This window comes from Nerophis ophidion, linkage group LG12 (assembly GCF_033978795.1).
Source record: "Nerophis ophidion isolate RoL-2023_Sa linkage group LG12, RoL_Noph_v1.0, whole genome shotgun sequence".
In the NCBI taxonomy this organism is placed as follows: Eukaryota; Metazoa; Chordata; class Actinopteri; order Syngnathiformes; family Syngnathidae; genus Nerophis; species Nerophis ophidion.
In genome coordinates, this window is record NC_084622.1 from 13,434,844 (window position 1) to 13,579,022 (window position 144,179).

The following is a 144,179-nucleotide window of genomic DNA, read 5'->3' on the forward strand; positions in this document are numbered from 1 at the left end:
TCATCAATGTTTTCCTCAGACTTTCCAAATAACTTGAAGTGGTTTTCCAAGAGAATTATTATATAATATGTACATTTTCAGAATGTGCTTGTTCTACAAACCCCATTTCCATATGAGTTGGGAAATTGTATTAAATGTAAATATAAACGGAATACAATGATTTGCAAATCCTTTTCAACCCATATTCAGTTGAATGCACTACAAAGAGAAGATATTTGATCTTCAAACTCATAAACTTTTTTTTTTGAAAATAATAATTAACTTAGAATTTCATGGCTGCAACACGTGCCAAAGTAGTTGGGAAAGGGCATGTTCACCACTGTGTTACATCACCTTTTCTTTTAACAACACTCAATAAATGTTTAGGAACTGAGGAAACCAATTGTTGAAGCTTTGAAAGTGGAATTCTTTCCCATTCTTGTTTTATGTAGAGCTTCAGGCGTTCAACAGTCCGGGGTCTCCGCTGTCGTATTTTACGCTTCATAATGCGCCACACATTTTCCATGGGAGACAGGTCTGGACTGCAGGAAATTACCCGCACTCCTTTACTACGAAACCACGCTGTTGTAACACGTGGCTTGGCATTGTCTTGCTGAAATAAGCAGGTGCGTCCATTATAACGTTGCTTGGCTGACAACATATGTTGCTCCAAAACCTGTATGGACCATTCAGCATTAATGGTGCCTTCACAGATGTGTAAGTTACCCATGCCTTGGGCACTAATACACCCCCATACCATCACAGATGCTGGCTTTTGAACTTTGCGCCTACGACAATTCCTCTTTGTTCCAGAGGACACCACGTCCACAGTGTCCAAATATAATTTGAAATGTGGACTCGTCAGACCACAGAACACTTTTCCACTTTGCATCAGTCCATCTTAGATGAGCTCGGGACCAGCGAAGCCGTCGGCGTTTCTGGGTGTTGTTGATAAATGGGTTTTGCTTTGCATGGTAGAGTTTTAACTTAAACTTACAGACGTAGCGACCAACTGTAGTTACTGACAGTGGTTTTATGAAGTGTTCCTGAGCCCATGTGGTGATATCCTTTACACACTGATGTCGATTTTTGATGCAGTACCGCCTGAGGGATCAGAGGTCCGTTATATCATCGCTTACGTGCAGTGATTTCTCCAGATTCTCCGAACCTTTTGATGATTTTACGGACCGTAGATTGTAAAATCCCTAAGTTCCTTGCAATAGCTCGTTGAGAAATGTTGTTCTAAAACTGTTCGACAATTTGCTTACAAAGTGGTGACCCTCAACCCATCCTTGTTTGTGAATTACTTAGCATTTCTTGGAAGCTGCTTTTATACCCAATCATGGCACCCACCTGTTCCCAATTAGCCTGCACACCTGTGGGATGTTCCAAATAAGTGTTTGATGAGCATTCCTCAACTTTATCAGTATTTATTGGCACCTTTCTCAACTTCTTTGTCACGTGTTGCTGGCATCAAATTCTAAAAATAATGATTATTTAAATAAAAACTCAAAGTTTATGAGTTTGAACATCAAATATGTTGTATTTGTAGCATATTCAACTGAACATGGGTTGAAAATGATTTGCAAATCATTGTATTCTGTTTATATTTACATCTAACACAATTTCCCAACTCATATGGAAACGGGGTTTGTACATTGGGCCAAAGTGAAACAAAGAAGTTGTGGTATTTCTAAGTTATCATGCCATGATTTTACCTGTCTGGCCTCCTCCATGCGTCCTCTCAGCTAAAATGAGTCCGACAGCCCTGCTTTACATTAAAGTGGACTCCATCCCTGACATTTTTGTTTTCCTCAGTAGGCAGCGACATGGCTGACAAAAGCATTGCAGCACAATTAGCCATTAACTTTCGTCCCCTTTTGGGCAAACTTTGCGGACACATCAAATGCGTGCTTTGACGTGGAAGTTTACATACTTGTGAAAGCCCAACAGAAAGCATTGACTTAAGGTGTGGCCCTCTTATTTGCACCTGACCACGGCCGTGGATGGCCACAAGTGCATGGACGCTTACACACACACACACACACACACACACACACACACACACACACACACACACACACACATTTTTGTATTTCCTACCTTCTTGAAACCTCTGATTAATGCCTACTTCTTTAGGACCAGCCTTTCTAGATGTATAAAGATGTGTATTTACAACATTAATGATATACCTACTATGCAAATATAAACAAGCTTGTTGTGAAAAAATTAGTCGGAATTTCACAGGAAAAGCTTAGTATTTTGGCAGTATTATGATAAAAGTCGTCATTTTACCCAACACAAGTCCAAGTTCTACAAAATAAAAACCTGAACATTTGTGCAATATTATGATAAAAGATGGAATTTTACTCAACAGTTGCAATTTTACAAGAAAAGCTTAAAATGTTGGCAATTTCATGAAAAAAGTGGTAATATTATGTATTATTATAATAATAATCGGAATTTTACTTGGCGAAATTATGACAAAAGTGATCATTTTACTCCAAAAATGTCACTATTTTACAAGACCAAACAACAAAAATTGGCAATATTGGGATAAAAGTCCGAGTTTAATATGACGAATGTCCCCATTTTGCATTAAAAAGTTATAACTTTTCATTAAAAAAAGGTCATAATTTTACAAGAAAATATTGCAATAAGTTCCCAATTTTATAAGAAAAAAGTCGCTGTGTGAGAGAAAGACTTCTTTTAATTTTTTGGGGGGTTTGCAATTGTTTTTTAATCTTCATTGTTTACTTCAAGTTATTACAGTGTGTCTCTATATAAATTATTATTATTTTTCTGGGGTAATTAATTTTGGCCAAAATTTCTTACACACACTTGTTATTTCATATGTTGACCAGAGGGGGAGCACTTTTAAAAGCGACACACAGTCAAGGGGGAAAAATGTGTTTCAGAAGGGTAAACATACAAGAACACTTACACACACACACACACACATTCTTGTATTTCCTACCTTCTTGAGACCTCTGATTAATGCCTACTTCTTTAGGACCAGCCTTTCTAGATATATAAAGATGTGTACTTACAACATTAATAATATACCTACTATGCAAATATAAACAAGCTTGTGAAAAAATTTGTCGGAATTTCACAGGAAAAACTTAGAATTTCGGCAGTATTATGATAAAAGTCGTCATTTTACTCAACGCAAGTCCAAGTTCTACAAAAAAAACCTGAACATGTGTGCAATAATATGATAAAAGATGGAATTTTACTCAACAGTCGCAATTTTACAAGAAAAGCTTAAAATGTTGGAAATTTCATGAGAAAAGTGGTAATATCATATATTATTATAATAATAATCGGGATTTTACTTGGCAAAATTATGACAAAAGTGATCATTTTACTCCAAAAATGTCACTAATTTACAAGACCAAACAACAAAAATTGGCAATATTAGGATAAAAGTCCGAGTTTTATATGATGAATGTCCCCATTTTGCAGTAAAAAGTGATAATTTTACATTTAAAAAAAAGTCATAATTTTACGAGAAAATATTGCAATAAGTTCCCATTTTTATAATAAAAAAGTCGCCATGTGAGGAAAAAGACAGGTTTTAGTTGTTTTTTTAGGTTTGTAATTGTTTTTTAATCTTCATGATTTACTTCAAGTTATTACAGTATGTCTCTATATAAAGTATTATTTTTTGGGGCCAAAATTTCTTACACACACTTGTTATTTCATATGTTGGCCAGAGGGGGAGCACTTTTAAAAGCGACACACAGTCAATGTGAAACATGCGTTTCAGAAGGGTAAACATACAAGAACATGTACACACACACACACACACACACACACTCACACACTCACACACACACACACACACACACACACACACACACACACATTCTTGTATTTCCTACCTTCTTGAGACCTCTGATTAATGCCTACTTCTTTAGGACCAGCCTTTCTAGATATATAAAGATGTGTATTTACAACATTAATGATATACCTACTATGCAAATATAAACAAGCTTGTTGTGAAAAAACTGTCGGAATTTCACAAGAAAAACTTAGTATTTTGGCAGTATTATGACAAAAGTTGCCATTTTACTCAACGCAAGTCCAAGTTCTACAAAAAAAACCCTGAACATTTGTGCAATAATATGATAAAAGATGGATTTTACTCAACAGTCGCAATTTTACAAGAAAAGCTTAAAATGTTGGAAATTTCATGGGAAAGTGGTAATATCATATATTATTATAATAATAATCGGAATTTTACTTGGCAAAATTATGACAAAAGTGATAATTTTACTCCAAAAATGTCACTATTTTACAAGACCAAACAACAAAAATTGGCAATATTGGGATAAAAGTCCAAGTTTTATATGACGAATGTCCCCATTTTGCAGTAAAAAGTATGTCTCTATATAAATTATTATTATTTTTTTTGTTAATTAATTTTGGCCAAAATTTCTTACACACACTTGTTATTTCATATGTTAGCCAGAGGGGGAGCACTTTTAAAAGCGACACACAGTCAATGTGAAAAATGTGTCTCAGAAGGGTAAACAAACAAGAACATGTACACACACACACACACACACACACACACACGCACACACACACACATTCTTGTATTTCCTACCTTCTTGAAACCTCTGATTAATGCCTACTTCTTTAGGACCAGCCTTTCTCGATATATAAAGATGTGTATTTACAACATTAATAATATACCTACTATGCAAATATAAACAAGCTTGTTGTGAAAAATTAGTTGGAATTTCACAGGAAAAACTTAGTATTTTGGCAGTATTATGATAAAAGTCGTCATTTTACTCAACGCAAGTTCAAGTTCTACAAAAAAAAAAACTGAACATTTGTGCAATATTATGATAAAAGATGGAATTTTACTCAACAGTCGCAATTTTACAAGAAAAGCTTAAAATGTTGGAAATTTCATGAAAAAAGTGGTAATATTATATATTATTATAATAATAATCGGAATTTTACTTGGCAAAATTATGACAAAAGTGATCATTTTACTCCAAAAATGTCACTAATTTACAAGACCAAACAACAAAAATTGGCAATATTGGGATAAAAGTCCGAGTTTTATATGACGAATGTCCCCATTTTGCAGTAAAAAGTGATCATTTTACGTAAAAAAAAGTCATAATTTTACGAGAAAATATTGCAATAAGTTCCCAATTTTATAAGAAAAAATTCGCCATGTGAGAAAAAGACTGCTTTTAGTTGTTTTTTTGGTTTGTAATTGTTTTTTAAACTTCATTATTTACTTCAAGTTATTACAGTATGTCTCTATATAAACTATTGTTTTTTGGGCCAAAATTTGTTACACACACTTGTTATTTCATATGTTGACCAGAGGGGAGAGCACTTTTAAAAGCGACACACAGTCAATGTGAAAAATGTGTCTCAGAAGGGTAAACATACAAGAACATGTACACACACACACACACACACACACACACACACACGCTGGCCCCGACCAGCTGGGAGTGTTTGCCGTGTGAATGTTTGCTACATTGTGCACTGCGCCTCACACAAAGACCCGTGCGCTGTCTGTGTTTGCACTGCGCCTACCTCAAACAGCTCGCTGGTTTCCGTCCGCTCTCGCGCCGCAGTGCACTCATGACGCTGGCCTTTGTCGAGACGCGCACACAAACCGCCAAGGCTCGGCCCGGGGTGGCACGCCGCAGGGGGAGCAACAAGAGCCAAGTTCATTGAGAAATCAGTGAGAATTTGAGCAATGCACCTTTGACAACGCTCGGCCGCCGCCTTGCCAATCATATTTTCCGGCATTCCGTGAAAGGTCAAAGAGATATTGCTGCCCGCAGTATTTCACGGAGTGGACAATGGCGGTCACTGAGATAAAAACGGGAGACGGAGGTCAAACGGAGGTCAGCAGTCTTGTTTCCTAAGTAACTAGTGAGAAATGTTGAGCTGAAACCGTATGACAGAGGTTGTCTGAAGTGCACCACTATTGATGACTATCAGTAGGATTTTACCGATACCAAAATGGTATCGATACTGGTATACCGTATTTCCTTGAATTGCCGCCGGGTATATATTATGCGCCTGCCTAGAATTACTGCCAAGTCAAACTTGTTTCGCAAAATATTAATTTTATTAGCGCATGTCTAGAATTTCCGCCGGGTCAAACTCGTTTCGTAAAATACTTAGCATATACCTAGAATTTCCACAGGGTCAAACTCGTCACGTCACGAGTGACACTTCACCTGTCATCATTTTCAAAATGGAGGAGGCTGATTTCAATAATTTGAAATCGCATATAGGGAAGAAGATTAAGAGCTATTCAGTAGGATTCAAGGTCCAAGCTATTGAATATGCTAAAAAGAACAGTAAGCAGTTATGTTTTATTAATATACCGTAGCTGCGTGTGTCAAATATGAGTTATTAAATGACTCCCGCCTCCTGGTGGTAGAGGGCGCTAGTGATCCTTCTTGCGACTACTCGGCTGCAGAAGAAGTGACAACAAGCAGCAAGCGTGAGCAGCGATCGTTTATTTTTTCTTCTCGCTTGCACTTTTAACATGGAGGATTACATATCTAAAATAAAACAATTCTCTAAACTGGACTTTCAACCGAAGCAGGAAGTAGTAAAGGAAGATCTCCATCGAGACAGAGAGACTTTTAAAACTGAAGAAAGATAAGGAAGACTTCTATAAACAAGTTATCGATGCTTTTGATCAGAAGGAACTGCGCATGGACTTTATTTATAATTAAAGGTAAGACCATAATAAAGTTTTTTTTTATTAAATGTGCTTTTCATGATGGTATCCTTACATCACACTCAAATGTATAAGCGCAGGCCTAAATTTACTGCATGCCTTTGGTAAACGCTTGAGTGAGAAGAGGTTTGAAATTAATTTGCGCCCCGGCGGCAATTCAAGGAAATACTGTACTCTTGTAGGTACTATATATACAGTCCTGGTCAAAAGTGTACGTACACTTGTAAAGAACATGATGTCATGGCTGTCTTGAGTTTCCAATCATTTCTACAACTCTTATTTTTTTGTGATGAAGTGATTGGAGCACATACTTGTTGCTCACAAAAAACATTCATGAAGTTTGCTTCTTTTATGAATTTATTGCAATAAGGTGCTTTTGGTGGCCATCCACAAGCTTCTGCTTGAATTTTTAACCACTCCTATTGACAAAATTGGTGCAGTTCAGCAAAATGTGTTGCTTTTCTGACATGGACTTGTTTCTTCAGCATTGTCCACATGTTTAAGTCAGGACTTTGGAAAGGCCATTTTAACACTTCCATTCTAGCCTGATTTAGCCGTTCCTTTACCACTTTAAGGTGTGTTTGGGGTCATTGTCCTAATGGCCCAAGACCCAACCTCCGGGCTGATGATTTTAGCTTGTCCTGAAGAATTTGGAGGTAATCCTCCTTTTTTATTGTCCCATTTACTCTCTGTAAAGCACCAGTTCCACTGGCAGCAAAACAGGCCCAGAGCATAATACTACCACCACCATGCTTGACGGTAGGGATGGTGTTCCTGGGATTAAAGGCCTCACCTTTTCTCTTCCAAACATATTGCTGGTGCTTAACAGAGAGTAAATGGGACAATGAAAAAGGAGGATTAGCTCCGAATTCTTCAGGACAAGCTAAAATCATCAGCCCGGAGGTTAGGTCGAAGTTGGGTGTTCCAACAGGACCCCAAACACACGTCAGAAGTAGTAAAGGAATGGTTAAATCAAGCTAGAATGAAGGTTTTAGAATGGCCTTCCCAAAGTCCTGACAATGCTGAAGAAACAAGTCCATGTCAGAAAACCAACAAATTTAGCTGAAATGCACAAATTTTGTCAAAAGGTGTTAAAATGAATTATGTGTAAGTTATCACACAACTCTTATGCTTAAAGGCCGTTGCTATAGTTATTATCAATTGTGCTGAAGTTTTACTTTTCTATCTGTGCGAAGGGAAATCGTCTCGTATCAGTGTCAGTGTCCAGAACCGGCCTGCGAGACTCAGGCAGAGCAGAGACAAGGCGATATCCACCATTTGCTCTGATTAATGCTTTGCACACTCTGGGCATTCTCTCCATCAGCTTCCAGAGGTAGTCACCTGGAATGGTTTTCACTTCACAGGTGTGCCTTGTCAGGGTTGATGAGTGGAATGTCTCGCTTGATCAAAGGGGTTGGGAGCATCAGAAGGAGAAGGTGTGTCCAAACGTTGTGTACTTCCTGTGGGTAAATAGGCTGTTTTCTATCTTTCATGTCAATTGACCACTACTTCCTGTCAGTAAATAGTATGTTTTCTATCTTTCATGTCACGTGACCACTACTTCCTGTCGGTAAATAGTATGTTTTCTATCTTTCATGTCACGTGACCACTACTTCCTGTCGGTAAATAGCGTTTTCTGTCTTTCATGTCACGTGACCACTACTTCCTGTGGGTAAATGGTATGTTTTCTATCTTTCATGTCACGTGACCACTACATCCTGTCGGTAAATAGTATGTTTTCTATCTTTCGTGTCACGTGACCACTACTTCCTGTCAATAAATAGTATGTTTTCTATCTTTCGTGTCACGTGACCACTACTTCCTGTTAGTAAATAGTATGTTTTCTATATTTCGTGTCACATGACCACTACTTCCTGTGAGTAAATAGTAGGTTTTCTATCTTTCATGTCACGTGACCACTACTTCCTGTCGGTAAATAGTCTGTTTTCTATCTTTCATGTCACGTGACCACTACTTCCTGTCGGTAAATAGTGTTTTCTGTCTTTCATGTCACGTGACCACTACTTCCTGTGGGTAAATAGTATGTTTTCTATCTTTCATGTCACGTGACCACTACATCCTGTCGGTAAATAGTATGTTTTCTATCTTTCGTGTCACGTGACCACTACTTCCTGTCAATAAATAGTATGTTTTCTATCTTTCGTGTCACGTGACCACTACTTCCTGTCAGTAAATAGTATGTTTTCTATATTTCGTGTCACATGACCACTACTTCCTGTCAGTAAATAGTATGTTTTCTATCTTTCATGTCACGTGACCACTACTTCCTGTCGGTAAATAGTATGTTTTCTATCTTTCATGTCACGTGACCACTACTTCCTGTCGGTAAATAGTATGTTTTCTATCTTTCATGTCACGTGACCACTACTTCCTGTCGGTAAATAGTGTTTTCTGTCTTTCATGTCACGTGACCACTACTTCCTGTCGGTAAATAGTATGTTTTCTATCTTTCATGTCACGTGACCACTACTTCCTTTCAATAAATAGTATGTTTTCTATGTTTCATGTCACGTGACCACTACTTCCTGTCAATAAATAGTATGTTTTCTGTCTTTCATGTCACGTGACCACTACTTCCTGTCGGTAAACAGTATGTTTTCTATCTTTCATGTCACGTGACCACTACTTCCTGTTGGTAAATAGTATGTTTTGTATTTTTCATGTCACGTGACTACTACTTCCTGTCAGAAAATAGAGTGTTTTCCATGTTTCATGTCACGTGACTACTACTTCCTGTCAGTAAATAGTGTTTTCTGTCTTTCATGTCACGTGACCACTACTTCCTGTGGGTAAATAGTATGTTTTCTATCTTTCATGTCACGTGACCACTACATCCTGTCGGTAAATAGTATGTTTTCTATCTTTCGTGTCACGTGACCACTACTTCCTGTCAATAAATAGTATGTTTTCTATCTTTCGTGTCACGTGACCACTACTTCCTGTCAATAAATAGTATGTTTTCTATATTTCGTGTCACATGACCACTACTTCCTGTCAGTAAATAGTATGTTTTCTATCTTTCATGTCACGTGACCACTACTTCCTGTCGGTAAATAGTATGTTTTCTATCTTTCATGTCACGTGACCACTACTTCCTGTCGGTAAATAGTGTTTTCTGTCTTTCATGTCACGTGACCACTACTTCCTGTGGGTAAATAGTATGTTTTCTATCTTTCATGTCACGTGACCACTACATCCTGTCGGTAAATAGTATGTTTTCTATCTTTCGTGTCACGTGACCACTACTTCCTGTCAATAAATAGTATGTTTTCTATCTTTCGTGTCACGTGACCACTACTTCCTGTCAGTAAATAGTATGTTTTCTATATTTCATGTCACATGACCACTACTTCCTGTCAGTAAATAGTATGTTTTCTATCTTTCATGTCACGTGACCACTACTTCCTGTCGGTAAATAGTATGTTTTCTATCTTTCATGTCACGTGACCACTACTTCCTGTCGGTAAATAGTATGTTTTCTATCTTTCATGTCACGTGACCACTACTTCCTGTCGGTAAATAGTGTTTTCTGTCTTTCATGTCACGTGACCACTACTTCCTGTCGGTAAATAGTATGTTTTCTATCTTTCATGTCACGTGACCACTACTTCCTTTCAATAAATAGTATGTTTTCTATGTTTCATGTCACGTGACCACTACTTCCTGTCAATAAATAGTATGTTTTCTGTCTTTCATGTCACGTGACCACTACTTCCTGTCGGTAAACAGTATGTTTTCTATCTTTCATGTCACGTGACCACTACTTCCTGTTGGTAAATAGTATGTTTTGTATTTTTCATGTCACGTGACTACTACTTCCTGTCAGAAAATGGAGTGTTTTCCATGTTTCATGTCACGTGACCACTACTTCCTGCCGGTAAATAGTATGTTTTCTATCTTTCATGTTAAGTGACCACTACTTCCTGTCAATAAATAGTATGTTTTTTATTTTTCATGTCACGTGACCACTACTTCCCGTTGGTAAATAGTATGTTTTCTATCTTTCATGTCACGTGACCACTACTTCCTGTCGGTAAATAGTATGTTTTGCATCGTTCATGTCACATGACCACTACTTCCTGTCAATAAATAGTATGTTTTCTATCTTTCATGTCATGTGACCACTACTTCCTGTCGGTAAATAGTATGTTTTCTATCTTTCATGTCACATGACCACTACTTCCTGCCGGTCGATAGTATGTTTTCTATCTTTCATGTCACGTGACCACTACTTCCTGTCGGTAAATAGTATGTTTTCTATCTTTCATGTCACATGACCACTACTTCCTGTCAGTAAATAGTATGTTTTCTATCTTTCATGTCACGTGACCACTACTTCCTGTCGGTAAATAGTATGTTTTCTATCTTTCATGTCACGTGACCACTACTTCCTGTCGGTAAATAGTGTTTTCTGTCTTTCATGTCACGTGACCACTACTTCCTGTGGGTAAATAGTATGTTTTCTATCTTTCATGTCACGTGACCACTACATCCTGTCGGTAAATAGTATGTTTTCTATCTTTCGTGTCACGTGACCACTACTTCCTGTCAATAAATAGTATGTTTTCTATCTTTCGTGTCACGTGACCACTACTTCCTGTCAGTAAATAGTATGTTTTCTATATTTCATGTCACATGACCACTACTTCCTGTCAGTAAATAGTATGTTTTCTATCTTTCATGTCACGTGACCACTACTTCCTGTCGGTAAATAGTATGTTTTCTATCTTTCATGTCACGTGACCACTACTTCCTGTCGGTAAATAGTATGTTTTCTATCTTTCATGTCACGTGACCACTACTTCCTGTCGGTAAATAGTGTTTTCTGTCTTTCATGTCACGTGACCACTACTTCCTGTCGGTAAATAGTATGTTTTCTATCTTTCATGTCACGTGACCACTACTTCCTTTCAATAAATAGTATGTTTTCTATGTTTCATGTCACGTGACCACTACTTCCTGTCAATAAATAGTATGTTTTCTGTCTTTCATGTCACGTGACCACTACTTCCTGTCGGTAAACAGTATGTTTTCTATCTTTCATGTCACGTGACCACTACTTCCTGTTGGTAAATAATATGTTTTGTATTTTTCATGTCACGTGACTACTACTTCCTGTCAGAAAATGGAGTGTTTTCCATGTTTCATGTCACGTGACCACTACTTCCTGCCGGTAAATAGTATGTTTTCTATCTTTCATGTTAAGTGACCACTACTTCCTGTCAATAAATAGTATGTTTTTTATTTTTCATGTCACGTGACCACTACTTCCCCTTGGTAAATAGTATGTTTTCTATCTTTCATGTCACGTGACCACTACTTCCTGTCGGTAAATAGTATGTTTTGCATCGTTCATGTCACATGACCACTACTTCCTGTCAATAAATAGTATGTTTTCTATCTTTCATGTCATGTGACCACTACTTCCTGTCGGTAAATAGTATGTTTTCTATCTTTCATGTCACATGACCACTACTTCCTGCCGGTCGATAGTATGTTTTCTATCTTTCATGTCACGTGACCACTACTTCCTGTCGGTAAATAGTATGTTTTCTATCTTTCATGTCACATGACCACTACTTCCTGTCAGTAAATAGTATGTTTTCTATCTTTCATGTCACGTGACCACTACTTCCTGTCGGTAAATAGTATGTTTTCTATCTTTCATGTCACGTGACCACTACTTCCTGTCGGGAAATAGTATGTTTTCTCTATTTCGTGTCACATGACCACTACTTCCTGTCAGTAAATAGTATGTTTTCTATCTTTCATGTCACGTGACCACTACTTCCTGTCGGTAAATAGTATGTTTTCTATCTTTCATGTCACGTGACCACTACTTCCTGTCGGTAAATAGTATGTTTTCTATCTTTCATGTCACGTGACCACTACTTCCTGTCGGTAAATAGTGTTTTCTGTCTTTCATGTCACGTGACCACTACTTCCTGTCGGTAAATAGTATGTTTTCTATCTTTCATGTCACGTGACCACTACTTCCTTTCAATAAATAGTATGTTTTCTATGTTTCATGTCACGTGACCACTACTTCCTGTCAATAAATAGTATGTTTTCTGTCTTTCATGTCACGTGACCACTACTTCCTGTCGGTAAACAGTATGTTTTCTATCTTTCATGTCACGTGACCACTACTTCCTGTTGGTAAATAGTATGTTTTGTATTTTTCATGTCACGTGACTACTACTTCCTGTCAGAAAATAGAGTGTTTTCCATGTTTCATGTCACGTGACCACTACTTCCTGTCGGTAAATAGTGTTTTCTGTCTTTCATGTCACGTGACCACTACTTCCTGTGGGTAAATAGTATGTTTTCTATCTTTCATGTCACGTGACCACTACTTCCTGTCGGTAAATAGTATGTTTTCTATCTTTCGTGTCACGTGACCACTACTTCCTGTCAATAAATAGTATGTTTTCTATCTTTCGTGTCACGTGACCACTACTTCCTGTCAGTAAATAGTATGTTTTCTATATTTCGTGTCACATGACCACTACTTCCTGTCAATAAATAGTATGTTTTCTGTCTTTCATGTCACATGACCACTACTTCCTGTCGGTAAACAGTATGTTTTCTATCTTTCATGTCACGTGATCACTACTTCCTGTTGGTAAATAGTATGTTTTGTATTTTTCATGTCACGTGACTACTACTTCCTGTCAGAAAATAGAGTGTTTTCCATGTTTCATGTCACGTGACCACTACTTCCTGCCGGTAAATAGTATGTTTTCTATCTTTCATGTCAGGTGACCACTACTTCCTGTCAATAAATAGTATGTTTTTTATTTTTCATGTCAGGTGACCACTACTTCCCGTTGGTAAATAGTATGTTTTCTATCTTTCATGTCACGTGACCACTACTTCCTGTCGGTAAATAGTATGTTTTGCATCTTTAATGTCACATGACCACTACTTCCTGTCAATAAATAGTATGTTTTCCATGTTTCATGTCACGTGACCACTACTTCCTGTCGGTAAATAGTGTTTTCTGTCTTTCATGTCATGTGACCACTACTTCCTGTGGGTAAATAGTATGTTTTCTATCTTTCATGTCACGTGACCACTACTTCCTGTCAATAAATAGTATGTTTTCTATCTTTCGTGTCACGTGACCACTACTTCCTGTCAATAAATAGTATGTTTTCTATCTTTCGTGTCACGTGACCACTACTTCCTGTCAGTAAATAGTATGTTTTCTATATTTCGTGTCACATGACCACTACTTCCTGTCAGTAAATAGTATGTTTTCTATCTTTCATGTCACGTGACCACTACTTCCTGTCGGTAAATAGTATGTTTTCTATCTTTCATGTCACGTGACCACTACTTCCTGTCGGTAAATAGTGTTTTCTGTCTTTCATGTCACGTGACCACTACTTCCTGTGGGTAAATAGTATGTTTTCTATCTTTCATGTCACGTGACCACTACATCCTGTCGGTAAATAGTATGTTTTCTATCTTTCGTGTCACGTGACCACTACTTCCTGTCAATAAATAGTATGTTTTCTATCTTTCGTGTCACGTGACCACTACTTCCTGTCAGTAAATAGTATGTTTTCTATATTTCGTGTCACATGACCACTACTTCCTGTCAGTAAATAGTATGTTTTCTATCTTTCATGTCACGTGACCACTACTTCCTGTCGGTAAATAGTATCTTTTCTATCTTTCATGTCACGTGACCACTACTTCCTGCCGGTAAATAGTGTTTTCTGTCTTTCATGTCACGTGACCACTACTTCCTGTGGGTAAATAGTATGTTTTCTATCTTTCATGTCACGCGACCATTACTTCCTGTCGGTAAATAGTATGTTTTCTAACTTTCATGTCACGTGACCACTACTTCCTGTCGGTAAATAGTATGTTTTCTATCTTTCATGTCACGTGACCACTACTTCCTGTCGGTAAATAGTATGTTTTCTATCTTTCATGTCACGTGACCACTACTTCCTGTCGGTAAATAGTATGTTTTCTATCTTTCATGTCACGTGACCACTACTTCCTGTCGGTAAATAGTATGTTTTCTATCTTTCATGTCACGTGACCACTACTTCCTTTCAATAAATAGTATGTTTTCTATGTTTCATGTCACGTGACCACTACTTCCTGTCAATAAATAGTATGTTTTCTGTCTTTCATGTCACGTGACCACTACTTCCTGTCGGTAAACAGTATGTTTTCTATCTTTCATGTCACGTGACCACTACTTCCTGTTGGTAAATAGTATGTTTTGTATTTTTCATGTCACGTGACTACTACTTCCTGTCAGAAAATAGAGTGTTTTCCATGTTTCATGTCACGTGACCACTACTTCCTGCCGGTAAATAGTATGTTTTCTATCTTTCATGTCAGGTGACCACTACTCCCTGTCAATAAATAGTATGTTTTTTATTTTTCATGTCACGTGACCACTACTTCCTGTCAGAAAATAGAGTGTTTTCCATGTTTCATGTCACGTGACCACTACTTCCTGCCGGTAAATAGTATGTTTTCTATCTTTCATGTCAGGTGACCACTACTTCCTGTCAATAAATAGTATGTTTTTTATTTTTCATGTCAGGTGACCACTACTTCCCGTTGGTAAATAGTATGTTTTCTATCTTTCATGTCACGTGACCACTACTTCCTGTCGGTAAATAGTATGTTTTGCATCTTTAATGTCACATGACCACTACTTCCTGTCAATAAATAGTATGTTTTCCATGTTTCATGTCACGTGACCACTACTTCCTGTCGGTAAATAGTGTTTTCTGTCTTTCATGTCATGTGACCACTACTTCCTGTGGGTAAATAGTATGTTTTCTATCTTTCATGTCACGTGACCACTACTTCCTGTCAATAAATAGTATGTTTTCTATCTTTCATGTCACGTGACCACTACTTCCTGTCAATAAATAGTATGTTTTCTATCTTTCGTGTCACGTGACCACTACTTCCTGTCAGTAAATAGTATGTTTTCTATATTTCGTGTCACATGACCACTACTTCCTGTCAGTAAATAGTATGTTTTCTATCTTTCATGTCACGTGACCACTACTTCCTGTCGGTAAATAGTATGTTTTCTATCTTTCATGTCACGTGACTACTACTTCCTGTCGGTAAATAGTGTTTTCTGTCTTTCATGTCACGTGACCACTACTTCCTGTGGGTAAATAGTATGTTTTCTATCTTTCATGTCACGTGACCACTACATCCTGTCGGTAAATAGTATGTTTTCTATCTTTCGTGTCACGTGACCACTACTTCCTGTCAATAAATAGTATGTTTTCTATCTTTCGTGTCACGTGACCACTACTTCCTGTCAGTAAATAGTATGTTTTCTATATTTCGTGTCACATGACCACTACTTCCTGTCAGTAAATAGTATGTTTTCTATCTTTCATGTCACGTGACCACTACTTCCTGTCGGTAAATAGTATCTTTTCTATCTTTCATGTCACGTGACCACTACTTCCTGCCGGTAAATAGTGTTTTCTGTCTTTCATGTCACGTGACCACTACTTCCTGTGGGTAAATAGTATGTTTTCTATCTTTCATGTCACGCGACCATTACTTCCTGTCGGTAAATAGTATGTTTTCTAACTTTCATGTCACGTGACCACTACTTCCTGTCGGTAAATAGTATGTTTTCTATCTTTCATGTCACGTGACCACTACTTCCTGTCGGTAAATAGTATGTTTTCTATCTTTCATGTCACGTGACCACTACTTCCTGTCGGTAAATAGTATGTTTTCTATCTTTCATGTCACGTGACCACTACTTCCTGTCGGTAAATAGTATGTTTTCTATCTTTCATGTCACGTGACCACTACTTCCTTTCAATAAATAGTATGTTTTCTATGTTTCATGTCACGTGACCACTACTTCCTGTCAATAAATAGTATGTTTTCTGTCTTTCATGTCACGTGACCACTACTTCCTGTCGGTAAACAGTATGTTTTCTATCTTTCATGTCACGTGACCACTACTTCCTGTTGGTAAATAGTATGTTTTGTATTTTTCATGTCACGTGACTACTACTTCCTGTCAGAAAATAGAGTGTTTTCCATGTTTCATGTCACGTGACCACTACTTCCTGCCGGTAAATAGTATGTTTTCTATCTTTCATGTCAGGTGACCACTACTTCCTGTCAATAAATAGTATGTTTTTTATTTTTCATGTCACGTGACCACTACTTCCTGTCAGAAAATAGAGTGTTTTCCATGTTTCATGTCACGTGACCACTACTTCCTGCCGGTAAATAGTATGTTTTCTATCTTTCATGTCAGGTGACCACTACTTCCTGTCAATAAATAGTATGTTTTTTATTTTTCATGTCAGGTGACCACTACTTCCCGTTGGTAAATAGTATGTTTTCTATCTTTCATGTCACGTGACCACTACTTCCTGTCGGTAAATAGTATGTTTTGCATCTTTAATGTCACATGACCACTACTTCCTGTCAATAAATAGTATGTTTTCCATGTTTCATGTCACGTGACCACTACTTCCTGCCGGTAAATAGTATGTTTTCTATCTTTCATGTCACGTGACCACTACTTCCTGTCAATAAATAGTATGTTTTCTATCTTTCGTGTCACGTGACCACTACTTCCTGTCAATAAATAGTATGTTTTCTATCTTTCGTGTCACGTGACCACTACTTCCTGTCAGTAAATAGTATGTTTTCTATATTTCGTGTCACATGACCACTACTTCCTGTCAGTAAATAGTATGTTTTCTATCTTTCATGTCACGTGACCACTACTTCCTGTCGGTAAATAGTATGTTTTCTATCTTTCATGTCACGTGACCACTACTTCCTGTCGGTAAATAGTGTTTTCTGTCTTTCATGTCACGTGACCACTACTTCCTGTGGGTAAATAGTATGTTTTCTATCTTTCATGTCACGTGACCACTACATCCTGTCGGTAAATAGTATGTTTTCTATCTTTCGTGTCACGTGACCACTACTTCCTGTCAATAAATAGTATGTTTTCTATCTTTCGTGTCACGTGACCACTACTTCCTGTCAGTAAATAGTATGTTTTCTATATTTCGTGTCACATGACCACTACTTCCTGTCGGTAAATAGTATGTTTTCTATCTTTCATGTCACGTGACCACTACTTCCTGTCGGTAAATAGTATCTTTTCTATCTTTCATGTCACGTGACCACTACTTCCTGCCGGTAAATAGTGTTTTCTGTCTTTCATGTCACGTGACCACTACTTCCTGTGGGTAAATAGTATGTTTTCTATCTTTCATGTCACGCGACCACTACTTCCTGTCGGTAAATAGTATGTTTTCTATCTTTCATGTCACGTGACCACTACTTCCTGTCGGTAAATAGTATGTTTTCTATCTTTCATGTCACGTGACCACTACTTCCTGTCGGTAAATAGTATGTTTTCTATCTTTCATGTCACGTGACCACTACTTCCTGTCGGTAAATAGTATGTTTTCTATCTTTCATGTCACGTGACCACTACTTCCTGTCGGTAAATAGTATGTTTTCTATCTTTCATGTCACGTGACCACTACTTCCTTTCAATAAATAGTATGTTTTCTATGTTTCATGTCACGTGACCACTACTTCCTGTCAATAAATAGTATGTTTTCTGTCTTTCATGTCACGTGACCACTACTTCCTGTCGGTAAACAGTATGTTTTCTATCTTTCATGTCACATGACCACTACTTCCTGTTGGTAAATAGTATGTTTTGTATTTTTTATGTCACGTGACTACTACTTCCTGTCAGAAAATAGAGTGTTTTCCATGTTTCATGTCACGTGACCACTACTTCCTGCCGGTAAATAGTATGTTTTCTATCTTTCATGTCAGGTGACCACTACTTCCTGTCAATAAATAGTATGTTTTTTATTTTTCATGTCACGTGACCACTACTTCCCGTTGGTAAATAGTATGTTTTCTATCTTTCATGTCACGTGACCACTACTTCCTGTCGGTAAATAGTATGTTTTGCATCTTTCATGTCACATGACCACTACTTCCTGTCAATAAATAGTATGTTTTCTATCTTTCATGTCATGTGACCACTACTTCCTGTCGGTAAATAGTATGTTTTCTATCTTTCATGTCACATGACCACTACTTCCTGTCGGTAAATAGTATGTTTTCTATCTTTCATGTCACGTGACCACTACTTCCTGTCGGTAAATAGTGTTTTCTGTCTTTCATGTCACGTGACCACTACTTCCTGTGGGTAAATAGTATGTTTTCTATCTTTCATGTCACGTGACCACTACTTCCTGTCAATAAATAGTATGTTTTCTATCTTTCGTGTCACGTGACCACTACTTCCTGTCAATAAATAGTATGTTTTCTATCTTTCGTGTCACGTGACCACTACTTCCTGTCAGTAAATAGTATGTTTTCTATATTTCGTGTCACATGACCACTACTTCCTGTCAGTAAATAGTATGTTTTCTATCTTTCATGTCACATGACCACTACTTCCTGTCAGTAAATAGTATGTTTTCTATCTTTCATGTCACGTGACCACTACTTCCTGTCGGTAAATAGTATGTTTTCTATCTTTCATGTCACGTGACCACTACTTCCTGTCGGTAAATAGTATGTTTTCTATCTTTCATGTCACGTGACCACTACTTCCTTTCAATAAATAGTATGTTTTCTATGTTTCTTGTCACGTGACCACTACTTCCTGTCAATAAATAGTATGTTTTCTATCTTTCGTGTCACGTGACCACTACTTCCTGTCAATAAATAGTATGTTTCCTATCTTTCGTGTCACGTGACCACTACTTCCTGTCAGTAAATAGTATGTTTTCTATATTTCGTGTCACATGACCACTACTTCCTGTCAGTAAATAGTATGTTTTTTATCTTTCATGTCACGTGACCACTACTTCCTGTCGGTAAATAGTATGTTTTCTATCTTTCATGTCACGTGACCACTACTTCCTGTCGGTAAATAGTGTTTTCTGTCTTTCATGTCACGTGACCACTACTTCCTGTCGGTAAATAGTATGTTTTCTATCTTTCATGTCACGTGACCACTACTTCCTTTCAATAAATAGTATGTTTTCTATGTTTCATGTCACGTGACCACTACTTCCTGTCAATAAATAGTATGTTTTCTGTCTTTCATGTCACGTGACCACTACTTCCTGTCGGTAAACAGTATGTGTTCTATCTTTCATGTCACGTGACCACTACTTCCTGTTGGTAAATAGTATGTTTTGTATTTTTCATGTCACGTGACTACTACTTCCTGTCAGAAAATAGAGTGTTTTCCATGTTTCATGTCACGTGACCACTACTTCCTGCCGGTAAATAGTATGTTTTCTATCTTTCATGTCAGGTGACCACTACTTCCTGTCAATAAATAGTATGTTTTTTATTTTTCATGTCAGGTGACCACTACTTCCCGTTGGTAAATAGTATGTTTTCTATCTTTCATGTCACGTGACCACTACTTCCAGTCGGTAAATAGTATGTTTTGCATCTTTCATGTCACATGACCACTACTTCCTGTCAATAAATAGTACGTTTTCCATGTTTCATGTCACATGACCACTACTTCCTGTCGGTAAATAGTGTTTTCTGTCTTTCATGTCATGTGACCACTACTTCCTGTGGGTAAATAGTATGTTTTCTATCTTTCATGTCACGTGACCACTACTTCCTGTCAATAAATAGTATGTTTTCTATCTTTCCTGTCACGTGACCACTACTTCCTGTCAATAAATAGTATGTTTTCTATCTTTCGTGTCACGTGACCACTACTTCCTGTCAGTAAATAGTATGTTTTCTATATTTCGTGTCACATGACCACTACTTCCTGTCAGTAAATAGTATGTTTTCTATCTTTCATGTCACGTGACCACTACTTCCTGTCGGTAAATACTATGTTTTCTATCTTTCATGTCACGTGACCACTACTTCCTGTCGGTAAATAGTGTTTTCTGTCTTTCATGTCACGTGACCACTACTTCCTGTGGGTAAATAGTATGTTTTCTATCTTTCATGTCACGTGACCACTACATCCTGTCGGTAAATAGTATGTTTTCTATCTTTCGTGTCACGTGACCACTACTTCCTGTCAATAAATAGTATGTTTTCTATCTTTCGTGTCACGTGACCACTACTTCCTGTCAGTAAATAGTATGTTTTCTATATTTCGTGTCACATGACCACTACTTCCTGTCAGTAAATAGTATGTTTTCTATCTTTCATGTCACGTGACCACTACTTCCTGTCGGTAAATAGTATCTTTTCTATCTTTCATGTCACGTGACCACTACTTCCTGCCGGTAAATAGTGTTTTCTGTCTTTCATGTCACGTGACCACTACTTCCTGTGGGTAAATAGTATGTTTTCTATCTTTCATGTCACGCGACCACTACTTCCTGTCGGTAAATAGTATGTTTTCTATCTTTCATGTCACGTGACCACTACTTCCTGTCGGTAAATAGTATGTTTTCTATCTTTCATGTCACGTGACCACTACTTCCTGTCGGTAAATAGTATGTTTTCTATCTTTCATGTCACGTGACCACTACTTCCTGTCGGTAAATAGTATGTTTTCTATCTTTCATGTCACGTGACCACTACTTCCTTTCAATAAATAGTATGTTTTCTATGTTTCATGTCACGTGACCACTACTTCCTGTCAATAAATTGTATGTTTTCTGTCTTTCATGTCACGTGACCACTACTTCCTGTCGGTAAACAGTATGTTTTCTATCTTTCATGTCACGTGACCACTACTTCCTGTTGGTAAATAGTATGTTTTGTATTTTTCATATCACGTGACTACTACTTCCTGTCAGAAAATAGAGTGTTTTCCATGTTTCATGTCACGTGACCACTACTTCCTGCCGGTAAATAGTATGTTTTCTATCTTTCATGTCAGGTGACCACTACTTCCTGTCAATAAATAGTATGTTTTTTATTTTTCATGTCACGTGACCACTACTTCCCGTTGGTAAATAGTATGTTTTCTATCTTTCATGTCACGTGACCACTACTTCCTGTCGGTAAATAGTATGTTTTGCATCTTTCATGTCACATGACCACTACTTCCTGTCGGTAAATAGTATGTTTTCTATCTTTCATGTCACATGACCACTACTTCCTGTCGGTAAATAGTATGTTTTCTATCTTTCATGTCACGTGACCACTACTTCCTGTCGGGAAATAGTATGTTTTGCATCTTTCATGTCACATGACCACTACTTCCTGCCAGTAAATAGTATGTTTTTCATGTGCAGGAAGCCGAGCGCTCCCAAGAGTCGCAGAGAAGGAGCTTGTGATGTTTACTTCATTTTCAGGTATGTGTGCATTTTGTCCCTCTTTTATTGAACTCCTTCCTCAAGCGGTTCTTTATTTTGGCCGCCCTGTTTTCTTTTTGCATCTTATATTGCAGCGGTGGCAACGTTTTTTTCTTCAGTCACGGCTGCCATTAGAGGGCCGCTTGTAACAGTAAATAAAGAATTTGCCTATTAATTCGAAAGGGACAAGCGGTAGAAAATGGGTGGATGGATTTCAAATATTTTTAGGAGTTGTTACGTAATGAGTAAAAAAACAAAACAGTTTTCTTTTTGGCAGCTTAGTTACCAAACTTGTACTGTCAAATATATGGTGTTTTTTTTGTTTTGTTTTTATAATTTTTACAAAATATCAATGTAAATAGAAATACAGTTCAGCTGTTTAATTTTATTTTGGCAACATAATGCCTGTTTTTTACCAAAATAAAATGCGATAAGGTGGCGACATGTCCAGGGTGTACTCTGCCTTCCACCCAAATGCTTCTGAGATAGGCTCCAGGACTTACATTTTTCGAATGAGTGCACTGCTTAAAAAAAAAAGTACATATATATATATATATATATATATATATATATATATATATATATATATATATATATACATATATATATATATATATAATTCACCGAAAGTCAAGTATTTATTTTTTATATATATATATATATATATATATATATATATGAAATACTTGACTTGGTGAATTCTGGTTGTAAATATACTCCTCCCCTCTTAACCATGCCCCCCCCCCCCCCATCCCCCACCTCCCGAAATAGGAGGTCTCAAGGTTGGCAAGCATGGTTTTTGCCTTCATTCCTGTGAGAATCCTGGGTGTGACTGTAGCAGCAGGAGTGAGCAGATAATACTGTATCATCGCTTTCCCTTTCAGGCTTATCAGAGGACAAGCCACGGCCTTGTGGTCTCAAGTTGAAGGTCTATGGTGTCATGTGACCAAGGGGCGTGGCTTCAGATGATAGCAGACTTACCTGGCTGGGAGTCTCAGGTTGTCAAACACAGCTTCTCTTTGTTGTCAACCCTCGCCGAGGCCTCCCCAGTCACAAAGGGTGGATCTGTTACACACACACACACACACACACACACACACACACACACACACACACACACACACACACACACACACACACACACACACACACACACACACACACACTAAGCTGACATCTCCAATCAGGTCAGGGAGGTTCTTGAAGTGCGTGGAGGCTGACTTGTGGTTGACAAAGCAACACGACCTTTGACCCCAGCCACCTCCAGCCCTCTTTTGATCACAGGGCGCCCTCAACGCCAATAGGGTTCTTGTTCTGACGAGGACCAGAAACACAACCTTAAGCCGCGATGAAAATGTATTGATATGATCTTTAACCTCAGCACTCATGGACACCTTTTCTTCTGTTTTTCTATTATTTATCAGTCCAACAAAATAATACACACTAATAATACATTTTCAGCCCAGCAACACCCAGAACAAACAACGGAGCAATTGAGAGGACACACAAACATGACACAGAACAATCCAAAAGTAGTCAAACAAAAATGAATAACAGCAAAAAAAGTATCAATAGTGAGAAGAATTCCAACACCTTTTTTTTTATATCAAAATGAATAGCCAAGGAAGGGCAGCACGGTGGTACAGGGGTTAGTGCATGTGCCTCACAATGTAAAGGCCCTGAGTAGTCCTGGGTTCATGTGTGATGCATCATGTTGTATGCATGCATGTGTGATGTACCATGTTGTATGCATGCATGTGTGATGTATCATGTTGTATGCATGCAGGTGGGATTATCATGTTGTATGCGTGCATGTGTGATGCATCATGTTGTATGCGTGCATGTGTGATGCATCATGTTGTATGCGTGCATGTGTGATGCACCATGTTGTATGCATGCATGTGTGATGTATCATGTTGTATGCATGCATGTGTGATGTATCATGTTGCATGCATGCATGTGTGATGTATCATGTTGTATGCATGCATGTGTGATGTATCATGTTGCATGCATGCATGTGTGATGTATCATGTTGTATGCATGCATGTGTGATGTATCATGTTGTATGCGTGCATGTGTGATGCATCATGTTGTATGCGTGCATGTGTGATGCATCATGTTGTATGCATGCATGTGTGATGCACCATGTTGTATGCATGCATGTGTGATGTATCATGTTGTATGCATGCATGTGTGATGTATCATGTTGCATGCATGCATGTGTGATGTATCATGTTGTATGCATGCATGTGTGATGTATCATGTTGTATGCATAAATGTGTGATGTATCATGTTGTATGCATGCATGTGGGATGTATCATGTTGTATGCATGCATGTGTGATGTATCATGTATGCATGCATGTGTGATGTATCATGTTGTATGCATGCATGTGTGATGCACCATGTTGTATGCATGCATGGGTGATGTATCATGTTGTATGCGTGCATGTGTGATGCATCATGTTGTATGCATGCATGTGCGATGCACCATGTTGCATGCATGCATGTGTGATGTATAATGTTGTATGCATGCATGTGTGATGTATCATGTTGTATGCATGCATGTGTGATGTATCATGTTGCATGCATGCATGTGTGATGTATCATGTTGTATGCGTGCATGTGTGATGTATCATGTTGTATGCGTGCATGTGTGATGCATCATGTTGTATGCATGCATGTGTGATGCACCATGTTGTATGCATGCATGTGTGATGTATCATGTTGTATGCATGCATGTGTGATGTATCATGTTGTATGCATGCATGTGTGATGTGTCATGTTGTATGCATGCATGTGTGATGTATCAAGGATGTATGCATAAATGTGTGATGTATCATGTTGTATGCATGCATGTGGGATGTATCATGTTGTATGCATGCATGTGTGATGCATCATGTTGTATGCGTGCATGTGTGATGTATCATGTTGTATGCATGCATGTGTGATGCATCATGTTGTATGCGTGCATGTGTGATGTATCATGTTGTATGCATGCATGTGTGATGCACCATGTTGTATGCGTGCATGGGTGATGTATCATGTTGTATGCGTGCATGTGTGATGCATCATGTTGTATGCGTGCATGTGTGATGCACCATGTTGCATGCATGCATGTGTGATGTATCATGTTGTATGCATGCATGTGTGATGTATCATGTTGTATGCATGCATGTGTGATGTATCATGTTGTATGCATGCATGTGTGATGTATCATGTTGTATGCATGCATGTGTGATGTATCATGTTGTATGTGTGCATGTGTGATGCATCATGTTGTATGCATGCATGTGTGATGCACCATGTTGTATGCATGCATGTGTGATGTATCATGTTGTATGCATGCATGTGTGATGTATCATGTTGTATGCGTGCATGTGTGATGTATCATGTTGTATGCATGCATGTGTGATGTATCATGTTGTATGCATGCATGTGTGATGCACCATGTTGTATGCGTGCATGGGTGATGTATCATGTTGTATGCGTGCATGTGTGATGCATCATGTTGTATGCGTGCATGTGTGATGCACCATGTTGCATGCATGCATGTGTGATGTATCATGTTGTATGCATGCATGTGTGATGTATCATGTTGCATGCATGCATGTGTGATGTATCATGTTGTATGCATGCATGTGTGATGTATCATGTTGCATGCATGCGTGTGTGATGTATCATGTTGTATGCATGCATGTGTGATGTATCATGTTGTATGCGTGCATGTGTGATGCATCATGTTGTATGCGTGCATGTGTGATGCATCATGTTGTATGCATGCATGTGTGATGCACCATGTTGTATGCATGCATGTGTGATGTATCATGTTGTATGCATGCATGTGGGATGTATCATGTTGTATGCATGCATGTGTGATGTATCATGTTGTATGCAGGCATGTGTGATGTATCATGTTGTATGCATGCATGTGTGATGCACCCTGTTGTATGCATGCATGGGTGATGTATCATGTTGTATGCGTGCATGTGTGATGCATCATGTTGTATGCATGCATGTGCGATGCACCATGTTGCATGCATGCATGTGTGATGTATAATGTTGTATGCATGCATGTGTGATGTATCATGTTGTATGCATGCATGTGTGATGTATCATGTTGCATGCATGCATGTGTGATGTATCATGTTGTATGCGTGCATGTGTGATGTATCATGTTGTATGCGTGCATGTGTGATGCATCATGTTGTATGCATGCATGTGTGATGCACCATGTTGTATGCATGCATGTGTGATGTATCATGTTGTATGCATGCATGTGTGATGTATCATGTTGTATGCATGCATGTGTGATGTGTCATGTTGTATGCATGCATGTGTGATGTATCAAGGATGTATGCATAAATGTGTGATGTATCATGTTGTATGCATGCATGTGTGATGTATCATGTTGTATGCATGCATGTGTGATGTATCATGTTGTATGCATAAATGTGTGATGTATCATGTTGTATGCATGCATGTGTGATGTATCATGTTGTATGCATGCATGTGTGATGTATCATGTTGTATGCATGCATGTGTGATGTATCATGTTGTATGCATGCATGTGTGATGCACCATGTTGTATGCATGCATGGGTGATGTATCATGTTGTATGCGTGCATGTGTGATGCACCATGTTGCATGCATGCATGTGTGATGTATAATGTTGTATGCATGCATGTGTGATGTATCATGTTGTATGCATGCATGTGTGATGTATCATGTTGCATGCATGCATGTGTGATGTATCATGTTGTATGCGTGCATGTGTGATGTATCATGTTGTATGCGTGCATGTGTGATGCATCATGTTGTATGCATGCATGTGTGATGCACCATGTTGTATGCATGCATGTGTGATGTATCATGTTGTATGCATGCATGTGTGATGTATCATGTTGTATGCATGCATGTGTGATGTGTCATGTTGTATGCATGCATGTGTGATGTATCAAGGATGTATGCATAAATGTGTGATGTATCATGTTGTATGCATGCATGTGGGATGTATCATGTTGTATGCATGCATGTGTGATGCATCATGTTGTATGCGTGCATGTGTGATGTATCATGTTGTATGCATGCATGTGTGATGTATCATGTTGTATGCATGCTTGTGTGATGCACCATGTTGTATGCGTGCATGGGTGATGTATCATGTTGTATGCGTGCATGTTTGATGCATCATGTTGTATGCGTGCATGTGTGATGCACCATGTTGCATGCATGCATGTGTGATGTATCATGTTGTATGCATGCATGTGTGATGTATCATGTTGTATGCATGCATGTGTGATGTATCATGTTGTATGCATGCATGTGTGATGTATCATGTTGTATGTGTGCATGTGTGATGCATCATGTTGTATGCATGCATGTGTGATGCACCATGTTGTATGCATGCATGTGTGATGTATCATGTTGTATGCATGCATGTGTGATGCATCATGTTGTATGCATGCATGTGCGATGCACCATGTTGCATGCATGCATGTGTGATGTATAATGTTGTATGCATGCATGTGTGATGTATCATGTTGTATGCATGCATGTGTGATGTATCATGTTGCATGCATGCATGTGTGATGTATCATGTTGTATGCGTGCATGTGTGATGTATCATGTTGTATGCGTGCATGTGTGATGCATCATGTTGTATGCATGCATGTGTGATGCACCATGTTGTATGCATGCATGTGTGATGTATCATGTTGTATGCATGCATGTGTGATGTATCATGTTGTATGCATGCATGTGTGATGTGTCATGTTGTATGCATGCATGTGTGATGTATCAAGGATGTATGCATAAATGTGTGATGTATCATGTTGTATGCATGCATGTGGGATGTATCATGTTGTATGCATGCATGTGTGATGCATCATGTTGTATGCGTGCATGTGTGATGTATCATGTTGTATGCATGCATGTGTGATGCATCATGTTGTATGCGTGCATGTGTGATGTATCATGTTGTATGCATGCATGTGTGATGCACCATGTTGTATGCGTGCATGGGTGATGTATCATGTTGTATGCGTGCATGTGTGATGCATCATGTTGTATGCGTGCATGTGTGATGCACCATGTTGCATGCATGCATGTGTGATGTATCATGTTGTATGCATGCATGTGTGATGTATCATGTTGTATGCATGCATGTGTGATGTATCATGTTGTATGCATGCATGTGTGATGTATCATGTTGTATGCATGCATGTGTGATGTATCATGTTGTATGTGTGCATGTGTGATGCATCATGTTGTATGCATGCATGTGTGATGCACCATGTTGTATGCATGCATGTGTGATGTATCATGTTGTATGCATGCATGTGTGATGTATCATGTTGTATGCGTGCATGTGTGATGTATCATGTTGTATGCATGCATGTGTGATGTATCATGTTGTATGCATGCATGTGTGATGCACCATGTTGTATGCGTGCATGGGTGATGTATCATGTTGTATGCGTGCATGTGTGATGCATCATGTTGTATGCGTGCATGTGTGATGCACCATGTTGCATGCATGCATGTGTGATGTATCATGTTGTATGCATGCATGTGTGATGTATCATGTTGCATGCATGCATGTGTGATGTATCATGTTGTATGCATGCATGTGTGATGTATCATGTTGCATGCATGCGTGTGTGATGTATCATGTTGTATGCATGCATGTGTGATGTATCATGTTGTATGCGTGCATGTGTGATGCATCATGTTGTATGCGTGCATGTGTGATGCATCATGTTGTATGCATGCATGTGTGATGCACCATGTTGTATGCATGCATGTGTGATGTATCATGTTGTATGCATGCATGTGGGATGTATCATGTTGTATGCATGCATGTGTGATGTATCATGTTGTATGCAGGCATGTGTGATGTATCATGTTGTATGCATGCATGTGTGATGCACCCTGTTGTATGCATGCATGGGTGATGTATCATGTTGTATGCGTGCATGTGTGATGCATCATGTTGTATGCATGCATGTGCGATGCACCATGTTGCATGCATGCATGTGTGATGTATAATGTTGTATGCATGCATGTGTGATGTATCATGTTGTATGCATGCATGTGTGATGTATCATGTTGCATGCATGCATGTGTGATGTATCATGTTGTATGCGTGCATGTGTGATGTATCATGTTGTATGCGTGCATGTGTGATGCATCATGTTGTATGCATGCATGTGTGATGCACCATGTTGTATGCATGCATGTGTGATGTATCATGTTGTATGCATGCATGTGTGATGTATCATGTTGTATGCATGCATGTGTGATGTGTCATGTTGTATGCATGCATGTGTGATGTATCAAGGATGTATGCATAAATGTGTGATGTATCATGTTGTATGCATGCATGTGTGATGTATCATGTTGTATGCATGCATGTGTGATGTATCATGTTGTATGCATAAATGTGTGATGTATCATGTTGTATGCATGCATGTGTGATGTATCATGTTGTATGCATGCATGTGTGATGTATCATGTTGTATGCATGCATGTGTGATGTATCATGTTGTATGCATGCATGTGTGATGCACCATGTTGTATGCATGCATGGGTGATGTATCATGTTGTATGCGTGCATGTGTGATGCACCATGTTGCATGCATGCATGTGTGATGTATAATGTTGTATGCATGCATGTGTGATGTATCATGTTGTATGCATGCATGTGTGATGTATCATGTTGCATGCATGCATGTGTGATGTATCATGTTGTATGCGTGCATGTGTGATGTATCATGTTGTATGCGTGCATGTGTGATGCATCATGTTGTATGCATGCATGTGTGATGCACCATGTTGTATGCATGCATGTGTGATGTATCATGTTGTATGCATGCATGTGTGATGTATCATGTTGTATGCATGCATGTGTGATGTGTCATGTTGTATGCATGCATGTGTGATGTATCAAGGATGTATGCATAAATGTGTGATGTATCATGTTGTATGCATGCATGTGGGATGTATCATGTTGTATGCATGCATGTGTGATGCATCATGTTGTATGCGTGCATGTGTGATGTATCATGTTGTATGCATGCATGTGTGATGTATCATGTTGTATGCATGCTTGTGTGATGCACCATGTTGTATGCGTGCATGGGTGATGTATCATGTTGTATGCGTGCATGTGTGATGCATCATGTTGTATGCGTGCATGTGTGATGCACCATGTTGCATGCATGCATGTGTGATGTATCATGTTGTATGCATGCATGTGTGATGTATCATGTTGTATGCATGCATGTGTGATGTATCATGTTGTATGCATGCATGTGTGATGTATCATGTTGTATGTGTGCATGTGTGATGCATCATGTTGTATGCATGCATGTGTGATGCACCATGTTGTATGCATGCATGTGTGATGTATCATGTTGTATGCATGCATGTGTGATGTATCATGTTGTATGCGTGCATGTGTGATGTATCATGTTGTATGCATGCATGTGTGATGTATCATGTTGTATGCATGCATGTGTGATGCACCATGTTGTATGCGTGCATGGGTGATGTATCATGTTGTATGCGTGCATGTGTGATGCATCATGTTGTATGCGTGCATGTGTGATGCACCATGTTGCATGCATGCATGTGTGATGTATCATGTTGTATGCATGCATGTGTGATGTATCATGTTGTATGCATGCATGTGTGATGTATCATGTTTTATGCATGCATGTGTGATGTATCATGTTGTATGCATGCATGTGTGATGCACCATGTTGTATGCATGCATGTGTGATGTATCATGTTGTATGCATGCATGTGTGATGTATCATGTTGTATGCATGCATGTGTGATGTATCATGTTGTATGCGTGCATGTGTGATGTATCATGTTGTATGCGTGCATGTGTGGTGCATCATGTATGCATGCATGTGTGATGCACCATGTTGTATGCATGCATGTGTGATGTATCATGTTGTATGCATGCATCTGTGATGTATCATGTTGTAAGCATGCATGTGTGATGTATCATGTTGTATGCATGCATGTGTGATGTATCATGTTGTATGCGTAAATGTGTGGTGCATCATGTATGCATGCATGTGTGATGCACCATGTTGTATGCATGCATGTGTGTTGTATCATGTTGTATGCATGCATGTGTGATGTATCATGTTGTATGCATGCATGTGTGATGTATCATGTTGTATGCATGCATGTGTGATGTATCATGTTGTATGCATGCATGTGTGATGTATCATGTTGTATGCATGCATGTGTGATGTATCATGTTGTATGCGTGCATGTGTGGTGCATCATGTATGCATGCATGTGTGATGCACCATGTTGTATGCATGCATGTGTGATGTATCATGTTGTATGCATGCATGTGTTATTTATCATGTTGTATGCGTAAATGTGGTGTGCATCATGTATGCATGCATGTGTGATGCACCATGTTGTATGCATGCATGTGTGTTGTATCATGTTGTATGCATGCATGCGTGATGCATCATGTTGTATGCGTGCATGTTTGATGTATCATGTTGCATGCATGCATGTGTGATGTATCATGTTGTATGCATGCATGTGTGATGTATCATGTTGCATGCATGCATGTGTGATGTATCATGTTGTATGCATGCATGTGTGATGTATCATGTTGTATGCATAAATGTGTGATGTATCATGTTGTATGCATGCATGTGGGATGTATCATGTTGTATGCATGCATGTGTGATGTATCATGTTGTATGCATGCATGTGTGATGTATCATGTTGTATGCATGCATGTGTGATGCACCATGTTGTATGCATGCATGGGTGATGTATCATGTTGTATGCGTGCATGTGTGATGCATCATGTTGTATGCATGCATGTGCGATGCACCATGTTGCATGCATGCATGTGTGATGTATAATGTTGTATGCATGCATGTGTGATGTATCATGTTGTATGCATGCATGTGTGATGTATCATGTTGCATGCATGCATGTGTGATGTATCATGTTGTATGCGTGCATGTGTGATGTATCATGTTGTATGCGTGCATGTGTGATGCATCATGTTGTATGCATGCATGTGTGATGCACCATGTTGTATGCATGCATGTGTGATGTATCATGTTGTATGCATGCATGTGTGATGTATCATGTTGTATGCATGCATGTGTGATGTGTCATGTTGTATGCATGCATGTGTGATGTATCAAGGATGTATGCATAAATGTGTGATGTATCATGTTGTATGCATGCATGTGGGATGTATCATGTTGTATGCATGCATGTGTGATGCATCATGTTGTATGCGTGCATGTGTGATGTATCATGTTGTATGCATGCATGTGTGATGTATCATGTTGTATGCATGCATGTGTGATGCACCATGTTGTATGCGTGCATGGGTGATGTATCATGTTGTATGCGTGCATGTGTGATGCATCATGTTGTATGCGTGCATGGGTGATGTATCATGTTGTATGCGTGCATGTGTGATGCATCATGTTGTATGCGTGCATGTGTGATGCACCATGTTGCATGCATGCATGTGTGATGTATCATGTTGTATGCATGCATGTGTGATGTATCATGTTGCATGCATGCATGTGTGATGTATCATGTTGTATGCATGCATGTGTGATGTATCATGTTGTATGCATGCATGTGTGATGTATCATGTTGTATGCGTGCATGTGTGATGCATCATGTTGTATGCGTGCATGTGTGATGCATCATGTTGTATGCATGCATGTGTGATGCACCATGTTGTATGCATGCATGTGTGATGTATCATGTTGTATGCATGCATGTGTGATGTATCATGTTGCATGCATGCATGTGTGATGTATCATGTTGTATGCATGCATGTGTGATGTATCATGTTGTATGCATAAATGTGTGATGTATCATGTTGTATGCATGCATGTGGGATGTATCATGTTGTATGCATGCATGTGTGATGTATCATGTTGTGTGCATGCATGTGTGATGTATCATGTTGTATGCATGCATGTGTGATGCACCATGTTGTATGCATGCATGGGTGATGTATCATGTTGTATGCGTGCATGTGTGATGCATCATGTTGTATGCATGCATGTGGGATGCACCATGTTGCATGCATGCATGTGTGATGTATAATGTTGTATGCATGCATGTGTGATGTATCATGTTGTATGCATGCATGTGTGATGTATCATGTTGCATGCATGCATGTGTGATGTATCATGTTGTATGCGTGCATGTGTGATGTATCATGTTGTATGCGTGCATGTGTGATGCATCATGTTGTATGCATGCATGTGTGATGCACCATGTTGTATGCATGCATGTGTGTTGTATCATGTTGTATGCATGCATGCGTGATGCATCATGTTGTATGCGTGCATGTTTGATGTATCATGTTGCATGCATGCATGTGTGATGTATCATGTTGTATGCATGCATGTGTGATGTATCATGTTGTATGCATGCATGTGTGATGTATCATGTTGCATGCATGTGTGATGTATCATGTTGTATGCATGCATGTGTGATGTATCATGTTGTATGCATAAATGTGTGATGTATCATGTTGTATGTATGCATGTGGGATGTATCATGTTGTATGCATGCATGTGTGATGTATCATGTTGTATGCATGCATGTGTGATGTATCATGTTGTATGCATGCATGTGTGATGCACCATGTTGTATGCATGCATGGGTGATGTATCATGTTGTATGCGTGCATGTGTGATGCATCATGTTGTATGCATGCATGTGCGATGCACCATGTTGCATGCATGCATGTGTGATGTATAATGTTGTATGCATACATGTGTGATGTATCATGTTGTATGCATGCATGTGTGATGTATCATGTTGCATGCATGCATGTGTGATGTATCATGTTGTATGCGTGCATGTGTGATGTATCATGTTGTATGCGTGCATGTGTGATGCATCATGTTGTATGCATGCATGTGTGATGCACCATGTTGTATGCATGCATGTGTGATGTATCATGTTGTATTTATGCATGTGTGATGTATCATGTTGTATGCATGCATGTGTGATGTGTCATGTTGTATGCATGCATGTGTGATGTATCAAGGATGTATGCATAAATGTGTGATGTATCATGTTGTATGCATGCATGTGGGATGTATCATGTTGTATGCATGCATGTGTGATGCATCATGTTGTATGCGTGCATGTGTGATGTATCATGTTGTATGCATGCATGTGTGATGTATCATGTTGTATGCATGCATGTGTGATGCACCATGTTGTATGCGTGCATGGGTGATGTATCATGTTGTATGCGTGCATGTGTGATGCATCATGTTGTATGCGTGCATGTGTGATGCATCATGTTGTATGCGTGCATGTGTGATGCACCATGTTGCATGCATGCATGTGTGATGTATCATGTTGTATGCATGCATGTGTGATGTATCATGTTGTATGCATGCATGTGTGATGTATCATGTTGTATGCATGCATGTGTGATGTATTATGTTGTACGCATGCATGTGTGATGTATCATGTTGTATGTGTGCATGTGTGATGCATCATGTTGTATGCATGCATCAGTGATGCACCATGTTGTATGCATGCATGTGTGATGTATCATGTTGTATGCATGCATGTGTGATGTATCATGTTGTATGCGTGCATGTGTGATGTATCATGTTGTATGCATGCATGTGTGATGTATCATGTTGTATGCATGCATGTGTGATGCACCATGTTGTATGCGCGCATGGGTGATGTATCATGTTGTATGCGTGCATGTGTGATGCATCATGTTGTATGCGTGCATGTGTGATGCACCATGTTGCATGCATGCATGTGTGATGTATCATGTTGTATGCATGCATGTGTGATGTATCATGTTGCATGCATGCATGTGTGATGTATCATGTTGTATGCATGCATGTGTGATGTATCATGTTGTATGCATGCATGTGTGATGTATCATGTTGTATGCGTGCATGTGTGATGCATCATGTTGTATGCGTGCATGTGTGATGCATCATGTTGTATGCATGCATGTGTGATGCACCATGTTGTATGCATGCATGTGTGATGTATCATGTTGTATGCATGCATGTGTGATGTATCATGTTGCATGCATGCATGTGTGATGTATCATGTTGTATGCATGCATGTGTGATGTATCATGTTGTATGCATAAATGTGGCAATGTATCATGTTGTATGCATGCATGTGGGATGTATCATGTTGTATGCATGCATGTGTGATGTATCATGTTGTGTGCATGCATGTGTGATGTATCATGTTGTATGCATGCATGTGTGATGCACCATGTTGTATGCATGCATGGGTGATGTATCATGTTGTATGCGTGCATGTGTGATGCATCATGTTGTATGCATGCATGTGGGATGCACCATGTTGCATGCATGCATGTGTGATGTATAATGTTGTATGCATGCATGTGTGATGTATCATGTTGTATGCATGCATGTGTGATGTATCATGTTGCATGCATGCATGTGTGATGTATCATGTTGTATGCGTGCATGTGTGATGTATCATGTTGTATGCGTGCATGTGTGATGCATCATGTTGTATGCATGCATGTGTGATGCACCATGTTGTATGCATGCATGTGTGATGTATCATGTTGTATGCATGCATGTGTGATGTATCATGTTGTATGCATGCATGTGTGATGTATAATGTTGTATGCATGCATGTGTGATTTATCATGTTGTATGCATGCATGTGTGATGTATCATGTTGCATGCATGCATGTGTGATGTATCATGTTGTATGCGTGCATGTGTGATGTATCATGTTGTATGCGTGCATGTGTGATGCATCATGTTGTATGCATGCATGTGTGATGCACCATGTTGTATGCATGCATGTGTGATGTATCATGTTGTATGCATGCATGTGTGATGTATCATGTTGTATGCATGCATGTGTGATGTGTCATGTTGTATGCATGCATGTGTGATGTATCAAGGATGTATGCATAAATGTGTGATGTATCATGTTGTATGCATGCATATGGGATGTATCATGTTGTATGCATGCATGCATGTGTGATGCATCATGTTGTATGCGTGCATGTGTGATGTATCATGTTGTATGCATGCATGTGTGATGTATCATGTTGTATGCATGCATGTGTGATGCACCATGTTGTATGCGTGCATGGGTGATGTATCATGTTGTATGCGTGCATGTGTGATGCATCATGTTGTATGCGTGCATGTGTGATGCACCATGTTGCATGCATGCATGTGTGATGTATCATGTTGTATGCATGCATGTGTGATGTATCATGTTGTATGCATGCATGTGTGATGTATCATGTTGTATGCATGCATGTGTGATGTATCATGTTGTATGCATGCATGTGTGATGTATCATGTTGTATGTGTGCATGTGTGATGCATCATGTTGTATGCATGCATGTGTGATGCATCATGTTGTATGCATGCATGTGTGATGCACCATGTTGTATGCATGCATGTGTGATGTATCATGTTGTATGCATGCATGTGTGATGTATCATGTTGTATGCGTGCATGTGTGATGTATCATGTTGTATGCATGCATGTGTGATGTATCATGTTGTATGCATGCATGTGTGATGCACCATGTTGTATGCGTGCATGGGTGATGTATCATGTTGTATGCGTGCATGTGTGATGCATCATGTTGTATGCGTGCATGTGTGATGCACCATGTTGCATGCATGCATGTGTGATGTATCATGTTGTATGCATGCATGTGTGATGTATCATGTTGTATGCATGCATGTGTGATGTATCATGTTTTATGCATGCATGTGTGATGTATCATGTTGTATGCATGCATGTGTGATGCACCATGTTGTATGCATGCATGTGTGATGTATCATGTTGTATGCATGCATGTGTGATGTATCATGTTGTATGCATGCATGTGTGATGTATCATGTTGTATGCGTGCATGTGTGATGTATCATGTTGTATGCGTGCATGTGTGGTGCATCATGTATGCATGCATGTGTGATGCACCATGTTGTATGCATGCATGTGTGATGTATCATGTTGTATGCATGCATGTGTGATGTATCATGTTGTATGCATGCATGTGTGACGTATCATGTTGTATGCGTGCATGTGTGATGTATCATGTTGTATGCGTAAATGTGTGGTGCATCATGTATGCATGCATGTGTGATGCACCATGTTGTATGCATGCATGTGTGTTGTATCATGTTGTATGCATGCATGTGTGATGTATCATGTTGTATGCATGCATGTGTGATGTATCATGTTGTATGCATGCATGTGTGATGCATCATGTTGTATGCGTGCATGTTTGATGTATCATGTTGTATGCATGCATGTGTGATGTATAATGTTGTATGCATGCATGTGTGATGCACCATGTTGTATGCATGCATGGGTGATGTATCATGTTGTATGCGTGCATGTGTGATGTATCATGTCGTATGCGTTTGTGTGATGTACCGTGTCGTATGCATGCATGTGTGATGTACCATGTTGTATGCATGCATGTGTGATGCAACATGTTGTATGCATGTATGTGGGATGTGCCATGTTGTATGCATGCATGTGTGATCCATCATGTTGTATGCATACATGTGGGTTGTATCATTTTGTATGTATGCATGTGAGATGTATCATGTTGTATGCATGCAAGTGTGATGTATCACGTTGTATGCGTGCATGTGTGATGCATCATGTTGTATGCATGCATGTGTGATGCATCATGTTGTATGCATGCATGTGTGATGTATCATGTTGTATGCATGCATGTGTGATGTACCATGTTGTATGCATGCATGTGTGATGTATCATGTTGTATGCATGCATGTGTGATGTATAATGTTGTATGCATGCATGTGTGATGCACCATGTTGTATGCATGCATGGGTGATGTATCATGTTGTATGCGTGCATGTGTGATGTATCATGTCGTATGCGTTTGTGTGATGTACCGTGTCGTATGCATGCATGTGTGATGTACCATGTTGTATGCATGCATGTGTGATGCAACATGTTGTATGCATGCATGTGTGATCCATCATGTTGTATGCATACATGTGGGTTGTATCATTTTGTATGTATGCATGTGAGATGTATCATGTTGTATGCATGCAAGTGTGATGTATCACGTTGTATGCGTGCATGTGTGATGCATCATGTTGTATGCATGCATGTGTGATGCATCATGTTGTATGCATGCATGTGTGATGTATCATGTTGTATGCATGCATGTGTGATGTACCATGTTGTATGCATGCATGTGTGATGTATCATGTTGTATGCATGCATGTGGGATGTATCATGTTGTATGCATGCATGTGTGATGCATCATGTTGTATGCGTGCATGTGTGATGTATCATGTTGTATGTGTGATGCATCATGTTTTATGCATGCATGTGTGATGCACCATGTTGTATGCATGCATGGGTGATGTATCATGTTGTATGCGTGCATGTGTGATGTACCGTGTCGTATGCATGCATGTGTGATGTACCATGTTGTATGCATGCGTGTGGGATGTGCCATGTTTTATGCATGCATGTGTGATGCATCATGTTGTATGCATGCATGTGGGATGTATCATTTTGTATGTATGCATGTGGGATGTATCATGTTGTATGCATGCAAGTGTAATGTATCATGTTGTATGCGTGCATGTGTGATGCATCATGTTGTATGCATGCATGTGTGATGCATCATGTTGTATGCATGCATGTGTGATGTATCATGTTGTATGCATGCATGTGTGATGTACCATGTTGTATGCATGCATGTGTGATGTATCATGTTGTATGTATGCATGTGGGATGTATCATGTTGTATGCATGCATGTGTGATGCATCAACTTGTATGCGTGCATGTGTGATGTATCATGTTGTATGCGTGTATGTGTGATGCATCATGTTTTATGCATGCATGTGTGATGCACCATGTTGTATGCATGCATGTGTGATGCATCAACTTGTATGCGTGCATGTGTGATGTATCATGTTGTATGCGTGTATGTGTGATGCATCATGTTTTATGCATGCATGTGTGATGCACCATGTTGTATGCATGCATGGGTGATCTATCATGTTGTATGCGTGCATGTGTGATGTATCATGTCGTATGCGTGCATGTGTGATGTCCCATGTTGTATGCATGCATGTGTGATGCATCTTGTTGTATGCATGCGTGTGGGATGTGCCATGTTGTATGCATGTATGTGTGATGCATCATGTTGTATGCATGCATGTGGGATGTATCATTTTGTATGTATGCATGTGGGATGTATCATGTTGTATGCATGCAAGTGTAATGTATCATGTTGTATGCGTGCATGTGTGATGCATCATGTTGTATGCATGCATGTGTGATGCATCATGTTGTATGCGTGCATTTGTGATGTATCATGTTGTGTGTGTGCATGTGTGATGCATCATGTTGTATGCATGCATGTGTGATGCATCATGTTGTATGCATGCATGTGTGATGTATCATGTTGTATGCGTGCATGTGTGATGTATCATGTCGTATGCATGCATGTGTGATGTACCATGTTGTATGCATGCATGTGTGATGTACCATGTTGTATGCATGCATGTGTGATGTACCATGTTGTATGCATGAATGTGGGATGTATCATGTTGTATGCATGCATGTGTGATGCATCATGTTGTATGCATGCATGTGGGATGTATCATGTTGTATGCATGTGTGTGATGTATCATGTTGCATGCATGCATGTGTGATGCATCATGTTGCATGCGTGCATTCGTGATGTACCATGTTGTATGCATGCATGTGTGATGTACCATGTTGTATGCATGCATGTGTGATATACCATGTTGTATGCATGCATGTGTGATGCATCATGTTGTATGCATGCATGTGGGATGTATCATGTTGTATGCGTGCATGTGTGATGCATCATGTTGTATGCGTGCATGTGTGATGCATCATGTTGTATGCATGCATGTGTGATGTATCATGTTGTATGCGTGCACGTGATATGTATCATGTTGTATGCATGCATGTGTGATGCATCATGTTGTATGCGTGCATGTGTGATGTACCATGTTGTATGCATGCATGTGTGATGTACCATGTTGTATGCATGCATGTGTGATATACCATGTTGTATGCATGCATGTGTGATGCATCATGTTGTATGCATGCATGTGGGATGTATCATGTTGTATGCGTGCATGTGTGATGCATCATGTTGTATGCGTGCATGTGTGATGCATCATGTTGTATGCATGCATGTGTGATGTATCATGTTGTATGCGTGCACGTTATATGTATCATGTTGTATGCATGCATGGGTGATGTATCATGTATGCGTGCATGTGTGATGTATAATGTTGTATGCGTGCAAGTCAGATGAATCATGTTGTATGCATGCATATGTGATGTATCATGTTGTATGCATGCATGTGTGATGTATCATGTTGTATGCATGCATGTGTGATGCATCATGTTGTATGCGTGCATGTGTGATGCATCATGTTGTATGCATGCATGTGTGATGTATCATGTTGTATGTGTGCATGTGTGATGTATGTATGTTATATGTGTGCATGTGTGATGTATGTATGTTGTGTGCGTGCATGTGTGATGTATCATGTTTTATGCATGCATGTGTGATGTATCATGTTGTATGGGTGCATGTGTGATGTATCATGTTGTATGCAGGCATGTGTGATGTATCATGTTGTATGCAGGCATGTGTGATGCATCATGTTGTATTCATGCATGTGTTATGTGCCATGTTGTATGCATGCATGTGTGATGTATCATGTTGTATGCATGCATGTGTTATGTATCATGTTGGATGCATGCATGTGTGATGTATCATGTGGTATGCATGCATGTGTAATGTGTCATGTTGTATGCGTGCATGTGTGATGTATCATGTTGGATGCATGCATGTGTGATGTATCATGTTGTATGCATGCATGTGTGATGTGTCATGTTGTATGCGTGCATGTGTGATGTATCATGGTGTATGCATGCATGTGTGATGTATCATGTTGTATGCGTGCATGTGTGATATATCATGCTATATGCATGCATGTGTGATGTATCATGTTGTATGCATAAATGTGTGATGTATCATGCTGTATGCATGCATGTGTGATGTATCATGTTGTATGCGTGCATGTGTGATGCATCATGTTGTATGCGTGCATGTGTGGTTCATCATGTTGTATGCATGCATTTGTGATGGTGTAATGTATCATGTTGTATGCATGCATGTGTGATGCGTCATGTTGTATGCATGCATGTGTGATGTATCATGTTGTTTGCATGCATATGTGATGTATCATGTTGCATGTGTTATGTATCATGTTGTATGCATGCATGTGTGATGCACCATGTTGTATGCATGCATGTGTGATGCATCATGTTGTATGCATGCATGTGTGATGCATCATGTTGTATGCATGCATGTGTGATGTATCATGTTGTATGCGTGCATTTGTGATGTATCATGATGTATGCGTGCATGTGTGATGCATCATGTTGTATGTGTGCATGTGTGATGTATCATGTTGTATGCATGCATGTGTGATGTATCATGTTGTATGCATGCGTGTGTGATGCATCATGTTGTATGCGTGCATGTTTGATGCATCATGTTGTATGTGTGCATGTGCGATGTATCATGTTGTATGCATGCATGTGTGATGCATCATGTTGTATGCATGCATGTGTGATGCATCATGTTGTATGCATGCATGTGTGATGCATCATGTTGTATGCATGCATGTGTGATGTATCATGTTGTATGCATGCATGTGTGATGTATCATGTTGTATGCATGCATGGGTGATGCATCATGTTGTATGCGTGCATGTTTGAAATAAACTCAAACTCAACTCAACTGTATCTTCTGTTGCCATTTCTAATATAAAGTAGTGTAAAGTTATTACTTATATCTGTCAGTAAACTCACCATGAAAGCATTAAAACATACCGGTGTAGTGAGTTGACATTATTCACCCAAGGAACTGAGTTTATTAGAGAGTTACGGTCACGGGACCCATTTCGAGCGTGTAAAGAGTAAAGTTCTTATTCTGTCAGTAAAGTTGCCATGAAAGTGCTAAAACATACCTGGTAGCAGGTAGTAAATATAAATTAAAGCTGCAAGCAGCGATGGATGGGACCGACTTTTGCCAGGGTTCCTGCCTTTACCCATTCAACATATCTTTACCTGCACATTACCTACCTTCTCTGTATCCTGGAGTAAAACTTGTGCCTCCTTCTGTCACCCAGTCAACATATCTTTACCCGCACAGTACCTACCTTCTCTGCATTGTGTGGTCACGCTGGTGGTTTTAAGCGGCCATCTGTAGACGGCAGCAGCACAGCAGCATCAGCGCAGGAGTTCTTTCAGGGCTCGTAAAATCAAAACCGGAGCAGTTGGAAAAACTCTTCCATTAATTTTTAATCAAAAGGGTTCAATCTATTTCCTGTGCTAGTTGGAAGCCAACACAACAAACCGCTCAGAGGAGATAATGTTTGAAAAAAGGTGACAGGTTTTTACAAAACTTTTGTTTTGAAGGGGTAATTGCCAACTTCCTGTTGATTTTTGCTGAAGGATGTTAATGAATGAAATGTAGGTCTAAGTGAGACCTGCATAGAGGTTTTTGTTTCATGTCTTTACAACATTCCTTCCGGAAGTTACAAGCTGTTTTGTCTGTGATTTCTTCCTAGGAGCAGTTTTTTCTGTGTTTTATTCCTAGGGGGCGCTAGACCGAAATTTTGAGTTTGAGTTTTTTTTTTATTTTTTTTTTTAGATCGCAATTTTGGCCAGTCCTGATGTGTGTATCCAGTTTGGTGAGTTTTGAAGCATGTTAAGGGGTCAAATTACAGCTCAAAGAGGCGGCGGAATAATAAAGAATAATAAAACCTTAGAAATACAAAAGGGTCCTCTGTCCCAAAGGGACATCGGTCCCTAAAAAGGTGTAAGAGAAGAATGAGTGGCAGTGCCCTCTGCTGGTGTGAGTGTGGCACTGCAGCGTGCAGAGCTGTAACATTCACACTTTTTCCTGCTTGCTCATCTTTTCTCTGCCGCCAGCGGAGGCCTTTCTCATGATGTCACCTCGTCGTTCATTCAACTCCCGGTTCTGCGCTCGGCCTCCCGTTAAACCCCCGCGCCCCCGAGCCCACGTTGTTGTGTCTGAGCGCTGAAGCGTCGCAGCGAGCGATGGCTTCCTGTGCAAAGTGGCTGTTATTTCAACTCCCGAGCGCCGGACACGCTGTGGTTAGTCGGCCCTCGTGCACGCAGGGAGGGGGATATTCACCCCGATCCTCCTCGTCCAAGGACCGCATGAGAGAGTATTTGACAAGGCGAGGTCAAAGGGCGCTTGGATTTCCACTGCGGGCCTTTATTTTTCCTCCGTTGCCGCCACTCTTCCGAACTAAAGGCATTAAATGCTTCCCACGCTTTATGTATCCTATTTATTTTGCAGCACGCATTCCCCCCGAATTAATAAGGACGCCTGTCTTTCTTTGGACGGGATATAAAAGCCGCCATGTGCACGTAATGAGAGGCCATTGTGAGCGTGGAATGTCATTAATTGTCACATAACAGAGTTCTGGGGGAGAAGACGTTTGAAGGAGTCTCTAGTTTCCCAGCAGAAAACTGTCCTTTGTAATCAGCCAACACATAAGTAGCGTTGGAAGCAACGCCATCAGAGGAGAGGATCCAAGTTCTCACAGCGGCGCTCCGGTCTGTCTTCTCATCCATGGACAGAGTCAGGGCGACAACAGTCGTCAAAGATCCTCTACAGTGTGTGACACAATCGCTGCAGTCGTCAAAGATCCTCTCAAGTACGTCACACAGTCACTGCAGTCGTCAAAGATCCTCTACGGTGTGTGACACAATCACTGCAGTTGTCAAAGATCCTCTACGGTGTGTGGCACAATCACTGCAGTCGTCAAAGATCCTTTACGGTGTGTGACACAATCGCTGCAGTCGTCAAAGATCATCTGCGGTATGTGACACGATCGCTGCAGTCGTCAAAGATCCTCTACAGTATATGTGACTCAGTCACTGCAGTCGTCAAAGATCCTCAACGGTGTGTGACACGATCGCTGCAGTCGTCAAAGATCCTCTACAGTGTGTGACACAATCTCTGCAGTCGTCAAAGATCCTCTACGGTGTGTGACACGATCAATGCAGCCGTCAAAGATCCTCTCCAGTATGTCACACAAACGCTGCAGTCGTCAAAGATCCTCTACGGTGTGTGACACAATCACTGCAGTTGTCAAAGATCCTCTACGGTGTGTGGCACAATCACTGCAGTCGTCAAAGATCCTTTACGGTGTGTGACACAATCGCTGCAGTCGTCAAAGATCATCTGCGGTATGTGACACGATCGCTGCAGTCGTCAAAGATCCTCTACAGTATATGTGACTCAGTCACTGCAGTCGTCAAAGATCCTCAACGGTGTGTGACACGATCGCTGCATTCGTCAAAGATCCTTTACAGTGTGTGACACAATCTCTGCAGTCGTCAAAGATCCTCTACGGTGTGTGACACGATCACTGCAGCCGTCAAAGATCCTCTCCAGTATGTCACACAAACGCTGCTGTCGTCAAAGATCCTCTACGGTGTGTGACACAATCACTGCAGTCGTCAAAGATCCTTTACGGTGTGTGACACAATCGCTGCAGTCGTCAAAGATCATCTGCGGTATGTGACACGATCGCTGCAGTCGTCAAAGATCCTCTACAGTATATGTGACTCAGTCACTGCAGTCGTCAAAGATCCTCAACGGTGTGTGACACGATCGCTGCATTCGTCAAAGATCCTTTACAGTGTGTGACACAATCTCTGCAGTCGTCAAAGATCCTCTACGGTGTGTGACACGATCACTGCAGCCGTCAAAGATCCTCTCCAGTATGTCACACAAACGCTGCTGTCGTCAAAGATCCTCTACGGTGTGTGGCACAATCACTGCAGTCGTCAAAGATCCTTTACGGTGTGTGACACAATCGCTGCAGTCGTCAAAGATCATCTGCGGTATGTGACACGATCGCTGCAGTCGTCAAAGATCCTCTACAGTATATGTGACTCAGTCACTGCAGTCGTCAAAGATCCTCAACGGTGTGTGACACGATCGCTGCATTCGTCAAAGATCCTTTACAGTGTGTGACACAATCTCTGCAGTCGTCAAAGATCCTCTACGGTGTGTGACACGATCACTGCAGCCGTCAAAGATCCTCTCCAGTATGTCACACAAACGCTGCTGTCGTCAAAGATCCTCTACGGTGTGTGACACGATCGCTCCAGTCGTCAAAGATCCTCTACGGCAGGGGTCACCAACCTTTTTGAAACCAAGAGCTACTTCTTGGGTAATGGTTAATGCGACGGGCTACCAGTTTGATACACACTTAAATAAATTGCCAGAAATAGCCAATTTGCTCAATTTACCTTTAATAAATACATCTCTCTCTCTCATATATATATATATATATATATATATATATATATATATATATATATATATATATACATATATATATACATGTATATTTAAATGGATATTTCTGTCCGTCATTCCGTCGTACATTTTTTTCCTTTTACGGAAGGCTTTTTGTAGAGAATAAATGATGAAAAAAACACTTAATTGAACGGTTTAAAAGAGGAGAAAACACACAAAAAATTAAAATTAAATTTTGAAACATAGTTTATCTTCAATTTCCACTCTTTAAAATTCAAAATTCAACCGAAAAAAAGAAGAGAAAAACTAGCTAATTCGAATCTTTTTGAAAAAATTAAAAAAATAATTTATGGAACATCATTAGTAATTTTTCCTGATTAAGATTAATTTTAGAATTTTGATGACATGTTTTAAATAGCTTAAAATCCAATCTGCACTTTGTTAGAATATATAACAAATTGGACCAAGCTATATTTCTAACAAAGACAAATCATTATTTCTTCTTGATTTTCCAGAACAAAAATTTTTAAATGAATAAAAAGACTTTGAAATAAGATTTAAATTTGATTGTAAAGATTTTCTAGATTTGCCAGAATATTATTTTGGAATTTTAATCATAATAAGTTTGAAGAAATATTTCACAAATATTCTTCATCGAAAAAACCAAAGCTAAAATGATGAGTTTAATTAAAATGTATTTATTATTCTTTACAATAAAACAAATACATTTACTTGAACATTGATTTAAATCGTCAGGAAAGAAGAGGAAGGAATTTAAAAGGTAAAAAGGTATATGTGTTTAAAAATCCTAAAATCCTTTTTAAGGTTGTATTTTTTCTCTAAAATTGTCTTTCTGAAAGTTATAAGAAGCGAAGTAAAAAAATACATGAATTTATTTAAACAAGTGAAGACCAAGTCTTTAAAATATTTTCTAGGATTTTCAAATTCTATTTGAGTTTTGTCTCTCTTAGAATTAAAAATGTCGAGCAAAGCGAGACCAGCTTACTAGTAAATAAATAACATTTAAAAAATAGAGGCAGCTCACTGGTAAGTGCTGCCATTTGAGCTATTTTTAGAACAGGCCAGCGGGCGACTCATCTGGTCTTTACGGGCTACCTGGTGCCCGCGGGCACCTCGTTGGTGACCCCTGATCTACGGTTTGTGACACAATCACTGCAGTCGTCAAAGATCCTCTACAGTATGTGATACAATCACTCTGCTGGTTGGAGGAGACACTGCAACACTGTTTTTTAAAGAATCTCTACATTAATGGAGAAAGTCAGGGCGACAACAGTCGTCAAAGATCCTCTACGGTATGTGACAAAATCGCTGCAGTCGTCAAAGATCCTCTACGGTATGTGACTCAGTCACTGCAGTCGTCAAAGATTCCTTACACTGTCTGACACAATCACTGCAATCGTCAAAGATCCTCTACGCTGTCTGACACAATCACTGCAGTCGTCAAAGATCCTCTATGGTATGTGACACAATCGCTGCAGTCGTCAAAGATACTCTACGGTGCGTGACACAATCGCTGTAGTCGTCAAAAATCCTCTACGGTGTGTGACACAATCACTACAGTCGTCAAAGATCCTCTACGCTGTCTGACACAACCACTGCAGTCGTCAAAAATCCTCTACGGTGTGTGACACAATCACTGCAGTCGTCAAAGATCCTCTACGCTGTCTGACACAATCACTGCAGTCGTCAAAGATCCTCTACGGTGTGTGACACAATCACTGCAGTCGTCAAAGATCCTCTACGCTGTCTGAAACAATCACTGCAGTCGTCAAAGATCCTCTACGGTATGTGACACAATCGCTGCAGTCGTCCAAGATCCTCTACGGTGTGTGACACAATCGCTGCAGTCGTCAAAGATCCTCTACGGTGTGTGACACAATCCCTGCAGTTGTCAAAGATCTTCTACAGTATATGTGATACAATCACTCTGCTGGTCAGAGGAGACACTGCAACACTGTTTTTAAAATAAATTCTACATCAATGGAGAAAGTCAGGGTGACAACAGTTGTCAAAGATCGTCTACAGCAGTGGTCCCCAGCCACCGGGCCGCACCGGGCCGTGGCCCGATTCGTACCGGGCCGCAGAATAATTTTTCATAAAAAAAATAAAAAAATAAAAAACACAATATACACTTACAATTAGTGCACCAACCACAAAAACCTCCCTTTTTCATGACAAAAACGTCCCTTTTTCATGACAAATAAGAAAGAAAAAAAATTATAAATAAAAAACGGAGCAGTTAGAAAAACTCTTCCATCAACTTTTAATCAGAAGGGTTCAATGTTTGAAAAAAGGTGATGGGTTTTACAAAACTTTTGTTTTGAAGAGTTAATTGCCAACTTCCTGTTGATTTTTAATGAAGGATGGCAATGATGAAATGTAAGTCTAAGTGAAACCCACATAGAGGTTTTTGTTTTATGTCTCTACAACATTCCTACCGGAAGTTACAAACAGTTTTGTCTGTGTTTTCTTCCCAAGAGCAGTTTTGTCAGTGTTTTATTCCAAGGGGGCGCCAGAGCACAATTTTAAGTTTTGGGGTTTGGCTTTTTTTTATTAGATCACAATTTTCACCGGTCCTGATGTGTGTGTCCAGTTTGGTGAGTTTTTAAGCATTTTAAGGGGCTCAAATTACAGCTCAAAGAAGCAAAAATGACATTTTTTAGGAAACGTTTGTTTTGAAGGGGTTTTCGCCAACTTCCAATTGATTCATGCTGAAGGAAGTCAGGGTATGAAATTTAGGTCTAAGTGAGACCTACATAGAGTATTTTTTTCATGTCTCTACGACATTCCTAACGGAAGTTACAAGCAGTTTTGTATGTGTTTTTTCCGAGGGGGTGCTAGAGCGCAGTTTTGAGTTTGTGTTTTGGTTTTTTGATTAGATGACAATCTTCGCCAGTCCTGATGTGTGTGTCCAGTTTGGTGAGTTTTGAAGCATTTTAAGGGCTCAAAATACAGCTCAAAGAGGCAAAAATTACATTTTTTAGGAAACGTTTGTTTTGAAGGGTTCTTGTCAACTTCCTATTGATTTTCGCTGCAGGAAGTCAGGATATAAAATGTAGGTCTAAGTGAGACCTACATAGAGGTTTTTGTTTCATGTCTCTACGACGGAAATTAAAAGCAGTTTTGTATGTGTTTTTTCCAAGGGGGTGCTAGAGCGCAATTTTGAGTTTGGGTTTTGGTTTTTTTGATTAAATCGCAATTTTCGCCAGTCCTGCTGTGTGTGTTGAATTTGGTGAATTTTGAAGCATTTTAAGGGGCTCAAATTACAGCTCAAAGAGGCAAAAATGACATTTGTTAGGAAACTTTTGTTTTGAAGGGGTTTTTGCCAACTTCCTATTGATTTTTGCTGAAGGAAGTCAGGGTATGAAATTTAGGTCTAAGTGAGACCTACATAGAGGTTTTTATTTCATGTCTCTACAACGGAAATTACAAGCAGTTTTGTATGGGTTTTTTTCCGAGGGGGTGCTAGAGCGCAATTTTGAGTTTGGGTTTTGGTTTTTTAACTACATCGCATTTTTCGCCAGTCTTGATGTGTTTGTTAAATTTGGTGAGTTTTGAAGCATGTTAAGGGGCTCAAATTACAGCTCAAAGAGGCAAAAATGACATTTTTTAGGAAACGTTTGTTTTGAAGGGGGTTTTGCCAACTTCCTATTGATTTTTGCTGAAGGAAGTCAGGGAATGAAATTTAGGTCTAAGTGAGACCTACATAGAGGTTTTTGTTTCATGTCTCTACAACAAAAATTACAAGCAGTTTTGTATGTGTTTTTTCCGAGGGGGTGCTAGAGCGCAATTTTGAGTTTGGGTTTTGGTTTTTTTATTAAATCGCAATTTTTGCCAGTCCTGATGTGTGTGTTAAATTTGGTGAATTTTTAAGCATTTTAAGGGGCTCAAATTACAGCTCAAAGAAGCAAAAAATGTAATTTTTTAGGAAACGTTTGTTTTTAAAGGCTTTTTGCCAACTTCTTATTGATTTATGCTGAAGGAAGTCAAGGTATGAAATTTAGGTCTAAGTGAGACCTACATGGAGGGTTTTTGTTTCATGTCCCTACGACATTCCTAACTGAAGTTACAAGCAGAATTGTATGTGTTTTTTCCGAGGGGGTGCTAGAGCGCAATTTTGAGTTTGGGTTTTGGTTTTTTTGATTACATCGCAATTTTTGCCAGTCCTGATGTGTGTGTTAAATTTGGTGAGTTTTGAAGCATGTTAAGGGGCTCAAATTACCGCTCAAAGAGGCAAAAATGACTTTTTTTAAGGAAACTTTTGTTTTGAAGCGGTTTTTGCCAACTTCCTATTGATTTTTGCTGAAAGAAGTCAGGGTAAGAAATTTAGGTCTAAGTGAGACCTACATAGAGGTTTTTGTTTCATGTCTCTACGACATTCCTAACATAAGTTACAAGCAGTTGTGTAGGTGTTTTTTCAGAGGGGGTGCTAGAGCACAATTTTAAGTTTTGGGGTTTGGCTTTTTTTATTAAATCGCAATCTTCATTATTCCTGATTTGTGTGTCCAGTTTGGTGAGTTTTGAAGCATTTTAAGGGGGTCAAATTACAGCTCAAAGAGGCAAAAATGACATTTTTTAGGAAACGATTTTTTGAAGGGTTTTTTGCCAACTTCTTATTGATTTTTGCTGCAGGAAGTCCATGTATGAAATGTAGGTCTAAGTGAGACCTACATTAAGGTTTTTGTTTCATATCTCTACGACATTCCTAACGGAAGTTACAAGCAGTTTTGTATGTGTTTTTTCCGAGGGGGTGCTAGAGCGCAATTTTGAGTTTGGGTTTTGTTTTTTTAATTAAATCGCATTTTTTGCCAGCCCTGATGTGTGTGTTAAATTTGGTGAGTTTTGACGCAAGTTAAGGGGCTCAAATTACAGCTCAAAGACAAAAATGACATTTTTTAGGAAACGTTTTTTTTTAAGGGGTTTTTGCCAATTTCCTATTGATTTATGCTGAAGGAAGTCAGGGTGTGAAATGTAGGTCTAAGGGAGACCTACATAGAGGTTTTTGTTTCATTGGGTCCCTAAAACCCCCTCCATGTGCCGCTGTTCTTGAGGATGAACAGAAAAGGAAAGAGGAGTCCAGGATGATTTATATGCCAGCGTTGTGTTGCTCTTTTTTTGGACGTACTTGTCAAAGATCCTCTCCAGCCTGTTGCTTTTAGGGACCTTCTGTAAGGAAATGTTCTTTTCTTTTCCAAGCCAGTGAAAGAATGTATTAGTTTTAGGTGAAAGTCATCCTCCGTATCTCCGGCAGGCAATTTAACGCTGAGTCGTGGTCTACCTACCGGCGGACTGAGACTTTTCCACTGACCGCTTGCTTAGCGGAGGTTACAGTCCTGCACCCCGAAGGCAGACTTTCCCGTTAGGCCCAGGAACAAAGTCAGACTCCACTTACTGGAACCCCCTGGAATTTGTTGGCTGAAGTCCGCGTTTGTGTTCGACAAGTTGGTGCACGGGAGTCTTCGCTCCTGCCTGCGCGGAACAACGGCTCCCCGGTGTGCGCCGGCGCCGCTCGCAGCCCGGCCGGATAAATCAGCGGCGGCGAGGGATGCGACGGCGCTTCATGGCCGAGCGGAGTTTGGCGCGGCCGTGCGGAGCTCACACTTGACTGATGTCATCAAGAGTCCATGCTTGTGATGAGAGGTGTGGGAACGTGCTGGGATGGATGAGGTGTTGCTCAGCTCCTCCACGCCAATAACATCAATAGAGTGCCTGCGAGGCTCTCCCTTGGCGCATTTTCACCACAAACGTCCGCCGTAATACCAGAGTGACTTCGGGATATCCTGATGTGAAGGCCTCGCTACAGGTCTTAAAATTAACAGAACGTGAGGTCTGACCCGCCCTATGGCTACATGAGTCAGTCCTGTTTGAACACCGACAACTTAATTTTTTTTTTTTTAAATCAGGCTTCGCTACACTTCTTAATATTTAGCCTGGAACTTTTTTTCATTAATGTGGTTTTAAAGACTTATTACCCCATCCGATCCGCCTTTTGCAAGATGATCCGAGCCTGTTTAAACACCCACCTCCCATAGGAAAGCTTTAAGGCATGGGTGTCAAACTCTGGCCTGCGGGCCAAAATTGGCCCGCCTTGTAATTTCACTTGGCCCTTGAGGCAATATCAAATTAACATTAGAGCTGGCCCGCCGCTCTAATGCTAACACTCTTACTTGCCAACCCTCCCGATTTTCCCGGGAGACTCCCGAAGTTCAGTGCCCCTCCCGAATTTCATCCTGGACAAACAGTCACATAATATATGCGGCTTATACACACACACAAGTGAATGCGAGGCATACTTGGTCAACAGCCATACAGGTCACACTGAGGGTGGCCGTATAAATAACTTTAACACTGTTACAAATATGCGCCACACAGTGAACCCACACCAAACAAGAATGACACATTTCGGGAGAACATCCGCACCGTAACACAACATAAACACAACAGAACAAATACCCAGAACGCCTTGCAGCACTAACTCTTCCGGGACACTACAATATACACCCCCCGCTATTACCAAACCCCGTCCACCTCAATTGATGTTTTTTAATTATTATTATTATTTGAAACTCGATTTTGCATGTCACTATAAAGTTATATAAGCCTTGCTTGTTCAATATTCAATGCAAAACTTGTTTGGGTCCCTATTAAAAGGTTAATTTGTTCAACCTCAGCCCGCGGCTTTGTTCAGTTTTACATTTTGGCCCACTCTGTATTTGAGTTTGACACCCCTGCTTTAAGGGAAGAAAAAGCTAAAATATAATTAGGCTTTGCTACACTTCTTAATATATAGCCTGGAACTTTCAAAGAAATGGTTTTAAGGACATAATACCAACTCTGACCCACCTATAGCTGGATGATCGAGTCCTGTTTAAACGTTTACTTCGAAGAGGACAGCTTTGGAAAAAAAAAAAAAAATAGCAAAAAAAAAAAAAAAATCAGGCTTCGCTACACTTCTGAATATTTGGCCTGGAACTTTTTTTCATTAAAGTGGTTATTACCCCCTCCGATACGCCTCTGGCTCGATGATCCTGTCCTGTCCAAACCGCCACCTATATATATATATATATATATATATATATATATATATATATATATATATATATATATATATATATATATAGTTGGGAAATTGTGTTGGATGTAAATATAAATGGAATACAATGATTTAGAAATCCTTTTCAACCCAAATTCAGTTGAATGCACTACAAAGACAAGATATTTGATGTTCAAACTGATAACCTTTAGTTTTTTTTGCAAATAATAATTAACTTAGAATTTCATGACTGCAACACGTGCCAAAGTAGTTGGGAAAGGGCATGTTCACCACTGTGTTACATCACCTTTTATTTTAACAACACTCAATAAACGTTTGGGAACTGAGGAAACTAACTGTTGAAGCTTTGAAAGTGGAATTCTTTCCCATTCTTGTTTTATGTAGAGCTTCAGTCGTTCAACAGTCCGGGGTCTCCACTGTCGTAATTTAAGATTCATAATGCGCCACACATTTTCAATGGGAGACAGGCCTAGACTGCAGGCGGGCCAGGAAAATACCCGCACATTTTTTTTTACGAAACCACGCTTTTGTAACACTTTTCTTGCTGAAAAAAGCAGGGGCGTCCATGATAACATTGCTTGGATGACAACATATGTTGCTCCAAAACCTGTATGGACCTTTCAGCATTAATGGTGCCTTGACAGATGTGTAAGTTACCCATGCCTTGGGCACTAATACACCCCCATACCATCACACATGCTGGCTTTTGAACTTTGCGCCTATAACATTTCCTCTTTGTACTGGAGGACACCACGTCCTCTGTTTCCAAATATAATTTGAAATGTGGACTCGTCAGAACACAGAACACTTTTCCACTTTGCATCAGTCCATCTTAGGTGATCTCAGGCCCACCCAAGCCGGCGGCGTTTCAGGATATTGTTGATAAATGGGTTGGGCTTTGCATAGTAGAGTTTTAACTTGCACTTACAGATGTAGCGACCAATTGTAGTTACTGACAGTGGTTTTATGAAGTGTTCCTGAGCCCATGTGGTGGTATCCTTTACACACTGATGTCGGTTTCTAATGCAGTACTGCCTGAGGTGTCAAAGGTCCGTAATATCATCGCTTTCGTGTAGTAATTTGTCCAGATTCACTGAACTTTTTGATGATTTTACGGACCATAGATGGTAAAATCCCTAAATTCCTTGCAATAGCTCGTTGAGAAATGTTCTAAAACTGTTCGACAATTTGCTTACAAATTGAGGACCCTCACCCCATCCTTGTTTGTGAATTACTTAGCATTTCATGGAAGCTGCTTTTATACCCAATCATGGCACCCACCTGTTCCCCATTAGCCTGCACACCTGTGGGGCGTTCTATATAAGTGTTTGATGAGCATTCCTCAACTTAATTAGTATTTATTGCCACCTTTCCCAACTTCTTTGTCACGTGTTGCTGGCATCAAATTCCAAAGGTAATGATTATTTAAAAAAAAAAAAAATGTTTATCAGTTTTAACATCAAATATGTTGTCTTTGTAGCATATTCAATTGAATATGGGTTGAAAGGGATTTGCAAATCATTGTATTCCGTTTATATTTACATCTAACAAAATTTCCCAACTCATATGGAAACGGGGTTTGTATATATATATATATATATATATATATATATATATATATATATATATATATACATGTATATGTGTATGTATATATATGTGTGTGTCTATAAATTGCCACATGACGTCTAAACAACACACTTAAATACACTTGTGTGTGTGTGTGTGTGTGTGTGTGTGTGTGTGTGTGTGTGTGTGTGTGTGTGTGTGTGTGTGTGAGTGTGTGTGTGTGTGTGTGTGTTGCCTCAGAGACATATTCATCAATGTTGGCAAATATTGCCCATTTTAAAAAGTACAGTGTAGTTTCCTTCTGCAACATGTAGTAGCGGTGAGCCCCCACTAGAGTGCGCCAAAGCGAGCTGTACGCTGTAGCAGGAAGCTTGTGTCCTTTTTTGCAAACTCTGGTTTATAAACATATTTGTTAGTTTGATTTCCTTCGAGTTTAAAAGTATTCATCCTTCATATTATTGTTGGAATTTAGAGTAAGAGATTCATAAGATGAGCAGCGCCGTGATGGTGTGATTTTAAGGCTTATTTGTGAGCACTTTGAGCCAGCAGCAGAGGGCGCTGTTACATAACAAATGATGCTGCTGAGTTTCCTTAATGACCATAATTAAACAATAATGGTAATATTAAATATTATATTATGATATTAATGATGATAACAATGGTAATAATACTAATAAAAATAATACGTACTTATAATATATTATTATGATTGTTATAATGCTGACAATAATTATCAATCAATCAATCAATGTTTACTTATATAGCCCTAAATCACTAGTGTCTCAAAGGGCTGCACAAACCACAACACAAACCACTATGACATCCTCGGTAGGCCCACATAAGGGCAAGGAAAACTCACACTCAGTGGGACGTCGGTGACAATGATGACTGTGAGAACCTTGGAGAGGAGGAAAGCAATGGATGTCGAGCGGGTCTAATATGATACTGTGAAAGTTCAATCCATAATGGATCCAACACAGTCGCTAGAGTCCAGTCCAAAGCGGATCCAACACAGCAGCGAGAGTCCCGTTCACAGCGGAGCCAGCAGGAAAACATCCCAAGCGGAGGCGGATCAGCAGCGCAGAGATGACCCCAGCCAATACACAGGCAAGCAGTACATGGCCACCGGATCGGACCGGACCCCCTCCACAAGGGAGAGTGGGACATAGAAGAAAAAGAAAAGAAACGGCAGATCAACTGGTCTAAAAAGGGAGTCTATTTAAAGGCTAGAGTATACAAATGAGTTTTAAGGTGAGACTTAAATGCTTCTACTGAGGTGGCATCTCGAACTTTTACCGGGAGGGCATTCCAGAGTACTGGAGCCCGAAGTGAAAACGCTCTATAGCCCGCAGACTTTTTTTGGGCTTTGGGAATCACTAATAAGCCGGAGTCCTTTGAACGCAGATTTCTTGCCGGGACATATGGTACAATACAATCGGCAAGATAGGATGGAGCTAGACCGTGTAGTATTTTATACGTAAGTAGTAAAACCTTAAAGTCACATCTTAAGTGCACAGGAAGCCAGTGCAGGTGAGCCAGTACAGGCGTAATGTGATCAAACTTTCTTGTTCTTGTCAAAAGTCTAGCAGCCGCATTTTGTACCAACTGTAATCTTTTAATGCTAGACATGGGGAGACCCGAAAATAATACGTTACAGTAATCGAGACGAAACGTAACAAACGCATGGATAATGATCTCAGCGTCTTTAGTGGACAAAATGGAGCGAATTTTAGCGATATTACGGAGATGAAGAAGGCCGTTTTAGTAACGCTTTTAATGTGTGCCTCAAAGGAGAGAGTAGGGTCAAAGATAATATCCAGATTCTTTACCGAGTCGCCTTGTTTAATTATTTGGTTGTCAAATGTTAGAGTTGTATTATTAAATAGAGGTCGGTGTCTAGCAGGACCGATAATCAGCATTTCCGTTTTTTTGGCGTTGAGTTGCAAAAAGTTAGCGGACATCCATTGTTTAATTTCATTAAGACACGCCTCCAACTGACTACAATCCGGCGTGTTGGTCAGCTTTAGGGGCATGTAGAGTTGGGTGTCATCAGCATAACAGTGAAAGCTAACACCGTATTTGCGTATGATGTCACCTAGCGGCAGCATGTAGATGCTGAAGAGTGCAGGGCCAAGGACTGAACCCTGGGGAACTCCACACGTTACCTTAACGTAGTCCGAGATCACATTGTTATGGGAGACGCACTGCATCCTATCAGTAAGATAAGAGTTAAACCAAGACAGGGCTAAGTCTGACATACCAATTCGTGTTTTGATACGTTCTAATAAAATATTATGATCGACGGTATCGAAGGCAGCGCTAAGATCGAGGAGCAGCAACATAGATGACGCATCAGAATCCATCGTTAGCAATAGATCATTAGTCATTTTTGCGAGGGCTGTCTCCGTGGAGTGATTTGCCCTGAAACCGGATTGAAAGGTTTCACATAGATTGTTAGACGCTAAGTGTAACAATTTTTTCGAGGATTTTTGAAATAAAGGGAAGGTGAGACACCGGTCGGTAGTTTACCATGAGGTCAGGATCGAGGTTAGGTCTTTTAAGAAGAGGATGAATAACCGCTTTTTTGAATGCTAGGGGAACAGTGCCCGAGGAAAGTGATAAGTTTATAATATTTAGCACTGATGGACCTAATAATACAAAGAGCTCCTTGATCAGTTTCCCATGAAGAGGGTCAAGTAAACATGTTGTTTGTTTTATTCCATTTACACGTTGTAACAATTCCTCTAATGTTACTTCCTCAAAACGAGAGAAACTATTTTGGAGGGCAGTATCCACCGTATATACAATCGTATCAGTGTTGATAGAACCCAGTTGTAGCTGGGACGCATTGTCTTTAATCTCCTTTTTAATGACTTCAATTTTCTTACTAAAGAATTGCATAAAGTCATCAGCTGAGTGGGTGGAGCTACTGGAAGGGGTCTCTTGTTGGGTTAGCGATGCTACCGTACTAAACAAAAATTTAGGATCGTTTTCATTACGGTGGATGAGATTTGAGTAATATTTAGCTTTAGCTAAGGTAAGCATGTGTTTATAGGTTATTAAACTATCACTCCATGCTTGATGGTGCACCTCAAGTTTAGTCGTGCGCCATTTGCGTTCCAGCTTTCTACATAATAATTTCCGAGCTCTAGTTTCTTCTGTAAACCACGGGGTACGCTTTTTTGGAGCCTTTTTTAACTTTAGCGGTGCTATGTTATCAATGGTTTCGCGCAGGGCGTCGTTAAAGTTGTTAGTGAGGTTATCAATAGAGCCCACATACTTTGGGAATGGTGCCATTACCGAGGGCAGTAGGTCAGCAAGAGTTGTCGTTGTGGCCGTGTTAATGTTGCGGCTGGTATAGCAGTTATTATTATTATTAGTTTGACGAACATGCGTCTGAACCTCGAATTTTATAAGGTAATGATCGGACAATACTTTAGTATACGGGAGTATCGTAACTTTGGAAACGGTGATACCCCTGACAAGCACTAGGTCTATCGTATTACCGTTGCGATGCGTGGGTTCATTTATTATTCATGTGACACCACAGCTATCAATTATAGTCTGTAGCGCTACGCACGGTGGGTCCGATGGGGTATTCATATGGATATTAAAGTCCCCCATTATGATTATATTATCGGCGTTTGTCACTAGATCAGCAACGAACTCTGAGAATTCATCGATAAAGTCCGAATAGGGCCCTGGGGGGCGGTAGGTAACAGCCAGGTGTAGAGGCAGCGGTGTGACAGACCTCAAACGATTTATATTTATTATTTATGTTAGGACTAAGGTTAGAGTTTTCGTTTTATATTAATGCAACCCCCCCACCCCTTTTAAGAGGACGGGCAATATGCGCATGTGTAAAGTTAGGAGGAGATGCCTCATTTAGCGCAAAAGAGTCGTTTGGTTTAAGCCAGGTTTCGCTGAGACCGATGACGTTAAGATTGTTGTCTCTGATGATATCATTAACTAACAACGTTTTGGGAGACAATGATCTTTTGTTTAAAAAACCTATATTATAGGTAGTGGGCTGTTTTAGGGAATTTTTGATCAAATTATCCGTAGTAGCAATATTAATAATGTTGTGTTTATTATGCCCAGTGCATTTAGTATAATTACGACCATATCTAGGAATTGATACGAAGGGAATTTTCCGATTGTTTGTTTGTTGCTTTGATAAACTGCACGCATCATAGTTAGCCACCTCAGTAAAACACATGTCCAACTCTGAAACAATCAAAGCAGGAAAAACTTGTTCTAATTTAACTGACTCCTTACCCAGACCAGTGGTCTCGCATCTTCCATTTAAATCCGGCTTCAGGATGGAGGGAAGTGGTGTTCTGTGGGGATTAGCCTTCTGCTTTGTTTTTAGCCCCGCTCGGCATCCGCGTTTCCGATCACACCGCTGGCGTCTGCTCCGTAGACGGCCCCCGCTGCTACTATACTCCCCTGCTTCACAGGCCGCTGGATGTAGCCGTCGAAGTATTCCCGTGCTAGTTAGCACGTCCAGCAAGCACGCGTCTATCAGTCCAAAACGGCCCGATATGTCCATATCCAGAAGTGTCTGGCGGTCGTACGTGGTCACAGAATGACCACGATGTGAGCCAGCCATAAAGTTTGTAGAATTCTCCGGTATTTCTGCCAAATGTTCCATCTTTAGCAAGAGCTCCTCGATGTAGCAGCCCTTCCGGGCGCCGCCATCTTGGATTTCTCCAAGATGGTAGTATGGTCATGATAATAACAATACCATAATAATAAAAATATTATTAAAAGCAATAGTAATATTGATAATAAATAATAACATTAGAAATACTTTATCATAATATGATAATGACAATAATTTTGGTAATACTACAACTAATAATAATGACAATAATTATGGTATTATTAAAAAGTAAAAGTTTATAATAGTTTATAATGGTAATCATACAAATTACAATAATAATAATTATAGTATTACTACTCCTATTCATACTAAGGCTAATGATAATAATAATGATATTCATAATAATATTAATATTATAAATAATAATCGAGAGGAGCCCGATGGTTCAGGCATCTGGTCAGGATGCCACCCGAACGCCTCCCTAGGGAGGTGTTTCAGGCACGTCCGACCGGCAGGAGTCCACGGGGAAGACCCAGGACACGTTGGGAAGACTTTGTCTCCTGGCTGGGCTGGGAACGCCTCGGGATCCCCCGGGATGAGCTGGACCAAGTGGCTGGGCAGAGGGACATCTGTGCTTTCCTGCTTAGGCTGCTGCCCCCGTGACCCCACCTCGGATAAGCAGAAGAAGATGGATGGATGGATAACAATAATAATAATAATAATATATACAATATAATATACTAGTATATTGATATAATTTAACATTACATATGGTAATAAAAATAGTAATTATAAACATGACTAACTATGGTAATACAACTTCTAATAATACCAATAATCATCATAATAATATATCACTTTAATATAATATAAAATATTTGCAATGATGGTTTTTATATCAAATTATGAGAAGAAACACTAAGTGGGGGACACAACTTAGGAAAAGACTCCACTGCTTGAGTCAGTACGGTACAGTCGTCCACTAATTAGATTAAAAAAAAACGCAGCTTGGATGATGAATGTCTCGAAGTTGTATATTGCTTCAGTAAGCCAGTGTTAAGTCGACGCTAAGAGCACGCCAGGAGGAAGGTAATTTATCTCCATTTCTTCTGTTATTTATGCAACTAAAAGGCTGCGTCAGCTGCCAAACACGTGAGGCCATCCAGCAGCTGTCTCGCGGAGGCCGGATCACTAATAACTTCATTAGCACTCGGAGTTTTCTCCTGCTCTCGACTTGCTGCCTGTTGCTGTTGCTTGCAGACTTTCAGCGTGTAAACGCATGCAAACGCTGCCTTTGACTGGGAAACAACTGGCAGGCCGTACCTCGGATCCTGTGCAGGGCTTGAGGGGAACACTCTGCAACTCTAATACAAACCCCGTTTTCATATGAGTTGGGGAATTGTGTTAGATGTAATTATAAACGGAATATGATGATTTGCAAATCCTTTTCAAACCATATTCAGTTGAATGCATATAACAAAGACAACATATTTGATGTTCAAACTCATAAACTTTTTTTTTTTTTGCAAATAATAATTAACTTAGAAGTTAATGGCTGCAACACGTGCCAAAGTAGTTGGGAAAGGGAATGTTCACCACTGTGTTACATCACCTTTTCTTTTACCAACACTCAGGAAACTAATTGTTGACGCTTTGAAAGTGGATTTCTTTCCCATTCTTGTTATATGTAGAGCTTCAGTCGTTCAACAGTCCGGGGTCTCCGCTGTCGTATTTTACGCTTCATAATACGCCACACATTTTCGATGGGAGACATGTCTGGACTGCAGGCGGGCCAGGAAAGTACCCGCACTCTTTTTTTACGAAGCCACGCTGTTGTAACACCTGTCTTGCTGAAATAAGCATGATAATATTGCTTGGATGACAACATGTGTTGCTCCAAAACCTGTATGCTCCAAAACCTGTATGGACCTTTCAGCATTAATGGTGCCATTAATGGTGCCTTCACAGATGTGTAAGTTACCCTTGCCTTGGGCACTAATACACCCCCATACCATCACAGATGCTGGCTTTTCAACTTTGCGCCTATAACAATCCAAATGGCTATTTTCCTCTTTGTTCTAGAAGACACCACGTCCTCTGTTTCCAAATATAATTTGAAATGTGGACTCATCAGACAACAGAACACTTTTCCACTTTGCATCAGTCCATCTTAGATGAGCTCGGGCCCAGAGAAGCCGGCGGCGTTTCAGGATGTTGTTGATAAATGGGTTTGGCTTTGCATAGTAGAGTTTTAACTTGCACTTACAGATGTAGCGACCAACTGTAGTTACTGACGGTGGTTTTATGAAGTGTTCCTGAGCCCATGTGGTGATATCCTTTACACACTGATGTCGGGTTATCATGCAGTACCGCCTGAGGGATCAAAGGCCAGGAAACTACCCGCATTCTCTTTTTCTGAAGCCACGCTGTTGTAACACGTGCTGAATGTGGCTTGGCATTGTCTTGCTGAAATAAGCAGGGGCGTCCATGAAAAAGACGGCGCTTAGATGGCAGCATATGTTGTTCCAAAACCTGCAAGTACCTTTCAGCATTAATGGTGCCTTCACAGATGTGTAAGTTACCCATGCCTTGGGCACTAATGCACCCCCATACCATCACAGATGCTGGCTTTTCAACTTTGCGTCGATAACAGTCTGGATGGTTAGCTTCCCCTTTGGTCCGGATGACGCGATGTCGAATATTTCCAAAAACAATTTGAAATGTGGACTCGTCAGACCAAAGAACACGTTTCCACTTTGCATCGGTCCATCTTAGATGATCTCGGGCCCAGCGAAACCGGCGGTGTTACTGGGTGTTGTTGATGAATGGCTTTCGCTTTGCATAGTAGAGTTTTAACTTGCACTTACAGATGTAGCGACCAACTGTATTTAGTGACAGTGGTTTTATGAAGTGTTCCTGAGCCCATTTTGTGATATCCTTTACACACTGATGTCGGTTTTTGATGCAGTACCGCCTGAGGGGTCAAAGGTCCGTAATATCATCGCTTACGTGCAGTGATTTCTCCAGATTCTCTGAACTTTTCGATGAATTTACGGACTGTAGATGGTAAAATCCCAAAATTCCTTGCAATAGCTCGTTGAGAAATGTTGTTCTAAAACTGTTCGACAATTTGCTTGCAAAGTGGTGACCCTCACCCCATCCTTGTTTGTGAATTACTTAGCATTTCATGGAAGCTGCTTTTATACCCAATCATGGCACCCACCTGTTCCCAATTAACCTTCACACCTGTGGGATGTTCCATATAAGTGTTCAATGAGCAATCCTCAACTTTATCAGTATTCATTGCTACCTTTCCCAACTTCTTTGTCACGTGTTGCTGGCATCAAATTCTAAAGTTAATGATTATTTGCAAACAAAATAAATTAGCAGTTTGAACATCAAATATGTTGTCTTTGTACCATATTCAACTGAATATGGGTTGAAAATGATTTGCAAATCATTGTATTCCGTTTATATTTACATCTAACACAATTTCCCAACTCATATGGAAACGGGGTTTGTAGTAATATTTAAAGAGCATGTGATTAGTCCCCGGTGAGGCCGTGGCAGGAAACTTCTCACCACTCTTATATTTCTGGCCAGGTCCTGTTTTCATTTGGAGGTCTCTCAGTGCGAGGCGGCCGCAAAGTGTCGGTCTGCGTAAACTCTCGCTGCAGCGCGCTTGCCAATGTCAACTCAGGGAAGTCATTGTAGAAAAAAAAGCTCTTGTGATTAATTGCATATAACATGGCACTCTTTTCGTATTTAGGCTGATTATTTACATGAGTTAATTTGACTACTTTGCCCTAATTGTTACCTGAACGCTGCAGGGGTTGTTAGAGGTCAAAGGTCAGGTCAGTTCTACTCCAAGCTGCCTGGACGTTAAATCAAATAAATGACTTGCATTCAGGTACAAGATTTAAAAAATGTTCTTGGATGACATTGTGACAGGATCAATAAATGTCAATCAATGTTTATTTATATAGCCCTTAATCACAAGTGTCCCAAAGGGCTGGACAAGCCACAACTCCTCGGTGACACGGCCTCACCGGGGACTAATCACATCAGGCAAGGAAAAACTCAACCCAGTGGGATGGCAATGAGAAACCTTGGTGAGGACACCCCAGCCCCTGTGAATGCTTGTACATATTAGTAGAACCCAACATGTACATACTTATTGGTCCCCTACATGAATACTTGTATCTACATAGTAGTCCCCAACATGAGTACTTGTACATACTTAGTAGTACCCAACATGTACATACTTATTAGTCCCCAACATGAACATTTGTACATACTTAGTAGTACCCAACATGTACATACTTATTAGTCCCCAACATGAACATTTGTACATACTTAGTAGTACCCAACATGTACATACTTATTAGTCCCCGATTTGAATACTTGTACATACTTAGTAGTACCCAACAAGTACATAATTATTAGTCCCCAACATGAATACTTGTACATACTTAGTAGTACCCAACATGTACATACTTATTAGTCCCCAACATAAATACTTGTACATACTTAGCAGTCCCAAACGTGAATACTTGTGCATACCTATTAGTCCTCAACATGAATACTTGTACATACTTAGTAGTACACAAAATATGCGTACTTATTAGTCCCCAATGTGAATACTTGTACATACTTAGTAGTCCCCAACATGTACATACTTATTAGTCCCCAACATAAATACTTGTACATACTTAGTAGTACCCAAAATGTACATACTTATTAGTCCCAAACGTGAATACTTGTGCATACTTAGTGGTACTCAACATGTACATACTTATTAGTCCCAAACGTGAATACTTGTGCATACTTAGTAGTACCCAACATGAATACTTGTACATACTTAGTAGTCCCCAAAATGATTATTTGTACATACTTAGTAGTACCCAACATATACATACTTATTAGTCCCCAACATGAATACTTGTATATACTTAGTAGTACCCAACATGTACATACTTATTAGTCCCCAACATGAATACTTGTACATATTTAGTAGTACCAAATATGTACATACCTATTAGTCCCCAACATGAATACTTGTACATAGTTGGTAGTACCCAACATGTACAGACTTATTAGTCCCCAACATGAATAATTGTACATACTTAGTAGTACCCAACATGTACATACCTATTAGTCCCCAACATGAATACTTGTACACACTTAGTAGTCCCCAACATGAATACTTGTACATACTTAGTAGTACCCAACATGTACATACTTATTAGTCCCCAACATGAATACTTGTATATATTTAGTAGTACCAAATATGTACATACCTATTAGTCCCCAACATGAATACTTGTACATACTTGGTAGTACCCAACATGTACAGACTTATTAATCCCCAACATGAATACTTGTACATACTTAGTAGTACCCAACATGTACATACCTATTAGTCCCCAACATGAATACCTGTACACACTTAGTAGTCCCCAACATGAATACTTGTACATACTTGGTAGTACCCAACATGTACATACCTATTAGTCCCCAACATGAATACTTGTACATACTTAGTAGTACCCAACATGAATACTTGTACATACTTAGTAGTACCCAACATGTACATACCTATTAGTCCCCAACATGAATACTTGTACATACTTAGTAGTACCCAACATGTACATACCTATTAGTCCCCAACATGAATACTCGTACATACTTAGTAGTACCCAACATGAATACTTGTACATACTTATTAGTACCCAACATGTACATACCTATTAGTCCCCAACATGAATACTTGTACATACTTAGTAGTCCCCAACATGAATACTTGTACATACTTGGTAGTACCCAACATGTACATACCTATTAGTCCCCAACATGAATACTTGTACATACTTAGTAGTACCCAACATGAATACTTGTACATACTTAGTAGTACCCAATATGTACATACTTAGTAGTCCCCAAAATGAATACTTGTTCATACTTTGTAGTACCCAACATGTACATACTTAGTAGTCCCTAACATGAATCCTTGTACATACTTAATATTACCCAACATGTTTATACTTAGTAGTCCCCAACATGAATACTTGTACATACTTAGTCGTCCTCAACATGTTTATGCTTGGCAGTCCCCAACATGAATACATGTACATTTTTAGTAGTACCCAACATTTTTATACTTAGTAGACCCCAACATGAATACTTGTACATACTTAGTAGTCCCCAACATGAATACTTGTACATACTTGGTCGTCCCCAACATGAATACATGTACATACTTAGTAGTACCCAACATGTTTATACTTAGTAGTCCCCAACATGAATACTTCTACATAATTAGTAGTACCCAATATGTACATACTTAGTAGTACCCAACATGTTTATACTTAGTAGACCCCAACATGAATAGTTGTACATACTTAGTAGTCCCCAACATGAATACATGTACATACTTAGTAGTACCCAACATGTTTATACTTAGTAGTCCCCAACATGAATACTTCTACATACTTAGTAGTACCCAATATGTTTATACTTAGTAGACCCCAACATGAATACTTGTACATACTTAGTAGTCCCCAACATGAATACTTATACATACTTGGTCGTCCCCAACATTAATACTTCTACATACTTAGTAGTACCCAATATGTACATACTTAGTAGTACCCAACATGTTTATACTTAGTAGTCCCCAACATGAATACTTTTACATACTTAGTAGTCCCCAACATGAATACATGTACATTCTTAGTAGTACCCAACATGTACATACTTAGTAGACCCCAACATGAATACTTCTACATACTTAGTAGTACCCAATATGTACTGTACATACTCATTAGTCATCAAACACTTATTTGGAACATCCCACAGGTGTGCAGGCTAATTGGGAACAGGTGGGTGCCATGATTGGGTATAAAAGCAGCTTCCATGAAATGCAAAGTAATTCACAAAAAAGGATGGGGTGAGGGTCCCCACTTTGTAAGCAAATTGTTCAAAAGTTTTAGAAAAACATTTCTCAACAAGCTATTGCAAGGAATTTAGGGATTTTTGCCATCTACGGTCCGTAAAATCATCAAAAAGTTCAGAGAATCTGGAGAAATCACTGCACGTAAGCGATGATATTACGGACCTTTGATCCCTCAGCCGGTACTGCATGATAACTCGACATCAGTGTGTAAAAGATATCACCACATGGGCTCAGGAACACTTCATAAAACCACTGTCAGTAACTACAGTTGGTCGCTACATCTGTAAGTGCAAGTTAAAACTCTACTATGCAAAGCGAAAGCCATTTATCAACAACACCTAGTAACGCCGCCGGCTTCGCTGGGCCCGAGCTCATCTAAGATGAACGGATGAAAAGTGGAAAAGTGTTCTGTGGTCTAACGAGTCAACATTTTAAACTATATTTGGATACTGTGGACGTGGTGTCCTCCGGAACAAAGAGGAAAATAACCATCCGGATTGTTATAGGTGCAAAGTTCAAAAGCCAGCATCTGTGATGGTATGGGGGTGTATTAGTCCCCAAGGCATGGGTAACTTACACATCTGTGAAGACACCATAAATCTGAATGGTGCATACAGGTTTTGGAGCAAGATATGTTGTCATCCAAGCAACGTTATCATGGACGCCCCTGCTTATTTCAGCAAGACAATGCCAAGTCACGTGTTACAACAGTGTGGCTTCGTAGTAAAAGAGTGCGGGTACTTTCCTGGCCCGCCTGCAATTCCAGACATGTCTCCCATCGAAAATGTGTGGCGCATTATGAAGCGTAAAATATGACTGTTGAACGACTGAAGCTCTACATAAAACAAGAATGGGAAAGAATTCCACTTTCAAAGCTTCAACAATTAGTTTCCTCAGTTCCCAAACATTTATTGAGTGTTGTTGAAAGAAAATGTGATGTAACACAGTGGTGAACACACCCTTTCCCAACTACTTTGGCACGTGTTGCAGCCATGAAATAATAGGTTAATTATTATTTGCAAAAAAAAAAAAGTTTATGAGTTTGAACATCAGATATCTTGTCTTTGTAGTGCATTCAACTGAATATGGGTTGAAAAGGATTTGCAAATCATTGTATTCTGTTTATATTTACATCTAACGCCATTTCCCAACTCATATGGAAACAGGGTTTGTACTTACTAGCAGAGGTGTGGACTCGAGTCACATGACTTGGACTCGAGTCATGAATTTGATGACTTTAGACTCGACTTGACAAAATGTAAAAAGACTTGCAACTCGACTTAGACTTTAACATCAATGACTTGGGACTTGACTTGGACTTGAGCCTTTTGACTTGACATGACTTAAAACTTTCCCCAAAACCCAACGATTAAAAAGTTATTCAGGAGCGCTCCGTATCTTCCATTGTGTACGCGTGTTTGTCAACATGTGTGCGATGACAGCCTGTGTGCTACCTGTCAGTACAACACCCAATCAAATTACAGCCAATCAAATTACATCCACGTTGTTTTCGTCACACAGCATTCACCCAATCAAATTGCAGGAAAACCAACGAAGAAGAGCTTTCAAACAACAGAAGAATAAGTGAATACAATTATGCCATAAAGTGTTTCGTTCGGGTATTAAGAGTACAACTTGGTCAACAAAACAGGAATTGGGGCATGCAAAACATGCGGTTGGAAGATTACAGACGGAGACGCAACAACTTCCAACTTCGTTCGACATTTGAAGTTGCACAAAGAAGGGTACGTTTTGAATGTAAGCTAACGTTTATTGGCTGAGTAACGTAACTTTTATTTGTTGTGTAGTTAAATCAGTGAGGCTGTAAACTCACTGCTAACATTAGAACCATAGACATCTTATAAGTGACGCGCGGCCGCCATCTTGGAGTGGTGATCCGCTCAACTCAGGGCAATTCCTTTGGTTGGAGCAATTAACTGTCAGCACATTTTATTCATATTACCTCACTGAATACCACTGATACTCACGCGCTTTTTTGTCATTCGTGTAACTATGATAAAGGACACATGTCTTGGCGTGTTCATAATTTGCTTAACAGTAATAGAATATTCTTATATGCTATAAGTGACCAGACGTCTGAGATCAAAACTGTGAAAATAATCCCAGAGAAGGGGAAAAAACAGTCAGCTATTTTTAAGTTAAAGAAACAATATGATTAGGTTATATATAAATGCGTATATCCGACATAAACAATATATGAATACATTAGATATCTATATATCTTACGGACCTATAGACCAGTGGTTCTCAAATGGGGGTACTTGAAGGTATGCCAAGGGGTACATGATATTTTTTTAAATATTCTAAAAATAGCAACAATTCAAAATCCTTTATAAATATATTTACTGAATAATACTTCAACAAAATATGAATGTAAATTCATAAACTGTGAAAAGAAATGCAACAATGCAATATTCAGTGTTGACAGCTAGATTTTTTGTGGACATGTTCCATAAATATTGATGTTAAAGTTTTTTTTTTGTGAAGAAATGTTTAGAATGAAGTTGATAAATCCAGATGGATCTCTATTACAATCCCCAAAGAGGGCACTTTAAGTTGATTACTTTTATGTGTAGAAATCTTTATTTAAAATTGAATCACTTGTTTATTTTTCAACAAGTTTTTAGTTATTTTTACATCTTTTTTTTTTCAAATAGTTCGAGAAAGACCACTACGAATGAGCAATATTTTGCACTGTTATACAATTTAACAAATCAGAAACTGATGACATACTACTGTATTTTACTTATTTATCTCTTTTTTCAAGCAAAAATGCTTTGCTCTGATTAGGGGTACTTGAATTAAAAAACATTTCACAGGGGGTACATCACTGAAAAAAGGTTGAGAACCACTGATATAGACTTTATCTCTGTTGCTGCAACAGCAGATGGTTTATTCTGTCTTGACACTTTGTATTAATATTTTCTATTACATTCTTCCTTTAAATGATCATGTTTACAGTGATTGTTTTATATGTATTTGTCATGTATGTTGCTGTGGATAAAAGTGTCTGCCAAATACTTAAACATATATAAACACCTGAAAGTCTTTATTTCAGCTAAAACCACAAATCTGTTTCACTGGATTCAGAATAAAAACAAATTCTGTCTTACCCAACAAAGTTAGGATTTGAATATTGTTACTTGAAGACTTATCTGTGGTTACAATAAAATGAGAATGCATCATAATCAATGGCGGCTGGTGAATTGTGTTTTAGGTGGGCCTGAAAGTTTGTAAACCACATACCTGTAGGGGGGTCATCCTCCCCCAGAAGATTTCTTTGTGATTTTCACATACAAATATTGTAGTTCTTTGCTCCTGCTTAACTCCGTGGTAATATTCTTTTCACAAAATACAACCAATAGTATGTTAATGTTAAATCTTACTTGTGAAAAGTAATCCCCCAATTCCTATTTTCAACAGTCCGCTCATTTGAGCAGGAAAACGCTGAATACCAGCCCAGCATGTTTGTTTTCTACCTGTCAACTGTCAGTTTAGGCTGCTTGCCGGCTCCTCGTCACCACTTCAAGATGGCGGCCAAATTGCTTGCGTCACAGCAGCCAATTCTGCGTCTACTTATAAGATGTCTATGGTTATAACGTCATTGCAAACACGACAATCTGTTGCGTCCACTGTAGTTCGCTACCTTATTCATACTTTTTGTCAAGTGATTTTTTTTAAGCAGGGTTGCATGAGGCACCTACACATAACGTTACGTTAGTGATTGTGTCACAAACAGTAACGTAACGTTAGACGGCGGTCAGCAGCACCGCATATTTTAGCCACCTACAAAAAGACAAACATAGTCAAATAAAGGTCAGTTAAAATGTATACTATATTAAGAATATGTGTACATATTCCATAGAGCCCTGACATCTAAAAAGTACAGCACTGTTCATTGTTATGTTCATGTATTTGTTATGTTTTCTATGTGTACGCACACATAAACACATATATAGTGTGAGATGAGATCAATGAGATAAGGTAAGAACAGGATAGAAACTGCTGTGGAACTAGTTACAATGCAATATGCCATGGAAATACAATTTTAACACTTTTGTGCAAATAAGTACCGTTGCACTTGTTTTTTTTAAATGTGTTTATACTGTAAAAGAATGAGTTAAATGTTTAGAATAACTGGTTAATAATGCTATTATGAAGTGCAGTGTAAGCACTGTTTTTTTTTATGATAAATACATACAGTGTTTTAAAAGCATACACAATCTGTGTAAATGTATTAGTCTGTGGTTAAAAAGACTTGAAATGACTCGAAACTCAAAATGCAGGACTTGGGACTAGACTTGAGACTTCCCAGTATTGACTTTGGACTTGACTCGGGACTTGCCTGTCTTGACTCGGGACTTGACTCGAGACTTGAGGGCAAAGACTTGAGACTTACTTGTGACTTGCAAAACAATGACTTGGTCCCACCTCTGTTTAGTAGTACAACATGTACATATTTATTAGTCCCCAACATGTTTATACTTAGTAGTCCCCAACATTGGTTTATTGACAGAACATGGTGGTCGTGTCCTTGTAGGGAGGGTCAGGCTGTGGACAGATAAATAGTTGCAAGGCTTGGAATAAGACTATGGATTACATTTTGGACGCCACCCTCTGGCAGATCCCGATGAAAGGACTCTGAGGTTCAGATTTGGCCGCGCCTTGGAAATCCCTGAACTCGACAATCAGATGTTGTTCCTTTAAGAAAACTATTACAATTTGGAAAAATACCACTTGTAGTCCCTCAAGTTACTTTGACCTCAGATACCGTACAAATCCAAGGATCGTCTCGAGTCGAACCCTCGCAGTCGGTGGCGTCGTCCACAAAAGCTTCCTCCTGATGTACAAAGCCTGTTTCCATATGAGTTGGGAAATTGCGTTAGATGTAAATATAAACGGAATACAATGATTTGCAAATCATTTTCAACCCATATTCAGTTGAATGCACAACAAAGACAAGATATTTGATGTTCAAACTGATAAACTTATTTTTTTTTTAAAATAATAATTAACTTAGAATTTCATGACTGCAACACGATTGCAAAGTAGTTGGGAAAGGGCATGTTCACCACTGTGTTACATCACTTTTTCTTTTAACAACACTCAATAAACGTTTGGGAACTGAGGAAACTAATTGTTGAAGCTTTGAAAGTGGAATTCTTTCCCATTCTTGTTTTATGTAGAGCTTCAGTCGTTCAACAGTCCGGGGTCTCCGCTTCATAATGTGCCACACATTTTCAATGGGAGACAGGTATGGACTGCAGGCGGGCCAGGAATGTACCCACACTCTTTTTTTATGAAGCCACGCTGTTGTAACACGTGTTGAATGTGGCTTGGCATTGTCTTGCTGAAATAAGCAGGGGCGTCCATGAAAAAGACGGCGCTTGGATGGCAGCATATGTTGTTCCAAAACCTGTATGTACCTTTCAGCAATAATGGTGCCTTCACAGATATGTAAGTTACCCATGCCTTGGGCACTAATGCACCCCCATACCATCACAGACGCTGGCTTTTGAACTTTGCGTCCATAACAGTCTGGATGGTTCGCTTCCCCTTTGGTCCAGATGATGCGATGTCGAATATTTCCAAAAACAATTTGAAATGTGGACTCGTCAGACCAAAGAACACTTTTCCACTTTGCATCGATCCATCTTAGATGATCTCGGGCCCAGAAAAGCCGGCGGCGTTTCCGGATGTTGTTGATAACTGGCTTTCACTTTGAATAGTAGAGCTTTAACTTGCACTTACAGATGTAGCGACAAACTGTATTTAGCGGCAGTGGTTTTCTGAAGTGTTCCTGAGCCCATGTGGTGATATCCTTTAGAGATTGATGTCGGTTTTTGATACAGTGCCGTCTGAGGGATCGAAGGTCACGGTCATTCAATGTTGGTTTCCGGCCATGCCGCTTACGTGGAGTGATTTCTCCAGATTTTCTGAACCTTTTGATGATATTATGGACCGTAGATGTTGAAATCCCTAAATTTCTTGCAATTGCACTTTGAGAAACGTTGTTCTTAAACTGTTTGACTATTTGCTCGCGCATTTGAGGACAAAGGGGTGTACCTCGCCCCATCCTTTCTTGTGAAAGACTGAGCATTTTTTGGGAAGCTGTTTTTATACCCAATCATGGCACCCACCTGTTCCCAATTAGCCTGCACACCTGTGGGATGATCCGAATAAGTGTTTGATGAGCATTCCTCAACTTTATCAGTATTTATTGCCACCTTTCCCAACTTCTTTGTCACGTGTTGCTGGCATCAAATTCTAAAGTTAATGATTATTTGAACATCAAATATGTTGTCTTTGTAGCATATTCAACTGAATATGGGTTGAAAAGGATTTGCAAATCATTGTATTCCGTTTATATTTAGGTTGATTGGCAACACTAAATTGGCCCTAGTGTGTGAATGTGACTGTGAATGTTGTCTGTCTATCTGTGTTGGCCCTGCGATGAGGTGGCGACTTGTCCAGGGTGTACCCCGCCTTCCGCCCGATTGTAGCTGAGATAGGCGCCAGCGCCCTCCGCGACCTCAAAAAAGGGAATAAGCGGTAGAAAATGGATGGGATGGACAAATTCCCAACTCATATGGAAGCGGGGTTTGTATGTCAAATAAGGGTAATATTTGCTTATTTTCTCTCTGATAAGATCGTTCTTCCCACTAAGCAGATTTTATGTCTGAGTGTTTTTCTTGTTTTAAGGGTTTTGTTCCTAAATGATCTCAGTAACATATTAAATCTTGTTGCTGAGATTTGATGACCTATATTGAGTAATGCATGCTTGAAACTATTTTCGTCCAAATGTCCAAAACACACCCAGCAATGGTGCACAGGAAGGCGTCAAAAGTCCCAATTTTGTCCAAAATACCTCCCCGGGTTCCAGTTCCACAAGTCCCACCGCCTGCTCCACAAGTCCCGGGATGCAAAAAATGTCCAAAACGCACCCGGCAAAGTCCCACGGGAAGTGGGGGAGAAAAGTCGGCAAAGTCCCAAAAATGTCCAAAATACCTACCCAGGTTCGAGTCCCACAAGTCCCGCTGCCGGCCGCCCAAGTCCCGGGATGCCCAAAATGTCCATAATACACCCAGCTGAGGCCCACGGGGAGGGGGGTAAAAGTTGGAAAAGTTGGCAACAGTCCCAAAAATTTTCGAAATACCTCCCCAGGTTCGAGTCCCACATGGATTTTTGAAAATGTTACCGACTTTTGTCACTTTTTTCCCCGCCTCCCCGTGTTACTTGGCTGGGTACGTTTTGGACACGTTGGGCATCCCTACCGGCGGCAGGGCTTGTGGGACTCGAACCTGGTTAGGTATTTTGAACATGTTTGGTACTTTTGCCAACTTTTCCCAACTTTTACCCCTTCCTCCCCGTGGGACTTGGCTGGGTGTGTTATGGACATTTTGGGCATCAGAGGACTTATTTTTTAGGTATGTTTGGGTTCTTTGAGGTTAGCTAATTAAGGACCCAATGCCCTTTGGGACAGAGGACCCTATTGAATTTCTGAGGTTTTATTATTCTTTATTATTTCGCCGCCTCTTTGAGCTGTAATTTGACCCCCTTAACATGCTTCAAAACTCATCAATTTTTACACACACATTAGGACTGGCGAAAATTGCCATCTAAAAAAAAAACAAAACACAAAACTCAAATTACCCTCTAGCGCCCCTTAGGAATAAAACACTGACAAAACTGCTCTTGGGAAGAAAACACAGACAAAACTGCTTGTAACTTCCGGTAGGAATGTTGTAGAGACATGAAACAAAAACATCTATGTAGGTCTCACTTAGACCTACATTTCACTATTTGACATCTTTCAGCAAAAATCAACAGGAAGTTGGTAATCACCCCTTCAAAACAAAAGTTTTGTAAAAACCCTTCACCTTTTTTCAAACATTATCTCCTCTGAGTGCGTTTGTTGTGTCGGCTTCAAACTCTCACAGGAAAGAGATTGAACCCTTCTGATTAAAAGTTGGGCAAAGAGTTTTTCTAACTGCTCCAGTTTTGATTTTACGAGCCTTCAAAGAAGCAGCTGCGCCAGTGCTGCTGCCGTCTCAAGATGGCCGCTTAAAAGCAGGAAGCGACAGCGTGACCACACAATGCAGAGAAGGTAGGTACCGTGCGGGTAAAGATATGTTGACTGGGTGAAAGAAGGAGGCACCAGTTTGACTCCAGGATACAGAGAAGGTAGGTAACATGCAGGTAAAGATATGTTGTCAGGGTGATGGCAGGAAGCACCAGCATGTATGGGTGAAAGAAAGAAGCACCAGTGTGACCCCAGGATGCAGAGAAGGTAGGTAAAGTGCGGGTAAAGATATTTTGAATGGGTAAAGGCAGGAAACACCAGCAAAAGTCGGTCCTATCCATCGCTGCTTGCAGCTTTATTTTTTCTTGTTTTTGAACACTAAAGTTTTGCAGTGTAGAAACAGGTCGGTAGTTACCAGGTTCTAATTTGCTTCCTTTTTTAAACAGGGGAGTTACTCTTGCTCAGTGTGGATCCGACCTTGTGTTTACAACCAACTGATTGGCGGCATTAATGCTGACTAAGCGGTTTACGAGATTGGTTGTGTTTGCTGCTGTTTTCGTGAAATGCGGTTGCCCTTGGTGTTCATCAGGACTCCTTGCAATACTCCCACCCCCACCCCCACTCCCCGGCCCCCGGCCCCTACATTAGAGAGGAGGAGAGCCCGGTGTGCACTTTGTGATTTATTGAGGCCCGCTCGCCCTTAAATCTCAGCCCAGATAAACGTTCTGACGTCTGCTTGAGCCGCGACGGCTGTTTCTGACTCCCCTGCACTCCAGACCCGCTTGGATGTGGGGGCGCCGACTTATACCGGGGATCCGGAGCACCGAGGCAAATTGTAAGCGCTGCCGTTGCAAATTGTCAGTGGGGGGCCCCAGTGGGCTGATGGGGGACATGTGAGGGCCCAGTGAGGAGGAATCACATGAGTGACGTGGGAAGTCTCCTTGCTCTGAGCAATCTAGATCAGGGGTGTACGAAGAGCGGTCTGGGGCACACAGCTCTTTTTTTAACGGCGCGCTGCACAATGTAAAAATACTTTTGCAAAAAATATACACAGTGGGGCAAAAAAGTATTTAGTCAGCCACCGATTGTGCAAGTTCTCCCACTTAAAATGATGACAGAGGTCTGTAATTTTCATCATAGGTACACTTCAACTGTGAGAGACAGAATGTGATAAAAAAAACAGGAATTTTAAATAATTTATTTGTAAATTATGGTGGGAAATAAGTATTTGGTCACTTCAAACAAGGAAGATCTCTGGCTCTCACAGACCTGTAACTTCTTCTTTAAGAAGCTCTTCTGTCCTCCACTCGTTACCTGTATTAATGGCACCTGTTTGAACTCGTTATCTGTATAAAAGACACCTGTCCACAGCCTCAAACAGTCAGACTCCAAACTCCACTATGGCCAAGACCAAAGAGCTGTCGAAGGACACCAGGAAAATAATTGTAGACCTGCACCAGACTGGGAAGAGTGAATCTACAATAGGCAAGCAGCTTGGTGTGAAAAAAATCAACTGTGGGAGCAATTATCAGAAAATGGAAGACATACACGACCACTGATAATCTCCCTCGATCTGGGGCACCAGGCAAGATCTCATCCCGTGGGGACAAAATGATCATGAGAACGGTGAGCGAAAATCCCAGAACCACATGGGGGGGACCTGGTGAATGACCTGCAGAGAGCTGGGACCAAAGTAACAAAGGTACCATCAGTAACACACTACGCCGACAGGGAGTCAAATCATGCAGTGCCAGACGTGTCCCCCTGCTAAAGCCCGTGCATGTCAAGGCCCGTCTGAAGTTTGCCAGAGAGCACATGGGAGAATGTCATGTGGTCAGATGAAACGAAAATATAACTTTTTGGTATGAACTCAACTCGTCATGTTTGGAGGAAAAAGAATACTGAGTTGCATCCCAAGAACACCATACCTACTGTGAAGCATGGGGGTGGAAACATCATGCTTTGGGGCTGTTTTTCTGCTAAGGGGACAGGACGATTGATCCGTGTCAAGGAAAGAATGAATGGGGCCATGTATCGTGAGATTTTGAGCCAAAACCTCCTTCCATCAGTGAGAGCTTTGAATGGTTGACCAGATACTTATTTTCCACAAATAAATTCTTTAAAATTCCTACAATGTGAATTCCTGGATTTTTTTTTCGTATTCTGTCTCTCACAGTTGAAGTGTACCTATGATGAAAATTACAGACCTCTGTCATCATTTTAAGTGGGAGAACTTGCACAATATGTGACTGACTAAATACTTTTTTGCCCCACTGTATATATTGCAACTTTGTGGCAATGTTCTAATAACACAAAGCTGTTTTTTGTCATTGCCGTGGTTCTCCCCCCAGAAAAGGGTGGAGTGCCATCCCTGGGTTGGGGAGGAGACCCTGCCCCAAGTGGAGGAGTTCAAGTACCTGGGAGTCTTGTTCACGAGTGAGGGAAGAGTGGATGGTGAGATCGACAGGCGATCGGTGCGGCATCTTCAGTAATGCGGACGCTGTATCGATCCGTTGTGGTGAAGAAGGATCTGAGCCGGAAGGCAAAGCTCTCAATTTACCAGTCGATCTACGCTCCCATCCTCACCTATGGTCATGAGCTTTGGGTTATGACCGAAAGGAAGAGAAGAAGACGGGTGGATGGATGGATGGATGGGTCCTCAGAAATCATAATGAATCAAATTATTATGTTAATATGAATAATAAATAACAAAGTGTTTCTAGTGGCTTGACAAAGTATTGTATTTGTCCATATCAAAACACAGTGTTACTGTTCAAACTGTGTGTGGCCAAAAATTATAGATATACTTACTTAAAACTTCTGTCTTGTTTTTAATGAATATTCAGGCCTACTGCGCAACCGTATATTAAAGTTGATCATTACTTGGTACTTGGAGAGCCATGTTGTTAGGAGGACATGTTAGGAGGACATGTTGTTAGGAGGACATGTTGTTAGGAGGACATGTTGTTAGGAGGACATGTTGATAGGAGGACATATTGTCAGGAGGACATGTTGTTAGGAAGACATGTTGCTAGGAGGACATGTTGCTAGGAGGACATGTTGTTAGGAAGACATGTTGTTAGGAGTTCATGTTGTTAGGAGGACATGTTGTCAGGAGGACATGTTGTTAGGAGGACATGTTGTTAGGAGGACATGTTGTTAGGAGGACATGTTGCTAGGAGGACATGTTGTTAGGAGGACATGTTGTTAGGTCATGTTGTTTGGAGGACATGTTGTCAGGAAGTTATGTTGCTAGGAGGACTTGTTGGTAGGAGGACATGTTGTTAGGTGGACATGTTGTCAGGAGGAGATGTTAGGCAGGAGGACATGTTGTTAGGAGGACATGTTGTCAGGAGGACATGTTGCTAGGAGGACATGTTAGGAAGACATGTTGTTAGGAGTTCATGTTGTTAGGAGGACATGTTGTTAGGAGTTCATGTTGTTAGGAGGACATGTTGTTAGGAGGACATGTTGTCAGGAGGACATGTTGCTAGGAGGACATGTTAGGAAGACATGTTGTTAGGAGTTCATGTTGTTAGGAGGACATGTTGTTAGGAGGACATGTTGTTAGGAGTTCATGTTGTTAGGAGGACATGTTGTTAGGAGGACATGTTGTCAGGAGGACATGTTGTTAGGAGTTCATGTTGCTAGGAGGACATGTTAGGAAGACATGTTGTTAGGAGGACATGTTGTTAGGAGGACATGTTGTTAGGAGGACATGTTGTTAGGAGGACATGTTGTCAGGAGGACATGTTGCTAGGAGGACATGTTAGGAAGACATGTTGTTAGGAGGACATGTTGTTAGGAGGACATGTTGTTAGGAGGACATGTTGTTAGGAGTTCATGTTGTTAGGAGGACATGTTGTTAGGAGGACATGTTGTCAGGAGGACATGTTGTTAGGAGTTCATGTTGTTAGGAGGACATGTTGTTAGGAGTTCATGTTGTTAGGAGGACATGTTGTTAGGAGTTCATGTTGTTAGGAGGACATGTTGTTAGGAGTTCATGTTGTTAGGAGGACATGTTGTTAGGAGGACATGTTGTCAGGAGGACATGTTGCTAGGAGGACATGTTAGGAAGACATGTTGTTAGGAGTTCATGTTGTTAGGAGGACATGTTGTCAGGAGGACATGTTGCTAGGAGGACATGTTAGGAAGACATGTTGTTAGGAGTTCATGTTGTTAGGAGGACATGTTGTTAGGAGTTCATGTTGTTAGGAGGACATGTTGTTAGGAGGACATGTTGTCAGGAGGACATGTTGCTAGGAGGACATGTTAGGAAGACATGTTGTTAGGAGTTCATGTTGTCAGGAGGACATGTTGTTAGGTCATGTTGTCAGGAGGACATGTTGTTAGGTCATGTTGTTAGGAGGACATGTTGTTAGGAGAACATCTTGTCAGGAGGACATGTTGTTAGGTCATGTTGTTTGGAGGACATGTCAGGAAGTCATGTTGCTAGGAGGACTTGTTGGTAGGAGGCCATGTTGTTAGGCGGACATGTTGTTAGGAGGACATGTTGTCAGGAGGAGATGTTAGGCAGGAGGACATGTTGTTAGGAGGACATGTTGCTAGGAGGACATGTTGTTAGGAGGAAATGTTATTAGGAGGACATGTTGTCAGAGGACTTGTTGTTAGGAGAACATGTTGTTAGGAGGACATGTTGTTAGGAGGACATGTTGCTAGGAGGACATGTTGTCAGGAGGACATGTTGTTAGGAAGACATGTTGCTAGGAGGACATGTTGTTAGGAAGACATGTTGTTAGGAGGACATGTTGTCAGGAGGACATGTTGTTAGGTCATGTTGTTAGGAGGACATGTTGTTAGGAGAACATCTTGTCAGGAGGACATGTTGTTAGGTCATGTTGTTTGGAGGACATGTTGTCAGGAAGTCATGTTGCTAGGAGGACTTGTTGGTAGGAGGACATATTGTTAGGTGGACATGTTCTTAGGAGGACATGTTGTCAGGAGGACATGTTGCTAGGAGGACATGTTGTTAGGAGGACATGTTGTTAGGAGGACATGTTGTCAGGAGGAGATGTTAGGCAGGAGGACATGTTGTTAGGAGGACATGTTGCTAGGAGGACAGGTTGTCAGGAGGACATTTTGCTAGGAGGACATGTTGTCAGGAGCACATTTTGCTAGGAGGACATTTTGTTAGGAGGACATGTTGTTAGGAGGACATGTTGTTAGGAGGACATTTTGCTAGGAGGACATGTTGTAAGGAGGACATGTTGTCAGGAGGACATGTTGTTAGGAGGACCTGTTAGGAGGATGTGTTGTTAGGAGCACATGTTGTCGGGAGGACATGTTGTTAGTTGGACATGTTGTCAGGAGGACATGTTGTCAGGAGGACTTGTTGTTAGGAGGACATTTTGTTAGGAGGACATGTTGTCAGGAGGACATGTTGTCAGGAGGACATGTTGCTAGGAGGACATGTTGTTAGGAGGACATTTTGTTAGGAGGACATGTTGTTGGGGGGTCATGTTGCTAGGAGGACATGTTGTTAGGAGGCCATGTTGTTAGGAGGACATTTTGTTAGGACATGTTGTTTGGGGGTCATGTTTTTAGGATGAGATGTTGTTAGGAAGACATTTTGTTAGGAGGACATGTTGTTGGGGGGTCATGTTGCTAGGAGGACATTTTGTTAGGAGGCCATGTTGTTAGGAGGACATTTTGTTGGAAGGACATGTTGTTTGAGGGTCATGTTGTTAGGATGACATGTTGCGAGGAGGACATTTTGTTAGGAGGTCATGTTGTTAGGAGGACATGTTGTTAGGAGGACATTTTGTTAGGAGGACATGTTGTTAGGAGGAAATTTTATTAGGAGGACATGTTGTCAGGAGGACATGTTGTTAGGAGGACATGTTGCGAGGAGGACATTTTGTTAGGAGGACATGTTGTTAGGAGGACATGTTGTTAGTAGGACATGTTTGCAGGAGGACATGTTGTTAGGAGGACATGTTGTTAGGAGGACATGTTAGGAGCTGGTGTGACAGCGGGTCTCAGCGTCAACAACACCCTGCTGAAGGCCTGAGGTGCAGGGCGCGTCCACATGACTTCACCTCGGATGAACCCTCACGCGCCGACGGGTGTTTTGCGCGTCTCTCGTACCGACGCTTTATGAACCGCGTCGTCCTCGCCACTCCGCCTCGAGCTCGTAAAAACCTTTAATGAGATCTTTTATGATGTTTTGGAAAAGAAAACCTGTTCCGTACTTGTTGGTACAGTAACACAGTAGACACTTTATTTGGTACACCTGTGCCATGTATTGCCATCCAAAACAGGATTTACATTAAAAAGTACACCTTTATCAACACAGTAGTAATGCACGTTTTTGAAATAATTCAACGCCGTATTTACCGGGCGATGGAGCGCGCTCGCACCAAATTTTGGAATAATAAAATATTTTTACATATATTTGGTGCACCTGACTACAAGCCGCAGATATATATTCGTCAGACCGTGGACTTTGGGGTTCGGATTGTTCTTCCAATGCAAAGGAAAGTTGGCGCGAGCAAGATGTGAATGTAAGTACATATTTATTCTTAAAAACTATAACTAACAAAAGGTAAACAAAAGGTGCACACAGTGGCGGAGAACAAACTTGGCTACTGAAAACAAAAACTAGCACAAAAGCATGACTATGGACAAAAGAACTAAAGACACTAACTGTGGCTTTTAAACAAACCAAAAGCTTACGTGGCATGGACAGAATGATTAAGCAGCATGGCATGAAAGGAGTTGAGGTATAAAGTCGCCCGGCTGACTTCTTGGCAACTTCCGGTTTAAATAATAGCTATGATGAGTAGGAGGTCATGTTGTTAGGAGCACATGTTGTCAGGAGGACATTTTGTCAAGAGGACATGTTTTTAGGAGGACATGTTGTCAGGAGGACATGTTGCTAGGAGGACATGTTTCTAGGACGGAATTTTGTTAGGAGGCATGGACAGAATGATTAAGCAGCGTGGCATGGCATGAAAGGAGTTGAGGTATAAAGTCGCCCGGCTGACTTCCTGGCAACTTCCGGTTTAAATAATAGCTATGATGAGTGCAAACAGGTGTGAGACTTGAGGACAAGGTGAAAACTGATGAGTTGCTATGGTAATAAGACAAACAAGGAAGTGCAGGAACAAGAACTGAATGTCCAAAAAAACAAAACCAAACATGACCAAAACAAAACATGATCTAATGACGTGACAATATTGGTACGGAAGATTATGTAGATGTTTATCCATATTACAACATCTTTATAAGGTTTTATTTATTCATACCTAATTGTTTCCAAACGGTGTCTGTGACAAGGCAGTAAAACGGGAGATCCAACAAAACAGAAGTCATCGACATTGCAGAAGCTCGCTCTCCGACCGGCTGAACAGACTCAATAACTCAACGGTGACGTTTTGGTGAATTTACGAAACTGGAACAATGCGAAAGGAATGCCACTGTAAGTTAATAATACTAACACAGGCACTCGTAATCCTGTTAGCATATTAGCTAATGCAAACAATGCTAGCTTCATTAGATTACGATACAAGTCAGAAATATGCATGAAAACATTTTAGTTGGTATTGAATTGTTTTAGTTATATTATAAAACTTACAAACATTGCTTGGAGTGACAAATGAAGAACCTTTTTGAGCAGGAATGCTATGGACGAATTTTTCCCAATTCTTTTTTTAGACTGTATTTATATTATTCATCTGTGAATAATGCTGTATAATGGACTGTATTTATGTTTTTGACATGTAAATAATGTTGTATAATAGACTGTATTTATATTATTCACATGTGAATAATGCTGTATAATAGACTGCATTTATATTATTTACATGTGAATAATGCTGTATAATTAACTGTATTTATATTATTCACATGTGAATGATGCTGTAAAATAGACTGTATTTATGTTATTTTCATGTGAATAATGCTGTATTATAGACTATTTATATTATTCACCTGTGAATAATGCTGTATAATTGGATGTATTTATGTTATTCACATGTGAATAGTGCTGTATAATTAACCGTATTTATGTTATTCACATGTGAATAATGCTGTATAATTAACTGCATTTATGTTATCCACATGTAAATAATGCTGTGAAATAGACTGTATTTATATTATTCACCTGTGAATATGGCTATATACTAGACTTTATTTTTATTATTCACTTGTGAATATTGCTGTATAATAGACTATTTATATTATTCACATGTGAATAACGCTGTATAGTAGACTGTATTTATATTATTCACATGTGAATAATGCTGTATAATAGACTATTTATATTATTCACATGTGAATAACGCTGTATAGTAGACTGTATTTATATTATTCACATGTGAATAATGCCGTATAATAGACTGTATTTTTATTATTCACCTGTGAATATTCCTGTATACTAGACTTTATTTATATTATTCACTTGTGAATAATGCCGTATAATAGACTGTATTTATATTATTTACATGTGAATAATGCTGTAAAATAGACTGTATTTATATTATTCACCTGTGAATATTTCTGTATTATAGACTTTATTTTTATTATTCACTTGTGAATAATGCTGTAAAATAGTCTGTATTTATATTATTCACATGTGAATAATGCTGTAAAATAGACTGTATTTATATTATTCACATGTGAATAATGCTGTATAATAGACTGTATTCATATTATTCACATGTGAATAATACTGTATAATAGACTTTATTTATATTATTCACTTGTGAATAATGTCGTATAATAGACTGCAATTATATTATTCAGATGTGAATAATGCTGTATAATAGAATGTATTTATATTATTCACATGTGAATAATGCTGTAAAATAGACTGTATTTATATTATTCACATGTGAATAATGCTGTATAATAGACTGTATTCATATTATTCACATGTGAATAATACTGTATAATAGACTTTATTTATATTATTCACTTGTGAATAATGTCGTATAATAGACTGCAATTATATTATTCAGATGTGAATAATGCTGTATAATAGAGTGTATTTATATTATTCACATGTACAAAATACCAAAGTGTTTACTGTGAGCAAAAAGTGGTGCTGGATTTCACCCAGGGATCAATAAAGTACTTTCTATTCTATATTGATCAAGTACTTCATTGAGCGGTTTAAAGGAGTTACATGAATAAAATGATGACGTTGCTTGGAAACAAAGATTTTGAAATATTCCTTTTGTTTGCTTTATGTTCCTCATTCAATCCTCTTGTCCACCAAACAACTTTCTTCCGAGTCTGATCGGCTCTTGTACCTCGCCCTCCAAGGCCTGCCAACAATGCCGGTCGCCACAAATAAACTGCAAACTTTGTTACTTCCTAAAAAAGTAAAGAAAGACACGATCGAGCCGTCTCACCAACAACAACACGCTCCAATTTGGAGCTGAATTCCAAAACCAGATGGAGCTTTTCAAGTTGATTTAGTTTAGCCCCCGTCATTTTTCCGCCAGTAAGAAAGTCGGGCCTTCATGTGGCGCACGAATACTACATTTGCCTGCAGGTCTTGTGGCGGGAAGCAGGAGGCAAGATGCCAGTGAGATGGCAAGAAGGCGGCTTTAAAAGTGGCGTCCAATGACGTCGCTCAGCTCCTTGTGGTCTCATTTGGGGCAAAATGAAGTCTCATATTTCAGTTTGTCCTATTTCCTCCAGCGGGGTTATTAGTCTCTTTAAAATCTCTTCTCACTCCTGCGCTTACCAAAGGCATGCGGTAAAAGTAAGCATGCGCTAATTATTTTAAAATCTCTTCTCACTCCTGCGCTTACCAAAGGCATGCGGTAAAAGTAAGCATGGGCTAATTATTTTAAAACCTCTTCTCACTCCGGCACTTACCAAAGGCATGCGGTAAAAGTAAGCATGGGCTAATTATTTTAAAATCTCTTCTCACTCCTGCGCTTACCAAAGGCATGCGGTAAAAGTAAGCATGCGCTAATTATTTTAAAATCTCTTCTCACTCCGGCGCTTACCAAAGGCATGCGGTAAAAGTAAGCATGGGCTAATTATTTTAAAACCTCTTCTCACTCCGGCACTTACCAAAGGCATGCGGTAAAAGTAAGCATGGCTAATTATTTTAAAATCTCTTTTCACTCCTGCGCTTACCAAAGGCATGCGGTAAAAGTAAGCATGCGCTAATTATTTTAAAATCTCTTCTCACTCCGGCGCTTACCAAAGGCATGCGGTAAAAGTAAGCATGCGCTAATTATTTTAAAACATCTTCTCACTCCGGCACTTACCAAAGGCATGCGGTAAAAGTAAGCATGGGCTAATTATTTTAAAATCTCTTCTCACTCCGGCGCTTACCAAAGGCATGCGGTAAAGTAAGCATGCACTAATTATTTTAAAACATCTTCTCACTCCGGCACTTACCAAAGGCATGCGGTAAAAGTAAGCATGCGCTAATTATTTTAAAATCTCTTCTCACTCCGGCACTTACCAAAGGCATGCGGTAAAAGTAAGCATGCGCTAATTATTTTAAAATATTTTCTCACTCCGGCGCATACCAAAGGCATGCGGTAAAAGTAAGCATGCGCTAATTATTTTAAAATATTTTCTCACTCCGGCGCATACCAAAGGCATGCGGTAAAAGTAAGCATGCGCTAATCATTTTAAAATCTCTTGTCACTCCTGCGCTTACCAAAGGCATGCGGTAAAAGTAAGCATGCGCTAATTATTTCAAAACCTCTTCTCACTCCTGTGCTTAGCAAAGGCATGCGGTAAAAGTAAGCATGCGCTAATTATTTTAAAACCTCTTCTCACTCCGGCACTTACCAATAAAAAAGCCTTGCCTTTACATAATTAGAAGACAATGTGCAGGTGATGTCACGGGTTGTAGGGCTCCTCACATCTGAATGTTGTTTATATTATTCGAGATGCTACCTCAGTAGAAGCATTTAAGTCTCACTTTAAAACTCATTTGTATACTCTAGCCCAGGGGGTCACTAACCTTTTTGAAACCTACTTCTTGGTTACTGATTAATGAGAAGGGCTACCAGTTTGATACACACTTAAATAAATTGCCAGAAATAGCCAATTTGCTCAATTTACCTTTAATAAATAAATCTATATATATATATTAAAAAAATGGGTATTTCTGTCGGTCATTTTGTCGTACATTTTTTTTCCTTTTACGGAAGGTTTTTTGTAGAGAATAAATGATGAAAAAAAGAACTTAATTGAACAGTTTAAAGGAGGAGAAAATACGCCAAAAAATTAAAATTAAATTTTGAAACGTAGTTTATCTTCAATTTCGACTCTTTAAAATTCAAAATGAAGATGAAAAACTAGCTAATTCGAATCTTTTTGAAAAAATTAAAAAAATAATTTTATGAAACATCATTAGTCATTTTTTCCTGATTAAGATTAATTTAAAAATTTTGATGACATGTTTTAAATAGGTTAAAATCCAATCTGCACTTTGTTAGAATATATAACAAATTGGACACAGCCGTATTTCTAACAAAGACAAATCATTATTTCTTCTAGATTTTCCAGAACAAAAATTTTTAAAAGAAATTCCAAAGAGTTTGAAATAAGATTTAAATTTGATTCTACAAATTTTTTAGATTTGCCAGAATAATTTTTTTGAATTTTAATCATAATAAGTTTGAAGAAATATTTCACAAATATTCTTCATCGAAAAAACAGAAGCTAAAATGAAGAATTAAATTAAAATGTATTTATTGTTCTTTACAATAATGAAAAAAAAATACTTGAACATTGATTTAAATTGTCAGGAAATAAGAGGAAGGAATTTAAAAGATAAAAAGGTATATGTGTTTAAAAATCCTAAAATCATTTTTAAGGTTGTATTCTTTCTCTAAAATTGTCTTTCTGAAAGTTATAAGAAGGAAAGTAAAACCATAAATTAATTTATTCAAATAAGTGAAGATCAAGTCTTTAACATATTCTCTTGGATTTTCAAATTCTATTTGAGTTTTGTCCCTCTTAGAATTAAAAATGTCGAGCAAAGCGAGACCAGCTTGCTAGTAAATAAATAAAATTTAAAAAAAAATAGAGGCAGCTCACTGGTAAGTGCTGCTATTTGAGCTATTTTTAAAACAGGCCCAGCGGGCGACTCATCTGGTGACCCCTGCTCTAGCCTTTAAATAGACCCCCTTTTTAGACCAGTTGATCTGCCGTTTCTTTTCTTTTTCTCCTCTGTCCCACTCTCCCTTGTGGAGGGGGGTCCGGTCCGATGGCCATTCATGAAGTACTGGCTGTCCTGAGTCGGGACCCAGGATGGAACCGCTCATCCAGAGTCGGGACCCAGGATGGACCGCTCGCCTGTGTATCGGTTTGGGACATCTCTGCACTGCTGATCCGCCTACACTTGGGATAGTTTCCTGCTGGCTCCACTATGGACTGGACTCTCACAGTTGTGTTGGATCCACTATGGATTGAACTAGGTTGCCCTAGAGGGGGGGGGGGGGGGGGGGGGGGGGGGGGGTTCCCACATATGCGGTCCTCTCCAAGGTTTCTCATAGTCATCATTGTCACCGGACGTCCCACTGGGTGTGAGTTTTCCTTGCCTTTATGTGGGCTCTACCGAGGATATTGTTGTGGTTTGTGTTGTGGTTTTTTGCAGCCCTTTGAGACACTAGTGATTAAGGGCTATATAAAAAAAATCGTTGATTGATTGATTGAATGTGAGCCTCCAGCAGCAAGAGCTATTTCGGACCGAGAAATGGGACAATTTCCGCCATTAATTTGAGCGAGGATGAAAGATTCGTGGATGAGGAAATTTAGAGTGAAGGACAAGAAAAAAAATAGGTGATTGCATTGGGAGCGATTCAGATGTTTTTAGACACATTTACTAGGATCATTCTGGGAAATCCCTTATCTTTCTATTGTGTTGGTGGCAGCATGGCGTAGTGGGTAGAGCGGCCGTGCCAGAAACCTGAGGGTTGCAGGTTCGCTTCCCACCTATTAACATCGTTAATAGGTGCAGGACACTTTACCCTTTGCCCCCGGTTCCGCTCACACTGGTGAAATGAATGATGAATGAATGATTGGTGGTGGTCGGAGGGGCCGTAGGCGCAAACTGGCAGCCACGCTTCCGTCAGTCTACCCCAGGGCAGCTGTGGGCTACAGATGTAGCTTACCTCCACCAGGTGTGAATGAATGATGGGTTCCCACTTCTCTTGTGCGCGCTTTGAGTATCTAACAATAGAAAAGCGTGATATAAATCTAATCCATTATTATTATTATTATTGGTTAAATAGTACCTGATAGTCGGAGGGGTGTGGCCACGGGTGTGTTGACGCCAGTCTCTCGCGAAGCTGCAGCAGGACAGAAGCTCCGAGGCGACTTATTACCAGAATTTTCCCACCGAAAACTGCCGGTTGACATGTAGTCGGGATCCATGTCCACTAGACCGCTCTGATCCATAATAAAGTTTCACCTCCGGGAATTTTAAACAATGAAACACCGTGTGTTTGTGTGGCTAAAGGCTAAAAGCTTCCCACCTCCATCTTTCTACTTTGACTCCTCCATTATAAATTGAACAAATTGCAAAAGAATGCAGCAACACAATGTCTAAAATACTGTTTAATTGCGCGATGAAAAGAGACGACTTTTAGCCGCTAGAGGTGCTAGGATGATATGTCCCCTCCAACCAATTACGTCACAAACCCGCGTCATTCTGCCACGTTTTCAACAGGCTACCTCGCGGGAAATTTAAAATTGTAATTTGGTAAATGAAACCGTCCGTATTGGCATGTGTTGCAATGTTAAGATTTCATCATTGATATATAAACTATCAGACTGTAGTGGGGTTCAGTAGGCCTTTTAAATCCTACTGAATAGCTCTTAATCTTCTTCCCTTTATGCAATTACCGTATTTCCTTGAATTGCCGGGGGGGCGCTGATTAATTTAAAACCTCTTCTCACTCCGGCACTTACCAAAGGCATGCGGTTAAAGGTAAGCATGCGCTTATTATTTTAAAACCTCTTCTCACTCCGGCACTTACCAAAACCTTGCAGTAAAAATTTGAGTGTGATGTAGGGATACCATCATGAAAAAGCACATTTATGGTCTTACCTTTACTTATAAATGAAGTCCATGCGCAGCTCCTTCTGATCAAAAGCATCGATAAGTTGTTTATAGAATCTTCCTTATCTTTCTTCAGTTTTAAAAGTCTCTCTGTTTTGATGGATATCTCCTGCTTCAATTGAAAGTCCAGTTTAGAAACTTGCCATCAGACCACTGCTATCATTTAGTCTGCTCCTCAAGTGCGGGCGACGACAGAATTATCCTCGGACAACTCCCCTTCCCGTTCTGCTCCATGGGGGGATCTCTTTATCCCACCGCTGCCAGCAGGAAGTGTTATTGTATAAATAAATACACTGGGTATTTAGGACTGGAACATGCTTTATTTCAACCCAGTTGTTTACATAGCCAGCATAGGAGTAGTGGTGTTACATCCTAAAAGGTCCGTCGTGCACCGTCCGCGTCAAATCCGTTCCCAGCACATATCACTGCACTTGTTGTCACTTCTTCTGCAGCCGAGTAGTCGCAAGAAGGATCACTATCGCCCTCTACCACCAGGAGGCGGGAGTCATTTAATGACTCATATTTGACACACGCAGCTACGGTATATTAATAAAACATAGCTGCTTACTGTTCTTTTTAGCATATTCAATAGCTTGGACCTTAAATCCTACTGAATAGCTCTTAATCTTCTTCCCTTTATGCGATTTCAAATTACCGGTATTGAAATCAGCCTCTTTCGTTTTGAAAATGATGACAGGGGAAATGTCACTCGTGACGTGACGAGTTTGACCCAGCGGTAATACTAAGCGTGCACTAATTATTTTTGCGACGCTGGCGACTTGTCCAGGGTGTACCCCGCCTTCCGCCTCGATTGTAGCTGAGATAGGCACCAGCGCCCCCCGCGACCCCGAAAGGGAATAAGCGGTAGAAAAATGGATGGATGCATAGTTTGACCCGGCAGTTCAAGGAAATACGGTATTTTTCGGCCTCCACTCAGGCTTGATCCCAGGGACCCCAAAGGATTTTTGGTCAAAAAAATACTTAAAATGTGTCATTATTTTGTATTATTGTTATTCAAGGTTTAAATCTCTAGATCAAGGGTGTCAAACTCAAATACAGACTGGGCCAAAATTTAAAACTGAACAAAGCCGCGGGCCAAGGTTGAACGAATTAACCTTTTAATAGGGACCAAAACAAGTTTTGCAATGAATACTGAACAAGCAAGGCTTAAATAGGGCAGCACGGTGGAACAGGGGTTAGTGCATCTGCCTCACAATATGAAGGTCCTGAGTAATCCTGGGTTCAATCCCGGGCTCGGGATCTTTCTGTGTGGAGTTTGCATGTTCTCCCCGTGACTGCGTGGTTCCCTCCGGGTATTTGGGCTTCCTCCCATGGAACAGGCAGAGCTTATATAACGTATTAGTGCAAAATCAACTTTTAAAAAACATCAGTGGTATATTAAATAAAATGTAAAACAAAAAAATTAATGCCTCTTTTCTATTTGCAGCCTTCTGAGGTAAATATCAACATTAACTTTTTTCCACAGGCTAATAAATTCGAAAATAAAATAAAAATGAGGTGGGCAGGGTTTGGTAGTAGCGGTGGGGGTGTATATTGTAGCGTTCCGGAAGAGTTAGTGCTGCAAGGGTTTCTGGGTATTTGTTCTGTTGTTGTTGTGTTACAGTACGGGTGTTCTCCTGAAATGTTTTTTTGTCATTCTTGTTTTGGTGTGGGTTCACAGTGTGGCGCATATTTGTAACAATGTCAAAGTTGTTTATACGGCCACCCTCAGTGTGACCTGTATGGCTGTTGACCAAGTATGTGTGTGAAAGCCGCATATATTATGTGACTTGGCCAGCACGCTGTTTATATGCAGGAAAAGAGGACGTGACGACATGTTGTAGAGGACAGTGCCTTTAAGGCACGCTCCCAATACTGTTGTCCGGGTGGAAATCGGGAGAATGGTTGCCCAGGGAGATTTTCGGGAAGGGGCACTAAACTTGGGGAGTCTCCTGGGAAAATCGGGAGGGTTGGCAAGTATGAGTATTAGCAGTGAATGTGGTGTTACCGGCGGGCCAGCTGTAATGTTAATTTGATATTGCCTCAAGGGCCAAATGAAATTGAACGGCGGGGCACATTTGGCCCGCGGGCCAGAGTTTGACACCCATGCAATATAACTGTCAATATAACCTTTTTAAAGATTTAAGTTGTATGCCCTTTTTGTCAAAGAAAACCCTGTTTTGTTATGGAAAAAAACACAAAATATGCAATAGTTTCCCCCAAAATAATTTTAAAGTGGAATATTTGAGATTATAGAATAATTGGAGCCTTAAAAATATCAACACATAACACCATTGATTTCAATTTGTTATTATTTTTTAGCAACGACAAACAAAAAATCGCACTAAAATTATTGTGGATCCAAAAGGGTCCTACTCATTAAAAATACAAAACTTTTTTTTATTGTTAACTTTAAACACAATCATCTTGAGATCAACTGCAGATCCATCCGTCAATTATAACTTTTATTGTTGTTTATGTTTTTTGTTTGTTCTTATTAGGCCTTTCTTTAGTAAAAAAAACAACAACTTTGTTTTTTATATGGCAAACACAAAATATGCAACATTTTCCCCAAAAATAAGTCAAAGTGGAATATTTAATGTGACATTCATTTTAAATAATTATTATCTTTTTTTTAAAGAAAATAACAGCCTGCATGGCAGCTTTGTGTTATTAGTGTCAGATTTGGTTGGTGACCAGCCCCAAGATGCATAGAAGGAGGCGGGGATGGAGTGAGAAAACACTAAGACAAAAAACAAACAAAGGGTACAAACAAAAAGCGCGCTCATGGGCGGATAACAAACAAAAAGGCCTAGCGTGGAAGCGAGCAGGTATGGAGAAAGAAACAGAAGTCGTACTTATAATATGAAAACAAACTTGGAAGCAGGGAACAAAAGATAATAAGCTACATACCACTATCAAATAACAGCCTGCATGGCAGCTTTGTGTTATTAGTGTCAGAGTTGATATGTGACGAACCCCAAGATGCATAGAAGGAGGCGGGCATGGAGTGAGAAAACACTAAGACAAAAAACAAACAAAGGGTACAAACAAAAAGTGCGCACATAGGCGGAAAACAAACAAAAAGGCCTAGCGTGGAAGCTAGCAGGTATGGAGCAAGAAACAGAACTCGTACTCATGAAAACAAACTTTGAAACTGGGAACAAAAGACAATAAGCTACAAACCACTATCAAATAACAGCCTGCATGGCAGCTTTGTGTTATTAGTGTCAGAGTTGGTTTGTGACGAACCCCAAGATGCATAGAAGGAAGCAGGCATGGAGTGAGAATAACAATAAGACAAAAAACAAACAAAGAGTACAAAGAAAAAGCGCGCACCTGGACGGATAACAAACAAAAAGGCCTAGCGTTGAAGCTAACAGGTATGGAGCAAGAAACAGAAGTCGTACTTATAATATGAAAACAAACTTGGAAGCAGGGAACAAAAGACAATAAGCTACAAACAACTATCAAATAACAGCCTGCATGGCAGCTTTGTGTTATTAGTGTCAGAGTTGGTTTGTGACGAACCCCAAGATGCATAGAAAAAGGCAGGTGTGGAGTGGGAAAACTCTAAGACAAAAAACAAACAAAGGGTACAAACAAAAAGCGCGCACGTGGGCGGATAACAAACAAAAATGCCTAGCGTGGAAGCTAGCAGGTATGCAGCAATAAACAGAAGTCGTACTTATGATATGAAAACAAACTTGGAAGCAGGGAACAAAAGACAATAAGCTACATACCACTATCAAATAACAGCCTGCATAGCAGCTTTGTGTTATTTGTGTCAGAGTTGGTTTGTGAGGAACCCCAAGATGCATAGAAGGAGGCGGGCAGGAGTGAGAAAACACTAAGACAAAAAACAAACAAAGGGTACAAGCAAAAAGCGCGCACATGGGCGGATAACAAACAAAAATGCCTAGCGTTGAAGCTAACAGGTATGGAGCAAGAAACAGAAGTCGTACTTATAATATGAAAACAAACTTGGAAGCAGGGAACAAAAGACAATAAGCTACATACCACTATCAAATAACAGCCTGCATGGCAGCTTTGTGTTATTAGTGTCAGAGTTGGTTTGTGACCAACCCCAAAATGCATAGAAGAAGGCAGGCATGGAGTGGGAAAACACTAAGACAATAAACAAACAAAGGGTACAAACAAAAAGCGCGCACGTGGGCGGATAACAAACAAAAAGGCCTAGCATGGAAGCTAGCAAGTATGGAGCAAGAAACAGAAGTCGTACTTATGATATGAAAACAAACTTGGAAGCAGGGAACAAAAGACAATAAGCTACAAACCACTATCAAATAACAGCCTGCATGGCAGCTTTGTGTTATTAGTGTCAGAGTTGGTTTGTGACGAACCCCAAGATGCATAGAGGAAGGCAGGCATGGAGTGGGAAAACACTAAGACAAAAAACAAACAAAGGGTACAAACAAAAAGCGCGCACGTGGGCGGATAACAAACAAAAAGGCCTAGCGTGGAAGCTAGCAGGTATGGAGCAAGACGGAATACGACACAACACGACAGGTAGCAACGACAAGAGCGACATCGACATGACAATAATCCAGCAACTCCCTGGAGGACTGTGATAGCAAAATTACTTGTACTCGTTTAATTGAAGATGTTCTTTGAACGGGTCGCCAAAAGTTGTTTATTGGGCTCAGGAATGTGACACTTATAAAGAGATCTATTGTCTGATCAAGTCTTTGATGTAACATGTGGACTATAGTTGACGTGGGCATGTGTTTTTCCCTCTTCCTTATCCCCGACAGAGCTAAATTGTTCCCCTTTCCTGAGTGACCCCCCTCCTCTTGGTAAACGACACCCTCTCCCCTTCACAGGACTTTGGTTATTCATTCCACTGGTGTACTGTATGTAAATGAGCATGGAGGGTGGGACTTCTGAGAATGTATAATTGTCATGTCAAATTCTAAAGGAGTTAGAACAAGCTGGAACAAACGGTTGTGTCGTTCTGGTTTGGTCTCGCTTCGCAAAGCTTGTTATTATTTGTTTGTTACTTTAATAAATCATTTTAAAGCTATTTGTCACTAAAGGATCGTCTTTAAGAAATTTCCACGACAGGACAAAAACAGACTCCAATATAAACGGGCTGATTGACACCAGGTGTGGCCAGGTGCCAATCAGCCGCAGCTGAGGGGAAAACAGCACACAGGGGAAAAACACAGGAAACTGACAAAATAAGAGCGCTGACCGGAACTGAAAACAGGCAATACTAAACACACACAGAGGAAAAACTAAAACACACAAACTGTCAGTTTGACAATTAGAGTAAACATTGCAACATTTTCTTGTCACATTTCACCTGTTTACTCTTTTATACCACTTTTTCTGTTTTTAATGTTTGTAATGGTATTTTGAGAATGCGCTTAGGGCCGTTAAAAAATTACCCGCGTGCCACACTTTGGACACCCCTGCCTTCCAGTCCCTTAATTGCCGTGGCAACAACACGTCATTCGTCAGCCGTCTCAGGTGGTGCGTTTTAAAAACGCTCCCCCCGTCCATCAGAAATTGTTTGGAGAGGAACTTAATATTTCAGTTGAGACGCTTCAGAGTTTGAAAAAAGAACCCCCCCCCCCCCCCCCCCACTTGAGCTTATCTTGGAAAATGCTGAGTCAGAGGAAACGTGTCGCTCGCAGCGCCGCCGCCCTCTGCCAACAGGTTGTTAAGCGTTTTGACAGGGAGAAAAATAAAACGGGCGGGACGGACGCCACTTGGCCGAGGAGTCGGCGAAATGACAGACGAGCCTCCCAGGAATAACAAGCAGATAGGTCAGGAATGCGCGCTGGCGATAAAATAACCTTTATGGACGTCTGGGTGACGCTCGGCTCGGCCAGGGCGAGTTGCAGCCAAACATCGAATCGGAGTTACGCAAGTCAATATTGTCCACGTGCAACTTTTTATACGATGAAAATAACGGGGGAAAAAAACTTTCGGATGTAATTTCAATTAATCCCACAAGATGGCAGTAGGTGCATTCGCGGCTTTGTCTACCTCTGCATGCGCTTTAAAATGACTGCTCGGCTTTTAGTGTGAAAGTCCATCCATCCATCCATTTTCTACCCCTTCTCCCTCGTAGGGGGTGCTGGAGCCTATCCCAACTGCATTCAGGCGGAAGGCGGCGTAACCCTGGAAAAGTCACCACCTCATCACAGGGCCAAAACATATAGACACACACTAGGTCCCATTTAGTGTTGCCAATCAACCTATTCCAAGATGCATGTCTTTGGAGGTGGGAGGGGCCTATACCCAGGTGCATGTATTTAGAGGTGGGAGGGGCCTATACCCAGGTGCATGTCTTTGGAGGTGGAAGGGGCCTATCCCCAAGTGCAAGTCTTTGGAGGTGGGAGGGGCTTATCCAAAGGTGCATGTCTTCAGAGGTGGGAGGGGCTTATCCCCAGGTGCATGTCTTTGGAGGTTGGAGGGGCCTATCCCCAGGTGCATGTATTTCGAGGTGGGAGGGGCCTTACCCAAATGCATGGCTTTGGAGGTGGGAGGGGGCCTATCCCCAGGTGCATGTCTTTGGAGGTTGGAGGGGCCTATCCCCAGGTGCATGTGTTTGGAGGTGGGAGGGGCCTATCCCCAGGTGCATGTGTTTGGAGGTGGGAGGGGCCTATCCCTGGGTGCATGACCATTTGGAGGTGGGAGGGGCCTATTCTCAGGTGCAAGTTTTTGGAGGTGGGAGGGGCCTATCCCCAGGTGCATGTGTTTGGAAGTGGGAGGGGCCTACCCCCAGGTGTATGTCTTTGGAGGTGGGAGGGGCCTATCCCCGGGTGCATGACTTTTGGAGGTGGGAGGGGCCTATTCCCAAGTGCATGTCTTTGGAGGTGGGAGGGGCTTATCCCTAGGTGCATTACCTTTGGAGGTGGGAGGAGCCTATCCCCAGGTGCATGTCTTTGGAGGTGGGAGGAAGATAGAGTAGAACCCATACAGTCACAGGGAGAACATGCAAACTCCCCACACAAAAATCCAGAGCCTGGGATTGAACCCAGGACTACTTAGGACCTTCGTATTGTGAGGCACATGCACTAACCCCTGTGCGGCCGTGTGTGTCAAATTATTGGCTTAATCGCAATTAATTAATTACAGTCAGTTTCTCTCATGCAAACACTGTGCCTGATGGGTCTGTTTTATGGCAAGCAGAGAAAAAAACAGAAGTTTGACATATGCTTACATCGGTGGACTAGTGGGTAGAGATTCCGCCCTGAGATGTGTAGGTCGTGAGTTCAAACCCCGACCGAGTGATACCAATGAAAAATGGGAGCCATTATCTCCCTGCTTGGTACTCAACATCAAGGGTTGCAATTGGGGGTTAAATCACCAAAGATTATTCCTGGGCGCAGCCACCGCTGCTGCTCACTGCTCCCCTCACCTCCCAGGGGGTGAACGAGGTGTGTGTTTATATATATATAATATATATATATATATATATATATGTATGTATATATATATATATATATATATATATATATATATATATATATATATATATATACATATATATATATATATATATATACATATATATGTATATATATATATATATATATATATATATATATATATATATATATATATATACATATATATGTATATATATATATATATATATATATATATACATATATATGTATATATATATATATATATATATATATATATATATATATATATATATATATATATATCTTTATAGATATACAAACCCCGTTTCCATATGAGTTGGGAAAATTGTGTTAGATGTAAATATAAATGGAATACAATGATTTGCAAATCCTTTTCAACCCATATTCAATTTAAAGCACTACAAAGAAAAGATATTTGATGTTCAAACTCATTTTACTTCATTTTTTTTTGGGACAAATAATAACCAACTTAGAATTTAATGGCTGCAACACGTGCCAAAGTAGTTGGGAAAGGGCATGTTCACCACTATGTTACATCACATTTTCTTTTAACAACACTCAATAAACGTTTGGGAACTGAGGAAACTAATTGTTGAAGCTTTGAAAGTGGAATTCTTTCCCATTCTTGTTTTATGTAGAGCTTCAGTCGTTCAACAGTCTGGGGTCTCCGCTGTCGTATTTTACGCTTCATAATGCGCCACATATTTTCGATGGGAGACAGGTCTGGACTGCAGACGGGCCAAGAAAGTACCCGCACTCTGTTTTTACGAACCCACGCTGTTGTAACACGTGTTGAATGTGGCTTGGCATTGTCTTGCTGAAATAAGCAGGGGCATCCATGAAAAAGACGTTTTGTCTCAAAACCTGTATGTACCTTTCAGCATTGATGGTGCCTTCGGAGATGTGTAAGTTCCCCATGCCTTGGGCACTAATGCACCCCCATACCGTCACAGATGCTGGCTTTTGAACTTTGCATCGATAACAGTCTGGATGCTTCCCTTCCCCTGTGGATTTGTCAGACCACAGAAGACTTTTCCACTTTGCATCAGTCCATCTTAAATGATCTCGGGCCCAGAGAAGCTGGCGGCATTCCTGGATGTTGTTGATAAATGGCTTTTTCTTTGCATAGTAGAGCTTTAACTTGGACTTACAGATGTAGCGACGAGCTGTATTTAGTCACAGTAGTTTTCTGAAGTGTTCCTGAGTCCATGTGGTGATATCCTTTAGAGATTGATGATGGTTTTTGATACAGTGCCATCTGAGGGATCGAAGGTCACGGTCATTCAATGTTGGTTTCCGGCCATGCCGCTTACACTGAGCGTCGGGACGGACAAGTTTCAGTGTCTTGGCTGAATGAGCAGGTATCGGACACCTCAGTCTTCTTGGACGTATCCTCGCTCATCAATGCGGACCGGACACTGGCCGAGAGTTGGTTGGCGACCAAGAGTAGTCTCTTGGTTGCTTTGTTGGGTCTACTCCTGTCTCTGACCATGCTCTTTCCACCCCAGCAGACGACGGCGTGGAACACCGCAGAGGCAACCACAGTGTATATTTTTCTTTTACTTTTTATTCATAGCTGTATGTGGAAGTGGCTGCTTGGATCAGCTCCGTTACTTTAATGTCTTTAAAGTCCTTTATGTTCTTTGATTTTTAATGTTTCCCTCTTACACACATGTAAGAGGGATGTGTACTATGGTATTGAGTTGTTTTTTTCCCTTGGCCTCAGTCTGGACCCCCTCTCCAGGGGCCCAGGTTTAGACCGATTTTTTTATTTTATTTTATTTTAATCTTTAATTTTTTTTCCCCCAAACCCCCCAATTGTTTACCTGTATCTCACCTTTTTTGTAAGGGGCGCCGAAAGTTGGCACACCCGTCAGCGATCCTGTTCTGTCTCCCTGTAATGTTTGTTTGACCTTGAATGGGATTGTGCTGAAAAATTAAATTTCCCCTCTGGGATTAATAAAGTATGTCTGATTCTGATTCTGATTTGACACACTCAGCTACGGTATATTAATAAAACATAGCTGCTTACTGTTCTTTTTAGCATATTCAATAGCTTGGACCTTAAATCCTACTGAATAGCTCTTGATCTTCTTCCCTTTATGCAATTTCAAATGATTTAAATCACCCTTCTCTATTTTGAAAATGATGACAGGTGAAGTGTCAATCGTGACGTGACGAGTTTGACCCAGTGGAAATTCTAGGCGTATGCTAATTATTTGGCGAAACGAGTTTGACTCGGCGAAAATTGTAGACATGCGCTAATAAAAATAATATTTTGAGAATTATTAATCCTGAGTCAGCGGTAATGCTAAGCATACGCTAATTATTTTGCGAAACGAGTTTTACCCGGCAGTAATTCTAGGCAGGCGTATACTATATACCCGGCGGCAATACAAGGAAATACGGTATTTCCCGTCCGTGCAGGCAGCCTGTCAAAGTAAAGTTCTGATGTCTGAACGGAGGATGTTATTTGCGAACAAACCAACCACTTCTCCTTATCTCGACGTTTGTGGGAATGGTGGCCCCAGGTGCCCCAGGGTCATGGACGGGTGTACACCATGGTTCCGTCGGCAGATAAAAGCCCTCATCTGGTGGTGTCTGCACAGAAAATTAGGAGTGTGTGTTTTATGAGGCGACTCTCCCCCCTTCCCCGCCCCCCAGCAGCCCTGTCTAATTACCGGCCTCGCTAACAGTCAGATGTAGAAACCGCGATAGGAGCAAGGGGGCGGGCGGCCTCACCCCCCAACTGTGGAAAAGAGGAACAATGAGATGTTGTTTGGATTGAAAGCTTGCCTTGGCTTCCATTGTCTGGCAAGGTTGTTTTTGAGCCCACATCCAGACACGCATTGACTACATCCGCAATTGGTGAGCGGGTGAAGGAAGGAGCCTTGGGTACTGATTAATGCGAAGGGCTACCAGTTTGATACACACTTGAATAAATTGCCAGAAATAGCCAAATTTGCTCAATTTACCTTTAATAAATAAATCTATTCTTATAAAAGAAATGGCTATTTCTGTCTGTCATTCCGTGGTAAATTTGTTTTCCTTTTACGTAAGGTTTTTTGTAGAGAATAAATGATGAAAAAAACACTTGATTGAACGGTTTAAAAGAGGAGAAAACAGGAAAAAAAATGAAAATTAAATTTTTAAACTCAATTTCGACTCTTTAAAATTCAAAATTCAACCAAAAAAAAAGGAGAAAAACTAGCTGATTTGAATCTTTTTGAAAAAGTGAAAAAAAAGAATTTATGGAACATCATTAGTAATTTTTCCTGATCAAAGTTAATTTTAGAATTTTGATGACATGTTTTAAATAGGTTACAATCCAATCTGCACTTTGTTAGAATATATAACAAATTGGACCAAGCTATATTTCTAACAAAGACGAATCATTATTTCTTCTAGATTTTCCCGAATTTTTTTTTTAAAAGAAATTCAAAAGACTTTGAAATAAGATTTAAATTTGATTCTACAGATTTTCTAGATTTGCCAGAATATATTTTTTAAATTTTAATCATAAATTTGAAGAAATAGTTCACAAATATACTTCGTCGAAAAAAGCTAAAATAAAGAATAAAATTAAAATGTATTTATTATTCTTTACAATAAAAATGTTTTTTATTTGAACATTGATTTAAATTGTCAGGAAAGAAGAAGAAAGGAATTTAAAAGGTAAAAAGGTATATGTGTTTAAAAATCCTAAAATCCTTTTTAAGGTTGTATTTTTTCTCTAAAATTGTCTTTCTGAAAGTTGTAAGAAGCCAAGTCCAAACAAAAAAAATAATAAATTATTTAAACAAGTGAAGACCAAGTCTTTAAAATGTTTTCTTGGTTTTCAAATTCTATTTAAGTTTCGCTGCGATGAGGTGGCGACTTGTCCAGGGTGTGATCCGCCTTCCGCCCGACTGTAGCTGAGATATGCGCCAGCGCCCCCGAAACCCCAAAAAGGGAATACGCGGTAGAAAATGGATGAATGGATTTAAGTTTTGTCTCTCCTAGAATTAAAAATGTCGAGCAAAGCGAGACCAGCTTGCTAGTAAATAAATAAAATTTAAAAAATCGAGGCAGCTCACTGGTAAGTGCTGCTATTTGAGCTATTTTTAGAACAGGCCAGCGGGCGACTCATCTGGTCCTTACGGGCTACCTGGTGCCCGCGGGCACCGCGTTGGTGACCCCTGCTCCAAATGTTTCAAGCAGAGCTTTTGGGTCTGAATATTTTTCAGCCATTAGCCTAAAAAAGTGTGAAGCCCAAAGCATTGAGGGTAACACCCCGCCCCATTGCCCCCTGCTGGGAATTTAATGAACATATTTTCCATGGGAATGTGAGGAAAGTTGGTGACGAGGGTTTCAGACGCAGCTCCAGTTTTGGTACTGATTCAATTTCTAGGTGAATTATTTCAATTACCATCTATCCATTTTCTTACGCTTAACTGAGGTGGGGTCGTGGGGGCAGCAGCCTAAGCAGAGAAGTCCAGACTTCCCTCTCCCCAGCCACTTTGTCCAGCTCTTCCCGGGGGATCCCAAGACGTTCCCAGGCCAGCCGGGAGACATAGTCTTCCCAATGTGTCCTGGGTCTTCCCTTTGGCCTCCTGCTGGTCGGACGTGCCCCAAACACTTCGGGTGGCATCCTGACCAGATGCCCAAACCACCTCATCTGGCTCTTCTCCATATGGTGGAGGACCATCGGCGTTTCGTTGAATTCCTCTTGGGAGGCAGAGCTTCTCACCCTATCTCTAAGGGAGAGCCCCACCACCCAGCGGTGGAAACTCATTTCTGCGACCTTGTCCTTTCAGTCATAACCCAAAGCTCATGACCATAGGTGAGGATTTGAACGATACAACTTCAGAAAAGCACTGTCAGTAATTACAGTTGGTCGCTACTGTACATCTGTAAGTGCAAGTTAAAACTCTACTATGCAATTTATCACTACTAAGCCATTTATCAACAACACCCAGAAACGCCGCTGGCTTCATTGGGCCCGAGCTCATCTAAGATGGACTGATGCAAAGTGTAAAAAGGTTCTGTTTTCGGATGAGTCCACATTTAAAATTGTTTTTGGAACTATTCGACATTGTGTAATCCGGACCAAAGAGGAAAATAACAATCCGGATTTTTGCCGATATTTCAACAAGACAATGACGAATCAGGTGTTGCAACAGCGTGGCTTCATAGTGAAAAAAAGAGTGTTGGTACTTGACTGGTAGTCCAGACATTGAAAATGTGTGAAGGCTAAAATTTGAGAGGGAAGACTGTTGAACAGCTTATGCTGTACATCAAGCAAGAATGGGAAATAATTCCACTTCAAAAATGGTTCTCCTCAGTTCCCAAACCTTTACTGAGTGTTAAAAGGAAAGGTCATGTAACACACTGGTAAAAAAAAAAATGCATTTTTTGCAACGTGTAGCTGCCATTAAATTCCAAATTCATGATTATTTGCAAAAAATACCAAAGTTTCTCAATGTGAACTGGAAATATCTTGTCATCGCAGTCTATTCAATTGATTATAAATTTAAAAGGATTTGTTGTATTCTCTTTTTATTTACCATTTACTCAAGGTGACAACTTCACTGCTTTTGGCTTTTGTAAGAACATTACACATGGCGCTCAGAAATCTGTCAAACTGTTTCAGTACGACTTTGGTAAGCTATGAAGCTTCACCGCTTGATGGATTGTCGGAGAATAACGGCTGCCATAGTCAGACGTACTGCACTTCAACATACCAGTATTATTATGGTGAGAGTAAAGACCGCAAAATGGCACCAATTAGAAGACATTATCTGGCGTTTTGTTTCGTAATATTATGCAAAACCAACTTATTATACCTTCTGGTACCTGCTGATATGTACTTGGGGTCTGCATAAGTCTTGAAAATGTGCACGCTTCCGCCATTGTAGTCCATGATGACACCGTAGTTGATAAGCTCTCTATCTTTTGTTATGTGACATTCATCATCCACTGTTGCCATTTCTAATGTAAAGTAGTGTAATGTTCTTACTTATATCTGTCAGTAAACTCACCATGAAAGCACTAAAACATACCGGTGTAGTGAGTTGGTATTATTCACCGAAGGAACTTTATTTACTAGAGAATTCCGGTCACGCGACACATTTCGGGCGTTGTCGTCGCACTAGTGAGCCACGGATGAGGAGATGCTGATCCGTTATTGATTGAAGTAAAGTCTGAATGTCAATAAAACGGTTAGCGCCATCTAGGGTTGTACGGTATACCGGTAATAGTAAAGTATTGCAGCACTACTGAATAAAAAACGGTAGTATACTCTGTTTTAAAAATACCGGTTCCCCAATTTTGTTAAAAAAATTTGCAATGGGCAGGACGGCGAGTCGTCCTGTGGTGACATTGCTGGTTTTGCGAGCCGAGGGGCATGTTCGGCGGCGCACACACAGAGTACAAACCCCGTTTCCGTATGAGTTGGGAAATTGTGTTAGATGTAAATATAAATGCGATAAAATAATTTGCAAATCATTTTCAACCCGTATTCAGTTGAATATGTTCCAAAGACACCATATTTGATATTCAAACTGATATTTTTTGCAAATAATCATTAACTTTAGAATTTGATGACAGCAACACGTGACAAAGAAGTTGGGAAAGGTGGCAATAAATACTGATAAAGTTGAGGAATGCTCATCAAACACTTATTTGGAACATCCCACAGGTGTGCAGGCTAATTGGGAACAGGTGGGTGCCATGATTGGGGATAAAAGCAGCTTCCATGAAATGCTAAGTCATTCACAAACAAGGATGGGGCGAGGGTCACCACTTAGTAAGCAAATTGTCGAACAGTTTTAGAAAAACATTTCTCAACGAGCTATTGCAAAGAATTTTGGGATTTTACCATCTATGGTCCGTAAAATCATCAAAAAGTTCAGAGAATCTGGAGAAATCACTGCACGTAAGCGATGATATTACGGACCTTTGATCCCTCAGGCGGTACTGCATCAAAAACCGACATCAGTGTGTAAAGGATATCACCACATGGGCTCAGGAACCCTTTATAAAACCACTGTCAGTAACTACAGTTGGTCGCTACATCTGTAAGTGCAAGTTAAAACTCTACTATGCAAAGCCAAACCCATTTATCAACAATATCCTGAAATGCCCCCGGCTTGGCTGGGCCCAAGTTCACCTAAGATGGACTGATGCAAAGTGGAAAACTGATATGTGGTATGACAAGTCCACATTTCAAATTATATTTGGAAACAGAGGACGTGGTGTCCTCCAGAACAAAGAGGAAAATAACCTTTCGGATTGTTATAGGCGCAAAGTTCAAAAGCCAGAGTCTGTGATGGTATGGGGGTGTATTAGTGCCCAAGGCATGGGTAACTTACACATCTGTCAAGGCACCATTAATGCTGAAAGGTCCATACAGGTTTTGGAGCAACATATGTTGTCATCCAAGCAACGTTATCATGGACGCCCCTGCTTATTTCAGCAAGACAAGTGTTAGAACGGGTACTTTCCTGGCCCGCCTGTAGTCCAGACCTGTCTCCCATTAAAAATGGGTGGCGCATTATGAAGCGTAAAATACCACAGCGGAGACCCCGGACTGTTGAACGACTGAAGCTCTACATAAAACAAGAATGGGAATTAATTCCACTTTCAAAACTTCAACAATTAGTTTCCTCAGTTCCCAAACGTTTATTGAGTGTTGTTAAAAGAAAAGGTGATGTAACACAGTGGTGAAAATGCCCTTTCCCAACTACTTTGGCACGTGTTGCAGCCATGAGATTCTAATTTAATTATTATTTGCAAAAAAATATATATAGTTTGGGTTTGAACATCAAATATCTTGTCTTTGTAGCATATTCAACTGAATATGGGTTGAAAAGGATTTGCAAATCATTGTATTCTGTTTTTATTTACATCCAACACAATTTCCCAACTCATATGGAAACGGGGTTTGTACAAGCAGACACAGTGTGTAGACAGAAAAGGGAAAATGGACACATATTGTCCTAAACACTATAGACCAGGGTGAAGTTATAACAATGAAACGCCCTCAGGAAGAGACGCTTTAAAACACGTAAATAGGTCCGCCCACAAACTGAACGTCGATCAAAAAGTGGGTTAAAGATGACGTGTAAAACATCATCCATGCAACATTTTGAGCAAAAAACCAGCATTACATGTTATGTAGACCACAAGGAAGTCTTTTAGGTTTAGAAAGAAAATCATAATATGACCCCTTTATTGCGCCTTTTATATGAAAACAGATCCGCTAATCGGCAGTGCGCCATATAAAAAAATACGGTACAGAAAAGCGAATGTAGGAGACATCCTACAATGTCCTGGGCATGACGTTAAAGGCCTACTGAAACCCACTACTACCGACCACGCAGTCTGATAGTTTATATATCAATGATGAAATATTAACATTGCAACACATGCCAATACGGCCTTTTTAGTTTACTGAATTGCAATTTTAAATTTGGCGTGAAGTATTCAGTTGAAAACGTCGGTATGATGACGCGTCTCGGATTGTAGCGGACATTTTGTTCCAGCCCGATCCCAGCTATAAATCGTCTGCGTTAATTGCATAATTCCACAGTATTCTGGACATCTGTGTTGCTGAATCTTTTGCAATTTGTTCGATTAATAATGGAGACGTCAAAGAAGAAAGATGTAGGTGAGAAGCGGTGTATTGCGGCTGCCTTTAGCAACACAAACACAGCCGGTGTTTCCTTGTTTACATTCCCGAAGGTGAAGCTTTACTATGGAACAGAGCGGTCAAGTGAACATGGTTCTCTACCACAGGCAGTTTTCGGTGAAAAAATTGTGGTAATAAGTCGGCTCTTACCGTAGACATGAGCAAAGCTTGCGTCGTTCCTCATGCACGTGTCAAAGAGGCAGCTGCGACTCTCTTGCCTCCTCCGACCGGCCGCCCCCGGACTTTGGACTCTATGGTTACTAACCATTAGCATTTAGCTTCCCGTGCCTAGGCACGCCGTTTCTTTGCTTTTTGTCAAGTATTCTTTCGTCATTTTTATATTGAAACAAATTCTTACCTACTGTCCTGCCTTGTCCGAGTCCTGCAGCATCTGGGGGTGACAACTCGGGCATCAAAATGCGTTCCAAACGTAACAAAGGAGCCTGAAAGAGAACAGAGCTCAAAGGGAAGGTGAGTCTTTGAGAGAAGACATTGAGGGAGGAAGGAGCCTTCATTTGGAGGCCGAGTGGTTTTGCACGTCTAAGTGTTGTGTCTGGACTCTCCGTCAGCGCCAATGAGAGAAGTCATTGTCTGAGGCGCACAGGAGGAGGGTGTGTGCATTCATCGCACAATTGTTGTTGTGATGAAGAACTACACTTTCAAAGCTTTTGCTATCTCATATCTTTACATTCAACGCAGGCCAGAAGCAGGGGTCACCAACCTTTTTGAAACCAAGAGCTACTTCTTGGGTACTGATTAATGCGAAGGGCTACCAGTTTGATACACACTTAAATAAATGACCAGAAATAGCCAATTTGCTCAATTTACCTTTAATAAATAAATATTTATATATATGTATAAAAAAAATGGGTATTTCATTCCGTGGTACATTTTTTTTCCTTTTACGGAAAGTTTTTTGTAGAGAATAAATGATGAAAAAAACACTTGATTGAACGGTTTAAAAGAGGAGAAAACAGTAAAAAAAATTAAAATTAAATTTTGAAACATAGTTTATCTTCAATTTCGACTCTTTAAAATTCAGAAATTCAACCGAAAAAAAGAAGAGAAGAACTAGCTAATTTGAATCTTTTTGATAAAATTAAAAAAAATAATTTATGGAACATCATTAGTTATTTTTCCTGATTAAGATTAATTTTAGAATTTTGATGACATGTTTTAAATAGGTTAAAATCCAATCTGTTGTTCTACACTCTTACTTCCTGTTTAGTCAGTCACCATGGTTGCTCACTGATCCCACCTGCTAATCACGGTTTCTGCACACCTGTCACTTTTTGATTACTCCCCTATTTAAGCCCGTCCCTTTTCGTTATTCTTTCTGGGACTCTAATTTGCCTTCGAGCAACATTCACGACTGTCTACTACCCGTATGTATTTTCTCGCTAGCTCTTACGCTAAGCCACTTGATATTGCAGCTTTCATGCGAAATGTTTTTGTTTACTCTTTTGTGTCCTTCGTGCCAAGTATAGTTTTTGTATTTTCTATTCCTAGCTTTCATGCTAGCGCCCATGGTTTATTTTTGTCTGTTAGCGCCAGTGTTTTTGTTCATAGTCTGTTTTTGTTAAGTTTGATAAATCATTTAAACTTACCGTTGCTTTGTTCATGTCGACGCATCCACGAAGGGACCAATTTGGCATCACTATGCCAACCAGTCGTAACAAGATTTTCCAGAACAAAAATTTAAAAATAAATTCAAAAGACTTTGAAATACTGCGATGAGGTGACGACTTGTCCAGGGTGTACCCCGCCGGGGTACACCCTGGACAAGTCGCCACCTCATCGCAGATTTTTTAGATTTGCCAGAATAATTTTAATCATGATAAGTTTGAAGAAATATTTCACAAATATTCTTTGTTGAAAAAACAGAAGCTAAAATTAAGAATTAAACTAACATTTATATATTATTCTTTACAATAAAAAAAGAAAAAATACTTGAACATTGATTTAAATTGTCAGGAAAGAAGAGGAAGGAATTTAAAAGGTAAAAAGGTATATGTGTTTAAAAATCCTAAAATCATTTTTAAGGTTGTATTTTTTCTCTAAAATTGTCTTTCTGAAAGTTATAAGAAGCAAAATAAAATAAAAATAAATGAATTTATTTAAACAAATAAAGACCAAGTCCTTAAAATATTTTCTAGGATTTTCAAATTCTATTTGAGTTTTGTCTCTCTTGGAATTAAAAATGTCGAGCAAAGCGAGACCAGCTTGCTAGTAAATAAATAAAATTTAAAAAATAGAGGTAGCTCACTGGTAAGTGCTGCTATTTGAGCTATTTTTAGAACAGGCCAGCGGGCGACTCATCTGGTCCTTACGGGCTACCTGGTGCCCACGGGCACCGCGTTGGTGACCCCTGTTCTATGGGTTTGAAACAGGTTTTCTCTACTTGGGAGACTAAACCAGCACAGAGTGGAAGTTTGCCCAAACACACACCCCTACTGGGTTGCTAGTTGGGATTTTCTTCCACTAATGCACCATATGGTGGCGCTGCTATTAACCCCCAAAGTTGGACCTCCGTAGGGTGAATTGACAACACTATGGACAGAATTTCTAGGCTCAGTCAGGGCGTTGAGGGGATCCGGTTTGGTGGCTGCAGGATTAGGTCTCTGCTTTCTGCAGATGATGTGGTCTTTATGACTTCATCTGGCCATGATCTTCAGCTCTCACTGGATCGGTTCACAGCCGAGTGTGAAGCGGCCGGGATGAGAATCAGCACCTCCAATTCCTAATCCATGGTTCTCGCCCGGAAAAGGGTGGAGTGCCATCTCCGGGTTGGGGAGGAGACTAAGCCTAAAGTGGAGGAGTTCAAGTACCTAGGAGTCTTGTTCTCAAGATTGAGGGAAGAGTGGATGGTGAGATGGACAGGCGGATCGGTGCGGCGTTTTCAGTAATGCGGACGCTGTATTGATCCGTTGTGGTGAAGAAGGAGCTGAGCTGGAAGGCAAAGCTCTCAATTTACCGGTCGATCTACGTTCCCATCCTTACCTATGGTTATGAGCTTTGGGTTATGACTGAAAGAACAAGAACACGGGTACAAGTGTCCCAAATGAGTTTCCTCCGCCGGGTGGCTGGGCTCTCCCTTAGAGATAGGGTGAGAAGCTCTGCCATCCGGGACCAGTTCAAAGTAAAACCGCTGCTCCTCCACATGGTCAGGATGCCACCCGAACGCCTCCTTGGAGAGGTTTTTCGGGCACGTCCGACCGGTAGGAGGCCACGGGGAAGACCCAGGACACGCTGGGAAGATTATATCTCCCGGCTGGCCTGGTTTTGATTGATTGATTGATACTTTTATTAGTAGATTGCACAGTTCAGTACATATTCCGTACAATTGACCACTAAATGGTAACACCCAAATAAGTTTTTCAACTTGTTTAAGTTGGGGTCCACGTTAGTCAATTCACGGTAACGCCTCGGGATTCCCTGGGAAGAGCTGGACGAAGTGGCTTGGGAGAGGGAAGTCTGGGCTTCTTTGCTTAGGCTGCTGCCCCCGCAACCGGACCTCGGATAAGTTGAAGAAGATGGATGGATGGATCACACATCCTTTGTAACGTTGTGGTGTTGTGCCCGATCACCATGACAAAGTAGTTCAATTACGTAGCTTAACTTCTTACTTGGTGGTAGCTTAGCTTCTTTTTTAACAAATCTCTTAGCTACTTTTAGACCCATGTAGCTTGTAGCTTACATTAAAGCTACAAGCTACAATGAGAGAAAAATGGACTGTGACATCAAATTCAAAAATAAATAATATGCAATGAGCTGGAAGAATGAGAACATCCATACATACCGAGAACATCCATGGTGTGTTGCATGTGGGGGGTCGCAGCTCACTGCAGGGTTTGTTCCCCCAGGATACAGATGGACCACTTGTGCATGTAAGGAACATGATTTATTCTCAAAAATCAAAGCGGTACAAAAAACAGAAAACAAACCGACGGAACAACGTGCCGATCGCACTCCAAGCTAAGGCTACCACCCAGCATGGACTAGAGACAAGCAATACTCGCGTAACGGTTGCATGTAGCAAACAAAGAAGCCAGGCCGACTGACTGGCGAAGGCAGGCTTAAATAATGCCTCTGATCAGTGCTTGGGAAACAGGTGAACGTCCCGAACACCAATCAGAGACAGGTGAAAACAATAGGCAACCATAGCAACTAAAACAAACTCAAGGGTGCACAAAAACAGGAATTGAGGGAGTCCAAAACTAACAGAAAATAACGAAACATGATCCGGGCCACGGATCATAACATGATGGTTGTTTGGTGTTCCTATGATGAGTCACAACTGGCTAAGGTTAGGGCCAATCATTATGGACTGGACAATCAGAGGCAAGATAAGGCGGGTCATCGAAACTTGTTAAGTAAAATCCGAGCAGACACTCACGTCACATGACCAGGAGGGAGTCCGAGACAGAGGGACGCTTCAAGCTGACTACTTTAAAACAAAAACATAGTTGAAAATGTGAGAGGAATTCTCTCCCACGGATGAGATTTTTCCTTTAGGGATGAAGATGGGGTGCAGAAAACCACAATAATGTTTGTCCTTGGCCATGTTTACACACATGTATGTGTTTGGAGAAAACTATGCCCAAAACATTAGTTTTTAACTTTGTCAACCACAATCATAAGTGCTCTCTTCATCTAAAAGGTGGAACACAAATGTAGAAACACACATTATAAAGGCTCAGTGACCACATGCGCGGACAGCACCTTTTAGCTCTTATATCCAAAAGTGTGTACACTACTGAATTGGGGTCTTATGGCCTTTTATGTGGACACTTATACTGCCATCTGGTGGTGTCAGAAGAGTATAACATACGATGGAATTTGGAAAAAAAAATGTAAGAATAAGAATTAGCATGTCACTAAACATGAAGTACACGTTTGTGTACTTATGGACTAAGTACATCATGTCAAAAGATGATTCTTATTCTTTATTTTAATTAGGGTCCAATAAGCCTAAATAGTGAAGAAAAATAAAAACAGCATGTAAGAGGATTTATTAAGTGACTTCATAAAAACTTTTTGTCAGGCTTGTCCCTGACAGTTTGGCTATGGTTTATTTTTTTCCTCTGCATTTGTCTTGGTTTCCTCTGTGTGTGTAGTATTTCCTGTCAGCGCTCTTATTTTGTCTGTTTCCTGTGTTTCTCTCTGCGGCTGATTGGCACCTGGCCACACCTGGTGTCAATCAGCCCGCTCCTATTTTTATCTGCTTTTTCCTCCAGTCATTGCTGGATTATTGATGTTGCTACCTGTCGTGTCCTGTTGTGTCGATGCCACCACTACCTGTCTTGTCGCTTGTAGCTTTGTCTACTTTTGTTCACGCTGCTCATGCCATAGTTCCGTTGTGTGACAGTAAGTGTTTTTGTTTTGCGCCTTTTGTTGGTACCCTTTTGATTTGTTCTTGTTTTAGTGTTTAAATCATGTTTTCTTACGCAATGCCTGCGTCCTTCTCTGCATCTTGGGGTTCGTCACCAACAGATTCTGACACTTTTACTGCACATAACACCATTAGCAATTGTTCACAAACTACACACAAGCAATTGGGTTTTTTTTTGTCAACATATAGATGGATGCTGTTTTTTACAGTAGGCAGAGCACATGCATAACATGATAGGGGTGGGCCAAAGAAAAGGCAAGCTAAATAAATACATAGAGTGGCCCCTAGTGGTGGTTGTAGGGTGTCCCCAGCTAAATGACGGATAGTTAATAGCAGTATTTGTACACTTACATGAACATTGATATTATACATGTGGACCATAAATAGAAATGTTCAATGTCGCGTGGCGCGTTTGGGAAATGACCAAATTTCAAAGGTCAAATCAACGTCACAACCCAACATTTAAAGGCCTACTGAAACCCACTACTACCGACCATGCAGTCTGATAGTTTATATATCAATGATGAAATATTAACATTGCAACACATGCCAATACGGCCTTTTTAGTTTATTAAATTACAATTTTAAATTTCGCGCGAAGTATCCTGTTGAAAACGTCGCGGAATGATGACGCGTGATGTCACGGATTGTAGCGGACATTTTGTTCCAGCCCTGATCCCAGCTATAAGTCGTCGGCTTGAATCGCATAATTACACAGTATTATGGACATCTGTGTTGCTGAATCTTTTGCAATTTGTTCAATCAATAACGGAGACGTCAAAGAAGAAAGATGTAGGTGGGAAACGGTGTATTGCGGCCGCCTTTACCAACACAAACACAGCCGGTTTTTCATTGTTTACATTCCCGAAAGATGACGGTGAAGCTTTACTATGGAAAAGAGCGGTCAAGCAAACATGGTTCCCTACCACATGTCAACCGGCAAGTTTTGGTGAGAAAATGGTGGTAATAAGTCGGCTTTTACCGTAGACATGAGCGGAGAGCTTGCGTCGTTCCTCATGCACCTGTCAAAGAGGCAGCTGCGGACTCTCTTGCCTCCTCTGACCGGCCGCCCCGGAACGTGGGACGCTTCCACCGTGGAAATGAGGAAAAAACATAAAATCTCAGCCCGGCCCCAACGGCTGCCTTCGCTTCGCCTCGTCGAGAAACGTGGCTTCCCTCAGAGACACTGGCGGTCACCACACTCCTCCGACTTTCACTAAAACGCTAAAACACTAGTAACACAATAAGCAGATAAGGGATTTTCCAGAATTATCCTAGCAAATTTGTCTAATAACATCTGAATGATATTTATTTTTTGTATAGCGCATTTTCTCTAGTGACTCAAAGCGCTTTACATAGTGAAACCCAATATCTAAGTTACATTTAAACCATTGTGGGTGGCACTGGGAGCAGGTGGGTAAAGTGTCTTGCCCAAGGACACAACGGCAGTGACTAGGTTGGCGGAAGCGGGAATCGAACCTGCAACCCTCAAGTTGCTGGCACAGCCGCTCTACCAACCGAGCTATACCGCCCCTATCTGAATCGCTTTACCTTCTAGTTTCTTTTTCCCTAGTCCTTCACTCTCACTTTCCTCTTCCACGAATCTTTCATCCTCGTTCAAATTAATGGGGAAATCGTGGCTTTCTCGAGTCTGAATCGCTCTAGCTGCTGGTGGCCATGATTGTAAACAATGTTCGGATGTGAGGAGCTCCACAACCCGTGACTGATTTGTATTCATTAGTCCAATTCCACTCTCGACTGACAGGGGGCGCCTGCTTTTTTAAATACCAGACCGAGTCTTCCAGTTGTCCTCCTGGTCTGGCAGTAGAAGTCATTGCCTTTGGCTGTAGCGCCGCCTTCATCTCTGCGAACCCCATCACCTTCCCTGCTGGCCTCGTATAACCGCCGCCTGCTTTTTTTTTTGTTTGTTTGTTATAAGGTGGCACGAAGTGCAGAGGCACCCACGATGTGGAAAGGGCGCGTGACTTTAAAACAGTCAACCCTCCGCACGTCGCCCTCGTCTCATTAGCCTTGTCCTGGCGGCACAGGCGGGTCATCGGGGCCACGCCGCCGGGCCATCAGGATGATGGCGAATGTATTTATCGAGGTCGGCCTGAAACGGGAGTCACCGTGGTCGCCGGTATTAATAGCGCTGGTCTGAAAAACATGTTGCCGGGTAGAATAATTCTAATCATGATTGTAAAAATACCAAAGTGCTGCAAGCAAACAGGTGCAGCATTAAATACAGTGCTGGCTTTTGGAGTCATTATTCATAAAAATTTACCCTAGGGCAGGGGTGTCAAACTCATTTTAGATCGGGGGCCACATGGAGAAAAATGTACTCCCATTTGGGGTCGGACTGGTAAAATCCCTGCACGATAACTTAAAAATAAAGACACCTTCAGATTGTTTTCTGTGTTTAAAAATAGAAGAAGCACATTCTGAAAATGTACAAATCATAATGTAGTTTTTTTACACTTACATTTTGCACTTAGGGGGAGGGGGTTAGCGGGGGTGTATAATGTAGCCCGGAGGAGTTAGGGCGTACTTGCCAACCCTCCCGGATTTTCTGGGAGACTCACGAAATTCAGCGCCTCTCCCGAAAACCTCCCGGGACATATTTTCTCCCGAAATTCAGTCGGAACTGGAGGCCACGCCCCCTCAAGCTCCATGAGAACAGACTCAGCAATGTTGTGACCCTCTTAAACAGGACAATACTACTATCTACTGTACATAGAATAGAATAGAATGTACTTTATTGATCCCTGGGGGATATTCAGCACCACAGTTCGCTCACAATAAACAATGATGATAATAAATAATATAATATATTATGTATACAATATATAATATATGAATAATATAAATATATTCTACATATATTCTACATTTAAGTGCGGTCAAGGAACATATGCATTTATACAGTCTGATCTGAAGCCCACAGTAAAGAGACGTAACTTCATCACGTCGCCTGGTTATTGACTCCAACCCAATGTATTACACCGTCGACTGTGATTTTATTACTGTTTATTTGATAGGTGCCGTCGGAAATTCAACTATTTATTTTATTTATATATACAATAAAATAAATATATATAGCTAGAATTCACTGAAAGTAAAGTATTTCATACACATATATATATATATATATATATATATATATATATATATATATATATATATATACATATTGCACCCGGGGATAGGTTGATTGGCAACACTAAATTGGCCCTAGTGTGTGAATGTGAGTGTGAATGTTGTCTGTCTATCTGTGTTGGTCCTGCGATGAGGTGGCGACTTGTCCAGGGTGTACCCCGCCTTCCGCCCGATTGTAGCTGAGAAAGGCGCCAGCGCCCCCCGCGACCCCGAAAGGAAATAAGCGGTAGAAAATGGATGGATATATATATATATATATATATATATATATATATATATATATATATATATATAAATGTCTTGATTGGATTATCCAGAGAATAGTGCTCGATACCGTGGTAGAGAAAAGCGCTATATAAATATAATTATCTGAGAGCCATATGTAGTCATCAAAAGAGCCACATCTGGCTCTAGAGCCATAGGTTCCCTACCCCTGCCTTACAGTCCGTGACGTCACGCGTACACGTCGTCATTCCGCGGCGTTTTCAACAAGAAACTCCCGGGAAATTTAAAATTGCAATTTAGTAAACTAACACGGCCGTATTGGCATGTGTTGCAATGTTAATATTTCATCATTGATATATAAACTATCAGACTGCGTGGTTGGTAGTAGTTGGTTTCAGTAGGCCTTTAACAACGTGTTTATTCTCAACACAGTACCCGCGGACAAAAGCCAGGCTGATGGAACAAGCAGGGCCGCTTTAAAAAAAGTGTTTTGCAGATAATAAATATCTCTTCCATCCCCTCCGGCCTTCTGCAAAAACTCCATGAAAATATGATCCAACATGTTTGAATTATGACTATTCGCTATTGAAAAAAAGCAACGGGGATGTCAGTTTCCCTGCTTTGCTTTGACAGAGACGATTGTGAATATTCAATATGTCTATATTTCATGTTTAAGGCCTCATTATGACATTCCTAAGCCTTTTTTTTTTTTTTTTACCTTGGAAAAATGTGGACCTGACTGTAAAATCAAACTCCTGTTGTATAAAGGTACAGCCATAATTGCACAGTCCAGCACTTGTTCTTGTTGCAAAAATATCGGACACGCACAAAATGCATTTGCACACCATCATAACAACTGACTTTTTCAGGACGTTTCGATAAAAAAAAAAATGGAAAAAATATTTGTATACAAAAATAAAAAGTACACATTTTAAAAATTAAGAAGTACAAACAAAAATTATTTCCAAATAGCAGCACATTACATGAAAAAGTGTTAAAGTACCAATGATTGTCAACGTGGATGGGGGCGTGGTCGGCGCGCCGCCTCTAGGAAGTGAAGTGAATTCTATTTATATAGCGCTTTTCTCTAGTGACTCAAAGGGCTTTTACATAGTGAAACCCAATATCTAAGTATTTAAACCAGTGTGGGTGGCACTGGGAGCAGGTGGGTGAAATGTCTTGCCCAACGACACAACGGCAGTGACTAAGATGGTGGAAGCAGGGATCAAACCTGGAACCCCAAGTTGCTGGCATGGCCACTCTACCAACCGAGCTTTAACGCCCCAGAAAAATTTAAAATGGCCTTTCATGATGAAAAAAAATAACACCTGTAGGACATGATTATGTTGCAGGCAAATTAACAAGAATGGGGTTTGTATCGACCGGCCTCGAAGCACACCTGGAAGGGGATTGGATTACCCAGCTGGAGATGATCATCCAATCAACTGCCATGCTAATCAGCAGCACACATTGTTGGAGTCGGACTTGCCGGTGAGCTGACACAGTTGCTGGACATTGCCGGAGAGAAAAGGCCAAAAAAGACGGGAAAGTCACGGAGCAGAGAGCAAAGACTGAAAAGTTGTAGCGTGGAGTGCGGTCCTGGCGTGTGTGCACTCACAAATAAAGAGGTTGATGAAACCAGACCCCGGGCTACTGTGAGGATCTGTCTGTAACAGGGGACCCACGGGAGAAAGACTACCACGGTCACACACACAAATTATTCTCTGCATTTGACCCATCACACTTGATCACCATCTGGGAGGTGAGGGGAGCAGCAGCAGTGGCCGCACCCTGGAATCATTTTTGGTGATCCAACCCCCAATTCCAACCCTTGATGCTGAGTGCCAAGCAGGGAGGTAAATGGCTCCCATTTTTATAGTCTTTGGTTTGACTCAGCCGGGGTTTGAACTGTGGACCTACCAATCTCAGGGAGAACACTCTAACCACCAGGCCACCGAGAAGGTGAGTACATGTCCTCACCAGATGTTAGTTCAAATCTCATCTCCTTCGCTCATTCGCTCCACTCTAGAGAGAAGAAAAGGTGATCAAGTTCCAGGTTTTCGGATTTCCTTGACAGAAAAACACGGGCTTCGCTACTCTACAATAAATGATGCCTGGGGCTCTGCCAACTACAGACGTGGCAGCTGTAAGTTGGATTTTTTTATTTTTTTTCAGCAAATAAGTTATCCTAGCATGCTGTTATAATATACAAAGTTGCACAGATGATAGCAGTCTATACAAAAGTGCACAGATGTTAGCAGTGTGTACTGTTATGATCCGCTGCCCGGATCATAGCATATTCTAGTTTTGTTCCTTTTTTGTATCATACTCTGCTAATGTTTGCCTTAGTTCCTGGTTTGCTCTGTTACCATAGTTTCTGATTTGTTCCACCTGCTACTTGTTGCCGGACGCACAACTGTTTGGTAATTACTTCCTTGTTTAAGCCTGCCTTCTCCCGTCGTTCGGTCTTGGTCCTTTATTCGCGGTAAACAACACTCACGTTGACGTTTCTAGTTCTTGACTCTGTGCTAAGCATCACCTTAGTTTCCTGTGCGCTCGGCACGTTGCCCTTGAACTCCTCGTTTCCGTGCTAAGTACTAGCCTTAGCTTCCCGTTCGTTCGGCACGCCTTTCTTTTGTCGATTTTTGTCTGTTTTGTACCGGTGTTGTTATTTTTTGGATTAAAACAAGCCCTTACCTGCAAGTCCTGTCCGACTGGTCCTTTGCATCCCGGGGTTGAACAAAACGCGAATCACTATGCGCTTCCAACGTGACAGTGTACCAGCTTGCAAAGATGATAGCAGTGTACACAAACATGCACAGATGATAGCAATGTATACAAACTTGCACAGATGATTGCAGTGTACACAAACATGCACAGATGATAGGAGTGTATACACGATTGCACAGATGATAGCAGTGTATACAAACATGCATAGATGATAGCAGTGTATACAAACTTGCACAGATGATAGGAGTGTATACACGATTGCACAGATGATAGCAGTGTACACAAACATGCACAGATGATAGCAGTGTATACAAAACTGCACAGATGATAGATAGCAGTGTATACAAACTTGCACAGATGATAGGAGTGTATACACGCTTGCACAGACAATAGCAGTGTATGTCAACTTGGACAGGTGATAGCAGTGTATACACACTTCCACAGATGATATCAATGTATACACACCTGCATAGATGATAGCAGTGTATACAAACTTGCACAGATGATATCAATGTATACACACCTGCATAGATGATAGCAGTGTATACAAACTTGCACATATGATAGCAGTGTATACAAACTTTCACAGATGATAGCAGTGTATGCCAACTTGGACAGGTGATATCAGTGTATACACACTTCCACAGATGATATCAATGTATACACAACTGCATAGATGGTAGCAGTGTATACAAACTTGCACATATGATAGCTGTGTATACAAACTTGCACAGATGATAGCAGTGTACATAAAAATGCACAGATGATAGCATTGTACACTCTTCCACAGATGACAGCAGTGTATGCCAGCTTGCACAGAAGATAGCAGTGTATACAAACTTGCACAGACGATAGCAATGTATGCCATCTTGCACAGATGATAGCAGTGTATACAAACTTGCAAAGATGATAGCAGTGTATACACATTTGCACAGATGATAGCAGTGTACACAAACTTGCACAGACGATAGCAGTGTATACATACAAGTTTGCACAGAAGATAGCAGTGTATACCAACTTACACAGATGATAACAGTGTATACACACTTGCACAGATGATAGCAGTGTATACACACTTGCATAGATGATAGCAGTGTATACAAACTTGCACAGACGATAGCAATGTATGCCATCTTGCACAGATGATAGCAGTGTATACAAACTTGCACAGACGATAGCAGTGTACGCCAACTTGCACAGATGATAGCAGTGTATACAAACTTGCAAAGATGATAGCAGTGTATACACATTTGCACAGATGATAGCAGTGTACACAAACTTGCACAGACGATAGCAGTGTATACATACAAGTTTGCACAGAAGATAGCAGTGTATACCAACTTACACAGATGATAACAGTGTATACACACTTGCACAGATGATAGCAGTGTATACACACTTGCATAGATGATAGCAGTGTATACAAACTTGCACAGATGATATCAATGTATGCCATCTTGCACAGATGATAGCAGTGTATACAAACTTGCACAGACGATAGCAATGTATGCCATCTTGCACAGATGATAGCAGTGTATACAAACTTGCACAGATGATATCAATGTATGCCATCTTGCACAGATGATAGCAGTGTATACAAACTTGCACAGACGATAGCAATGTATGCCATCTTGCACAGATGATAGCAGTGTATACAAACTTGCACAGACGATAGCAGTGTACGCCAACTTGCACAGATGATAGCAGTGTACACAAACTTGCACAGACGATAGCAGTGTATACATACAAGTTTGCACAGAATATAGCAGTGTATACCAACTTACACAGATGATAACAGTGTATACACACTTGCAAAGATGATAGCAGTGTATACAAACTTGCACAGATGATAGCAATGTATGCCATCTTGCACAGATGATAGCAGTGTATACAAACTTGCACAGACGATAGCAATGTATGCCATCTTGCACAGATGATAGCAGTGTATACAAACTTGCACAGACGATAGCAGTGTACGCCAACTTGCACAGATGATAGCAGTGTATACAAACTTGCACAGATGATAGCAGTGTATACACACTTGCGCAGATGATAGCAATGTATACAAACTTGCACAGATGATAGCAGTGTATGCCATCTTGCACAGATGATAGCAGTGTATACAAACTTGCACAGATGATAGCAGTGTATACAAGCTTGCACAGATGATAGCAGTGTATACACACTTGCACAGATGATAGCAATGTATACAAACTTGCACAGACGATAGCAGTGTATACAAACTTGCACAGATGATAGCAGTGTATACAAACTTGCACAGATGATAGCAGTGTATACAAGCTTGCACAGATGATAGCAGTGTATACAAGCTTGCACAGATGATAGCAGTGTATACACACTTGCACAGATGATAGCAATGTATACAAACTTGCACAGACGATAGCAGTGTATACATACAAGTTTGCACAGAGGATAGCAGTGTATACCAACTTGCACAGATGATAACAGTATACACAAACTTGCAAAGATGATAGCAGTGTATACCAACTTGCACATATGATAGCAGTGTATACCAACTTACACAGATGATAGCAGTGTATACACACTTGCACAGATGATAGCAGTGTATACATACAAGTTTGCACGGATGATAGCAGTGTATACAAACTTGCACAGATGATAGCAGTGTATACACACTTGCACAGATGATAGTAGTGTATACAAACTTGCACAGATGATAGCAGTGTATACAAACTTGCACAGATGATAGCAGTGTATACAAGCTTGCACAGATGATAGCAATGTATACAAACTTACACAGATGATAGCAGTGTATACAAGCTTGCACAGATGATAGCAGTGTATACAAACTTGCCCAGATGATAGCAATGTATACACACTTGCACAGATGATAGCAGTGTATACAAGTTTGCACGGATGATAGCAGTGTATACAAACTTGCACAGATGTAAGCAGTGTATACACTCTTCCACAGATGATAGCAGTGTATACACACTTGCACAGATGATAGTAGTGTATACAAACTTGCACAGATGATAGCAGTGTATGCCATCTTGCACAGATGATAGCAATGTATACAAACTTGCACAGATGATAGCAGTATATACAAACTTGCACAGATGATAGCAATGTATACAAACTTGCACAGATGATAGCAGTGTATACAAGCTTGCACAGATGATAGCAGTGTATACAAGCTTGCACAGATGATAGCAGTGTATACAAGCTTGCACAGATGATAGCAGTGTATACACACTTGCACAGATGATAGCAATGTATACAAACTTGCACAGACGATAGCAGTGTATACATACAAGTTTGCACAGAGGATAGCAGTGTATACCAACTTGCACAGATGATAACAGTATACACAAACTTGCAAAGATGATAGCAGTCTATACCAACTTGCACATATGATAGCAGTGTATACCAACTTAGACAGATGATAGCAGTGTATACACACTTGCACAGATGATAGCAGTGTATACATACAAGTTTGCACGGATGATAGCAGTGTATACAAACTTGCACAGATGTAAGCAGTGTATACACTCTTCCACAGATGATAGCAGTGTATACACACTTGCACAGATGATAGCAGTGTATACAAACTTGCACAGATGATAGCAGTGTATACAAGCTTGCACAGATGATAGCAATGTATACAAACTTACACAGATGATAGCAGTGTATACAAGCTTGCACAGATGATAGCAGTGTATACAAACTTGCCCAGATGATAGCAATGTATACACACTTGCACAGATGATAGCAATGTATGCCATCTTGCACAGATGATAGCAATGTATACAAACTTGCACAGATGATAGCAGTATATACAAACTTGCACAGATGATAGCAGTGTATACAAGCTTGCACAGACGATAGCAGTGTACACAAACATGCACAGATGATAACAATGTATACAAAATTGCACGGATGATAGCTGTGTATACACAATTGCACAGATGATAGCAGTGTATACAAACTTGCACAGATGATAGCATTGTACACAAACATGCACAGATGTTAACAGTGTATACAAAATTGCACAGATGATAGCTGTGTATACAAAATTGCACAGATGATAGCAATGTATACAAACTTGCACAGATGATAGCAGTGTATACAAACTTGCACGGATGATAGCAGTGTATACAAACTTGCACAGACGATTGCAGTGTACACAAACATGCACAGATGATAACAGTGTATACAAAATTGCACAGATGATAGCTGTGTATACACAATTGCACAGATGATAGCAGTGTATACAAACTTGCACAGATGATAGCAGTGTATACAAACTTGCACAGATGATAGCAGTGTATACAAGCTTGCACAGATGATAGCAGTGTATACAAACTTGCACGGATGATAGCAGTGTATACACACTTGCACAGATGATAACAGTGTATACAAGCTTGCACAGATGATAGCAGTGTATACAAGCTTGCACAGATGATAGCAGTGTATACAAGCTTCCACAGACGATAGCAGTGTACGCCAACTTGCACAGATGATAGCAGTGTATACAAACTTGCACAGATGATAGCAATGTATACAAGCTTGCACAGATTATAGCAATGTATACAAACTTGCACAGACGATAGCAGCATATACACATTTGCACAAATGATAGCAGTGTACACAAACTTGCACAGACGATAGCAGTGTATACATACAAGTTTGCACAGAGGATTTCAGTGTATACAAACGTGCACAGATGATAGCAGTATACACAAACTTGCAAAGATGATAGCAGTGTATACCAACTTGCACATATGATAGCAGTGTATACCAACTTACACAGATGATAGCAGTGTATACACACTTGCACAGATGATAGAAGTGTATACATACAAGTTTGCACTAATAATAGCAGTGTATACAAACTTGCACAGATGATAGCAGTATACACAAACTTGCAAAGATGATAGAAGTGTATACCAACTTGCACATATGATAGCAGTGTATACACACTTGCACAGATGATAGCAGTGTATACAAACTTGCACAGATGATAGCAGTGTATACACTCTTCCACAGATGATAGCAGTGTATACAAACTTGCACAGATGATATCAGTGTATACAAAGTTGCACAGATGATAGCAGTGTATACAAACTTGCACAGATGATAGCAGTGTATACACACTTGCGCAGATGATTGCAGTGTATACACACTTGCGCAGATGATTGCAGTGTATACACACTTGCGCAGATGATTGCAGTGTATACACACTTGCGCAGATGATTGCAGTGTATACACACTTGCACAGATGATAGCAGTGTATACACACTTGCACAGATGATAGCAGTGTATACAAACTTGCACAGATGATAGCAGTGTATACACACTTGCACGGATGATAGCAGTGTATACAAACTTGCACAGATGATAGCAGTGTATACACACTTGCACAAAAGATAGCAGTGTATACAAACTTGCACAGATGATAGCAGTGTATACACACTTGCACAGATGATAGCAGTGTATACAAGCTTGAACAGATGATAGCAGTGTATACACACTTGCACAGATGATAGCAGTGTATACACACTTGCACAGATGATAGCAGTGTATACACACTTGCACAAATGATAGCAGTGTATACAAGCTTGCACAGATTATAGCAATGTATACAAACTTGCACAGATGATATCAGTGTATGCCATCTTGCACAGATGATAGCAATGTATACAAACTTGCACAGACGATTGCAGTGTACACAAACATGCACAGATGATAACAGTGTATACAAAATTGCACAGATGATAGCTGTGTATACACAATTGCACAGATGATAGCAGTGTATACAAACTTGCACAGATGATAGCAGTGTATACAAACTTGCACAGATGATAGCAGTGGATACAAACTTGCACAGATGATAGCAGTGTATACAAACTTGCACAGATGATAGCAGTGTATACAAGCTTGCACAGATGATAGCAGTGTATACAAACTTGCACGGATGATAGCAGTGTATACACACTTGCACAGATGATAGCAGTGTATACAAGCTTGCACAGATGATAGCAGTGTATACAAACTTGCACAGATGATAGCAGTGTATGCCATCTTGCACAGATGATAGCAATGTACACAAACTTGCACAGATGATAGCAGTGTATACAAGCTTGCACAGATGATAGCAGTGTATGCCATCTTGCACAGATGATAGCAGTGTATACACACTTGCACAGATGATAGCAGTGTATACAAACTTGCACAGATGATAGCAGTGTATGCCATCTAGCACAGATGATAGCAATGTATACAAACTTGCACAGATGATAGCAGTGTATACACACTTACACGGATGATAGCAGTGTATGCCATTTTGCACAGATGATAGCAATGTATACAAACTTGCACAGATGATAGCAGTATATACAAACTTGCACAGATGATAGCAATGTATACAAACTTGCACAGATGATAGCAGTGTATACAAGCTTGCACAGATGATAGCAGTGTATACAAGCTTGCACAGATGATAGCAGTGTATACAAAATTGCACAGATGATAGCAGTGTATACACACTTGCAGAGATGATAGCAATGTATACAAACTTGCACAGACGATAGCAGTGTATACATACAAGTTTGCACAGAGGATAGCAGTGTATACCAACTTGCACAGATGATAACAGTATACACAAACTTGCAAAGATGATAGCAGTGTATACCAACTTGCACATATGATAGCAGTGTATACCAACTTACACAGATGATAGCAGTGTATACACACTTGCACAGATGATAGCAGTGTATACATACAAGTTTGCACGGATGATAGCAGTGTATACAAACTTGCACAGATGTAAGCAGTGTATACACTCTTCCACAGATGATAGCAGTGTATACACACTTGCACAGATGATAGTAGTGTATACAAACTTGCACAGATGATAGCAATGTATACAAACTTGCACAGAAGATAGCAGTGTATACAAGCGTGCACAGATGATAGCAATGTATACAAACTTGCACAGATGATAGCAGTGTATACAAGCTTGCACAGATGATAGCAGTGTATACAAACTTGCCCAGATGATAGCAATGTATACACACTTGCACAGATGATAGCAATGTATGCCATCTTGCACAGATGATAGCAATGTATACAAACTTGCACAGATGATAGCAGTATATACAAACTTGCACAGATGATAGCAGTGTATACAAGCTTGCACAGACGATAGCAGTGTACACAAACATGCACAGATGATAACAATGTATACAAAATTGCACGGATGATAGCTGTGTATACACAATTGCACAGATGATAGCAGTGTATACAAACTTGCACAGATGATAGCAGTGTACACAAACATGCACAGATGTTAACAGTGTATACAAAATTGCACAGATGATAGCTGTGTATACACAATTGCACAGATGATAGCAATGTATACAAACTTGCACAGATGATAGCAGTGTATACAAACTTGCACGGATGATAGCAGTGTATACAAACTTGCACAGACGATTGCAGTGTACACAAACATGCACAGATGATAACAGTGTATACAAAATTGCACAGATGATAGCTGTGTATACACAATTGCACAGATGATAGCAGTGTATACAAACTTGCACAGATGATAGCAGTGTATACAAACTTGCACAGATGATAGCAGTGTATACAAGCTTGCACAGATGATAGCAGTGTATACAAACTTGCACAGATGATAGCAGTGTATACACACTTGCACAGATGATAACAGTGTATACAAGCTTGCTCAGATGATAGCAGTGTATACAAGCTTGCACAGATGATAGCAGTGTATACAAGCTTCCACAGACGATAGCAGTGTATACATACAAGTTTGCACAGAGGATTTCAGTGTATACAAACGTGCACAGATGATAGCAGTATACACAAACTTGCAAAGATGATAGCAGTGTATACCAACTTGCACATGTGATAGCAGTGTATACCAACTTACACAGATGATAGCAGTGTATACACACTTGCACAGATGATAGAAGTGTATACATACAAGTTTGCACAGATGATAGCAGTGTATACAAACTTGCACAGATGATAGCAGTATACACAAACTTGCAAAGATGATAGCAGTGTATACCAACTTGCACATATGATAGCAGTGTATACACACTTGCACAGATGATAGCAGTGTATACAAACTTGCACAGATGATAGCAGTGTATACAAACTTGTACAGATGATAGCAGTGTATACAAACTTGTACAGATGATAGCAGTGTATACAAACTTGCACAGATGATAGCAGTGTATACACACTTGCGCAGATGATTGCAGTGTATACACACTTGCGCAGATGATTGCAGTGTATACACACTTGCACAGATGATAGCAGTGTATACAAACTTGCACAGATGATAGCAGTGTACACACACTTGCGCAGATGATTGCAGTGTATACACACTTGCGCAGATGATTGCAGTGTATACACACTTGCACAGATGATAGCAGTGTATACACACTTGCACAGATGATAGCAGTGTATACAAACTTGCACAGATGATAGCAGTGTATACACACTTGCACGGATGATAGCAGTGTATACAAACTTGCACAGATGATAGCAGTGTATACACACTTGCACAAAAGATAGCAGTGTATACAAACTTGCACAGATGATAGCAGTGTATACACACTTGCACAGATGATAGCAGTGTATACAAGCTTGAACAGATGATAGCAGTGTATACACACTTGCACAGATGATAGCAGTGTATACACACTTGCACAGATGATAGCAGTGTATACACACTTGCACAAATGATAGCAGTGTATACAAGCTTGCACAGATTATAGCAATGTATACAAACTTGCACAGATGATATCAGTGTATGCCATCTTGCACAGATGATAGCAATGTATACAAACTTGCACAGACGATTGCAGTGTACACAAACATGCACAGATGATAACAGTGTATACAAAATTGCACAGATGATAGCTGTGTATACACAATTGCACAGATGATAGCAGTGTATACAAACTTGCACAGATGATAGCAGTGTATACAAACTTGCACAGATGATAGCAGTGGATACAAACTTGCACAGATGATAGCTGTGTATACAAACTTGCACAGATGATAGCAGTGTATACAAGCTTGCACAGATGATAGCAGTGTATACAAACTTGCACGGATGATAGCAGTGTATACACACTTGCACAGATGATAGCAGTGTATACAAGCTTGCACAGATGATAGCAGTGTATACAAACTTGCACAGATGATAGCAGTGTATGCCATCTTGCACAGATGATAGCAATGTATACAAACTTGCACAGATGATAGCAGTATATACAAACTTGCACAGATGATAGCAATGTATACAAACTTTCCCAGATGATAGCAGTGTATACAAGCTTGCACAGACGATAGCAGTGTATACAAACTTCCACGGATGATAGCAGTGTATACAAAATTGCACAGATGATAGCAGTGTATACACAATTGCACAGATGATAGCAGGGTATACACACTTGCAGAGATGATAGCAGTGGATACAAACTTGCAGAGATGATAGCAGTGTATACAAACTTGCTCAGATGATAGCAGTGTATACAAACTTGCACAGATGATAGCAGTGTATACACTCTTCCACAGATGATAGCAGTGGATACAAACTTGCACAGATGATAGCAGTGTTAACAAACTTGCACAGATGATAGCAGTGTTACAAACTTGCACAGATGATAAGAGTGTATAAAAACTTGCACAGATGATAGCAGTGTATACAAACTTGCACAGATGATAGCAGTGTATACAAACTTGCACAGATGATAGCAGTGTATACAAACTTGCACAGATGATAGCAGTGTATACAAACTTGCACAGATGATAGCATTGTATACACTCTTCCACAGATGATAGCAGTGTATATAAACTTGCACAGATGATAGCAGTGGATACAAACTTGCAGAGATGATAGCAGTGTATACAAACTTGCACAGATGATAGCAGTGTATACAAACTTGCTCAGATGATAGCAGTGTATACAAACTTGCACAGATGATAGCAGTGTATACACTCTTCCACAGATGATAGCAGTGGATACAAACTTGCACAGATGATAGCAGTGTTAACAAACTTGCACAGATGATAGCAGTGTTACAAACTTGCACAGATGATAAGAGTGTATAAAAACTTGCACAGATGATAGCAGTGTTAACAAACTTGCACAGATGATAGCAGTGTTACAAACTTGCACAGATGATAAGAGTGTATAAAAACTTGCACAGATGATAGCAGTGTATACAAACTTGCACAGATGATAGCAGTGTATACACTCTTCCACAGATGATAGCAGTTTATATAAACTTGCACAGATGATAGCAGTGTCTACACTCTTCCACAGATTATAGCAGTGTATACAAGCTTGCAGAGATGATAGCAGTGTATACAAACTTGCACAGATGATAGCAGTGTATACACACTTGCACAGATGATAGCAGTATATACAAGCTTGCGCAGATGATAGCAGTGTATACAAACTTGCACAGATGATAGCAGTGTATACAAACTTGCACAGATGATAGCAGTGTATACAAACTTGCACAGATGATAGCAGTGTATACACTCTTCCACAGATGATAGCAGTGTATGCAAACTTGCACAGATGATAGCAGTGTCTACACACTTGCACAGATGATAGCAGTGTATACACACTTGCACAGATGATAGCAGTGTATACAAGCTTGCACAGATGATAGCAGTGTATACACACTTGCACAGATGATAGCAGTGTATACACACTTGCACAGATGATAGCAGTGTATACAAGCTTGCACAGATGATAGCAGTGTATACAAGCTTGCACAGATGATAGCAGTGTATACAAGATTGCACAGATGATAGCAGTGTATACACACTTGCACAGATGATAGCAATGTATACAAACTTGCACAGATGATATCAGTGTATGCCATCTTGCACAGATGATAGCAGTGTATACAAACTTGCACAGATGATAGCAGTACATACAAACTTGCACAGATGATAGCAATGCATACAACCTTTCCCAGATGATAGCAGTGTATACAAGCTTGCACAGACGATAGCAGTGTTTACAAACTTGCACAGACGATTGCAGTGTACACAAACATGCACAGATGATAGCAGTGTATACAAACTTGCACAGATGATAGCAGTGTATACAAATTTGCACAGATGATAGCAGTGGATACAAACTTGCACAGATGATAGCAGTGTATACAAACTTGCACAGATGATAGCAGTGTATACAAGCTTGCACAGATTATAGCAATGTATACAAACTTGCACAGATGATAGCAGTGTATGCCATCTTGCACAGATGATAGCAATGTATACAAACTTGCACAGATGATAGCAGTAAATACAAACTTGCACAGATGATATTAATGTATACAAACTTTCCCAGATGATAGCAGTGTATACAAGCTTGCACAGACGATAGCAATGTATACAAACTTCCACAGATGATAGCAGTGTATACAAACTTGCACAGACGATTATAGTGTACACAAACATGCACAGATGATAGCAGTGTATACAAAATTGCACAGATGATAGCAGTGTATACACACTTGCAGAGATGATAGCAGTGTATACAAACTTGCACAGATGATAGCAGTGTATACAAACTTGCACAGATGATAGCAGTGTATACAAACTTGCACAGATGATAGCAGTGTATAAAAACTTGCACAGATGATAGCAATGTATACAAACTTGCAAAGATGATAGCAGTGTATACACTCTTCCACAGATGATAGCAGTGTATGCAAACTTGCACAGATTATAGCAGTGTCTACACTCTTCCACAGATGATAGCAGTGTATACAAGCTTGCACAGATGATAGCAGTGTATACAAACTTGCACAGATGATAGCAGTGTATACACACTTGCACAGATGATAGCAGTGTATACACACTTGCACAGATGATAGCAGTGTATACAAGCTTGCACAGATGATAGCAGTGTATACAAGCTTGCACAGATGATAGCAGTGTATACAAGATTGCACAGATGATAGCAGTGTATACACACTTGCACAGATGATAGCAATGTATACAAACTTGCACAGATGATATCAGTGTATGCCATCTTGCACAGATGATAGCAGTGTATACAAACTTGCACAGATGATAGCAGTACATACAAACTTGCACAGATGATAGCAATGCATACAACCTTTCCCAGATGTTTGCAGTGTATACAAGCTTGCACAGACGATAGCAGTGTTTACAAACTTGCACAGACGATTGCAGTGTACACAAACATGCACAGATGATAGCAGTGTATACAAACTTGCACAGATGATAGCAGTGTATACAAACTTGCACAGATGATAGCAGTGGATACAAACTTGCACAGATGATAGCAGTGTATACAAACTTGCACAGATGATAGCAGTGTATACAAGCTTGCACAGATTATAGCAATGTATACAAACTTGCACAGATGATAGCAGTGTATGCCATCTTGCACAGATGATAGCAATGTATACAAACTTGCACAGATGATAGCAGTAAATACAAACTTGCACAGATGATATTAATGTATACAAACTTTCCCAGATGATAGCAGTGTATACAAGCTTGCACAGACGATAGCAATGTATACAAACTTCCACAGATGATAGCAGTGTATACAAACTTGCACAGACGATTATAGCGTACACAAACATGCACAGATGATAGCAGTGTATACAAAATTGCACAGATGATAGCAGTGTATACACACTTGCAGAGATGATAGCAGTGTATACAAACTTGCACAGATGATAGCAGTGTATACAAACTTGCACAGATGATAGCAGTGTATACAAACTTGCACAGATGATAGCAGTGTATACAAACTTGCACAGATGATAGCAGTGTATACAAACTTGCACAGATGATAGCAGTGGATACAAACTTGCACAGATGATAGCAGTGTATACAAACTTGCACAGATGATAGCAGTGTATACAAGCTTGCACAGATTATAGCAATGTATACAAACTTGCACGGATGATAGCAGTGTATGCCATCTTGCACAGATGATAGCAATGTATACAAACTTGCACAGATGATAGCAGTAAATACAAACTTGCACAGATGATATTAATGTATACAAACTTTCCCAGATGATAGCAGTGTATACAAGCTTGCACAGACGATAGCAGTGTATACAAACTTCCACAGATGATAGCAGTGTATACAAACTTGCACAGACGATTGCAGTGTACACAAACATGCACAGATGATAGCAGTGTATACAAAATTGCACAGATGATAGCAGTGTATACACACTTGCAGAGATGATAGCAGTGTATACAAACTTGCACAGATGATAGCAGTGTATACAAACTTGCACAGATGATAGCAGTGTATACAAACTTGCACAGATGATAGCAGTGTATACAAACTTGCACAGATGATAGCAGTGTATACAAACTTGCACAGATGATAGCAGTGTATACACTCTTCCACAGATGATAGCAGTGTATATAAACTTGCACAGATGATAGCAGTGGATACAAACTTGCACAGATGATAGCAGTGTATACAAACTTCCACAGATGATAGCAGTGTATTCAAACTTGCACAGATGATAGCAGTGTATACAAACTTGCACAGATGATAGCAGTGTATACAAACTTGCACAGATGATAGCAGTGTATACACTCTTCCACAGATGATAGCAGTGTATATAAACGTGCACAGATGATAGCAGTGGATACAAACTTGCACAGATGATAGCAGTGTATACACTCTTCCACAGATGATAGCAGTGTATGCAAACTTGCACAGATGATAGCAGTGTCTACACTCTTCCACAGATGATAGCAGTGTATACAAGCTTGCACAGATGATAGCAGTGTATACAAACTTGCACAGATGATAGCAGTGTATACACACTTGCACAGATGATAGCAGTGTATACACACTTGCACAGATGATAGCAGTGTATACAAGCTTGCACAGATGATAGCAGTGTATACAAGCTTGCACAGATGATAGCAGTGTATACAAGATTGCACAGATGATAGCAGTGTATACACACTTGCACAGATGATAGCAATGTATACAAACTTGCACAGATGATATCAGTGTATGCCATCTTGCACAGATGATAGCAGTGTATACAAACTTGCACAGATGATAGCAGTACATACAAACTTGCACAGATGATAGCAATGCATACAACCTTTCCCAGATGATAGCAGTGTATACAAGCTTGCACAGACGATAGCAGTGTTTACAAACTTGCACAGACGATTGCAGTGTACACAAACATGCACAGATGATAGCAGTGTATACAAACTTGCACAGATGATAGCAGTGTATACAAACTTGCACAGATGATAGCAGTGGATACAAACTTGCACAGATGATAGCAGTGTATACAAACTTGCACAGATGATAGCAGTGTATACAAGCTTGCACAGATTATAGCAATGTATACAAACTTGCACAGATGATAGCAGTGTATGCCATCTTGCACAGATGATAGCAATGTATACAAACTTGCACAGATGATAGCAGTAAATACAAACTTGCACAGATGATATTAATGTATACAAACTTTCCCAGATGATAGCAGTGTATACAAGCTTGCACAGACGATAGCAATGTATACAAACTTCCACAGATGATAGCAGTGTATACAAACTTGCACAGACGATTATAGTGTACACAAACACGCACAGATGATAGCAGTGTATACACAATTGCACAGATGATAGCAGTGTATACACACTTGCAGAGATGATAGCAGTGTATACAAACTTGCACAGATGATAGCAGTGTATACAAACTTGCACAGATGATAGCAGTGTATACAAACTTGCACAGATGATAGCAGTGTATACAAACTTGCACAGATGATAGCAGTGTATACAAACTTGCACAGATGATAGCAGTGTATACAAACTTGCACAGATGATAGCAGTGGATACAAACTTGCACAGATGATAGCAGTGTATACAAACTTGCACAGATGATAGCAGTGTATACAAGCTTGCACAGATTATAGCAATGTATACAAACTTGCACAGATGATAGCAGTGTATGCCATCTTGCACAGATGATAGCAATGTATACAAACTTGCACAGATGATAGCAGTAAATACAAACTTGCACAGATGATAGCAGTGTATACACACTTGCACAGATGATAGCAGTGTATACACACTTGCACAGATGATAGCAGTGTATACAAGCTTGCACAGATGATAGCAGTGTATACAAGCTTGCACAGATGATAGCAGTGTATACAAGATTGCACAGATGATAGCAGTGTATACACACTTGCACAGATGATAGCAATGTATACAAACTTGCACAGATGATATCAGTGTATGCCATCTTGCACAGATGATAGCAGTGTATACAAACTTGCACAGATGATAGCAGTACATACAAACTTGCACAGATGATAGCAATGCATACAACCTTTCCCAGATGATAGCAGTGTATACAAGCTTGCACAGACGATAGCAGTGTTTACAAACTTGCACAGACGATTGCAGTGTACACAAACATGCACAGATGATAGCAGTGTATACAAACTTGCACAGATGATAGCAGTGTATACAAACTTGCACAGATGATAGCAGTGGATACAAACTTGCACAGATGATAGCAGTGTATACAAACTTGCACAGATGATAGCAGTGTATACAAGCTTGCACAGATTATAGCAATGTATACAAACTTGCACAGATGATAGCAGTGTATGCCATCTTGCACAGATGATAGCAATGTATACAAACTTGCACAGATGATAGCAGTAAATACAAACTTGCACAGATGATATTAATGTATACAAACTTTCCCAGATGATAGCAGTGTATACAAGCTTGCACAGACGATAGCAATGTATACAAACTTCCACGGATGATAGCAGTGTATACAAACTTGCACAGACGATTATAGTGTACACAAACATGCACAGATGATAGCAGTGTATACAAAATTGCACAGATGATAGCAGTGTATACACACTTGCAGAGATGATAGCATTGTATACAAACTTGCACAGATGATAGCAGTGTATACAAACTTGCACAGATGATAGCAGTGTATACAAACTTGCACAGATGATAGCAGTGTATACAAACTTGCACAGATGATAGCAGTGTATACAAACTTGCACAGATGATAGCAGTGGATACAAACTTGCACAGATGATAGCAGTGTATACAAACTTGCACAGATGATAGCAGTGTATACAAGCTTGCACAGATTATAGCAATGTATACAAACTTGCACAGATGATAGCAGTGTATGCCATCTTGCACAGATGATAGCAATGTATACAAACTTGCACAGATGATAGCAGTAAATACAAACTTGCACAGATGATATTAATGTATACAAACTTTCCCAGATGATAGCAGTGTATACAAGCTTGCACAGACGATAGCAGTGTATACAAACTTCCACAGATGATAGCAGTGTATACAAACTTGCACAGACGATTGCAGTGTACACAAACATGCACAGATGATAGCAGTGTATACAAAATTGCACAGATGATAGCAGTGTATACACACTTGCAGAGATGATAGCAGTGTATACAAACTTGCACAGATGATAGCAGTGTATACAAACTTGCACAGATGATAGCAGTGTATACAAACTTGCACAGATGATAGCAGTGTATACAAACTTGCACAGATGATAGCAGTGTATACAAACTTGCACAGATGATAGCAGTGTATACACTCTTCCACAGATGATAGCAGTGTATATAAACTTGCACAGATGATAGCAGTGGATACAAACTTGCACAGATGATAGCAGTGTATACAAACTTCCACAGATGATAGCAGTGTATTCAAACTTGCACAGATGATAGCAGTGTATACAAACTTGCACAGATGATAGCAGTGTATACAAACTTGCACAGATGATAGCAGTGTATACACTCTTCCACAGATGATAGCAGTGTATATAAACTTGCACAGATGATAGCAGTGGATACAAACTTGCACAGATGATAGCAGTGTATACAAACTTCCAAAGATGATAGCAGTGTATACAAACTTGCACAGATGATAGCAGTGTATACAAGCTTGCACAGATGATAGCAGTGTTACACACTTGCACAGATGATAGCAATGTATACAAACTTGCACAGATGATATCAGTGTATGCCATCTTGCACAGATGATAGCAGTGTATACAAACTCACACAGATGATAGCAGTACATACAAACTTGCACAGATGATAGCAATGCATACAACCTTTCCCAGATGATAGCAGTGTATACAAGCTTGCACAGACGATAGCAGTGTTTACAAACTTGCACAGACGATTGCAGTGTACACAAACTTGCACAGATGATAGCAGTGTATACACTCTTCCACAGATGATAGCAGTGTATATAAACTTGCACAGATGATAGCAGTGGATACAAACTTGCACAGATGATAGCAGTGTATACAAACTTCCACAGATGATAGCAGTGTATACAAACTTGCACAGATGATAGCAGTGTATACAAACTTGCACAGATGATAGCAGTGTATACAAACTTGCACAGATGATAGCAGTGTATACACTCTTCCACAGATGATAGCAGTGTATATAAACTTGCACAGATGATAGCAGTGGATACAAACTTGCACAGATGATAGCAGTGTATACAAACTTCCACAGATGATAGCAGTGTATACAAACTTGCACAGATGATAGCAGTGTATACAAGCTTGCACAGATGACAGCAGTGTATACAAGCTTGCACAGATGATAGCAGTGTATACAAGCTTGCACAGATGATAGCAGTGTATACACACTTGCACAGATGATAGCAATGTATACAAACTTGCACAGATGATATCAGTGTATGCCATCTTGCACAGATGATAGCAGTGTATACAAACTCACACAGATGATAGCAGTACATACAAACTTGCACAGATGATAGCAATGCATACAACCTTTCCCAGATGATAGCAGTGTATACAAGCTTGCACAGACGATAGCAGTGTTTACAAACTTGCACAGACGATTGCAGTGTACACAAACATGCACAGATAATAGCAGTGTATACAAACTTGCACAGATGATAGCAGTGTATACAAACTTGCACAGATGATAGCAGTGTATACAAACTTGCACAGATGATAGCAGTGTATACAAACTTGCACAGATGATAGCAGTGTATACAAACTTGCACAGATGATAGCAGTGTATACAAACTTGCACAGATGATAGCAGTGTATATAAACTTGCACAGATGATAGCAGTGGATACAAACTTGCACAAATGATAGCAGTGTATACACTCTTCCACAGATGATAGCAGTGTATACAAACTTGCACAGATGATAGCATTGGATACAAACTTGCACAGATGATAGCAGTGTATACAAACTTGCACAGATGATAGCAGTGTATACACTCTTCCTCAGATGATATCAGTGTATATAAACTTGCACAGATGATAGCAGTGGATACAAACTTGCACAAATGATAGCAGTGTATACACCCTTCCACAGATGATAGCAGTGTATACAAACTTGCACAGATGATAGCAGTGGATACAAACTTGCACAGATGATAGCAGTGTATACAAACTTGCACAGATGATAGCAGTGTATACACACTTTTACAGATGATAGCAATGTATACAATCTTGCACAGATGATAGCAGTGTATACAAACTTGCACAGATGATAGCAGTGTATACAAACTTGCACAGATGATAGCAGTGTATACAAACTTGCACAGATGATAGCAGTGTATACAAACTTGCACAGATGATAGCAGTGTATACACTCTTCCACTGATGATAGCAGTGTATATAAACTTGCACGGATGATAGCAGTGGATACAAACTTGCAGAGATGATAGCAGTGTATACAAACTTGCTCAGATGATAGCAGTGTATACAAACTTGCACAGATGATAGCAGTGTATACACTCTTCCACAGATGATAGCAGTGGATACAAACTTGCACAGATGATAGTAGTGTTAACAAACTTGCACAGATGATAGCAGTGTTACAAACTTGCACAGATGATAAGAGTGTATAAAAACTTGCACAGATGATAGCAGTGTATACAAACTTGCACAGATGATAGCAGTGTATACACTCTTCCACAGATGATAGCAGTGTATACAAACTTGCACAGATGATAGCATTGGATACAAACTTGCACAGATGATAGCAGTGTATACAAACTTGCACAGATGATAGCAGTGTATACACTCTTCCTCAGATGATATCAGTGTATATAAACTTGCACAGATGATAGCAGTGGATACAAACTTGCACAAATGATAGCAGTGTATACACCCTTCCACAGATGATAGCAGTGTATACAAACTTGCACAGATGATAGCAGTGGATACAAACTTGCACAGATGATAGCAGTGTATACAAACTTGCACAGATGATAGCAGTGTATACACACTTTTACAGATGATAGCAATGTATACAATCTTGCACAGATGATAGCAGTGTATACAAACTTGCACAGATGATAGCAGTGTATACAAACTTGCACAGATGATAGCAGTGTATACAAACTTGCACAGATGATAGCAGTGTATACAAACTTGCACAGATGATAGCAGTGTATACACTCTTCCACTGATGATAGCAGTGTATATAAACTTGCACGGATGATAGCAGTGGATACAAACTTGCAGAGATGATAGCAGTGTATACAAACTTGCTCAGATGATAGCAGTGTATACAAACTTGCACAGATGATAGCAGTGTATACACTCTTCCACAGATGATAGCAGTGGATACAAACTTGCACAGATGATAGTAGTGTTAACAAACTTGCACAGATGATAGCAGTGTTACAAACTTGCACAGATGATAAGAGTGTATAAAAACTTGCACAGATGATAGCAGTGTATACAAACTTGCACAGATGATAGCAGTGTATACAAACTTGCACAGATGATAGCAGTGTATACAAACTTGCACAGATGATAGCAGTGTATACAAACTTGCTCAGATGATAGCAGTGTATACAAACTTGCACAGATGATAGCAGTGTATACACTCTTCCACAGATGATAGCAGTGGATACAAACTTGCACAGATGATAGCAGTGTTAACAAACTTGCACAGATGATAGCAGTGTTACAAACTTGCACAGATGATAAGAGTGTATAAAAACTTGCACAGATGATAGCAGTGTATACAAACTTGCACAGATGATAGCAGTGTATACAAACTTGCACAGATGATAGCAGTGTATACACTCTTCCACAGATGATAGCAGTTTATATAAACTTGCACAGATGATAGCAGTGTCTACACTCTTCCACAGATTATAGCAGTGTATACAAGCTTGCACAGATGATAGCAGTGTATACAAACTTGCACAGATGATAGCAGTGTATACACACTTGCACAGATGATAGCAGTATATACAAGCTTGCGCAGATGATAGCAGTGTATACAAACTTGCACAGATGATAGCAGTGTATACAAACTTGCACAGATGATAGCAGTGTATACAAACTTGCACAGATGATAGCAGTGTATAAAAACTTGCACAGATGATAGCAATGTATACAAACTTGCAAAGATGATAGCAGTGTATACACTCTTCCACAGATGATAGCAGTGTATGCAAACTTGCACAGATGATAGCAGTGTCTACACTCTTCCACAGATGATAGCAGTGTATACAATCTTGCACAGATGATAGCAGTGTATACAAACTTGCACAGATGATAGCAGTGTATACACACTTGCACAGATGATAGCAGTGTATACACACTTGCACAGATGATAGCAGTGTATACAAGCTTGCACAGATGATAGCAGTGTATACAAGATTGCACAGATGATAGCAGTGTATACACACTTGCACAGATGATAGCAATGTATACAAACTTGCACAGATGATATCAGTGTATGCCATCTTGCACAGATGATAGCAGTGTATACAAACTTGCACAGATGATAGCAGTACATACAAACTTGCACAGATGATAGCAATGCATACAACCTTTCCCAGATGATAGCAGTGTATACAAGCTTGCACAGACGATAGCAGTGTTTACAAACTTGCACAGACGATTGCAGTGTACACAAACTTGCACAGATGATAGCAGTGGATACAAACTTGCACAGATGATAGCAGTGTATACAAACTTGCACAGATGATAGCAGTGTATACAAGGTTGCACAGATTATAGCAATGTATACAAACTTGCACAGATGATAGCAGTGTATGCCATCTTGCACAGATGATAGCAATGTATACAAACTTGCACAGATGATAGCAGTAAATACAAACTTGCACAGATGATATTAATGTATACAAACTTTCCCAGATGATAGCAGTGTATACAAGCTTGCACAGACGATAGCAGTGTATACAAACTTCCACAGATGATAGCAGTGTATACAAACTTGCACAGACGATTGCAGTGTACACAAACATGCACAGATGATAGCAGTGTATAAAAAATTGCACAGATGATAGCAGTGTATACACACTTGCAGAGATGATAGCAGTGTATACAAACTTGCACAGATGATAGCAGTGTATACAAACTTGCACAGATGATAGCAGTGTATACAAACTTGCACAGATGATAGCAGTGTATACAAACTTGCACAGATGATAGCAGTGTATACAAACTTGAACAGATGATAGCAGTGTATACACTCTTCCACAGATGATAGCAGTGTATATAAACTTGCACAGATGATAGCAGTGGATACAAACTTGCACAGATGATAGCAGTGTATACAAACTTCCACAGATGATAGCAGTGTATTCAAACTTGCACAGATGATAGCAGTGTATACAAACTTGCACAGATGATAACAGTGTATACAAACTTGCACAGATGATAGCAGTGTATACACTCTTCCACAGATGATAGCAGTGTATATAAACTTGCACAGATGATAGCAGTGGATACAAACTTGCACAGATGATAGCAGTGTAAACAAAATTCCACAGATGATAGCAGTGTATACAAACTTGCACAGATGATAGCAGTGTATACAAGCTTGCACAGATGATAGCAGTGTTACACACTTGCACAGATGATAGCAATGTATACAAACTTGCATAGATGATATCAGTGTATGCCATCTTGCACAGATGATAGCAGTGTATACAAACTCACACAGATGATAGCAGTACATACAAACTTGCACAGATGATAGCAATGCATACAACCTTTCCCAGATGATAGCAGTGTATACAAGCTTGCACAGACGATAGCAGTGTTTACAAACTTGCACAGACGATTGCAGTGTACACAAACTTGCACAGATGATAGCAGTGTATACACTCTTCCACAGATGATAGCAGTGTATATAAACTTGCACAGATGATAGCAGTGGATACAAACTTGCACAGATGATAGCAGTGTATACAAACTTCCACAGATGATAGCAGTGTATACAAACTTGCACAGATGATAGCAGTGTATACAAACTTGCACAGATGATAGCAGTGTATACACTCTTCCACAGATGATAGCAGTGTATACAAACTTGCACAGACGATTGCAGTGTACACAAACATGCACAGATGATAGCAGTGTATACAAAATTGCACAGATGATAGCAGTGTATACACACTTGCAGAGATGATAGCAGTGTATACAAACTTGCACAGATGATAGCAGTGTATACAAACTTGCACAGATGATAGCAGTGTATACAAACTTGCACAGATGATAGCAGTGTATACAAACTTGCACAGATGATAGCAGTGTATACAAACTTGCACAGATGATAGCAGTGTATACACTCTTCCACAGATGATAGCAGTGTATATAAACTTGCACAGATGATAGCAGTGGATACAAACTTGCACAGATGATAGCAGTGTATACAAACTTCCACAGATGATAGCAGTGTATTCAAACTTGCACAGATGATAGCAGTGTATACAAACTTGCACAGATGATAGCAGTGTATACAAACTTGCACAGATGATAGCAGTGTATACACTCTTCCACAGATGATAGCAGTGTATATAAACTTGCACAGATGATAGCAGTGGATACAAACTTGCACAGATGATAGCAGTGTATACAAACTTCCACAGATGATAGCAGTGTATACAAACTTGCACAGATGATAGCAGTGTATACAAGCTTGCACAGATGATAGCAGTGTTACACACTTGCACAGATGATAGCAATGTATACAAACTTGCACAGATGATATCAGTGTATGCCATCTTGCACAGATGATAGCAGTGTATACAAACTCACACAGATGATAGCAGTACATACAAACTTGCACAGATGATAGCAATGCATACAACCTTTCCCAGATGATAGCAGTGTATACAAGCTTGCACAGACGATAGCAGTGTTTACAAACTTGCACAGACGATTGCAGTGTACACAAACTTGCACAGATGATAGCAGTGTATACACTCTTCCACAGATGATAGCAGTGTATATAAACTTGCACAGATGATAGCAGTGGATACAAACTTGCACAGATGATAGCAGTGTATACAAACTTCCACAGATGATAGCAGTGTATACAAACTTGCACAGATGATAGCAGTGTATACAAACTTGCACAGATGATAGCAGTGTATACAAACTTGCACAGATGATAGCAGTGTATACACTCTTCCACAGATGATAGCAGTGTATATAAACTTGCACAGATGATAGCAGTGGATACAAACTTGCACAGATGATAGCAGTGTATACAAACTTCCACAGATGATAGCAGTGTATACAAACTTGCACAGATGATAGCAGTGTATACAAGCTTGCACAGATGACAGCAGTGTATACAAGCTTGCACAGATGATAGCAGTGTATACACACTTGCACAGATGATAGCAATGTATACAAACTTGCACAGATGATATCAGTGTATGCCATCTTGCACAGATGATAGCAGTGTATACAAACTCACACAGATGATAGCAGTACATACAAACTTGCACAGATGATAGCAATGCATACAACCTTTCCCAGATGATAGCAGTGTATACAAGCTTGCACAGACGATAGCAGTGTTTACAAACTTGCACAGACGATTGCAGTGTACACAAACATGCACAGATAATAGCAGTGTATACAAACTTGCACAGATGATAGCAGTGTATACAAACTTGCACAGATGATAGCAGTGTATACAAACTTGCACAGATGATAGCAGTGTATACAAACTTGCACAGATGATAGCAGTGTATACAAACTTGCACAGATGATAGCAGTGTATACAAACTTGCACAGATGATAGCAGTGTATATAAACTTGCACAGATGATAGCAGTGGATACAAACTTGCACAAATGATAGCAGTGTATACACTCTTCCACAGATGATAGCAGTGTATACAAACTTGCACAGATGATAGCATTGGATACAAACTTGCACAGATGATAGCAGTGTATACAAACTTGCACAGATGATAGCAGTGTATACACTCTTCCTCAGATGATATCAGTGTATATAAACTTGCACAGATGATAGCAGTGGATACAAACTTGCACAAATGATAGCAGTGTATACACCCTTCCACAGATGATAGCAGTGTATACAAACTTGCACAGATGATAGCAGTGGATACAAACTTGCACAGATGATAGCAGTGTATACAAACTTGCACAGATGATAGCAGTGTATACACACTTTTACAGATGATAGCAATGTATACAATCTTGCACAGATGATAGCAGTGTATACAAACTTGCACAGATGATAGCAGTGTATACAAACTTGCACAGATGATAGCAGTGTATACAAACTTGCACAGATGATAGCAGTGTATACAAACTTGCACAGATGATAGCAGTGTATACACTCTTCCACTGATGATAGCAGTGTATATAAACTTGCACGGATGATAGCAGTGGATACAAACTTGCAGAGATGATAGCAGTGTATACAAACTTGCTCAGATGATAGCAGTGTATACAAACTTGCACAGATGATAGCAGTGTATACACTCTTCCACAGATGATAGCAGTGGATACAAACTTGCACAGATGATAGTAGTGTTAACAAACTTGCACAGATGATAGCAGTGTTACAAACTTGCACAGATGATAAGAGTGTATAAAAACTTGCACAGATGATAGCAGTGTATACAAACTTGCACAGATGATAGCAGTGTATACAAACTTGCACAGATGATAGCAGTGTATACAAACTTGCACAGATGATAGCAGTGTATACAAACTTGCTCAGATGATAGCAGTGTATACAAACTTGCACAGATGATAGCAGTGTATACACTCTTCCACAGATGATAGCAGTGGATACAAACTTGCACAGATGATAGCAGTGTTAACAAACTTGCACAGATGATAGCAGTGTTACAAACTTGCACAGATGATAAGAGTGTATAAAAACTTGCACAGATGATAGCAGTGTATACAAACTTGCACAGATGATAGCAGTGTATACACTCTTCCACAGATGATAGCAGTTTATATAAACTTGCACAGATGATAGCAGTGTCTACACTCTTCCACAGATTATAGCAGTGTATACAAGCTTGCACAGATGATAGCAGTGTATACAAACTTGCACAGATGATAGCAGTGTATACACACTTGCACAGATGATAGCAGTATATACAAGCTTGCGCAGATGATAGCAGTGTATACAAACTTGCACAGATGATAGCAGTGTATACAAACTTGCACAGATGATAGCAGTGTATACAAACTTGCACAGATGATAGCAGTGTATAAAAACTTGCACAGATGATAGCAATGTATACAAACTTGCAAAGATGATAGCAGTGTATACACTCTTCCACAGATGATAGCAGTGTATGCAAACTTGCACAGATGATAGCAGTGTCTACACTCTTCCACAGATGATAGCAGTGTATACAATCTTGCACAGATGATAGCAGTGTATACAAACTTGCACAGATGATAGCAGTGTATACACACTTGCACAGATGATAGCAGTGTATACACACTTGCACAGATGATAGCAGTGTATACAAGCTTGCACAGATGATAGCAGTGTATACAAGATTGCACAGATGATAGCAGTGTATACACACTTGCACAGATGATAGCAATGTATACAAACTTGCACAGATGATATCAGTGTATGCCATCTTGCACAGATGATAGCAGTGTATACAAACTTGCACAGATGATAGCAGTACATACAAACTTGCACAGATGATAGCAATGCATACAACCTTTCCCAGATGATAGCAGTGTATACAAGCTTGCACAGACGATAGCAGTGTTTACAAACTTGTACAGACGATTGCAGTGTACACAAACTTGCACAGATGATAGCAGTGGATACAAACTTGCACAGATGATAGCAGTGTATACAAACTTGCACAGATGATAGCAGTGTATACAAGGTTGCACAGATTATAGCAATGTATACAAACTTGCACAGATGATAGCAGTGTATGCCATCTTGCACAGATGATAGCAATGTATACAAACTTGCACAGATGATAGCAGTAAATACAAACTTGCACAGATGATATTAATGTATACAAACTTTCCCAGATGATAGCAGTGTATACAAGCTTGCACAGACGATAGCAGTGTATACAAACTTCCACAGATGATAGCAGTGTATACAAACTTGCACAGACGATTGCAGTGTACACAAACATGCACAGATGATAGCAGTGTATAAAAAATTGCACAGATGATAGCAGTGTATACACACTTGCAGAGATGATAGCAGTGTATACAAACTTGCACAGATGATAGCAGTGTATACAAACTTGCACAGATGATAGCAGTGTATACAAACTTGCACAGATGATAGCAGTGTATACAAACTTGCACAGATGATAGCAGTGTATACAAACTTGAACAGATGATAGCAGTGTATACACTCTTCCACAGATGATAGCAGTGTATATAAACTTGCACAGATGATAGCAGTGGATACAAACTTGCACAGATGATAGCAGTGTATACAAACTTCCACAGATGATAGCAGTGTATTCAAACTTGCACAGATGATAGCAGTGTATACAAACTTGCACAGATGATAGCAGTGTATACAAACTTGCACAGATGATAGCAGTGTATACACTCTTCCACAGATGATAGCAGTGTATATAAACTTGCACAGATGATAGCAGTGGATACAAACTTGCACAGATGATAGCAGTGTAAACAAAATTCCACAGATGATAGCAGTGTATACAAACTTGCACAGATGATAGCAGTGTATACAAGCTTGCACAGATGATAGCAGTGTTACACACTTGCACAGATGATAGCAATGTATACAAACTTGCATAGATGATATCAGTGTATGCCATCTTGCACAGATGATAGCAGTGTATACAAACTCACACAGATGATAGCAGTACATACAAACTTGCACAGATGATAGCAATGCATACAACCTTTCCCAGATGATAGCAGTGTATACAAGCTTGCACAGACGATAGCAGTGTTTACAAACTTGCACAGACGATTGCAGTGTACACAAACTTGCACAGATGATAGCAGTGTATACACTCTTCCACAGATGATAGCAGTGTATATAAACTTGCACAGATGATAGCAGTGGATACAAACTTGCACAGATGATAGCAGTGTATACAAACTTCCACAGATGATAGCAGTGTATACAAACTTGCACAGATGATAGCAGTGTATACAAACTTGCACAGATGATAGCAGTGTATACAAACTTGCACAGATGATAGCAGTGTATACACTCTTCCACAGATGATAGCAGTGTATATAAACTTGCACAGATGATAGCAGTGGATACAAACTTGCACAGATGATAGCAGTGTATACAAACTTCCACAGATGATAGCAGTGTATACAAACTTGCACAGATGATAGCAGTGTATACAAGCTTGCACAGATGACAGCAGTGTATACAAGCTTGCACAGATGATAGCAGTGTATACACACTTGCACAGATGATAGCAATGTATACAAACTTGCACAGATGATATCAGTGTATGCCATCTTGCACAGATGATAGCAGTGTATACAAACTCACACAGATGATAGCAGTACATACAAACTTGCACAGATGATAGCAATGCATACAACCTTTCCCAGATGATAGCAGTGTATACAAGCTTGCACAGACGATAGCAGTGTTTACAAACTTGCACAGACGATTGCAGTGTACACAAACATGCACAGATAATAGCAGTGTATACAAACTTGCACAGATGATAGCAGTGTATACAAACTTGCACAGATGATAGCAGTGTATACAAACTTGCACAGATGATAGCAGTCTATACAAACTTGCACAGATGATAGCAGTGTATACAAACTTGCACAGATGATAGCAGTGTATACAAACTTGCACAGATGATAGCAGTGTATATAAACTTGCACAGATGATAGCAGTGGATACAAACTTGCACAAATGATAGCAGTGTATACACTCTTCCACAGATGATAGCAGTGTATACAAACTTGCACAGATGATAGCAGTGGATACAAACTTGCACAGATGATAGCAGTGTATACAAACTTGCACAGATGATAGCAGTGTATACACTCTTCCACAGATGATAGCAGTGTATATAAACTTGCACAGATGATAGCAGTGGATACAAACTTGCACAAATGATAGCAGTGTATACACCCTTCCACAGATGATAGCAGTGTATACAAACTTGCACAGATGATAGCAGTGGATACAAACTTGCACAGATGATAGCAGTGTATACAAACTTGCACAGATGATAGCAGTGTATACACACTTTTACAGATGATAGCAATGTATACAATCTTGCACAGATGATAGCAGTGTATACAAACTTGCACAGATGATAGCAGTGTATACAAACTTGCACAGATGATAGCAGTGTATACAAGCTTG

The 144,179-nt window shown here is 40.0% G+C and overlaps 1 long non-coding RNA gene across 1 annotated transcript; it reads left to right on the forward strand.

The window, feature by feature from the left end:
* Positions 1-5,665: 5,665 nt before the first annotated feature.
* On the forward strand, positions 5,666-114,365 carry LOC133563775 (uncharacterized). Its single transcript, XR_009809105.1, has 4 exons — positions 5,666-5,870; positions 8,086-8,157; positions 22,000-22,059; positions 114,050-114,365. It is a non-coding gene; the product is annotated as an uncharacterized LOC133563775 (long non-coding RNA).
* Positions 114,366-144,179: the final 29,814 nt, after the last annotated feature.